We start from the raw sequence: 143,568 nt of genomic DNA on the forward strand, positions 1-143,568 counted from the left end.
GCGATCTCATTATGTACATCAGTTAGGATACCCCTTACTGATATCCTCGACACATGGCTCGGGATTGAACAGCAGTTCCTCAACAATCGCGAGTCCCGTGCCATGCTCCTCGACGCTGAGTTTCGCACTCTCAGCCAAGGTGCCCTCTCCATCGATGATTACTGCCGCAAGATGAAGAGCATGGCGGATGCCCTTGCCGACCTCGGCGAGCCCATCCAGGACCGAACTCTAGTGCTGAATGTTCTACGACGTCTCAATGAACGCTTCCAGTTCATGTCCCAGCTCGTCACCCGCCAGAGGCCGTTCCCCTCCTTCGCCGATGTTCGTGCCGACCTCTGATTGGCCGAGCTCAACATGGGGCCACCCTCTCCTTCGGCTCTCATCACTGCACCCTCCTTTAGGCCGCCTTCAACACCTGCATCGGCACCTCCACGCCACCATCAGGCCACTGCTGGCCAACAGGCTGCTGCTGGACATCATGCTGCTGCTGGACAGCAATCCAGTAGCAACCGTGGCCGACGCCGCCGCGGTGGGCGCGGCTCTGGTGGCTCCCAAAGCAGTACACAGGGCAGTACTGCACCAGCCACACTACGGTGGCCATCGCTGCTCAACCCCTGGACTGGCTCTATCCACATGTGGCCAGGAACTACCGCCGGCGGCGCCCGTGGCCCTCCACCACGCGCAGCCCAGCCTGCACCTTTGCAGCAGGCTCTGGTGGCTGGCGTGCCACCGGCATACTTCACTCCACCGCCGGCTTCCGGGTCCTACTACCCGCAGCCCCCTCAAGCACCCCCTGCTTGGGCGCCCTAGACACCCGAGGGTCTCGCCAACGCCTTCAGCACCGTCTCCCTCACCCCACCACCGAGTTCCTCGGATTGGGTGATCGACTCGGGTGACTCCTCCCACATCACCGCCAACCCTGGTATGGTCACCGCTACACCATCTTCTTCTTTCATTCCTCCATTGTCGTAGGTAACGGTGCCACCCTTCCTGTAATTGGCACTGGCTACTCCGTCCTTCGTGGACCCTTTCGCCTCGACAATGTCCTTGTCGCTCCTGATATTATCAGAAATCTGCTTTCAGTTCGAAAATTCACTACTGACAATTCTGTTTCTGTCGAGTTTGACCCTCTTGGTGTTTCTGTGAAGGATCTACGTACCCGGAACACCCTCCTCACATGTAACAGCACGGGGCCTCTCTACACCCTTCAGCTACCTTCATCCACCACCGGCTCATGCGCCATTGTCGCCACTCCTTCACCGACTACCTGGTACAGGTGCCTTGGTCACCCCAGCAAGGCCACTCTTCAGTCCCTTGCGCAGTCCTCCTCCATTGTCTGCAACAAGCCTGAAGATGACTCCCTCTGCCACGCCTGTCAGCTTGGGCGTCATATTCGTCTCCCTTTTTCCTACTTCGCTATCTAGAGCATCCAAGAATTTTGATTTAATCCATTGTGACCTATGGACATCTCCTGCCGGTTTCAAATATTATTTAGTCATTCTTGATGATTGCTCTCATTTCCTTTGGAATTTTCCCCTCCGCGCTAAGTCTGAAACATTTCCCACGATTTCTAATTTCTTCGCTCATGTGTCTACCCAATTTGGCTGCACCATTAAATCAGTCTAATGTGACAACGGCCGCGAGTTTGACAACTCTGCCTCTCGTACCTTCTTCCTTGCTCATGGCACCACCCTCCGCATGTCGTGCCCCTATACTTCCCAGCAAAATGGGAAAGTCGAGCGCATGATCCGCACCGTCAATAACGTCACACGCACCCTCCTCTTCCAAGCTTCCATGCCCCGCTCTTACTGGGCTGATGCTCTAGCCACTGCCACCTATCTCATCAATCGCCTTCCCACCAAAACTCTAAACATGAGCACCCCTTTTTCTGCCCTCCATGGCACCCTTCCCTCCTATAGTCCTATCATGATCTTCGTGCTTTCGGGTGCACATGCTAGCCCAACCTTTCTGCCACCAGCCCTCACAAACTTGCCACCCGCTCCACCCTCTGTGCATTCCTTGGTTACTCACCAGATCACAAGGGCTATCGGTGTCTCGACCTCAACACCAACCGTGTCATCATTTTCCGCCACATTGTCTTCGACGAAACAACGTTTCCTTTCTCCCTCCACTGGTCAACCCCTCCTCTATAGGACCTTGATTTTCTAACTGACGACGACACCATTCCAGTGTCTCCTCTTCCTGCCGGTACACCAGGCGTTGCTGCCCCCTACCAGCCGGTGCCTCTGGCACGCGTAGGCATGTCGGCGTCCACGGCACCGGTGCTGGCAGCACCCTCCACTCCGGCGCCACCGGCTGTGTGCAGGGGTCCCCGACGTCCTCTGTCCAGGAGCAGGCGTCCCCTGTATAGGCACCCCCTGCACCGGTCTTCCCGGCTCCACCCGTCGTCCACGTCTACAGCAGGCGCGCTCCCGTCCCAGTTATTGCGTCTCAGAAACCTCCTATAATTCATGTCTACAGCAGGCGCGCTCTTGCTCCTGCCCCGCCACTGGAGCGCCCAGCAGGAGCCCCTCCTCGACGCTCCAGCATGGTGCCCTCTCCACCTCGCTATGTCAAGAGCGACCCTCCGGTCCCTGCTGGTGCTGTTTCCTTTCCACCGGTCGCCAACTCCCACGGCATGGCGACCCATGGAAAAACAGGCTACCGGCAGCCTCGCCTCGCCTTGCATACTGAGGCCTTGTCTCCACTACCGCGGTCCTGTCGTGATGCTCTTGCTGATCCTCATTGGCGCCAGGCCATGGAAGATGAATATGCAGCTCTTCAGGACAACCACACTTGGGACCTCGTCCCCCGCCCTGCCAAGGCTAACGTTGTTACTGGAAAATGGTTTTTCAAGCACAAGTTCCATGCAGATGGCTCATTGGAGAGATACAAGGCTCGTTGGGTACTTCGAGGATTCACTCAACGCCCTGGTGTTGACTACGATGAAACCTTCAGCTCGGTTGTTAAGCCGGCCACTGTTCGCACAGTCATCACGGTGGCACACTCTAGGGATTGGCCGATTCATCAACTTGATGTGAAGAACGCTTTCCTCCATGGGACGCTCTCAGAAATAGTATACTACTCTCAGCCTACTGGGTTTGCTGATCCTACACTACCAGATCATGTCTGCAGACTCAACAAATCCCTCTACGGCTTGAAGCAAGCTCCGCGGGCCTGGTACAGTCACTTTGCCTCTTTTCTGATCTCACTGGGATTCACTGAGGCCAAGTCAGACACTTCTCTCTTAGCATTCAGCTGTGGCACCGAGACAGTCTACTTGCTGTTATATGTGGATGACATTGTGCTCACAGCCTCATCTCAGCAGCTCCTGCACCATGTCATTGTTGCACTGAAAAAGGAGTTTGCCATGAAGGATCTTGGACCTCTACACCACTTTCTTGGCATTGCAGTTCAGTGCCACAGGGATTCTATTCTTCTTTCACAACGTCAGTACACTCTGGACATACTTGCTCGCCATGGCATGAGTAACTGCAAGCCTTGCTCCACTCCAGTTGACACTTGTGCAAAGGTACCAGCTGATGCCGACCCATCTGTTGCTGATCCCACTGCTTATCGCAGCCTTGTGGGTGCCCTCCAGTACCTCACCTTCACTCGACCTGATATTGCTTATTCCGTCCAACAAGTATGCCTTCATATGCATGATCCGCGAGAGACTCACCTTGTCGCTGCCAAGCGGATCCTTCGCTATCTTCAGGGCACCCTCAACCATGGTTTGGTCATTCCCCGAACAGCCCCAACACAGCTCCGTGTGTACACCGATGCTGATTGGGCCGGTTGTCCAGACACCCGCCGCTCCACCTCCGGCTACGCCGTCTTCCTCGGGGGCAGCCTGGTCTCCTGGTCATCCAAGCGGCAGCCCACTGTCTCCCGATCCAGTGCCGAGGCTGAATACCGGGCTGTTGCTAACGGCGTCGCTGAAGCCACTTGGCTGCGGCAACTGCTCCAGGAACTTCACCATCCCCTGGACTCCGCATGCCTCATCTACTGCGACAATGTCAGCGCCTGCTACCTCTCCACCAACCCCGTTCAACATCAGCGCACCAAGCATGTGGAAATCGATCTCCACTTCGTCCGTGAACGTGTCGCCATGGGTGCAGTCCGTGTCCTTCATGCGCCCACCACGTCGCAGTTCGCCGATGTCTTCACCAAGGGGCTCCCTTCCTCTATCTTCATGGATTTTCGCTCCAGTCTAAACGTTCGCTCCACCGACGATCAGACTGCGGGGGTTGTTAGAATTAATTGTTTTCTACTTTAATTACCTAGTTACTTGTGTAATCTCCTAGCTTTAATCCCCTAGTTAGTTGTGCAGAGTTAATGCTCAGCTGGCCCCTTGGGACTTGGGTGGCCCCTTAGATGTGCAGGGTTAATACCCAGCTGGCCCCTTGGGACTCGGCTGGCCCTTTGGGCCACCCTCCTCTCTATTTATATGTAAACTCACATGTAATCTCGTCCTTAAGCCATACAGAGCCTGTTTGGCTATTGTCTATCATAAATAACTACATTGCTTTTGGGGAAGCAAAGTTACAGCAACCACGAAGGCTATTTAGTACCTTATCAGATTGATAAATTAGAACCATGACGGGTCTACACTTTTTTAAGGGTATGTTTGGTTGAGTGACTTTTGCAAAAGGTGTTGTGAGATGTTGCTTTTGTAAAAGCTGATGTAGGAAAGTTTAAAGTCCGTTTCGTTGAACAGTTGTGGCTTTTGGACGAGCTTCTCTCACTTACGAGCAGACCCCACATGTCATGGATAGCAAGCCTACATCTTCTTCCTCATGCCACTCACCGAGGCTAGCCGCGATGGCCAGGGCAGGCCGCGCTTGCTGGCTGAGGCTGCCACGCCTACCGGCTTCCTCTCTATCTCGTGCAGGAGCACGCCATTGCTACCCGCACGAGGTCTGCTCACCTAATTAGCGACCATTGCCGTCCATTCTCGTGGTTTGTCAGCACTCTGCCCATGTGCGCTGCTTTCCCTATTCCTTGCACTAGTCTGAGCTGAGCCAAAGGCATCAAGCTGGTGTCGTCTCTGCTTGCTACTCAATGCCGACCACCACACAAGAACCTCGGCGAGCTCCCTCTCCTATTCACCTGCGCCCTAGCCGGCCACACCCTTCGCTTCTACAACCCACACCAGACCTCCCTGAGCCTTTCTTCGGCTCCCTCTGCCGCCGCACAACGCCATCAAGTGTCAGTCGTCGGTCTGCATGCGCCTAGGTCGCTCAAGCGCCTCGGTCCACCACCATCGGAGGAGCTCGTTGCAGGGCTGTGACTAGAGGAGCTCCGGCGAGGAGTCTGCTCTAGCGCTACTCTTATTGTGGTGGCATGACATTTCCTCACGATGTGAATAGAACATAATGGGGAAAACGATTTGATTACATAACCAGTTATAGATGGGTAATTTTTTTACTGAAAAGTCAGTGAGAGCTTCTTTTGTACGATGTTCAGCTGCTTTCGGGCAAAAGCTTTTGGGCTTTTTGGTTGGTTTTTTACTTTCTTTTGGCTTTTGCAAAAGCATAGCATCAAGCTCAACTAATAACGAACTGTAAATACAAACAATATGTTTTTGTGCAGAAGCTAAATAATAATTTTACTTATTGAAATGAAAAGGAGAATTCTAATTGATGAACAATATGATATCCGAATTGGAGACGGATCTTGAACAGTACGAGTACTCATATTCGAACACTGGTACCTAATCCATCTTGAAGTGTGGTCTGACCAGGTGCGGCATCATGGCATTGCACATAGGACAAAGGACTAGTTCATCCGAAAAGAAAGGTTTACGAATTAAAATGCCTTGGTAGTTATGAATGAAATTGTGCCAAAACACAAAGCTCAGTGGCTAAAATGGTCACTTTGACAGTTCTATGATAAAATTGAGACCAATTGAGTACTGAAATGTTTATTTAATAGTTTAGGCCTTACATGATAATTGAGAGACCAAAATAACTATTGCGCCAAAGCTATGTAATGATGACGACGACGATGTTGGCATCTACTATACGCTTCTCAACGTAGGTCATTTTAGATTTGTCGTGAGACCGAATGTTTGTTCGATTACTATGTATATTAGAAAATAAAATGGTTTATTCATTTGTGAGAGTAGTAACGTAGACAAGAAATTTGAAGAGAAATTGTGAAAGAAATCATAAAACAAACCTATATCTGAAACAATAATTTATATTTGGTGATTTGGAATCAAATTTAAAAATAAGAGAAGCACGAGCAAACACACCCACAGCATGGCCACGATAGCAAAAAAATTTACACCTTTGGATGGACATCACGCGATGCCCAATGGGCTTCCTATGCTTGGCACGATGAAAAATATCTATCGATTTCTTTCTCCCAATGTAGTCTCACACCCCCATCACTCTCTCCTTGCTCTCTCTCTCTCTCTCCCCCTCTCCCGACACAGAGCAAGGATATCCACAAAGTGGAATGGGCAACCAGGGCAAGGACAGCCGGCGTAGCGGCAAGGCCGTGCGAGTGGGCCTTGGCCTAGGGTGTGAGCGCGGCACTGGGTGGCAGGCGAGGGCGAGCAAGCTCCTAGCTGGTTGCAGCTCGACCACCACTATTCCCTTGGTTGGCTGTAGGCCCCTCTACTCAGTCGCTACAATCGTTGCTAGCCTTGGACATGGCCCACACATGCTTAGCCCCAGTTGGCCGCCTGTTGTGGGTTTGTCACTGTGGCAAGCGTGTGGGTCTCCAGTGGCTCGATTACTCAAGAACACATGAAAAGGTACGATGATGTATCCTGGTTCGGGCTACTGAGGCCCTACGTCCATTAAAGAACAACTAAATTAAGGTTACAGCAAAGGAGGAGAGTTTGATAGAATCTATCGGTGCTATCCTATGGTAATCGTACGGCTAATCGGCTATGAGGTTTTTCCCATGCCCTCGCGCCGACATCCCTAGTCCTTTCCTACAATGGTGAGTTTAGCCGATTCATCATCAAAGGCAAATGCAAAATCCACGATCCGGCAATAGACATGCAACAGCGCTCGACGGCAGCGTCAGCGGCCTGTGCCTCCCTGATGGTCGTGGTGTCGGCGAGGTGGATCCGACTGTGACGCTAGACCAGGTCCCTGTTGCACCTGGAGACGTGCTGTGAAGGAGAAGGCCAGCAGATGGAAGACATGAGCATCAAGTGATGGCGTAGTTATCATTTATGTTTCTATGTAATTGAACTTCTGTCTTGTGGACCCATGAGGTCAGCATTTGTAATGCACATAAGTGCCTAAGCTTGTGCCAGATACGGCAACAACTCTCATATTGCCCTGACGCCATCCTCGTTCATATCCCCTTCTCGTGCTCACGTCGATAGCGACCTCGCCGGTGACCAAGGGTGTGACAAGTGATATCAGATTCATCTATCCTCAGCATGGGTGTTAAGCTTCATCGCTCTTCAACACTGCCACTTACCCAGACGTCGCGTAGCATCTTCGATGGCTTCCAAGTGACGGATCCAACCACCTGCTTCCTTTTCCACCTCTGATCCATGTTGATCCACTACTCTTCCACCCCTTAACCATCCTTGGGTTTCCATTTGGTCGGTTTGTGTTGATCGTGGTCATAATTTTGATGGATAGGCTCTTCTTGGGTCACGCTTGCAAGGTGTTCTACCAGAGAATCTAGAGGTCCCTCCTTTGGTTGATTAGGTCCGCAGACGATTTCAATGGCACCTTCCACTAGATCCATCAACACAAACCCACCATAAACATAGATCTGTCACCATCTTCGGCAAAACAATTCACCTAGGGGACTACATTGACAACTGGTTGGTGGCGATAACCAAGGGAACAACTCAATTTAGCTCCTTCGTACATCTCTAGCATAGTTGGTTCAGCAACAAGGGTTGTGAGATGCTTGTTCTCACATAAAATTCCATAGTTGTGTTCTCAATCCGGTGCGATGGCGTTGGCAAGAGAGTGTCCTTGAGCTTGGGTTGCGAGGCAGTGTTCTCGTGTAAAATTCCAAGGCTTAGGCTCACTCTCAGGTGGCAGCGTTGGTGACAAGCAACATTTGGGAAGGGGCAACCTTAACTAGTTGTTTGATTCACCTGTTGGGTTTAGATTTTGTCCATCAGTCATCATGGCTCCACCCAAACCTTCGAAGCAGACTCAAATTCTACTAGACACCATGTCCAAGAGTGCGCATGAGGAGAAGACCTTCAAACATGAGGTGATGGACCACCTCAAACTGATGTTTTCTAGAATTAGTGATGTTGGGGAGGTTCAACAGCAGATGAAGGCACAGATGGATATTCACGGGGCAGCGATCTATAATTATTCTGCTGAACAACACATGATCGCTCAGCAAGTGAAGGCTAATAGGGCAACGATGGCACAACTGACCATGCGCCAATTTGAGCATGAGTCCATCTATGATGATGCTGAGAATGATGATGCTCCATCACATTTGAGGAGAAAGACTCATTTCACAATGTATTTGCCAAGCACAAAGAGCTATCAAATTTGAGCCATCCAAGACTAAAAGACCTCCACCTAAGAAAGAAAGAAAGGTGGTAGAGGACAGATAAATTTCCAAGTGAGGCTATGGCCAAGATGCAGTTTCTCAAGTTTGATGGCACTGACAACAAGATATGGCAAGATAATTGCAACAGCTATTTCAAGCTTTACCAGTTGCCTGGGGGTATGTGGATTAATACAACACATTTGCATTTTGAAGGCAATGCAGCCAACTGGTACCAAGCTTACAAATAGAACCATACTTTCAAGAACTAGGACCATTTTTGCTCGATGGTGGAGGAAGAGTTTGGAGCGGATGACTTCAGAACAACAATGAATGAGCTGCTAGACCTCAAGCAACCCGGAACTATATAAGACTACACTACAAAATTCCAAGCTCTCTAGTTTACTATCACTATGCACAACAGTCACTTTGATGACTTGTTTTTCACACTACAGTATATCAGAGGATTGAAAGAGGAAATCAGAGGCACTGTGGAACCACAAATGCCTTCAACAGTGCAGAAAGCTTCCACTATTGCCAACATTCAGTAGGGAGTTCTAGCTCGAAGTAGGGCCAAATATGCTAGACACAATAACAATTCCAGGCCATATAACCCACCCGATCTTGAAGGCAAACCAACCCAACCCCAAACCACAATGTGGAGAGATAGACAATTGTGGGATTATCGAAAGGCAAATGGTCTATGTTTTAACTATGGCGATAAAATTGTTCCAGGTCATCTAGAGGTCTGCATTAAAAGGAAAAGGCCTCAAGCTAATGCTATCATCATCAATGATTTGGATAGAGAGTTGTCAGATGAAGTTCTGAATGAAATGGCAGCAGAAGACGCTCTACAAGAAGAATTTGGCCAGTTATCTCTCAATGCATTATCTAGTGCTGACAACAACAGATGCATCAAGTTGAAAGCAAGAGTTAAGGACAAAGTCATGCTCATTCTTATCGACAGTGGCAGTTCCCATAGTTTTATAAGCTCTCATTTTACCAACTTGACTCAACTGCCTACTGTGTCCACCAAAGCTAGAAAGGTAAAATTAGCCAATGGGGAATGGCTCATGATAGATCAGACAGTCTCTCAACTACCATGGTACTATCAGGGGCACACTATGTCAATTGATATGATAGTAATGGACATGCACCCTATGATGCCATTTTGGGTTTTGACTGGTTACAGGCACACAATCCTATGCAATGTGACTGGGGACATAAAACACTAGAGTACACTGCAGCAGGGCAACAGGTGAAGCTTTAGGGAATACATGACCCTCCTATGTAACTTGTAGGATCTCCTGGAAGGTAAAGGAGGCATAGAGGGGGGGTGAATAGGCCTCATTTGTGGAACATACTTTTTGCTATACAAATTTTAAAATAGCTTCCACACAACAAGAATAGCAAGCTCCTAGAATTATGTTAGAGCATCTCCAAAAGACTAGGTAAAATTATATTCTAAACTACAAGATTTAGCCATTGCGTAAAATAAAAAATTTATTCAAAGCATAGAGTTCTTTGTCTGATTTTATCAACCTCTTCGACTCAAGTCTTGGTTAATGGTGAGCCGGGTGCGTCTATTTTTCATCGGCGCGGCCTCCGTCAGGGTGACCCCCTCTCCCCCATGCTCTTTATACTGGTCATGAATGTTCTGAACTATTTGGTGGAATATGCAACTAGAGAGCAATTGCTCCAGCCTCTTGCGGTGCAACATGCTAGACATCGAATCTCCTTCTATGCAGATGATGTTGTGGTTTTCTTGCGACCATGTAGGTTGGACCTACAGGTTATCAGGACTATCCTAGATCTGTTTGGTCATGCTTCGGGTCTGCATACTAATTTAATCAAGAGCTCAATCTCTCCAATCCACTGCTCTACAGAGGATCTGCAGCTTACAGCAGAAATTCTGAATTGCTCAGTCAGGGATTTCCCCTGCACATATCTTGGGCTTCCCCTTTCTATACACAAACCCTCCAAAGAGGTGCTGCTGCCTCTAGTTGATAAAGTGGCTGATCTTCTCCCAGGATGGAAGGCACAGCTAATGAATAGGGCTGGTCGCTTGATTATGGTGCGGGTGGTCATGACAGCCACCCCCATTTATCTAATGATTGCCTTTGATCTCCCTAAATGGGTAATCAAGGCAGTGGATAAAAGGAGGAGAGGTTTTTTATGGAAAGGGCAGGAACAGGCAAATGGAGGCAACTTTTTAGTTTCATGGGAAAGGGTTCAGCGCCCGCTTGAGTACGGTGGATTGGGTATCCATAATTTAGAAAAGCTTGGCTGGGCCCTAAGGATCCGGTGGCTCTGGGCCCAAAAAACAGATCCCTCAAGACCTTGGGCTGGTTTTCATGTTCAAATTCCTCAGTGTGCAGAAGCAATGTTTCACCTAGCAGTTGACTGTATTGTAGGTAATGGAGAATCAATTTTATTCTGGAAGGACAGGTGGCTGAATGGAAGTACCATTAGCGATCTTGCCCCAAATTTGGTCAAAGCTATTCCCAAGAGATCTCTCAACAGAAGGACAGTTGCTGAGGCTCTAACTAATCAGAGGTGGGTGGCTGATATCAAGGGGGCACGCACTGTCCAAGTCTTTGAAGAATATTTCCATATTTGGGATCTAGTAGAGGGCTTGACCTTGCAGCAGGATGTACCTGATCAGTTTAGATGGAAATTAACTCAGTCAGGTGCTTACTCCAGCAAATCGGCTTATGCGGCTTTCTTTGTTGGGACCATCAAATTTGCACCATGGAAAAAGATTTGGAAGAGTTGGGCTCCACTACGGTGCAAGTTCTTTATTTGGTTAGCTATCAACAATCGATGTTGGACGGCAGACCGACTTGCTAAAAGAGGCTTGCCCCATTCCGAGGTTTGTCCTTTCTGTGATCAAGAGGAAGAAACCATAGAGCACATCCTTGTGGGGTGTGTATTCACCAGGCAGATATGGTTTTCAATTCTTCAAGCTCTTCACTTACCTGCTCTTGTGCCCTCAACTTCGGACACCAATTCTCTAGCTGGTGGAGGAAAAGTCTTCGGCTCGTTCCAAAGGAATTGCAAAAGGGGGTCAATTCTTTAGTTATCCTAGTAGCTTGGGAAACTTGGAAACACAGAAACTCTTGTATTTTCGAGCATGCTAGGCCTAGCATTCCGGACCTGCTCCGGGTGATAGCTGATGGCTGCAGTTTTTGGGGGCTGGCTGGAGCTTCTAAGCTCCAAGAGCTTCTTGCTCGGTCGCTGTCCCTAGCCGCTTAGGTGGTGTCTAGGTTGACCAGGGGTTTTAGTTGTTGCCTTGTCTCCTGTTAGAAGTGTGTGTGTGTGTGTGTGTGTGAGTGGAGTTTTTTTGTACTTGGACCAGTGCCTACCGGTTTTTCCGTCTTCTTAATGAAATGACACGCAGCTCTCCTGCGTTGTTCGAGAAAAAAAAGAGTTTCACAACAGCCTTTGTATAGGATAGCTAGTGAGGACGACATCCTTTGTATAGGATCTGCCTGCCAGGTGTATGTGATTTTATTTGATTGGTGACTTAAGAGGTTGCGGCAAATTACATACCACCGATGGCTCAGTAGTGTTCGCCAACAACATTGTAATGCTGAATAGCTCCTTTAGGTGATATACATGAGTCCCCATCCCCACAGACAAAGGTCCTGGTAGTATTGCTCATTTGAAATAGTATGAATTTTGGGCACTTTTTTACAACTTGCCAGTGAACATCTTAATTGTTATGGTTAGCTAGCTTGGCCCATTCGTATTTACCAAATTTTTTGCATGAATCTCAGCAATATGGTCGATGGCATTGCCTTGTGCGGGGTATAAGCAGGTGAGTGCAACACTATCCTAATGATTTGTATCATGCAAGTTTATTAATCATGCAGGTTTATTCTAATTTTGGCAGTTCATGGCCTCATGGGTATGACATAAGAGTAGTGTCCCATCCTGTGTTTTTGCGCTGTTTATTCACAAGGGGATCAAAATAATGCAGGTTCCTCATGCCAATTGTTTCCCCTCTTACAGGCTTATGAGTGTTTTTGCAAATGCCTGTCATTTGTACAAACTAAATTCAAGGCCAGAACATTTTGTTTGTGTAGTCCCCCTGTCCGTGTTGTTGCTGGACGTTCCCTTTGTTGCACTGCTGCTGCTGCTAGGGGAGAGAAGTAAGGAGGATAAGAGATGAAAAACCAGGGCAGAAGATAGAGGAGCGAGGAGGGGTCCCACTGGGTTCCTTCATTGTGGTGCTGCAGGTTAAGAATCCATGCCATAAGGCTATAAGCTCATTTTCCAACAAAGAAAGGCCTCTTCCCCCCCCCCCCCCCGATATAATCATCTGATCAGAAAGGAAATTACTTGTACAAAGGCTTATGCATGCACCCAATTATGAAGTTAGCTAAGCTGAGGAAATTGCTTGTTTCGTATCCCTAGCTTTATCACATTTTTCAGTTCTTGAGAGCCTGCTTTCTTTATGACTGCTGCTTGTCCTGAATTGTTTTTCTACTCTAAATTCACTGCCAATATTCTCAGCTGTTTAACTTATATGTTCTCTTACACTAGTAAATTATAGTGCCATAGTGGAACTACCAAAGGTTCATGTATTTGTTACTGCCCAGATTAGTCTATAACTTGTTCAAGTATGCCTATTATGCTGCCAGATAATTGGTTATTGGTCAAGCAGTGTGAGCCATTTTATTTTTTTCAGAGAACTGTCCTAAAGTTGCAATTTGTATTGAACCAACTACATGGTGCAGTTATCAGAGCACAACAGAGGTTAGTGATTACACTATTCAAATTCCTTCATGATTTGGTATATACAAGGTTGCTTGAGTTAACTGTAGCGGTGCATGTTCAATTCTATCTCCAAGTCTCCAAAGAGGTATAGGTATCTGAAATAGGAAAGAGTGATATGTCGATTGGAAAATAGGGTAGCATGCAAATCAAATATTGAGTTGCACATTATGAAACCGTTATTTTTTAAGCCTGAGTGATTTACAGTTGAGATATCTGATTCTTCTGCAAGCTAATAAATCTCTTGGACTTTGGGAGTTGGGAAACAAATTACACGAATGATTTACGAGAGAATAATATTCTACTTGAATTTACTGTCACAACATCATATACCCTGTCTATATTCCCAGTCTAGGCACTTAAAGCAACTACAAACTTTGTGGTTGTATTTCTCTATTTTTTTAGAGATGAACATTATGTTGATGTTTTACATCTTTTGTTAACAACCTGGTATCCATATAGTGGCATATGGATATTTATTTGTTTGATTAACAGCTGATCCAAGCCTTGCTATAGTTGGATTTTGTAGCTCTTGTATTATTTATTTTAGGGTCCTTTCTGAATTAGCAACTAGGCCTGTAAATTGCGAGCAGGGAAAGAATTTGTTTGTATGGAACCTGATCATGTCGAGAGGTGAAATGGATCGGTTCAAATGAAAGGTTATAAGACACCTCAGATGCCAGATATTTGAACAATTTTTGACCGAAACAGATATTTGAATAATTTGAACAATTATTGCATGGCATATCTAGATAATGTTCCGAAGTCATTTTTCCATATGCCTTAAACAATGAATCAGTGCATGGCATTGATTTGGATCATGGCAATGCACGGAATAGACCATGGTTCCTCAGCGTGACAGTATACCTATTGCACCAAACGAATGATTAGTGTCCTAAAAATACTGAAGTATTATCATTTGCCTTCTTATAAAAAGAAATGGCACATCATATTGTAGCTTAGTATAAGGAAACAGCACCTGGCAGATGTCACAGTTGTACCTTTAGATTTGTTCTTAATAACTTTTGCAGAGCAGCTTTTCTCCTATTCGTCAATCATTTGTGTTTTCAGTAGTTAGCATTGGGAATTAGAAGGCCTTTCTTCAGAGAGGCTGCAGTGCTTGTTGATACTATTACGTTATGATGTGTACTTCCAGCCATTAAGCTAAGCTTAAGTATGTGGTGCTTAAATGTATTAAATATAGTCACTGTCAAGGAGCATATTGATATTATTATCTATACCTTGCTCCCCCAAAAAAAAAATCAGAGTTACTTCAAATATTACAATTTAGGATCTTTGTATATTTGGGTCTTGAGTTGACAATCTTTTGATGGATAATTCATTTTACAGAAGAGGCAGAACGATATCCTAATGATTTGCAACATAGTCAAATTGTTCTTTAACTGTCACTATTTGATAATTAAGAGCAACAGTGTAACCCAGCTTTGTTCTTTATGTAGGTTCAAGCTGTTGATGCGAACCCTTCATGAGTTCGGATCTCGCATGGCAAATTCAAAATTCCCAACAAGCCAAAGCTGGCCTCCATTGTTACTACACCTGAGAATGAAGGGGGGAGGCATTTAACATGCGGTGTCGCGACATGCCAGTTGCAACGTGCCAGTTGTTTGTGAAAGAATTCTCTTGCCTTGGAGTGGATTGAAGTGCAGGAGGTCTCCAATGTAGTACTTCGGTTTGTTCAGGTGAGCATTTTTCTTGTGCGGATGATACCATTGAGAGGAGTTATAGCTGAGAAAGGGAGAAACCATGATCCAATTGTAGCTGTGTGAGGACAATGTTGCTTACTTAGAAAATTTGATCTATGATATGTATGTTGGCACTGCTATATATGTTTATGCACAGATCCTTGGCTACTCAGAATTGTTTGCCTGCATTCTGATATTTGAACATCAGATAGTTGGACAGTTAAGATGAGGTTTTCTTATATCAACAATTTGTTTGGAAGTTTTGGTATAGTAGTGGGACTCGCAAATTCAATTTGTTGGTTTTGACTTGTGAAGGTGACAATTTACAACATACTGATTTTGCAAACATCACACAAGAATAATCATTGTTGATAATAGTATAACACACATCCAAACTTTGTTATTGTGACATTATTTCAACACGCATGATCCGAGTCAACCAAAGAAACATGAAAGGAAAGACCAGGTTTTAATGATTCTTTCTCATGTACTTGCAATCTTCTAGTACTGATGTACACGTATCAAAATAGTACGTATATGTTTAAGTCAAATATACACGTATCAAAATAGTACGTATATGCTTTAAGTCAACAGCAACACACGAGGTATTTCCTTGCCTTCAACTAATCCTTTGCAAGGAGCTACAAGCTTACAAAATTTACTAGTAGGTGTGTGAAATATTCTTTAAATACTACGCCATCATCCTCCCAAAAAAGCAGCAATAACTGCTAGTATAACTTTAACTAATCAAAGAATCCATAGATTTGGCGGACTCTCCCAATATACACAGTCAAATTTACTTGCACGACCCAACGAATGCAAAATCCCTTGTCCAGGAGGTGATTTTCCCAGCTCCTATCGTCATTATCTCTTCTGGAAGTTGAACTTCATGATGGCAAAGCCAAATAGGGCCGCAAAGAGCACAGCGAATGCTACCACCACGGCTGCCACCCACCCCAACCAGCTGTGCTTGAAGCCGAAGTAGTCCTCAACGTACTGTGACACCACCACAGTCCTGTTGTTGTCGTCCATCTCTGTCATGATGTCACCGAACTGTGACACCACCAGCCCGTACAGCGTCCATGCCACGGGGCATATCCAACAGTACCACCTCCACCAGATCGGTGTTTTCTGAAGGTAGCGGGAGGCAAGAACAGGAATGAGCTTTGCTGCTTTGGAAATGGTAGACAAAAGTTGCAGGGGGCATGATGAGGTCTTACCGGTCGGGGGATGATGAACCCAGAGAAGAGGTTCCAGATGGCATAGAATGCCGAGGAGACGATCGAGGCGATGTGATAGTTAGGTGTTAGCCCAACAGCCATCATGCCATAGAATGTGAAGTAGAGCAGCGTGAAGTACCCAAAGAAGAGGTACCAAAAGAACTTGGCAGCCGTCCACTCAAACCCGATCATGGCGTACACTATGACACCATATAGAATATCCTGAACCAGTGCGTATGGGAGCTCAATGACAACCTGCGTGGAGACAAATTGATCAGACCAGTGCCCTGCTCTCTAGAACATGGGCCAACAGGCAACAAGCAGCAGAAAAAGCAGCGTGTGAAATTGATCTCCAGGAGGAACATTCACCTGGCCAAATGCATATGGGAAAGCTGAGTACATGCCAGCAGCTCTTTCACGGTAAAAGACTGTCCGCTCCACAGCCACCACTGGCTGAACTGAGGTACAATTCATGACCCCGATGAAAATCACTGCAGCGTACATTGATCCCAAGGCATTCATCAAATCTTGTGATGTAGACCTGGATTATGAAGCAAAACGTGAATAAAAAACTGAAGGTCAAGCCACTTGTTTGCCATAAGCAATGGTACAACTGGGAATGACTTACACTTTGCCACCTAGGTCCCAAAAGATGGTGCCAAGGAGGAGAGCAATGATGGTAGTGAAAAAGAACCTAACAGTATTGTAAGGAGGATTCCTCCAGTATGACAGGTTCTGTTTCCACAGGCAAGCCACACATTGTGTGATGGAAGACTGTGCGTACGTGCTAGCGAAATGCAGGTCACTTGAACCTGGCACCGGATGGCTTAATTCCTTTATCAACGCCTTGTTCCTCCTGTAAAATATAACAAGCAACACATCATCTACTGCAGAAATTCCATGGAGAAGGAGGGTTGGTTAATACTGAAAAGTGCAAAGTGCATTGGTATGTACCAACCGGTAGTACCCCGTTTATGGTTATTCTCAAAGATGAAGTAAGTGACTAGTAGGGATTGTAATTTACTTACTGGTAGAGTTCAGATTTCTTGTATATGTCACTGAAATCAACACCTAGAATCTGTTCCTGAGAAGTTGTGGTCACTTCCAGCATCCATGTTGCTGGATTGTAGCCATCTTTAATTTTGCTGACCCCTTGGATCCCCTGGATAATATGAAACCACATGATATTCTCAGTAATTTTGAAGAAAATTCGTGTATGGATAGTCAGATTTCTCTAATATCATTTACCTCAAAATACTTGATAAGATCTGAAGAATGATGTCCAAGTGGACCAGCATAGATCTCTTCTCCACCACGCTTCATAAGGAAAAGCTGCATGCATTGATCAAACATTTTAGACTTTGCAAGTTGCAACATAGTTCAAGGTTTGGAAAAACCAACCACATCAAAACAAGTATGACCAAACGCTGACCAGAAAGTAGAGGGTAGATGGAAGTAAATCCTATGTGAAATCTCACTCACCTCGTCAAATGCTTCAAATATGTCAATGCTAGGCTGATGTATTGTGCAGACCACAGTTCTACCAGTATCAACGGTGTTCCTCACCGTCCGCATCACAATTGCAGCTGCTCGGGCATCAAGCCCTGAGGTTGGCTCATCCATAAAGATGATCGATGGATTTGCAACAAGTTCCACAGCAATGGTAAGCCTTTTCCTCTGCTCAGTTGACAGACCATTCACTCCAGGAAGTCCAACCAAAGCATTTCTCAGTGGTTTGAGCTCCACAAGCTCCATCACCTCCTCAATGAAGATCTGCACATATAATGGTGAGCAACTATCTACCAAGTGTATCTTTCCACGGGTGGAAATTGCAACTATTTTGTGGAACTAACCTTTCTTGTGTTTGAATCGACATCCTTGGGAAGCCGGAGCCATGCTGAGAAAAGCAAGGACTCATAGACCGTCACCTGTGGCGAGTGGATATCATTCTGTTCACAGTATCCTGATACACGTGCAAAGGTCTCTTGTTTCTTTGGGTATCCTGAAATGCAGATGTCTCCTTCAATGTACCCGCCTGTCTTTCTCCCAGCTAACACATCCATCAAAGTAGTTTTTCCTGCACCACTGACGCCCATCAGTGCTGTCAGCACACCAGGCCTAAAAGACCCACTGACACCTTTGAGGAGCTCCAAACGATCTTCTTGTACACCTTGTGCTTTCATTTCCTGAATTTAATTTCATGACCAAGGTTACAGAATAGTGATGAAATTGTATTTGTTGTGTAAGAGATCAACTTTCTATATTTCACCTGTGGCATGTCAACAGAGTAGTTGATAAAGTGGCTGATCTTCTCCCAGGATGGAAGGCACAGCTAATGAATAGGGCTGGTCGCTTGATTATGGTGCGGGTGGTCATGACAGCCACCCCCATTTATCTAATGATTGCCTTTGATCTCCCTAAATGGGTAATCAAGGCAGTGGATAAAAGGAGGAGAGGTTTTTTATGGAAAGGGCAGGAACAGGCAAATGGAGGCAACTTTTTAGTTTCATGGGAAAGGGTTCAGCGCCCGCTTGAGTACGGTGGATTGGGTATCCATAATTTAGAAAAGCTTGGCTGGGCCCTAAGGATCCGGTGGCTCTGGGCCCAAAAAACAGATCCCTCAAGACCTTGGGCTGGTTTTCATGTTCAAATTCCTCAGTGTGCAGAAGCAATGTTTCACCTAGCAGTTGACTGTATTGTAGGTAATGGAGAATCAATTTTATTCTGGAAGGACAGGTGGCTGAATGGAAGTACCATTAGCGATCTTGCCCCAAATTTGGTCAAAGCTATTCCCAAGAGATCTCTCAACAGAAGGACAGTTGCTGAGGCTCTAACTAATCAGAGGTGGGTGGCTGATATCAAGGGGGCACGCACTGTCCAAGTCTTTGAAGAATATTTCCATATTTGGGATCTAGTAGAGGGCTTGACCTTGCAGCAGGATGTACCTGATCAGTTTAGATGGAAATTAACTCAGTCAGGTGCTTACTCCAGCAAATCGGCTTATGCGGCTTTCTTTGTTGGGACCATCAAATTTGCACCATGGAAAAAGATTTGGAAGAGTTGGGCTCCACTACGGTGCAAGTTCTTTATTTGGTTAGCTATCAACAATCGATGTTGGACGGCAGACCGACTTGCTAAAAGAGGCTTGCCCCATTCCGAGGTTTGTCCTTTCTGTGATCAAGAGGAAGAAACCATAGAGCACATCCTTGTGGGGTGTGTATTCACCAGGCAGATATGGTTTTCAATTCTTCAAGCTCTTCACTTACCTGCTCTTGTGCCCTCAACTTCGGACACCAATTCTCTAGCTGGTGGAGGAAAAGTCTTCGGCTCGTTCCAAAGGAATTGCAAAAGGGGGTCAATTCTTTAGTTATCCTAGTAGCTTGGGAAACTTGGAAACACAGAAACTCTTGTATTTTCGAGCATGCTAGGCCTAGCATTCCGGACCTGCTCCGGGTGATAGCTGATGGCTGCAGTTTTTGGGGGCTGGCTGGAGCTTCTAAGCTCCAAGAGCTTCTTGCTCGGTCGCTGTCCCTAGCCGCTTAGGTGGTGTCTAGGTTGACCAGGGGTTTTAGTTGTTGCCTTGTCTCCTGTTAGAAGTGTGTGTGTGTGTGTGTGTGAGTGGAGTTTTTTTGTACTTGGACCAGTGCCTACCGGTTTTTCCGTCTTCTTAATGAAATGACACGCAGCTCTCCTGCGTTGTTCGAGAAAAAAAAAAGAGTTTCACAACAGCCTTTGTATAGGATAGCTAGTGAGGACGACATCCTTTGTATAGGATCTGCCTGCCAGGTGTATGTGATTTTATTTGATTGGTGACTTAAGAGGTTGCGGCAAATTACATACCACCGATGGCTCAGTAGTGTTCGCCAACAACATTGTAATGCTGAATAGCTCCTTTAGGTGATATACATGAGTCCCCATCCCCACAGACAAAGGTCCTGGTAGTATTGCTCATTTGAAATAGTATGAATTTTGGGCACTTTTTTACAACTTGCCAGTGAACATCTTAATTGTTATGGTTAGCTAGCTTGGCCCATTCGTATTTACCAAATTTTTTGCATGAATCTCAGCAATATGGTCGATGGCATTGCCTTGTGCGGGGTATAAGCAGGTGAGTGCAACACTATCCTAATGATTTGTATCATGCAAGTTTATTAATCATGCAGGTTTATTCTAATTTTGGCAGTTCATGGCCTCATGGGTATGACATAAGAGTAGTGTCCCATCCTGTGTTTTTGCGCTGTTTATTCACAAGGGGATCAAAATAATGCAGGTTCCTCATGCCAATTGTTTCCCCTCTTACAGGCTTATGAGTGTTTTTGCAAATGCCTGTCATTTGTACAAACTAAATTCAAGGCCAGAACATTTTGTTTGTGTAGTCCCCCTGTCCGTGTTGTTGCTGGACGTTCCCTTTGTTGCACTGCTGCTGCTGCTAGGGGAGAGAAGTAAGGAGGATAAGAGATGAAAAACCAGGGCAGAAGATAGAGGAGCGAGGAGGGGTCCCACTGGGTTCCTTCATTGTGGTGCTGCAGGTTAAGAATCCATGCCATAAGGCTATAAGCTCATTTTCCAACAAAGAAAGGCCTCTTCCCCCCCCCCCCCCCCCGATATAATCATCTGATCAGAAAGGAAATTACTTGTACAAAGGCTTATGCATGCACCCAATTATGAAGTTAGCTAAGCTGAGGAAATTGCTTGTTTCGTATCCCTAGCTTTATCACATTTTTCAGTTCTTGAGAGCCTGCTTTCTTTATGACTGCTGCTTGTCCTGAATTGTTTTTCTACTCTAAATTCACTGCCAATATTCTCAGCTGTTTAACTTATATGTTCTCTTACACTAGTAAATTATAGTGCCATAGTGGAACTACCAAAGGTTCATGTATTTGTTACTGCCCAGATTAGTCTATAACTTGTTCAAGTATGCCTATTATGCTGCCAGATAATTGGTTATTGGTCAAGCAGTGTGAGCCATTTTATTTTTTTCAGAGAACTGTCCTAAAGTTGCAATTTGTATTGAACCAACTACATGGTGCAGTTATCAGAGCACAACAGAGGTTAGTGATTACACTATTCAAATTCCTTCATGATTTGGTATATACAAGGTTGCTTGAGTTAACTGTAGCGGTGCATGTTCAATTCTATCTCCAAGTCTCCAAAGAGGTATAGGTGTCTGAAATAGGAAAGAGTGATATGTCGATTGGAAAATAGGGTAGCATGCAAATCAAATATTGAGTTGCACATTATGAAACCGTTATTTTTTAAGCCTGAGTGATTTACAGTTGAGATATCTGATTCTTCTGCAAGCTAATAAATCTCTTGGACTTTGGGAGTTGGGAAACAAATTACACGAATGATTTACGAGAGAATAATATTCTACTTGAATTTACTGTCACAACATCATATACCCTGTCTATATTCCCAGTCTAGGCACTTAAAGCAACTACAAACTTTGTGGTTGTATTTCTCTATTTTTTTAGAGATGAACATTATGTTGATGTTTTACATCTTTTGTTAACAACCTGGTATCCATATAGTGGCATATGGATATTTATTTGTTTGATTAACAGCTGATCCAAGCCTTGCTATAGTTGGATTTTGTAGCTCTTGTATTATTTATTTTAGGGTCCTTTCTGAATTAGCAACTAGGCCTGTAAATTGCGAGCAGGGAAAGAATTTGTTTGTATGGAACCTGGTCATGTCGAGAGGTGAAATGGATCGGTTCAAATGAAAGGTTATAAGACACCTCAGATGCCAGATATTTGAACAATTTTTGACTGAAACAGATATTTGAATAATTTGAACAATTATTGCATGGCATATCTAGATAATTTTCCGAAGTCATTTTTCCATATGCCTTAAACAATGAATCAGTGCATGGCATTGATTTGGATCATGGCAATGCACGGAATAGACCATGGTTCCTCAGCGTGACAGTATACCTATTGCACCAAACGAATGATTAGTGTCCTAAAAATACTGAAGTATTATCATTTGCCTTCTTATAAAAAGAAATGGCACATCATATTGTAGCTTAGTATAAGGAAACAGCACCTGGCAGATGTCACAGTTGTACCTTTAGATTTGTTCTTAATAACTTTTGCAGAGCAGCTTTTCTCCTATTCGTCAATCATTTGTGTTTTCAGTAGTTAGCATTGGGAATTAGAAGGCCTTTCTTCAGAGAGGCTGCAGTGCTTGTTGATACTATTACGTTATGATGTGTACTTCCAGCCATTAAGCTAAGCTTAAGTATGTGGTGCTTAAATGTATTAAATATAGTCACTGTCAAGGAGCATATTGATATTATTATCTATACCTTGCTCCCCCAAAAAAAAAATCAGAGTTACTTCAAATATTACAATTTAGGATCTTTGTATATTTGGGTCTTGAGTTGACAATCTTTTGATGGATAATTCATTTTACAGAAGAGGCAGAACGATATCCTAATGATTTGCAACATAGTCAAATTGTTCTTTAACTGTCACTATTTGATAATTAAGAGCAACAGTGTAACCCAGCTTTGTTCTTTATGTAGGTTCAAGCTGTTGATGCGAACCCTTCATGAGTTCGGATCTCGCATGGCAAATTCAAAATTCCCAACAAGCCAAAGCTGGCCTCCATTGTTACTACACCTGAGAATGAAGGGGGGAGGCATTTAACATGCGGTGTCGCGAAATGCCAGTTGCAACGTGCCAGTTGTTTGTGAAAGAATTCTCTTGCCTTGGAGTGGATTGAAGTGCAGGAGGTCTCCAATGTAGTACTTCGGTTTGTTCAGGTGAGCATTTTTCTTGTGCGGATGATACCATTGAGAGGAGTTATAGCTGAGAAAGGGAGAAACCATGATCCAATTGTAGCTGTGTGAGGACAATGTTGCTTACTTAGAAAATTTGATCTATGATATGTATGTTGGCACTGCTATATATGTTTATGCACAGATCCTTGGCTACTCAGAATTGTTTGCCTGCATTCTGATATTTGAACATCAGATAGTTGGACAGTTAAGATGAGGTTTTCTTATATCAACAATTTGTTTGGAAGTTTTGGTATAGTAGTGGGACTCGCAAATTCAATTTGTTGGTTTTGACTTGTGAAGGTGACAATTTACAACATACTGATTTTGCAAACATCACACAAGAATAATCATTGTTGATAATAGTATAACACACATCCAAACTTTGTTATTGTGACATTATTTCAACACGCATGATCCGAGTCAACCAAAGAAACATGAAAGGAAAGACCAGGTTTTAATGATTCTTTCTCATGTACTTGCAATCTTCTAGTACTGATGTACACGTATCAAAATAGTACGTATATGTTTAAGTCAAATATACACGTATCAAAATAGTACGTATATGCTTTAAGTCAACAGCAACACACGAGGTATTTCCTTGCCTTCAACTAATCCTTTGCAAGGAGCTACAAGCTTACAAAATTTACTAGTAGGTGTGTGAAATATTCTTTAAATACTACGCCATCATCCTCCCAAAAAAGCAGCAATAACTGCTAGTATAACTTTAACTAATCAAAGAATCCATAGATTTGGCGGACTCTCCCAATATACACAGTCAAATTTACTTGCACGACCCAACGAATGCAAAATCCCTTGTCCAGGTGGTGATTTTCCCAGCTCCTATCGTCATTATCTCTTCTGGAAGTTGAACTTCATGATGGCAAAGCCAAATAGGGCCGCAAAGAGCACAGCGAATGCTACCACCACGGCTGCCACCCACCCCAACCAGCTGTGCTTGAAGCCGAAGTAGTCCTCAACGTACTGTGACACCACCACAGTCCTGTTGTTGTCGTCCATCTCTGTCATGATGTCACCGAACTGTGACACCACCAGCCCGTACAGCGTCCATGCCACGGGGCATATCCAACAGTACCACCTCCACCAGATCGGTGTTTTCTGAAGGTAGCGGGAGGCAAGAACAGGAATGAGCTTTGCTGCTTTGGAAATGGTAGACAAAAGTTGCAGGGGGCATGATGAGGTCTTACCGGTCGGGGGATGATGAACCCAGAGAAGAGGTTCCAGATGGCATAGAATGCCGAGGAGACGATCGAGGCGATGTGATAGTTAGGTGTTAGCCCAACAGCCATCATGCCATAGAATGTGAAGTAGAGCAGCGTGAAGTACCCAAAGAAGAGGTACCAAAAGAACTTGGCAGCCGTCCACTCAAACCCGATCATGGCGTACACTATGACACCATATAGAATATCCTGAACCAGTGCGTATGGGAGCTCAATGACAACCTGCGTGGAGACAAATTGATCAGACCAGTGCCCTGCTCTCTAGAACATGGGCCAACAGGCAACAAGCAGCAGAAAAAGCAGCGTATGAAATTGATCTCCAGGAGGAACATTCACCTGGCCAAATGCATATGGGAAAGCTGAGTACATGCCAGCAGCTCTTTCACGGTAAAAGACTGTCCGCTCCACAGCCACCACTGGCTGAACTGAGGTACAATTCATGACCCCGATGAAAATCACTGCAGCGTACATTGATCCCAAGGCATTCATCAAATCTTGTGATGTAGACCTGGATTATGAAGCAAAACGTGAATAAAAAACTGAAGGTCAAGCCACTTGTTTGCCATAAGCAATGGTACAACTGGGAATGACTTACACTTTGCCACCTAGGTCCCAAAAGATGGTGCCAAGGAGGAGAGCAATGATGGTAGTGAAAAAGAACCTAACAGTATTGTAAGGAGGATTCCTCCAGTATGACAGGTTCTGTTTCCACAGGCAAGCCACACATTGTGTGATGGAAGACTGTGCGTACGTGCTAGCGAAATGCAGGTCACTTGAACCTGGCACCGGATGGCTTAATTCCTTTATCAACGCCTTGTTCCTCCTGTAAAATATAACAAGCAACACATCATCTACTGCAGAAATTCCATGGAGAAGGAGGGTTGGTTAATACTGAAAAGTGCAAAGTGCATTGGTATGTACCAACCGGTAGTACCCCGTTTATGGTTATTCTCAAAGATGAAGTAAGTGACTAGTAGGGATTGTAATTTACTTACTGGTAGAGTTCAGATTTCTTGTATATGTCACTGAAATCAACACCTAGAATCTGTTCCTGAGAAGTTGTGGTCACTTCCAGCATCCATGTTGCTGGATTGTAGCCATCTTTAATTTTGCTGACCCCTTGGATCCCCTGGATAATATGAAACCACATGATATTCTCAGTAATTTTGAAGAAAATTCGTGTATGGATAGTCAGATTTCTCTAATATCATTTACCTCAAAATACTTGATAAGATCTGAAGAATGATGTCCAAGTGGACCAGCATAGATCTCTTCTCCACCACGCTTCATAAGGAAAAGCTGCATGCATTGATCAAACATTTTAGACTTTGCAAGTTGCAACATAGTTCAAGGTTTGGAAAAACCAACCACATCAAAACAAGTATGACCAAACGCTGACCAGAAAGTAGAGGGTAGATGGAAGTAAATCCTATGTGAAATCTCACTCACCTCGTCAAATGCTTCAAATATGTCAATGCTAGGCTGATGTATTGTGCAGACCACAGTTCTACCAGTATCAACGGTGTTCCTCACCGTCCGCATCACAATTGCAGCTGCTCGGGCATCAAGCCCTGAGGTTGGCTCATCCATAAAGATGATCGATGGATTTGCAACAAGTTCCACAGCAATGGTAAGCCTTTTCCTCTGCTCAGTTGACAGACCATTCACTCCAGGAAGTCCAACCAAAGCATTTCTCAGTGGTTTGAGCTCCACAAGCTCCATCACCTCCTCAATGAAGATCTGCACATATAATGGTGAGCAACTATCTACCAAGTGTATCTTTCCACGGGTGGAAATTGCAACTATTTTGTGGAACTAACCTTTCTTGTGTTTGAATCGACATCCTTGGGAAGCCGGAGCCATGCTGAGAAAAGCAAGGACTCATAGACCGTCACCTGTGGCGAGTGGATATCATTCTGTTCACAGTATCCTGATACACGTGCAAAGGTCTCTTGTTTCTTTGGGTATCCTGAAATGCAGATGTCTCCTTCAATGTACCCGCCTGTCTTTCTCCCAGCTAACACATCCATCAAAGTAGTTTTTCCTGCACCACTGACGCCCATCAGTGCTGTCAGCACACCAGGCCTAAAAGACCCACTGACACCTTTGAGGAGCTCCAAACGATCTTCTTGTACACCTTGTGCTTTCATTTCCTGAATTTAATTTCATGACCAAGGTTACAGAATAGTGATGAAATTGTATTTGTTGTGTAAGAGATCAACTTTCTATATTTCACCTGTGGCATGTCAACAGAGTATTTGATGTTGTCAAAGGTGAGCGAGAGCGGGTCAAATGGGAGGATCATTCCCTTTTTAGTCGAGGCAGAATCATCTTCCATGATTGCTGAATCAGTTTCAGTGTTGAGTCCTGTTGATTGATGACTGCTTGCTGATACCAAGTGATTGCCCCCTTTGATGTTGGCATGCTTCTCCTGCAGCTCCTCTTCGGATACAGATGGCCGGGAGTTGCCATATGCTGAAATTAACAAGATGGAATCATTCGCACTTCACAGGTTTGAATACTTTGAAATTAGAGGACAATGAGAAAATCAATTTGAGAGCTACTCACGCTTAAGGTATGTAAGGGCAAGAGTAAAGAGAGCGTTGAAGAGTAGGGTGAACCCAACCAAAGCACCAAAGCCAATCCAGTACCACTTTGGTTCTGTGAATACTCCACGGGACTTAAGGCTTTGCAAACCTAGGGTCTCGTTGGAGGCAGCGCTATTCAATATTTTGTCCCAGCTGTGACCCAACATCTCATTCACTGAAATGGCATTTTGTGCATACATCATTGGGGAGATCCAGTAGCCCCAGATCCACCATTTCTTAATTTTATCTGGAAGACGAAATACAGACAAGCATTGATGTAAGAAGCTATGTTGCAATGAAATAGAAAGAGAGAGAAAATTGACTCCTAACCTCTTACTAGAATGAATCCTCCCATCACCATGACAACCAGCAACATGAATGATGCGAAGACATTAGCAACAATCATGTTCCTCGATGCCCCACCAATAAACCGGAAGAGTGCTGCTGCCATCTGATTGACTGCTAACAGAAGCAGATACTGCTTGAAGAACCTGGGGGAGACTATTACTGTCAGAACATTCATAGTACATTACCAGCATAATAAGAATGGCTATGGATAAACATTTAAACAATCAGAAAATCTCACCTGCCAACATTTGGGTCGAACCCAATGACATAGTACGTCAAGAATACATAACCACCAACCTCGATAAATGAGATGGGTATCTTGAGGATCCATGAGGGTATAGTGTAGGACCATGCTGGAAAGAAAAGGAGATCCCTCTGCTTGAAGAATACAGGCAGCTTGAAGACAGTTAACGCCAGCTCAGAGAAGCCATTGAACATGATCATAAGCACACCAAAGAAGACTGCACCCAGGTAGATACCACCGTCAGTCACTGAGTCATGCTTCATCTTCGTACGGAAGAAGAGAGTCATTACAATGATTGACATCAGCACCAGCTGTAATTCCAGAGCACCAAAGAGTTAGTCATGTTTCAGTTATTATTTCCTTACAAGCAAATCGATCATACTGGTTGGACTTGTGAGTTACCTGGAAGGTTCTGAATATGTAGACAAAAGAGTTCCTCTTCATGAGAAGGATCTCCCGGTCTATGTTTGCTTTGAGCAGCTCCTTGCCACTCACGCCGTACCTCGTGGTGGTTAGTGCGGCTGGGTGGCCTTTGCTCTTGTCGAACGGAACAGCAAGCTCATTTGCTATAGCTCTCCCCGTGTGGAATGACTTAAATGCAGTCGCGAATTCCTTCACAGACACAAACCTGTAAGGCGCATCAAGCCTCGCCCAGTACTGTTTCTGATCTTTTTTCGAAGTCACCTGCCCAACATTTCAAAGAGATAAGATAACAAGAACTTTATGCATTTATGTATACTGCAATACGGTGGCACAGTACATACTTCTTGCAGGAAGTCAGCGACACCCTTCCTCTCAGGGCATCTGAAACCTACTGACTCAAAAAACTCAAGCACTTCTTCTCGGGGGCCCTGGTAGACAACCTGACCATCTGAGAGGAGTATGATGTCATCGAACAAGTTATAAGTCTCAGGTGCCGGCTGCAGTAGGGAGATAACAGCTGTGCCACCGAGGATGTGAATGGACTGCCTGAGTGAATTCACAATTTGGAATGTAGTAGAGCTATCAAGCCCAGTTGAGATCTCGTCCATGAAAAGTGCCCTCGATGGTCCAACCAGCATCTCACCTGCAGGAACACATCCAAATGATATAATAATTCAGAAAGAACTTCAGCAAAGCCAATGTTGTTAACCTAATATGGTTATGAAAGACAGTTTTACCAGTTGTAACACGCTTCCGTTGTCCACCAGATATGCCCCTGAGCATCTCATCCCCTACCATTGTGTCTGCACATATCTCTAGTCCTAATATCTGCAGCAAGTGGAGTGTACATAGTTAAGACAAATTTCAGTAAGTCGATCTAAAATTTCTCGACTTGAGGCTAAAAGTTGCAATGTTTTACCTTCAGAATATAGTCAGTGACCACATTGGCATCTTGCCCACCCATTGCAGACGCCTAATTAAGTTAAGCAGGAAAACCATACTCAGTTTTGATTATGATTGGCCAATTATTCAAGGAAACATAATCTATGATTAAAAAAATCTACTGGATTTAGTCAGGATTGCATGCCTTCATGAATGCATCAATATCAGCATCAGGTTTGATATTGGCCGCCTTCTCTCGCCTCGACAGCTCAGTCAACATGTCTAACAACATAAAGGAAAGAAGCAAGATCCAATAAGCATATCAATGAATAGTGTAAACTCTACATGGTAAGCTAGCAGAACAAATGCATATGCATGTATAGCGTGACTAAAATTGCTCAGAACTGTACCAAAACGGGAGCCGACACCCTGGCAGCGTGCAGAGAATGCAAGTGTCTCCCTCACAGTCATCTCTCCTATGTGCAGGTCATGCTGGCTGATGTACGCTGCCGTCCTCTCTGGAACAAACTCTGTCATCTCATGACCATTATAGGTCACTTTGCCTGAAAACTGCACACCATAACATTAGGCACATTTCATTAGAGTAGTTCGTACAAAGCATGCAGCAATTGCCTATGAAAGATGCCCTGTTTTTTGAATGCCCAGTTTTGTGCACCAGTTCGCAGCAAACTAAAATAGATGTCGACGAAATGCAATGAACGAGACAATGCATACTGGTTTTTGCGAGGTGTAATTAGTGCAAAGAAGTACAAGGATGCATTTTGTACTACCTTGAGGTCTTTGTCAAGCCTTCCGGCCAAGGCCAGCAACAAAGTGGTCTTGCCTGATCCAGGCGGACCTAACAGAAGTGTCAACCTGCATAACGTAAAGAACGTGAGGTTGACTGGTCGAAGAAGCCAGGAAATCGAATCCTAACTCTCTCTCTCTCTCTCTTAAGATTACTAATCGATTCATCAACACAAGCCAAACCAACAGAAACATATAATTAAGTTTTCAAAAAAAAACAACTCATCGACTCTGTAGATGGAAAACAGTTTGACTTTCTTGAGGACAAAAGGAAAACAAGAAAAGAGCGATTGTTTTACTTAACTACCTGCGAGGCTTGATGATTCCGCTGACGTCGTGGAGGATGGGCATGATCCGCTTACTACTGGGCAGTATGTGCAGCGCGTTCGCCGCTTCCTGCGTCGAACAAAGAGGCGCACCGACCAAAGTTCAAAATCGATCGTCTTTCGCTATCGGAAGTGTAACGGGTGGAATGGCGCGCGTACCTCGACTGTGTTGACGATGGAGTTGAGGACGGTGGGGAGGCCGCTGCTGCCGACGCGCACCTCAGCCTCCGCCTCAAGGTTCTGGAACCGGACCTCGATCGTGGGCATGTCGATCCCGACCCTGCAGCAATCAAACACGCGCGCGCGCGCGGCGGAAATCGTCAGACACCCGGCGACGGCGAGCGAGCCTTGATCCTTGAGCGGGCGACAAGGTACCTGTCGACGCGGTCCTTGAGCTTGAGCAGGAATCGCTCGTTGTCCTCGTCGGCGACGCGGACGAGGCGCTCCAGCAGCGCCCGCCTCTCGCGCGGGCCGAGGCTGAGGACGTCGACGTCCACGAGCCCCTTCCCGCCAGCCGCCTCGGCGCCGTCGGCCCCGAGGTCGAGCGGGACGATGGCGCGGCGGACGCGGTCGTAGGTGGGCAGCTTCTCCAGCGCGGCCCAGCGGAGCGCCTCCTCGTCGTCCTCCTCCCTGGACGAGCGCGAGAACACGTCGTCACCGCGCCGCCACATGGAGCCGCTGCCCCCACGCATACTCGCCACCTTCTGCAGCTCCCCCGTCACGTCCATCTCGCTATCCCTCCAACTCCTCCCCCCTGCTGCCGCCGCCTCCTCCTCCTGCTGCTGCTGCTCCCCCTACCAATCCGCACCCCGCACCACAACGCCGAGCTGCCACCGGGGTTACCAGTGAGATTCCGGTGTTTTGGGGGTGCGTGCGTCCGCTTGCCCCGCTTAACAATGGGAGAGCGCGCTCAGGGCTCAGGCGGAGCAGGGTGGGGTTTTTGTAGGGGTGACGCGTTGGGACGGGACGAGAGACGGCGGAAGGGAAGGGACGGGGTTGCCTCGCGGTCGTGGCTCGTGAGTCGTCACAGGCGCCGGTCGGTCAGAGCCGCGCCGCCCGGGGAGGCCGCCTCTTTTTTTTTTTTTTTTTTTTTTGACGACAGGGGAGGCTGCTTTGCTTGCTCCTCCAGTTACCATTGGTACCAAGACCTGACTGACACCTGGGGCCCCCTGGGCCTGGCGCGAGTCCCTGCGTTGCTGGACTGGGCTGGGCCGCTTGTCGCTTCTAGAAGGTCACCTGTTTTCGTGTGGGAATGTGGGAGTAACCGCTAATTAAGGGGGTTTAAATTTAATTAATTGTAATAATAATAAAGTGGCATGCCTTCTAGAAGGACCCGCGCACGTTAACGGTGACGACAGTAACGTGATCCTGCGCGGCAGCATCGACGCCAACTCGCCCAGAGTTCCGCGGCCAACCATTCTACCAGTTCCACTTTCGGGGCGGCGCTGAATTTTCGGTGGTGAAAATGGACTGATCGAGCGGAAGGAAGCTTTCTTCCACTGCCTAACCATCATCAAAGTTGAAATAATCACACAAAAAAAAAGCCAACAAAGTTGAAATCTAGTTATTCTAGTCCCTCAACTATCGTCATGACCATTTTAGTTTTCAAATTTTACTTTTGAGCCCAGCTTCATCACTATCAAAGTGACCATTTTAGTTCTTTGGTCTAGGTACGACCGTACGAGTCTATTCGCTTGTCTTATAAGCCATATTTTTTTTCAGACAAATAATATTATTTTTCTCTCATAATAAATCAGCGAACGGTATTTTTAGGCATGGCTTTTCGGACCAGCGAGTTTAGGAGAGAGAAACCAAACCGCTAATTTGAGCTCAGTTTCAATTTTCATTTATGAACTATCAAAGTGTATTTCAGTCAACTTTCCTTTTCAATCCAACTTCACCGCTTGTTTTACATGAAACACCACATTATCACGCTATTTAGCTCTAGTACCGCTTTTGATAGGAGATAAAAAATATAATATTAGAACAAAAGCATCTTTAGTGGACAATCCAAATACTCTTTCAAAATTTACTTTTGAGCCGAGTTACGCCTCATGACTATCAAAGTGATCACTATAGTCCTTAAACTTTGCAATTTGGGATCAATATCAATTTTCATGTATAAACTATCAAAGTGTATTTAAGTCCTCCAAGTTTTCTTTTTCAGTACGTCTTCGCCCCCTCATTCAATCTACATGGAACACCGCACTATCACGCCTATTCAGCTCTAGCACTGCTTGTGATAGGAGATAAAAATAATAATAATATGGACAAAAGTTTAGGAATCAGATTAAGCCTTACATGATAATTGAGAGACCAAAGTAACTATTCGGCCAAACCTATGCAATGATAGATGATGATGACGACCATGTTGGCATCTGTTATGCGCTTATCAACATAGGTCATTTTAGACTTCTCCATACAGAGATTGAATGTGTGTTCGTTTACTATGTATACTAGAAAATAAAATGGACTATTCATTTGTTGACAACATGGACAAGAATTTTGAACAAAAAAATGTGAAAAGATATATAGAAATCATAAAACAAACCTATATCTAAAAATTTATATTTGATGATTTGAGATTAAATGAGTATAAAGGTTATCAGCTCATAACTTCCTAACAACGAAGGAAGATCTACGCTCCATTTTACTCTCTCCTTCCAAAAAAAAGGTTGGGGACAAGTTATTTTTTTAACTTTAACCAAATTTATGAAAAATAGTATCAAAATTATTAACGAGTGTTAATTTAGATTTCTTTGGGTTAGAGTTCATCTGCCGGGGCCATGGTTCAACATTCAAGTGTAGCTTTGATGTGATTGGCTAATTTGACGGCTACATAGACCAAACCAGCAACGTTTTTTTTTCCGCACACGAATATACACATATTGGCAGCGAGATTTGCTGTGAAACTCCATTTGAGCTGATCGAATCTCCAATTGGAGCTACAATCAAAATCCTAGGCTTTACCACGGATAAGTTATCTTATGCACCCACACGGCCACACAAGACAAAGTTGAGGGGAAGAAAAGGCTCTCGAGTCGCAATCAAATCTGCACCCCAATATCGTCCGCACGCTGATGGTCTCTCAGGTTCCTTTGTTCTTTTCAAACGAATGGGGTGGTCCCGGCCTTTCATGAGAGCAGACAAGAGACGAGGGAGTCTCGCCGAAGGAGCGGATCGGCGTCGGAGGCAGCGAAAAGCAAAGGCGGGACCCGTCTCAACATGCCAAATTCTGTCCATGTGCCAAGACAAGCAACAGGACAGGAGTAGAAAACAGAGCAGATTCCTATCAAGAAATTCTGTCCATCCGCCTTGTTTAGTTCGCAAAAATTTTCAAGATTCCCCGTCACATCGAATCTTTAGTCGTATGCATGAAGCATTAAACAAAGATAAAAATAAAAACTAATTACACAGTTTATCTGAAATTTGTGAGATGAATCTTTTGAGCCTAGTTACTCTGTGATTGGACAATGTTTGTCAAATAAAAACAAAAGTGCTACAGTAGCCAAAAAGCCAAAATTTTGTGAACTAAACAAGGCCGATGCCGCTGGCAGCCGGTACTTCCCCCTTATAAAATACTCCACTAAATTCCTCCCTGCCCTGTCCAGTGGCCTGGTTGCCGCGTTTGGCTGGCAGTGGCACCCATCTCCGATGCGTGCTTGCTCTTTCTCGGGCATGCATGGGCAGGGGCCGACGGCTGGACTGGACTGGAGCGCCACCGTTAGGCAGGCATAAAGCGATCGAATCGCCGATTTCGTTCGTTGCTTGTCGAGACGCTATCCAAAGTCCCGCGCGGAGCTCCGTGAGACGAGTCCGCGTCGTCCACTGGTACACACGGCACGGCAGCCGCACCAGCACGTGCACGGTGCCGGTGGAGTTGCGTCCACGGATCCAACGCTGCTGCTGCTGCTGCTGCTGGTACCGGTGAATGGGGGAGATTCCGCCAGCACAGCCCGCGTCACTTTCCTCACCCTCGCGGCGGGGAGAAAACCGTACCCGGCCGTTGAATAAGCGAAGCATAAGCAACGCCAACCACCATGATCATTCTCTTCTTGCTCTCAGTTGCTATGGAATTGGATCCCGTGTCCGCTGCGCTGCTGCTTCATCAGGCAAAGCGCGACGCATGTACTCCTACGATACGACGACGCGCCGGCAGCGGCACGGGCAGTAATTGCGGCGGCGGAACTCTGGACGGCGGGTCAATGCCGGTAGAGGGTAGGCAGTAGGCTGTGGCCACCCCCAGTCCCCCCCACCTGGGCTTCTAGAGGGGTTGACGCTCCGAGGTCCAACGTGACGAGCCACATGCAAAACGCTGCGCGCTTTTTTCTACTATTTTCTGTATTGTAATTAGGCCCTGTTTAGTTTTCCACCCAAAATTTTTTCATCGAATCTTTAGACACATGCATGAAACATTAAATGTAGATAAAAAAATAAACTAATTACACAGTTTAGTTGAGAATCGCGAGACGAATCTTTTAAGCCTAGTTACTCCATGATTAGCCTTAAGTGCTACAGTAACCCACATATGCTAATGATAGATTAATTATGCTTAATAAATTTGTCTTGAAGTTTCCTGACGAGCTATGTAATTTGTTTTTTTATTAGTTTCTAAAAAACCCTTCCGACATCCTTCCGACATATTCGATGTGACACCCAAAAAATTTTGATTGCCAATCTAAACAGGCCCTTACAGTATTTCTACTGTATTTCTAGAAGGAGGGGCCGCGGGTCCCGTTCACGCTCGGGCATGTGTGGTGACTGCTGACTGGTCTGCTGCATGCCCACGACATGGTCTTCCCTGCACGCTCGTGGTCATTCGCCTCAACTTCGACTCTGGTTGGTCCTGGCGTTACAGTTGACCAGAGACTAGTACTACGTACTCTACTCCTACTATCCAGGCTCTGATAGCCCTGTATAAATATTTGTATTTCTCTCTGTTAACTTCGTGAGGTTAAATTCTAGTCACATTACAATTAGTTGTAGCAACCAACGGACCAACTACTAGTTTTAGTTATTTTTTTATAATGGAAGGTTTTTTAAAATTCAAGACTGTTAGGGCACTCACAATGCAAGACTCTATCATAAATTCCAAGACAATTAATTACATATTATTTATGATATTTTGCTGATGTGGCAGCATATTTATTGAAGAAAAAGATAGAAAAAATAAGACTCCAAGTCTTATTTAGACTCTAAGTCCACATTATTCGAGGTAATAAATAATTTTAGACTCTATGATAAAATCTGCATTGTGAGTGCCCTTATAGTTCGTACAGCCCTCTTAAATTAAAAGCACTCCTGAACTCTGCATATTCAAATGTACATAGCCTATGAAGTTCAAAACAAAAGCACATAGACTCTAGCGGTCATCATTTGTAGACCTTTGTTTAGTTTCAAAAAAATTGCAAATTTTTTCATTCCCCGTTACATCGAATCTTGCGGCACATGCATGGAGCATTAAATATAGATAAAAAATAACTAATTGCACAGTTTATCTGTAATTTATGAGACGAATCTTTTGAACCTAGTCAGTCCATAATTAAACAATATTTGTCAAATACAAACGAAAGTGCTACAATATCTATTTTACAAAAAAAATTTGGAACTAAACAAGGCCTAGATTGTCATCCATGTGTCTGGAAAAAAATACACCTTGGCCACCTATGTCAATTGCTGACATGCTGCTACAACCAAATCCTAAGAAGCTAGCTCTTGTGGTATAGCCTAGGTTCAGAGCCAGTAGATAGTTATGAAAATAACCTATAAAGGAGAAGAAACATGTTCTGTTTCAAATATCATATCATATTGCCACATATAGCTATAATGACCAACAAGTAGCAACCACTCCACTGTAGGATTCTTTACTAATACCACATACTCCCTCCATCCATAAATACATACACATCTCGTTATTTTGAGAAGTCAAATTTATTTAAGTTTGACCAAATATATATAAAAAATTACTAATATTTATCATATGTAATATGTATCATTAGATTGAGCATAAAATATACTTTCATAATATACTTATTCACATATATAAATATTAATATTATTTGATATATTTCTAGTCAAACTTAGAAAAGTTTGACTTCTCAGAAAACAAAATGTGTATTTATTTGTGGACGGAGAAAGTAGCTAACTATCAAATACATTCGACGTACTACAAGGTTGAGCAAAGCTAGCACTAAATAATGTGATTTTCTCTAGAGTTGTCTATTTGGAAGAAGGTTCCAATGAAACTAATTTTGCGCTTGCGTCAAACATATATCAGCAACGTGAGCAAGCGATGTCATTCCAAGCTGCTAATTATGTTCTAAACAGTCCTAAATTATAGAGCATCTCTCCACCGGGAAAGAAATGAAATTATCGTTTTTCGAGGATTCAAATAATTTTAAATTTGATTAGATATATAAAAGAATTAATATTTTTTATGATATATAATAAATATTACTAGATTAATTATAAAATATAAATTTTATAATAAATCTATTTGAAGATATAAATAATGATATCGTAGGATTCTTTGACTCTTCTAATGAAGATTTTTTTAATGGAGCAAGTATAATAGAAACGATAAAGTCCAGACTACTACAAGAAATCTGGGGACGTGGACAAAGATGGATTGACGATTGACGTGCACTTGGTCAATTGCCGGTGTGCTACGTAGTACGTCGCGACGTTATTCTCGGCATGCATCTTTTCTTGGTACACAGATCGTTGGAGTCGTTATTTTGTGAAAGCCGGACACTTTGAGGTCGTGTATGTGCTGTCACATTTCACATCATTGAATTATTCGTGATGTTTGATTTTTTTCTTACTTGGAAAACATTTTCTTTTTCTTTTTTTTTTCTTTTTGACAATTTGCTGGAAGACGTTTTTGACTGCATGTCATGACTCATGAGCAGAGACCAGAGATCGTCGAGGCCAGCGTTTCCCCTCCCCCGTTCCTCCGGCCCCACCGTGTTTTCCTTTCGAAAACGTGTATCCCCTAGTCCTAAATTATAATCTGCATATGGTTGAATTTCGCGATTGACCTTTGGGCCTTTCAAATTATTGTTTATGGAGGAAGTCTAGGTGCGGTGCTGTGTAAGTCGACATGTAGTACTTGCTTGGGAGGGTGTTGAGCCTTTGCTCAAGGCGAGTTTGAGTTGTCAGTTATCACACAAAAAAAAAATTAGTTTGAGTTGTCAGGACCCTGGACCAGGCAACTCCTTAGGCCGTCAGTTTCCAACACCTTGCCATCAATGTTTTTTTTGCTCTCGTCCGCACGCATCATCATGACGTTAGCCATTGCCATTCTATGATTCTACCATACTATCATTTCCACTTGTTATCAACTTTTTGCAAAGAAAAAAGACAAACAATATATGTTGCTCTATTGTGTGAGCTTCTCACCCAAACACATAGGGGAATCAATGGACAATACAGAAAGGTATCAAAAGACAATCAATATGTTTTCATGGTTTGATCATAAGGCCTTGTTTACTTCCACCCAAAATCCAAAAACTTTTCAAGATTCTCCATCACATCGAATCTTTAGACGCATGCATGAAGTATTAAATATAAACAAAATTAAAAACTAATTGCACAGTTTGGTCGAAATTTACGAGACGAATCTTTTGAGCTTAGTTAGTTTATAATTGGACAATAATTACCACAAACAAACGAAAGTGCTACAGTTGTCTCGAAAAAATTCGGCCAGGAACTAAACAAGGCCTAATATGAAAGCCATGAGATTTATGCCACAATTGTTTGACATGTTTTGTTTGGTTGTTCCCCTTTATCCATGTCAATGAAGAGTATTTAATGTCAAATTAGTTTTTGTCCTCTAGAATGTATTATATTTGAGTTAAATATTGAATGCTAGAATACAATATATTATAGGACAGAGTGAATATCTATTAATACATTAGCTCTGGACTCTTGTGTTAATCTAAATGTTAGATCATCTTAAAATCTAACCGTGTACATAGGCTCTTTCTTTTTTTTCTCCCGATTAATCTTGTACTAGGCGTGGATTCTGACTTAATCTAAGATGTTAGATCATCATAAAAGTCAATGGCATATATAGGTTCTTTTATTTTAAATATCATAATAGTCATGGATGCTGTTAGATCATCATAAAGTCTAACATTGTATACTATTTTCATTTCCTGATTAATCTCCTAATTTCACTAGGCTTGGTGTCTTTGATTTAGTCTAAGTTGTTTAAGTCAGCACAAAATCCAATGATGTAGGTTTTATCCTTTTTCTGATTAATCTCATAATTGTATCATCTCTTGACCCTTTTTTGCGACAAGAGAAGGCTTTATTGATTACTCAAACACAGAATTACATTCTTAAGCAACCAATTGCACCACGCACTGGAAACCTGCATACTACGCCACACCGCTAAGGTCTTGTTTATTTCCATCCTAAAACCTAATTTTTTTCAAGATTTCTCATCACATCGACTCTTTAGACGCATGCATGAAGTATTGAATATAGACGAAAATAAAAACTAATTGCACAGTTTGATTGGAATTTAAGATACGAATTTTTTGAGCCTAGTTAATCCATGGTTGGACAATAATTATCACAAACAAACGAAAATACTACAGTGTCGCAAAATTTTTTCGTTCAGAAACCAAACAGACGTAAATGTGAGGCACATTTTGCCAGTTGCCTCCTGCCCTGTCCTCTCCTGGATCGGATACAAAAGATGAGACCGCACTCGTGTGCTGGCATTGTCAGTGCACGTACAACGGTTCCATTCCTCGGCTAGACGGAGACACTCTCGTCTCGACATGACAGAAGTTCTACTTACAAAAGTGAAAAGTTTTCGGTATTGTAGTACTTTTGTTTGTTTGTGACAAATATTATCTAATCATAGACTAACTAGGATCAAAAGATTTGTCTCGTAATTTACAGCTAAACTGTGTAATTAGTTTTAGTTTTCGTCTATATTTAATGTTTCATGCATGTGCCACGAGATTCGATGTGACGAGAAATCTTAAAAACTTTTTGGTTTTCAGGTTGAACTAAATAAGGCCGTACCTCCTCTGTGCTGAGTATGGTGTTCTGTTTCAGGTAGCACCACATAACTTGCACGTGTCATTAGCCTCAAGTTTTCTGTTAACAATAGTTGGCAGGCCACCATTGAACGTCTTCGGCGAAAATCTTCACTTTTTTGTGGCACCTGCATTTTCCACACCTTATTCCACATTGACCGATCCCCGAGGGGGTTGCTGCCGCTACTTTGACCATTTTCCGAATGGTCCTTCAGCTGGCGAGGTCGCTAATCGGTAGGCTCTCCTTACCCAAAAAAAAAACCCCAATTTTTTCTCCTTACTCAAAGAACACTCGTGATCGACCGGCAACTCATTGAAGAGGCGTGCGAGGTTAGGGGTCAGTTGATCGAGTAGGATTATTTTTCTCAGATTAGGCCTTGTTTAGTTTCAAAAAAATTTAGAAAATCGATATTGTAGCACTTTCGTTTGTATTTGAGAAATATTATCTAATCATGGACTAACTAGGTTTAAAAGATTCGTCTCGTCAATTACAACCAAACTATGCAATTAATTTTTATTTTCGCCTATATTTAATACTCCATGCATACGTCTAAAGATTCGATATGACAGTGAATCTAAAAAAAATTACAAATTTTTTTGGGAACTAAACAAGGCCATAATAATTTGGCGTAGTTTGCTATTAGGTCTAAGGAGTCTCATGTGTTTTTTTTCTTGTTTTCCAAAGTGGATTGTCACTCTTTCTTGTAAAGACATTACTTAAGTTTTAATAAAGTTTCTACGCAAAAAAGAAGAATTTCTCAATTTTCCGCACATCCCAATCCCCTCCATCCTCTTCTATCAACTGACTAGCCCTCGTCACTCAGGTGGCAACCCAAATCAAGCGGTGAGACTTACACCGGAAAGACCGTATCAATCAGATTACCGACCTTTTGCTTTAATCTAAACCATTGTAACGTAACAAAAATAGAAGCGGTGTAGATTTTTTTTTCTTTTCTCGATTAATTTTGGAATTTTTAGACTCTCACAATGAACATAGTAGGTTTTTAAATTTGCCAAATACTAATGTAACAAGTATTATAGATAGATTTTCTGCCTAGCCACCACACCTGACCACATTCACCAGGCTGACTACGTGACTGCGTACGTGACTCCTGCGTGTGGATCAGGCAGGATGACTAGTCTAATATGAGCATCCCTCATGTGATGGCTGATTCTCTCTCTCTCCTTTTGTTAGCTGTGCTTAATCATGATCTTGTGATATGAGCCGTAGTTGATATGCAGATTAAAAGGAGACGAATATTTTTTTTTTGAGGAAAAAAGTGTCTACAAGCGTGGCATTTCGTATTAGAGCATTGACTTGGCATAAGTTTAATAAAATTCTACTCCTAGATCAAGATACAAAGTATTTAATTATGAGAACCCGAGGAACATCTTTCATTGTGCCCTCGCTACTAGAAACTAAAAATTTCGTATCGGTTCGACACCAGCTGACAGGAAGTTAGCCCACCGATAGAGAATTTTTGTGTCGGCATAGCACCGAGAAAAAATTGGCCCACCCAACAAAGAAACTGTTCTACCGATAGGGAATTTTTATTTTCTATCGGTGTTTTCCTATTAGTAACCTAATAGAAAAACTATTTTTTATACTTTTCTGTATTTCCTTGTCGGCTTCGCCCCGGAAATTCTGGTTTCCAGTGGCCTTCCCCGCAAGGCCGCAAGCAAGGAAGACGAAGCTTCGTTCGGTAGTCAAATGATCATATATAGTACAGTAAAAGGTCTGCAAGCACGTGTGCTGACTGCTGCCTCGATCTCTTTGGCTGGTTTTCTCATTTGTTGCTATCATCAGTGACGGCATCAACGACCGTTATTTAAATTGTTATGACCAATCGTGTTGGCAGTTAAGGAATCGTCACCTTTTTCTGCATCATTATTATGTCGTGTCGCAGATAGATAGAAGACCAAACTATATTATTGTGTACAACTAGTATTGAAAATTCTCTTCTGGAAGATGTCGATGCTTTTGGCTTGCAGGCTAGGTTGCTAGATAGATACGGAATTGAGATGTGTACTCCATGTATAGTATATAAAATAAAATTTAAAAGGAAGAAGTTTGTGCGGCGGATTGCGTACGTTGAAATTAAGCACGGACGAATTAAGCTCGTACGTACGTATATACGAACCAAAAACACGTCTTTGATAGATTTGGCTACGCGTGTTTGAAGTTCCATCTAGAGAGATAAAACTAAAGACTGTACTCCTACGGGGATTTTTTTTCCCCTGTAGCACAGGCTGGCCCAAAAAACAGAGACTCGGCCTTGTTTAGTTCCCAAAAAATGTTGAATTTTTTTTAGATTTCCTATCATATCAAATCTTGCGGCACATGTATGGAATATTAAATATAAATAAAAAAGATAACTAATTACACAGTTTGTATGTAATTTACGAGACAAATTTTTTAAACCTAGTTAGCTTATCGTTAGATAATATTTGTCAAATACAAACGAAGTGCTACTGTTTACATTTTGTAAAAAATTTTACAAGTAAACAAGACGAGCAGTAGACAGAGGGAGGGAAAATGGTTGGCATTTGTGGACGACGGGGCGGCGCGGGCGCGCGGCAGTCCGTTAGGGCGACCGTACTGCTCTACCATCCATACACGTGCAATAGCCGCCGGATCCGTTATGTCACCATGTGACATGACAGCGACCCAAGCGTCACGGTCCTGTTTTCCTCGCTATGGCCGTACTACTTCACCATTTAGGCCTACGTTAGGTGAAGAAGTGAAAAGTTTTCGATTCTGTAATATTTTTACTTTATTTAGTAATTATTATCTAATTATAGATTAACTAGGTTTAAAAGATTTGTCTCACAAATTATAGGTAAACTATATAATTAGTTAGTTTCTATCTATATTTAATATTTCATATATACGTCGCAAGATTTAATATAACGGAAAATCTTAAAAGGTTTTTAGGTTTTAGGGTGAACTAAACAAGACCACAATAGATGGGAAAGAGAGAGGTGCAAGCACCCACACTTATCTCGATTATTGCGACGGGACACTTGTACTTGGGGATAGCAATGGCAATGTGAACATGCACTTGTCATACTGAAAAGAGGATTGCCATGAAAATCTAGAGAACATTATATCTAAACTTGCATTAGGTTGGATTCTGATTTAATCCAAGATGTTAGATCATCATAAAAGTCAATGACATTGGTTCTTTAATTTTAAATATCATAGTAATTGTATTAGTCATGGACACTGATAGATCATCATAAAATCTAAAAATGCATGCTATTTTCTATTTCTTGATTAATAATCTCCTAAATTTGACTAGGCGTGAGATCTTTGATTTAATCTATAAGTTGTTAGGTCATCATAAAGTTCAACAATGTGGATTTTGTTGTTTTTCTATTAATCTCATAATTGTATTATATATTGACCTTTTGGTTTAATCTAAACCATTGTACATAATAAAATCAGGCCATGCAGTTTTTTCTTTTCTCAATTAATTTTGGAATTTGTGGGTTCACTCAATGAACATAGTAACTAACGGATATTTGTGCCATGACTGATTTTCTGCCTAGCCACCACACGTGACCACATTCACTAGGCTGACTGCTGCGTGAGTGCCTGACTCCTGCGTGTGGCTCGGGCATCACTCTCTACGACTAGTCTATGAGCATGCATCCCTCATGGGTCATGACTCATTCTCTCTCTCCTTTTGTTATTAGCTGCATCATGATCTTGTGACATGAGCTGTACGTAGTTGACGTGCAGATTCAAAACAGATATAATTCTGTTTTAGCAAAAAAAAAAGTGTCTACAAGCGTGGCATTTTTCATTCGTATTATTAGATCATTGACTTGGCATATATAAGTTAAATAAAAAAATCCTCCTCCTAAATCAGATACAACGTACTTATGAGTATCCGAGGAATATATCTTTCACTCTGCCCATCCCTGCATTGCAAATAAGCAAACCCCGTGATAAGAGAAGACGAAGCCTCCTTGGGTGGTCAAACAAACAAAAATCATACTACTAGTGAAAAGGGTTTGCAACCATTCTCTTCAAAAAAAAATCAGTACTTCTCGTTTGTTCTTACAAATCTGGCTGGTTTTGCCATTTATTTGGTGCTGTCATCAGTGACGCCATCAACCGTTATTTTTAACTTAAGTATTATCACGTTTTGAATCATTATACTATGCCGCAGATAGAAGACGGTTTGTCAACGCCTGTCACTTTTTCTCGAAGAAGTCGATGCTTGGCTTGCAGGCCAAGGTTGCTAGAGACACGGCGGATCGAGTTGAGACAAAAAATTCAAAAAGGAAGTGAAGTTTATATATGCGCCAGACTGCGTTGAAATTAACATGGACGAAGCTCGTATATACTGTAAACTAAAAACATACTTATCTTTGAATGGATGCTGGTTTGAATTTTTATCAACGTAGCGAGAGAGAAGATGAATGAAACTAATAAAGACCGTACGTGGACTTCATCTGTAGCACAGGCGGGATAATTTTGTGGACGACGGGGCGGCGCGGCAGTCCGTTAGGGCGGCCGTACTACCATCCATACACGTGCAAGATTGGCACCGGCCATTGTGCCACCATGTGACATGTATCTCCATCGCGACAGGACACTACTTGTACTTGGTAGCAGTTATTGCGAGTAAACGTAAAAAGACACAAAGAAATAGAATGAACTAGCAAACTAATAAACAATGGTCTTGTTTGGGCCTTGTTTAGTTTCTAAAAATTGTCAAGATTTTTTGTCACATTAAATTTTTGGATGCATGCATAAAGTATTAAATATAAACGAAAACAAGAACTAATTACACAGTTTGTTTGTAATTTGTGAGACGAATCTTTTGAACCTAGCTAGTTAATCATAATTAGACAATAATTATCAAATATAAATGAAAGGTCTCGTAAAAGATTTTGTGTAGTAGTGTTAAGTATAGATACATACATGCACATTTGAACAGCAGCATAGGCACTTTAAGGCCTTGTTTAGTTCCAAAATATTTTGCAAAATCGCTACTGTAGCTCTTTCGTTTGTATTTGACAAATATTGTCCAATCATGGACTAACCAGTCTCAAAAGATTCATCTCGTCAATTTCGACCAAACTGTGCAATTAGTTTTTATTTTTGTCTATATTTAATACTTCATGCATGTGTCTAAAGATTCGATGTGACGGGGAATCTAAAAAATTTTGCAAAATTTTTTGGGACTAAACAAGGCCTAAACATACTACTTGCATGCATGATTCATAAGCTGTGTGTTTTTTCCTTTATTTGATAATCATCGACTGTGCTGAAAATTTTGTAATAACTGGCTATTAACGTTATAAATTATTCCTTTTTAGCAAAAGAATACGGTTGTTCTATAATGCCTTAAACTCAAAAGTTTGATGTCGTTGTTGCATGGTTACATATTTTGATGGAACAGGAGGGGTTTTAGGCCCCTACTGGAATTTTATTAGAAAGGCAAAAGCCATCAGGTACAATCATGCAACGAAGAAAGAAAGAAAGAAAATTATTAAAATTAAACTTATACAAATGATTGTAGCTATAAGTCTATATGAGGTTGATATTTTACTTTTGCTCTAAGAATAATCAAAGCAAATTCCTTCTTGAAGACTTGCTTGCATCTACCGACTGAACGAATGGGGCAAACTTCTGAAAATTGAATCATTACGCATTGACCAGATGGACCAGCAACAAAAATCCTCTTATGTTTTATCCTTTTTACACTTGCACACTCTTCTGTATGTATGCGGCAGCACCGGTGGTTTATTGGTTTTCATCTCCCCATGCAACCATTTTATTTCAATTTGGCCCCTTTTTTTAGAAAATCCACTTTTACATCCCTAGCGGACGTAATCCTGACTTTAGACCCTGAGGGTTGGCGCCTAACCTACAGCGCAAGGTAACACGCCTTGGCACCATAGACCTTCAAGCCATGGGATAGCGTATTTCCTTGTGTGGTAGTGACATGGCAGGGACTCGACACCACAGATCTCGATGTAGAGCTCAGTGCCATACTTTTGATTCAAATGGTCACGGCTAGTCTCCTGCCCGAGGCTGGATGCATTTGTTCGTCCTCTCTCTCTCTTTCTCCCTCTCTCCAACACGTCCCTTCGTCTCCAGTCAACATATTCGAGCTTGAAAACATGGATTTAATCTGTAGATCTTCAAGAGCAAGGTATCCTCCCTCCCCTCCTTTGTCTTCACTCATTGATTTGCTCTATGTCATGTGTATTTTGGAACCCTAGGTATGTCGCTAGTAAGGCTACGAAGCAATTTTGACTTAGGTGTATATTTAACGTTGTAATGGTCGATCAGTTACGTTTACAAACTCGTGTTTAGGTATTGTCCTCGATTTATAAGTGTACACTTAGTTGCATGTGTTTCATGATTTGTTTATGATGTTAGTAATTTTGTTTAGGTTTAGGTTTAGGTTAGGTTTTGGAAGACAACTTTAGTGAAGAAATGTTCTTAGTACCCTCCATTTTTATAGATGAACGAGATGTGGCGTACGAAGAAGTGCGAAAGCGGGGTCGTCCGAAATCTTTGTACCCAAACACGTTTTGCAAGGATACACCTGTGCGTCCTGAATTACTGGTGCCTAACTGTGATTGTGGTAAGCTGGCGCACGTGCTTGAATCGAGGCATGATAAATTGTTTGTTATGATCCCTATGAATTACCTATTTTGATGTTGTCATTCTGTTTTGTAGAGTGAGGAGAGCTGCTAGTTTTTTCGGTGGATTGATGGTTCGGATAAGTTTGACCCAAGGTTTCTCCTTTTCCACAAGACATGGGGGCTTCCTGCAAGAAAGTACGTGGTCTTCAAGCGTTACCCGATTTTAAGAACAAAACTAGATATGCACCATATGTGAGTTTTAGAAACCAAATCTCACATATAGCTACAAATAAGGGGTAATATCAAAAGACAATGTATAAGTATATAACGTACTTAGTATAAAAGAGATAACCTTTAATAGCAAACAGCGGATAGACAACTCTAAACTTCGGGTATTAACTTCTCTCCACAGGATCCAACTGACTGGTTGATCACAAGCCCAAAACTTCTCCTGAGGTGTGGGGGAAATTGCAAGAGTGAGCACATATCGTACTCAAGAAGTATAACCAGGGGTTTATGAGGCTCAATTAGCTGACACTGGTTTGACTGCATTTAGCTTTTAATAGTGGATAGCATGTTTAATCATTGGATAGCGAATATCAAGGTAGCATAAATAATCCCATAACCACATGATCAATGTATACAAGAATTAAGAATAACACATATAAACAACATAATAAACCATCATTTATTATCATTATTCACGTTCATCAGTGTCCATCTATTCCGTCAGTTTTCCGGGCCGCCCGTATTCGTGGGCACGGCTAGTATACCAGATTTAACACTCTGCAGAGGTTGTACATCTTTACCCGTGAGTCGTGATTTACCCTTTCGCCCGAGGTCATGAGTCTCTTAACTCCCTTCCAAGGGAGGTCGGCAGAGATCACTATGAAGCCTTTCAAAGGTTTCGTCTAACAAGTTAGGGCCATTAGATTCACTCGGCAGGCAGATATAGAGCCCCCCTTCCATGGCACATAACTCGCAGCCTATACACATGGACAGAGGCCACACTATACCCAACGTGTCTAGCCATTCTTACGCCATTTAAGGTAACCGCTAACAAGCTAGAAAAAGATCCTCGTACTGAGCTAAAACCAGAGCCATATAGCCCTCATGGTTGTACGAATTGTCCCAGCTTTTGCCAAGGGATAAGTCCTTATGGAGGGTCAAGATCAATCTGTCAAAAGCCAGAGTTCTTTCCACCCTTTATGTTCAAGTTGCTAGAAAGCTTATTTTATTGTTTATTGTATATTCAAATATTCATGTTACAAGATCATGGATTATATTCAAGCACTAGCAAGAACTACCCAAATGCATATCCAAATAGGTATCAAGGAATTCAGGATAACAATCATCTATGATTTTGCTAAGGTCATCAAGGTGGACACATGCATATGATAAATGTTATATTAATTGTGTATAGGTAACAAGGATAATCCCCAATTATACTTGCCTTGATCAAAGCTCTCCTGAGCCTACTGGTCTTCAAAGGCTTGATCTTGATCACCAACGTACGGCTCACTGTCTATTCCCAATCATCAATCAACAACACGCAATCCAATGTAGACAATCATACACAGAGCAAACAAGCTAAAATTAGAACAGTACAACAAACAGTGGTAAATAAAAGATAAAAGTTTATAAAAATGTTCTATGCAGCGCTACGATCACACAAACGTAAAGTTCACGAAAATCGGAATTAAAACGTAGAAGTTATGAATTTTCCAAAATTTCCTATAGAGAAATAATTAATTAAATGCTTCTGCGAAAATAAAAAGTTTCAAAACAGTGAATAAACACTTCTAACATGTAGAGCTCGTAAATACGAATCTAACGGAATTTGAATGGATGAAAACGGAGTTGAAACAAAGATTTTATGAGCTAAACAAATCCAGTGGCAGTTTAGTAAATACTGAAAACGTATTTTGAAACCAAACCGAGCTATTTACGCTTTAAAATGGACAAAGCGTATTTTCCGAAGGCGTAAAGGACTGCGGAGTAAATACCGAAAAGTTTCAGGGACTCTTTATGAAGTTTCACAACGAAGGGGTATGTTTTGTTTTCGGCCCTTGATCTCCAATCCAACGGCTCAGATTTCTTCCATGGGAACACGGCGGCGGCCGGCCGGCAGGGGAGACTCCGGCACGGTGGTGGCCATGGGCGCCGCCCTGGACTCACCGGAGTTCATGGATTTTGCGACTCCGAGCTCTAGGAAAGGAACGGAAAGCACCGGGCGGAGGAGAATCTCACCACGAATTCACCTAGCCACTTTGTTTGCGCCGAGGAAGAGTAAGAAGTGCTCGCCGCGGTGGAGAACTCGTGCGGCTTTCGGCGAGATCCGAACTTCAGCGTTCGTGGCGGCTAGGGCTCGATTTTGCGGCGGAAACGGAAAGCAAGCGCGCGGGGTACGATGCTAAGGACTTTATAGGGGTTAGGGAAAGCAAATCCTGCCTAAATCGGGATTGGGGTCGATTGGGGGAGAAGTCCTTCCCGGACACGCACGAGGAAGGAGAAAGGAGAGGAGGGAGTCGCTGACCGGTGGGCCTAATACGTCAGCGGGAGAGAGACAGCAGGTCCGGGCGATCAGTGACACGGGGGCGAGCTGCGCGCGACTGGGCCGGAGAAGTGGGCCAGGGATCCGAGGGGAGGGAAACGCTGCTGCTGCTGGCCATTGGGCTGGGGAGGGGAGTGGGCCGAGGGCCAGGATAGGGAGAGGAGAAGTTTTGTTTTTTTTCTATTTCTATTTCTTTTATTCCAAGTCCATTTTCAAATCTATTTTTAAAATCACTTTGAAATACTTTTGAATTTTAGTCAAACCACTCAAGTCAACAAAAATTAATGCAAAAGCATGAATGCACAACAAGTTGCTAGGTCCCATGATAAATTTTAATTCAATAAAAAATATTATTTTCCTATGTTTCATGAGCACAAAAATACAAAATTAAATCATTTTTCACCTATTTCAAAAGTTGCAAATTTTTGGGTGTTACATTAGGTTCCACCTCCCCCGAACCCTCCACCAATGAAAGATGAGAAGAACAAAGCCACGTCAAAGCGACTTGACAATCCGCCTATGTGAATGTGGAGATCCAGCTGTGGTTGAGGATTCATTTGTTTCTGCACAGTTTCGTTGTGGCAACAAAAAATGAAGTACATAAACTGCAGTATGGATAAGGGCACCTGCAGTATGGATCAATGCAAAGCGTGTCCTCTGAATTGGCACAATCGTTGTTGTCATCCTCCTCGTCGTCGTGCTCGTGCTTAGATCACATGGACGGAGGAGGAAAAGGCAGATGCTCAAGCTTGACAGGGAAGGAGGGAGAGGAACCCGCTCGGCTGGCATTTTAGGTGACAACTTGGGGCCTCTGCTCTCCTCCGTCATCGTCAACCGCCACTGCTCTGCTTCATTGCCATCTTGGACTTCTTTTTTTCTGAAAGGCAATCTTGGACTTTGGTGCAGCAACAAAAAATAGGTGTCTCTTCGTTGCAAGCTAAGCTACCCGTCAAACGGTTGCTGCAAATGCAGTTGCACTTACACGAGCAATGCTCAACACGCTGCAGAGCTAACCGTACTGTAAGCTCCATGGAGGCATGAGGTACCAATCTGACATTCTCAAGACATCTGCTACAGAGGTACTTGGTCAAAATTCTGCTCCCATTGATTCGTCAGAATGACAGTATATGGTTTACATTCTCTGAGAAGCGCCCCGTGCCTCTTGACAGGTATCAGCTACAGCTGATCAGGGAGCAGGAAGCTCAACTCTTTACAAGGCAAGGCTTTTGTTTGTTGTCTATACAACTTCTAGTGTTTCTATACGCTTGAAATTCAAAATAAACTCTATATACCATTTACATGATAGCTACTTAGTCTAATCGATGGTCTATGCTACACGCACAGCAGGCATGCTGTCCACCCACTGCCAAAAAATCGAATGCAAAAATTACCAATAGCCTGGGCCTCCTGTCCTCATCTCTTCTGGAAGTTGAACTTCATGATGGCAAAACTGAACAGGAACGCGAAAAACACGGTCAGCCCAACGTGCACCACTGCGACAACCCACAGGAAGTCATGACGGAAGCCGAAGTAATCCTCGATAAACTGCGCCACGGACTGGCCTGTCACCGAGTCATCGAGCGGATGCGTGATGTCACCAAACTGGGAGGCAACCAATCCGTAGAGTGTCCATGCGACTGGGCAGGCCCAGCTGTACCACCTCCACCAGATAGGCAGTTTCTGAAGAAAAAAAAATGAGTGCATCATGAGTAATAAGAAAATGGTGAAGGGTTGTCGTCTCTATGTAATAATAAGGAATGAAAAAGGGAAAATGCAAAACCAAGAGGAGAGTTACTTACAGGTCGGGGGATTAGATATCCTGAGAAGAGGTTCCAAATGTTGTAGAATGCCGATGAGATGATGGCTGCTATGCTTTCGTTCGGAGTCAAGCCAACCGCCATCATCCCATAGAACGTGAAGTAAAGCAGTGTGAAGTACATGAAGAACATGTACCAGAGGAACTTGGCAACAGTCCACTCAAATCCAATCATTGAATAGACTAGCACTCCATATAGCAAAGTCTGGACAAAGATATAGGGAAATTCAATCGCGACCTGCAAAAGAACAAAGCAAAATCGTTAAGCTCTTGGGCCAAAAGAATTCAGATTTCATCCTTCACATCCACAAGGTTGGAACTACAATGGTGAAGAGAGTAACGCAAATTACCTGTCCAAATGCATACGGGAAAGCTGAATACATGCCCGCTGCTCGTTCTCGGTAGAAGACTGTTCGCTCCACCACCACCACTGGTTGAACCGAACCAGAGTTCTGCACTCCAATGTATATAACTGCGGCGTACATGGATCCCATGGCATTGAACAGATCCTGTTGTTTTTTACTGCACCGAAGACACGAGTAAGGCATTAGAAAATATACTTCACGGTAGCTATTATTGCCTCACAGATCTGCAGATAGAATAAAAGTTAAATGATATACGTTTTTCGTCCAAGGTCCCAGAACATGGTTCCAAACATGAGTGCAATGACGATGGTGAACAGTAACCTAACTGCTGTGTAGGATGGGTTCCTCCAATATGACTTTTTCTGCTTCCAGAAGCAAGCTAGGCACTGAGTAAAAAACGATCTGGAGTACTGTGTAGGGAAATTCAGATCAATAGAGCCAGAAGGTGGTGTGCTCAGCTCCTCTATGAGTGCCTTGTTCCTTCTGAAATAATGAAAATGAAAATCAGTTAGATTAATCGTCAAAGACACCTGTCCTCGGCTTCGGTTCTGCATTGCATGCCAGGAGGCTTACTGGTATAATTCTGATTGCCTGTAGATTTCACTAAAATCAACCCCAAGGATCTCTTCCTGAGAACTAGAGGTCACTTCCAGCATCCATGTGGCTGGGTTATATCCATCCTTTATCTTGCTAATACCTTCGATTCCCTGGACAAATAATAGGATTTTTCATTTGGTTTAGCAGGCAATTGGGGTTAAAACATGCTGTGATAACCGTTCATTTACTTCTCTTCTCACCTCAAAGTACTCAATCAATTTTGATGAATTCTGGCCCACTGGACCAACATATATCTCTTCTCCACCTCTCTTCATTAAGAAAAGCTGTAATTCAGACATAAACAAACTGTCAATATATGATCTTGTCTAACAATATTGCCCGTACACACAAACAAGAAGAAGAATCAGTCACCTCATCAAACGCTTCAAATATGTCAATGCTTGGCTGGTGAATGGTGCAAACGACAGTTCTTCCAGTATTGACAGTATTCCTTACAGTCCTCATCACAATTGCAGCTGCACGAGCATCAAGGCCGGAGGTTGGCTCATCCATGAAAACAATTGAAGGGTTGGCAACAAGCTCCACAGCAATAGTTAGCCTCTTGCGTTGCTCAGTTGACAGACCACTCACTCCAGGAAGCCCAACAAGTGCACCCCTCAGTGATGTGAGCTCTACGAGATCCATGACCTCCTCAATGAACATCTGTTATCATGAAGTTTAGCAGATAAGATCTACAGTCAGTTGAGAAAAAATCCAAGACCTGATTATTTGCTTGTATTTGTTACTAACCTTTCTTGTTTCTAAGTTGACATCTGAAGGAAGGCGTAGCCATGCAGAAAATAGGAGTGATTCATACACTGTTACATGTGGAGAATGAATATCATTTTGCTCACAGTATCCTGATATGCGTGCAAATGTCTCTTGCTTCTTTGGATATCCTGATATGGTAATATCTCCCTCAATATAGCCCCCAGTCTTTCTGCCAGCTAAGACATCCATAAGGGTGGTCTTTCCAGCACCACTAACACCCATCAATGCAGTTAGGACTCCTGGCCTAAAAGAACCGCTAACACCCTTCAAAAGAAGCAAACGGTCTTCTGTCACTCCTTGCGCTTTCATTGCCTGCGTGTAAAAAAATATGATCAGGTAAGAAATCTTGGCTATATCATATATTTTTGTATCTCAACTTCATGGAAAAGAAAATTACCTCGGGCATGTCCACTGAGTATCTTATGTCATTAAAGGTAAGTGACAATGGTGGAAATGGGAGTGTCATTCCCTTCCTGTTCTGACTAGAATCCACGCTGCTATGCACAGAGTTTTGGCCAACGCTGTGGGACAGCTCCAGGTCCTGCCTCCTAGATTTCTTTTCCTTATGACCCTCTATGACTTCACCAGTTAAGCTGGCATGTTTTTCTTTCAATTCCTCTTCAGACATTGATCCATGGGAATCAGTGAATGCTGTCAGAAAAAGCAAGTGGCTACAGTTACAATCTTTTAACTCAAATCACTGAATCTCTAATTTTGGCTGTTACTCCGTATACACATAAAAAATATGTCTTATAAATATACTTACGACTCAAAACCGCAAGAGCTACAGTGTAGAGCAGGTTGAAGAGGAGAGTATATCCAACCAAGGCACCGAGCCCAATCCAATACCACTTAGCTTCAGTAAAGACACCGCGACTTCGAAGAACAACAATTCCCACGGTTGTTCCATTTTGAATCTGTACCAAGAAAACGCATGTTAGTTTTTCTATTTACCATGTTGTAATTCTTCTGCTGCTCAAGATATGGTGTACTTACTTTGTTCCAACTGTGCCCCAAAAATTCATTTGTTGAAATGGCATTTTGTGCATAGGATAGAGGAGAGATCCAGTAACCCCAAATCCACCATTTCTTCACATCAGCTGGAAAAGAGAGATAAATCAAGCTAAACATATAGACGAGAAAATCATTCATTATTTTGAAAGAAACATGAACATCGATCATGTCACCACAGAAAGTTGAGTTACTTACGTCGTGCAAGTATAAAGCCACCCAGTGTTTGAAAAGCCAACAGCGCTAAGGGGCCAAAGGTATGAGACACAACCATGTCTCTTCCAATTCCAGCAATGAAGCGGAAAAGAGCAGATGACATCTGATTGAGTGCAAGGAGCAGCAGATACTGCTTAAAGAACCTGATGACAAACAATCGCTCAGACTTCGTTTAACAAATTTATTTATCATTCAATGTTCAATTTGATTATTTCTAATTAGAAAACAATTAAGTGTGATGAAAGGAGCATATTTCATGGATTCCGAGACATAAGACATGTGTTCTAACGCATCTTACCTGATCACACTGGGATCAAATCCAATGACATAGTATGTGGTGAAAACATAAACCCCAACTTCCAAAAATGTGATAGGGATCTGAAGAATCCATGATGGTATGGTGTAGGCCCATGCAGGAAAGAAGAGAAGATCCCTCTGCTTGAAGAAAACCGGAAGCTTCATGACAGTCATGGCAAGCTCTGCGAAACCATTGAACATGATTGTGTCGAGGGCAAAGAAGAGTGCTCCCATGTAGATGCCTCCATAAGATTCTTCTCGTTTCATATTGGTACGGAAAAATGTGGTCATCACAATAAACGACATAACAGTAAGCTGCAACAATAATGGAAAAGTTCAGATTGATGTCATCTAATCTATACCTTAATAATCAGAATAAACGCATTAAAAAATGAGCTTACATTAACAGCCTTGAAAATGTACATAAATGCATTCCTCTTCATGAGTAGAAGCTCCCTGTCAATAGTGGCTTTGAGCAACTCCTTCCTGCTGACACCAAACTTTGAAGTAGCTAGAGCAGCAGGGTGGCTCCAGGTCCTATCAAATGGCTCTGAAAGTTCATTTTGTATGGACCGGCCCACGTGGAATGTACTGAATGCATCTGCAAATTTCTTCACAGGCACAAAACAGTATGGCCTGTCCTGCCGATACCAGTACTGCCCCTGGTCTTTCCTTGATGTCACCTTTTAAATAAGTGAAACATATCAGTGCAGTTCGCCTTTAAAAATCAAAATCACTAGATGACAGGATTTATAGATGATGCTCATACTTCCTGCAAGAAGTCAGCAACACCCTTTCTGGCAGGGCATCTGAAGCCCATGAACTCAAAGAACTCGAGCACATTTTCACGGGGGCCCTGGTATACAACATGCCCATCAGATAGGAGTATAATGTCATCGAACAAGTTGTATGTTTCAGGCGCTGGCTGGAGCAAGGAAATGACTGCAGTTCCACCAAGGATGTGGATAGTCTGCCTAAGCGAATTCACAATCTGGTATGTGGTTGAGCTGTCCAGTCCAGTGGATATCTCATCCATGAACAAAGCTCTTGCTGGACCAACAAGCATTTCACCTAAGCAGTGAGGACATAAGGAGGTTAGAACGTGTTTTTCTAGCGTTTTACAGTAAAATACAACAATTTAAGGGGGAAAAAAGGATGCCCTGGGTTTGTATTTTGATCATTGCTTGTACCTGTTGTGACACGCTTTCGTTGACCACCAGAAATACCCCTCATCATCTCATTTCCTACCACCGTATCAGCACAGACCTCCAAGCCTAATATCTGCAGGTATATGTAGGCAAGCAGCAGGCATGAGATCTCAATTCCGTGATAACAAAAGTCATTTTGGTTGTGTTACAGCTAGCAGACTGTACCTTCAGTATGTAGTCTGTAACAATACTGGATTCTTGCCCACCCATAGCTGAGGCCTACAGAAGTTTATAGTTAAATAGCTGTTACCAAGTTGCAAATAAACAGGTAGGAGGTGATATATATGGCTGTCTACATTAAGTGCTGAAATGTTCCTGTTTTATACTTGCACGAATAGTTTTATCAAGGACAGAATGCTCTTAAAATCTGTAACAGCCTCACCTTCATATAGACATCAATATCATGATCTGGCTTGATGTTTGCTGCCTTCTCTCTTCTCGCCAACTCAGTCAGCATTTCTAGAACAAGGCAAATAACAAAGCTTAGTACTAATCCAAGTGATGGCATAACCCATCCAATGGTCTGAAATAAAAGAAACCACACGCATACCATATCTAGTGCCAACACCTTGGCACCGCGCCGAGAAGGCCAAGGTCTCCCTCACAGTCATCTCCCCAATGTGGAGATCGTGCTGGCTGATGTAGGCCGCTGTCCTCTCGGGGACAAACTCGTTCATCCCGTGCCCATTGTAGGTAACCTTCCCTGAAACCCTGAGGTCCTTGTCGAGCTTCCCTGCCAGCGCCAGGAGCAAGGTGGTCTTGCCTGATCCGGGAGGTCCGAGCAGCAGAGTCATCCTCCGGGGCTTGACGACCCCGCTGACGTCATGGAGGACGGTCATCGGCCGCTTCCTGCTGGGCAAGATGTGGAGCGCGTTCCCGATGGACTGTGAGGGAGAGACAGCAGAGATACTTCCATTTTAGTACGGAACGATGCATAAATTAGATGTCGCAGTGAACAATCACGCAGTTGCAGCTCTAGGCAATAAGCAAGGTGCGAGAAGTCGATCACGCACGGAAGGTGCTCGAGTAAACGCCGCAGTGGCGCTTTCCGGCGTCGCGGCGAGCGCCCGCCATGATGGTTGTTGCTCCTCGCGGTACGGATGGAAACGCGACGGCCGAGACAGACAATAAGAGCGGGGTAGGCGCCGCCGCTAGGAGGGGATGCGGCGGCGGCGGCGGCGGCTATGGGTGCTCGGTGGCGGGAGAGATCGGGTGGAACAGAATCAACTTTGCCCCGATTTTTTTTTATGCGTGTAGCACTTTTATTTATATTTAAAAATTATTATTTAATTATGGACTACACCTTGACATAAAAGATTCGTCTAATAAATTATAGGTAAACTATATAATTAATTTTTAATTTATATTTAATACTCTATACATGTCGTAAGTTTTGATGTGATGGCTTAATAGGTTTTTGATTTTGAGATGAACTAAACAAGACCTCAGCAGAGAGACTTTAGCTGTCTCCAATAGGAGACCTATTGGGAAACCCAAAACTAAAATAGATTTTCAACACAATATCTATAACCTCCAACAAACTACCTATACGGAAGACCCATTTTAGATATTAGGAGAGGAACAACCCAAATTTAGGTATCCTCTCCTCGAGACCCATTTGCAGAAAATGTTATCTTTTAGGTCTTGTTGAAGAAGACTAAAAATAAGTATTGAATCTTGTGACTGTAGCGCTATCCAAAAAACAAATAAGTCTTGTATTTTGGGTGAGGATTGTTGGAGATAGTGTTAGCGGAGGGCAGATCTCAGCGGAGGTCAGAAAGGGTTTAATGGACCAGTAGGTCCAGTTGGACTGGTTTGTAACAGAATAATGGCTCCGCTGAATATGGTCTTTTTGTTCAAATTTGAAGCTGCCTTCAATCTAGAGAAATTAAGGTCCTGTTTGGTACAGCTCACAACAGCTTCATGAGCTGTTGTGAGCTGTTTTTTTTGCCAAACATTTATTTCCAAAACAGCTTTATGGGTGAAGCTGTTTTTCCTCTCCTCTAACAAAGACATAAGTTGGATGAAGCTGGAAAAAAGTAGCTTATTGCAGCTTCTCCCTCATTTCTCTCTCTCAACTATGCATGAAGCAGTTGCTGAAGCTATTTTGCCAAACACTTTTTCCAAAACAGTCCAGCTTCATCTAGAAAGTCACTCATGAAGCTATTTTCTAAAAAAACAGCTTCACTAGTGAAGTTGAGCTGTGCCAAACAAGCCCTAAAAAACTGTAAAAAAAAGGTTGTTGGTTAACTTGATGCAGCTGTTGATGGGTGGCTAGCTTGACAGCCCCATATATCAGCAGGTGCAAAGTGTGCACCTGTTCTCCAAATTTTTAGGGCCTCCAAATTTGGTACATTTATATTTATCACCAAGTAAAAATTAAATGGCCCATCAGCTCATAGCACTTGGCAGCCCATCAGCCCTTCTCTCACATAGGACTGCAAGTCGGCAGCGACGCGTTTGCCGCAATTCAGATCATCGTCGCGCCGTTGCAGCTGCTAGACCTAGACGCGGCAGAATCAGCACGGCATCGCGGGCTTGCAGCGATCACGCAAACATCACCAAGAAGCAGTTGTCATCCGCCGGCGCCGAGAGCCTACACCAACACGACGCCATCGACAGCTCGATAGACGGTACGCACACAAATTTATCCCCATTCCCAATTGTGTACGGTTGTACACTTCTACCTTGAAAATCATATTAGTCTAAAATCTGCATTATTTAGGGAATTTCATAGGAGATTTTAGATTTGCATCATGTCTTCAAGAAATAGGAAGTTTGAATATGGTCATGAAAAACATAAGAAGAATCAGAGATTAGAAGCTGTAGCTCAAACTTAAAGGGGTGCTCTTGATAGATATATTCTGAAAGATTCTCAGTTTACTTCTCAAAATCAGACACGTGATGCTAATGTTGGCGAGGGTAATGTTGAAGATGGTAGAAACACAGGTGGGGCTCATACTGCAGAAATTAACAACGAAGATATCGGACATGTTGATGAAGCACTTGCTAGAACTGAAAGTAACAGTGACAACAATAGTTCTTTCCAGCCTGACATATATGATCCAAGATATTGGGATTCACTTGATTCTAAAATGATTGATATATTGCTATAGAAGGGTCCTAAAAGAGATTTGTCAATTCTTAAAGGTCCTAAAGATAGATTTTTTAGAAGATTTTCTATAACATTTTACACGAGAGTTCTTGCAAATGGTGAAACTTGTGACAGAGAATGGCTTGTATATTGCAAACCTCTAGATAGAGTATTTTTCTTTTGTTGCAAATTATTGAGAAAGGGGCATGCAAAAGGACAATTAGCATGATGGGTTCAGTGATTGGAATCATTTTGGCACTAAAGTTAAAGAGCATGAAACTAGTGTAGAGCATGTTAATTTTGAATATGGCTTCTTGGTATGAGTTGCGCCTCAGGTTGTAGAATGATCAAACAATTGACAACGTTGCTCAAAGAGAATTCCAAAAGGAAAGGGAACATTGGAGAAAAGTTTTGTACAGAATTATCTTGGTTGTAAAATTTCTTGCATCACATAATTTAGCATTCTGTGGCAGTAATAGCAAGTTATACCAAGATAGCAATGGAAATTTCTTAGGAAATTTCTTGCATCACATAATCTAGCATTCTTGTGTCAATCTAGAAGCTAAACTTAAAAGTGGAGAACATTTAGATATTGATGGAAGAGAATTATATGTTGAGTTAAAGTTCATTCAAGATCATATTGACAAATCTATGGACCCTCTTGATATTCTGAAATATTTGAAACGGTATGGTTCTTTCCAAAACATCATTATTGTATACAGAGTTTTGTTAACCATTCCTGTTACCGTTGCATATGCGGAAAGGAGCTTTTCTAAACTCAAGTTATAGAAGTCCTACTTGCGATGTGCAATGACACAAGAAAGACTCAATGGGTTGGCAACAATAGCACTTGAAAATGATATATTGGAGATGATAAAGTATGAAAATATAATTGAAGACTTCATTTCAAAGAATACTAGGAGAATGATGCTTTTTAGTATAACATAAGGTCAATTTGTTGCTTAAGTATTTTTGTAGGTACGGCCCTGCTTGCGAGAAGCCGAAATGTTTGAATGGCTCAACCCGTGGTTGGTGGCTTTATTAACACTCAAAGTTGCTACTATAGCTTGCATGCTTTCTACTCCCTCCGTCTCAAATTATAAGTCATTCCAAGACTTTTGTAGAATCAAAGTATTTCAAGTTTGATCAAATTTATATGGTAGGATAATGACATTTATAATATCAACCAAGTATCATTAAGTTCTTCATTACTTATATTTTCATAGAATATCTATTTGATGCCACAAAATTTTATAATTTTTTTATGATTTTGGTTAAACTTAAGATACTTTGGCTCTGCAAGATTGTTAAAATGAATTACAATTTATTAGGATGAAAGGAGTAGGTAGCTAAATGCGGGCTCACTTCATGCGACTAGCATTAACACATAAATATTCACTATCCTTTTGTGTCGCCTTCGTTCCCACGAGGCAAATCGACGTGACATAGTATATCCGTACTTGCTCCGTCGTTGACCAGACTCAGCCGGAAAGGATCACTGGTCACTCTCACCTACCAGTTACTACCGTACGTACCCAAGCTACCGACCGAGTAAGAACGCGTGCAACTTGTCTTGCATCAAGAAAAGGGGAAATAAAAAGAAAAAAAGAAACGGCTATCTACCCGGCCAAGTGCCTTTCCCGCTACGGCGTCGTCGCTGTCGACCACAAGCCAAGTAGACATAGAGAAACCAAGGGCTGTACGTAAGGATGAAAACGATCGGAAACGGTCGAAAAACTCCTAAATTGTTTTCTACTTTTACATTTGAAATACGAAAACGAAAACGAAAACGGTAAAGTCGGACACGAAAACGAACACGAACTTACGAAATATCGAGAATTTCGAAAACGAACCAATTCGATCGGATTTATGTCGAACACGGTCGATATACGAAAACTGAATACGAAATACTGATATATAAAAGTGCATGACTAAAAGTATATATAGGATCAAGTTCAAATGCATATAATAATTAAAAAGTGCATGCTCCTTAGTCTTAGGCATTTAATACAATAGCCCACACATAAATACAAGTCTAGAATAAGCAATTAATAGCTAACATGAACACAACTAGCCACTAGTAGAAAGAACGCAGATGCATGGTGAGTAGTCTGTAATTAGACTGTGTGACCCTACAGTTGACTAAATTCGGTTTAAACCAAATTTTGAATTCGAAATATTTCATATTAAAAGTAGAAAAGTAGAAAACGGTCGAAAAATATCGAAACCGTTTTCTACTTTTATATTTGAAATACGAAACATCTAAAATACGAAAGCGAAAACGATAAAGTCGGACAAAAAAATATGAATTCGATCGGATCAAATATAGAAAGCGGTTCGGTTCGGTTCGGGATATTTACGTTACGTTTTCATACTTAGCTGTACGTATGCAGCCGGGGCTGGCTGGCTAGCTACCTGGCCCTACGTACCGTGACACATGCATGCACGCGCGCATATATAGCCATACGTACGTCGTCGACGCAGCCATTATGCAAATGAACTTGGCATTTACCAAAATGCATAAAACTCCAAAAAAAAAACCTCTCCAATCATTATACATTTGGACTTTGTATTTTACATAGCTATGCATTTGGAGAGGGAAACTTGGCATATATGCCAAAGGAGTCCGGCTATGCAAATAGAGATCACGGGATTCTCGATTCCACCTCGCGGGTTTTTTTCTTCCTTCGCGCAGTTTCCCTTCGCGCCGCCACCGCTTCGCGCGATAGGAGAAGCCTCGCGCGTCCTCCTTCGACAGCTTCGCGCGCGCGTTTGGACAAAGCAGCGCACAATAGGACGACGCAGCGCGCGATAGGACGAATCTACGACGCCTTCCTCATCAACGCCGGCCAGGTACGCCTTCTTCATCAATGCGATATCTGTACGACGACGAACTGATGGCCAACAGACGACGAACTGGTACGGTGAACGGGAACTAACGGAACGGGAGATCGGTACTATGATCGGTACTGCGAACGGGAACGACGAACTGCGCAGCTCACGATCGGTACTGCGCGGCTGTTTAGCGTGGGAATTGATGAACGGGAGACGACGGCTATAGTTGGCCAAACGGGCGGCCCGACCCTGGCACTATACGACACTATGCGGCACTATGTCTATCGTGCCGTGCCGTCTCGGGCCATCGTGCCAAACTCTCGGCCCAGGCACGGCACTATGGCTCCTTAACCGTGCCGTGCCGTGCCGATAGGCACTGTGGCCCATCGTGCCTGTGCCGGCCCGTGGCTTCAGGAGAAGTCGAGAAGCTCATTGTGCCCTGCCTCAAGGAGAAGATGAGCGCTACCGCTGTCGTATAGTGAGGCGGGAGAAAGAGTGACCGCAACAAGGATGTGTTTGCACCGCCGACTAGGAAGTTAGGGTTTAAAAGGGTTGTGTGATGCTTATATACATGACTTAGAATACATTCAATGGTCATGATCTATCCTCAAAACATCAGATGATGAAAATAATCGTGCCAGCGTCGTGCCAGCCTATTAATCGTGCCGTGCCCGTGCCAGCACTGCGGGCCGAAGTTGCGGCCCAGGCACGGCACTACCACCGGGCCGTGCCGTGTCTGGACCGTGCTTTTTTAGTGTCGTGCTCGGGCCGGCCCATCGTGTTAGTGCTAGATGGAAATCTATAACGACGGCGGGCTGTTTGGCGCGGGATCGATTGGCCGCGCGGGAAGGAGTGCCGCGAAACAAAATTTCCGGGAAAAAAAAGATGATGGACTTGACATTTTGCATAACGTTTGGAGATCACCCGATTTTAGCCTTGCCATTTTCATTTGGAGGTTTGCAATTTGCCTAAAATGCATAACTTCAAATACATAATGGTTGGAGATGCTCTAAAAGAAGTCTAAATTTGTTTAGAAATTATATAAATGAAAAATGAAATAATAATCCGATCCAGTGAATGGATCGATCATGCATGAACGTTAATAATTTCTCATCATATATATACATGAGTGCATGACCGTAGTATATATATGCATGTAGATATCTATGTGTACACGTGTACGTACATACCTCGATGGTGTTGGTGACGGAGTTGATGAGCGTGGGGAGGCCACGGTCGCCGACGTGCACCTGCGCCTGGACGTGCAGGTTCTCGTAGCGCACCTCGATGGTGGGGTAGTCGATGCCGACGCGGTCCATGCGCGCCCTGAGCTTGAGCAGGAAGCGCTCGTGGTCGTCGTCGGCGGCGGCGCGGACGAGGCGCTCGATGAGGGCGCGGGACTCGCGGGCGCCCAGCCGCGCCACGTCCACCACCTCCACCGCCACCTTCTTCTCGCCGCCGCCGCTGCCGCCGTCGGCATCGCCGTGCCCGTGCAGCGCCAGGATGCCGCGCCGCACGCGGTCGAACGTGGGGAGCCGCTCCAGCGCCGCCCACCGCAGCGCCTCCTCGTCGTCCTCCTCCTCGTCCTGGAACCGCGACGACTGCCGCGAGAACACGTCGTCCCCGCGACGCCATAGCGAGCTGTCACGACGAAGGCTCGTCACCCGGTGGATCTCCCGGTCCATTATCTTTTCTTGATGGATCCGGCCTGCCTTTGGTAGGTGGCTAGGCTTTCGGGCCTAGTAGCTCTCTCTCTAGCTCCCCTCTGCATGTATTGAGCTTGGCGGAGGAGAAGAAGCTGCTATATATACGGAGGCCGTGGCAGTGCGAAGTTGGTGAGGACCAACCAGTACACACATGCATCTTAACTTAGGCCATTGCTGACGAAAATTTTCTAGGCGTCACATTGGATGTGTCGGAAGGATGTCGGGAGAGAATTTTAGAAACTAATAAAAAACAAATTACATAGCTCGACAGGAAACTGCAAGACAAATCTACTAAGCATAATTAATCTATCATTAGCACATGTGGGTTACTGTAGCACTTAAGGCTAATCATAGAGTAACTAGGCTTAAAAGATTCGTCTCGTGATTTTCAACCAAACTGTGTAATTAGTTTATTTTTTAGGTACATTTAATATTCCATGTATGTGTCCAAAGATTTGATGGGATGGATGAAAAAATTTTGGGTGGGAAACTAAACAGGGCCTTATTAGGCCAGTTTCAGTGGGGTTTTATCAGGATGTCATGCACATTTATTAGAGCGTCATGTCAGCAAAACTGTACTTTTTACATGAAACGAAGAGGAGAGAGAAGGAAGTAGTTTCACCATGGTGAAACCCCGCGGGCGTTGTTTCCCACGCGGTAAAACGGGATAAAATCTCCATTGAGAACTAAATCGTTTCACCATTTTGCATGTGATCTAATCATTTCACAGTAATTAAATGCTTTGCCTAGTCTAGAAAACGTCAAGGTGAAACTCATACATTGTAGAGGTTGTTTTAATATTCATTTCATTGATGCTCTGTCAACGAATTTGTTTTGGAAAAAGTGTATTAAAATATACCACTGACACTGGCCTTATCAACCTTGACTTTGACTCTCTCGATCGAAGTCTCGCAGATACACACATACTGATGCCGCCTTTGATTACATTTGATTATTGTTCGTAGGAGCCCTAGTTAAGCTGCTATTATTCACGAGCGTATTTATATATACACCTCGCTCGCCTGGCCATCACGAGACAACGTACCTTTCCTGGCATCACGTACCGGCGATTTTGTCTTGTCTATGATCCAGGCATGCAACCATCACGCGCGCATGGAGGCGGTCAACGCCACCCGCACGGGCCTCACCGTCAGCGACAGAGGAACACCTTCCTTCGTTCGGGGCTCTCTCTCTCTCTCTCTCTGTTCACTGCAGTCTGCAGCGGTAGCGGTCGGTGTTGGGTACCTCTGATGTGTGTGTCCGCCCGCCTTTTTTGTTTTTTTCCTTTTTCCGAAAGTCACAGTTACGTCCTGGTAGTTTGATTTTAGAATCTGAACACAGAGCTTAACGCAATCGTTCAAAGCCTTAATGTTTTGCCAGAGCTAGAGTTGTTTTGCTTTACACTACATTACACAATCGCGCCACCGCCCAGCCACCTCAGGCAGGCAATTAGGCTTATCGACGAAATTTGAAAATAAAATTTTTCATTATATCAAAGAAGAAGACTATAATTTGCTAGTTAAATATTTTTAGGTGAAATAGCCATCTTCGTCCCTAAACTATTGCCTGAGGCTCACTTTGGTCCCTCAACTTTCAAAATGTCTAGTTTAGTCCTTAAACAATCCATTTGCGGGTCGATCTCGTCCACCCCCATTAATTAATCGCATGTGTCCAGGAGTAGATGTGAACTGTCATTGTTGCCCATCGCTCCATACATGAGTGCTTTTTACTTGAGAAATACAAGAAGACATACCAACAAATGCAAGTCTTGACAAACTAATAACGCATGCAGTGATTAGTTTGTCAAAACTAGTAATTTTTATGTCAGAAACATGATCACCGTACATGTTAAATTTATTCTGGACATGTGACATGATAGACTTCAATAATTTGTTTTTGTATTCAGTCCACTTGGCCTCAAACATTGGAAATGGGACTGAGATGGCCAGCTGCTAAAGGATGGAGAGAGGGACAACAATGACATTTTACATCTACTCTTAGACATGGCGATTTTAATTTATGGGGATGGATAAGGTCGACCCGCAAATAAATTGTTTAAGGACTAAACTGGACGTTTTGAAAGTTAAGAGACTAAAGTGAGTCTCGGATAATAGTATAGAGACGAAAATGGCTATTTCGCCATATTTTTACATAGTGAACTTACGACTTTCTGTTGCAGTGACGATTCAAGTTGGACAGTTGTTTGTCTGTATGATACGGGCCGAGTAATCATCGCCTCTTTTTGTTGTCGTTTCTCTACTGGGGATTGGATATACTCCCAAGAAACTGACGTGTGAAATGAAAACATGCAAATACGTTGCATTCCCAAAATAACACAATTACCTTATTTGTGTAGAGTGTGCTTAGGCCTTGTTTAGTTTCCAAAAACTACCCAAAACTTTTCAAGATTCTCGTCACATCAAATCTTGCGGCACATGCATGAAACATTAAATATAGATAAAAACAAAAACTAATTGCACAGTTCAACTGTAAATCGCGAGATGAATTTTTTTAAACTTAGTTACTTTATGATTGGATAATGTTTGCCAAATAAAAACGAAAATGCTACAGGACCCAAAAACAAAAATATTTGGGAACTGAACGAGGCCTTAGATCCAAAATCTTTTTAGATTTTGATATTGTAGTACCTTCGTTTGCATTTGACAAACATTATCTAATCATGAACTAACTAGGCTTAAAAGATTCATTTCGTGATTTTACGAATAAACTGTGCAATTAATTATTTTTTTTATCTATATTTAATACTTTATGCATGTGTCATAAGATTTATGACAAAAAAAATCTTATAAACTTTTGGAAACAGCCCCTTGGTTACGAGCCACCATCAAGTTCAAGTGCTACTACACCTTTCCGTACGTGGAAACCTGCATGGTGTTTTGGAAGCTTCAGCAGGGGCCGCTAGGTGTCGATTTTGTGATGGAGCGATATGGTGAACATAAATGTTCCCCTTCTCACGAGTCACGAGTAGAGTCCACAATAATCAAGTGCTTCTACTCCGAGCCGGCAGAATCAAAATCCATTTCTGATTTCTGCCCCCCAAAATCCTAATCCACATTGTCACCAAATACAATCATGCTTCGCCGTTTCAACAGAGCATCGCATGAGACTGCAATTCTCTCTTGCTCACATCCCAAAAGCCGTCAACGCCCCAGAACCGATCGAGATGCCAGTCGACGCCTTCTCACTCAACTCACCTAACTTGAAAAGTTTCCCCAAAGGTCAGGAACTCAGGAAGATGGAAGCAAGGAACAAGGAAGGAACACACGAAACCTTCAACGCCCGAATCGCAAAGGCGGCGAGCTGAATGACGCCGGCGGCAGGCTGCAGCTGCAGGTCGCACAACTTGATTCTGCCACGTGTGCAGCATGTGGAAATTACTGTGTGATTTTATCCCAATGGTTAATTATCGTATTATTATATTCTCCTGACTGATCATACATCACGGCAGTAGTAGGTGCAACAAACTGGGCTTTGTTCAAAGTGCAAAAACTTTTCAAGATTCCACGTCACATCAAATCTTATGGTACATATATATATATATCATTAAATATAGATAAAAATAATTGATTGCACAATTTATTTGTAATTTACGAGAAGAATTTTTTAAGTCTAATTAGTTTATAATTAGATAATAATTATCAAATAAAACGAAGATGCTACAATACTCAAACAAATTTACTCATCAAGGAACTAGGCCCTGAATGAACTCCGAAACATTGGCGAGCCTGTTCTCTTTTCTTTTTAGCCATATTTTTCTGTCATCTAGCAATGTTTTTCTCTCACAATAAATCAGCTAACAGTAATTTCAGTTATGACTTTTCAGACCAGTGATCTGGTCCAGTCAACAAAATAATTGACTAGCGTACACAGTACAGCTATATACTCCCTCCATACCAATAACACAAGTCGTTTTGGACAATGGCACGGTCTCCAAAGTCTAATTTTAACTTCTTGTTTTTATAAAAATATTTATTAAAAAGTGGTATAGATATATTTTTATGAAAGTATTATTCAAGATAAATCTATTCATATAGTTTTTATATTTTTAAACTCAATAACTTAAAAGTTATTCATGATTTATATTTCCAATATTTGACTCAAACCTTGTCCAAAATAACTTGTTTTATAGGTGTGGAGAGAGTACGTACCTACTATAGTGTAAAAGGCGCTGACCAACGACCATGGTTATTTGACAGGTGTAAGTATATAGCTGAACTCCCTCTATTCTACTCCGTAAATTATAAGTTGTTTTGATTTTTTTTATTTTGCTATGTATTTAGATATATTATTATACATAGATGTATAGAAAAATAAACGTATCAAAAAAAAACCAAAACAGCTTATATAATTTGGAACAGATGGAGTGTAAATAGGATGGGAGGAAATGAACAGCACTGAACAAAAAGTATTGAAGCAAATAATGATGATATATATCTGTTTCGATTTGATTTACTTTCTATCAGTATAAAAATACAAATCTAGCTTGTGTATATATAGTATCAATCAAGACGTAAGCACTGCTACACAACCATCATCTAAAAGAATCGAAACTGTTAACACTCAAAAATGTCCCATCCCAACATGGATTATGAGTATAATCCCAATAAGTTTTAATCACCATGGACGCGACAAATAATGAAAGGCACACGCGAAGAAGAAGGCGATCGAGCTGCACGCCGTCCCGTCGCTCCATGGCTTCTGCTCGCTCTTTTGCTGTGATGATCCAAGGACGCCGCACACCTTCCTGCTGCCGTCAAGAACCTCCGAATATGGTGTCGCAGGCATGTCAGAACCTCTAGGTTTAGACGATCGATTAGCTGTTGAGGTGTTAATGACACCATGTACAGGTTACATGCATGCCTTGTCATGAATGTAGAGATGCCTTTCTTCTACCTCAAAAAAAAAAAGGAAAAAAAAAAGAGAGAGAAGAGAGCCATGTTTTTTTTTTCTCGGATGCAGATTCAGAAGACCTCCGGGTGGAACGGCCCGGTGATGGAGCCCCCCTGCGGTTGCGGCTGCGCGTTCCGGAGGTACATGGACAGCGCGTAGTTATCCGTCTCCAGGCTCCTGACGCGCTCCTGGCACCCGGCGAGCTGCCGCTGGAGCTCCCGGTTCGCCGCCGCCTTCTCATTTATCAGCCAGTACTGCGCCCGGACCACCTTCTTCAGGTGGCCCTTCTGCATCAGCGCCACGTCTCGCTCCGCGCGGCAGGCGGTGGCCACGGAGGCGTCGAAGTCCTCCAGGAGCCTGGCGGCGCGGGCCCTGGCGTCGCCCCAGTTCTCGGCGCTCGCCATCGCTTCCATGAGTCTCTCGATCCACTGGTCCGTGCGGTCGTCGTCGCTGCCGTCTGACGGATCAACATGCTGCTCTTCTTCTTCTTCTTCTTCGGCGGCGGTGGCGGGGTGGACGTCATCATGATGCGCACCATGTTCGGCGGCATCTAACCGCAGGTTGACCAGGCGCTCGATCGCCACGTCCAGATCTCTCTCGCACTGCTCCAGGGCCCGCGCCTTCTCTGCCGCGGAGTTGGCCGCCATAGCAGCAACCGCCGATTTGCTCGTGGCACAGGGGCAGGCAGAGAGCTGTAGCAATGGCGAGATGCAAGATAAGGAAAAGGACCAGAGGGCTCCTAGCTTTTATTGCCGGAGAAGAGCTCCTCCGTTCTCGTTTCCATGTTGGGATTCGCATCGCCTTCGGTTTCCTCTCCCGTGTTGGAGTGGAGTCGAACTCGAATCGTTCGCAGTTTCGGTGGTTTCGACTACGAGTCGACGAAGCCCCTGTGGCTGACTGCTGGGCCCATGCATCCGCGCTCGGATTCAGCCACGGAGGGAATGCGCGGGCCATGGCGAATCGTCTTGCCTCCATCCATCCAACCGCAGCCGGATATGCACAGGATCTGAATTCTGAACCCGCCGTAGGTTTACGTAAAATGAGCAGTTATCGTAACGTTTATAGGTATTTTTTTTCAAATATAATATGTTTTGACTGTTCGTCAATAGGCCTCCTAGTCGACGCATCTTTTTATATTGATTATTATAACAAAATAGCTATTACTATCTCTTCCCCCTCTAACAACTTCTCTATATATTATTCGGTATTTTGGAGAGACAAATATACTCTCTGTCTTTAGCGCAAGAAATTATAAATACATGATAAAAATATTTGGAGATAAGGTTTTTTTTTACTAAAATATTTGTTTTTGTCAAAATGGAAGGATATAACGAGTTTTGGCCAATGTAGTTTGGTTTATGTTTTACCATCTAGACTAGACTAGATTGTTGGTACCAAATTCTTGATTAAATTACCTAGTGATAAACTATTGTGTTTTTCTCATTGGTCCCCGACATATAAAACTATGTATCTAGATACCTAACCTGTTTAGGTACCCCAATTCAAGTCTAAGGTGATCAGGCGGCTCACACCATATTCTATTAGCTAACATAGCGCTTTGACACAAAATTGATACATGGGTCACGTTTCATATAATACAGTACATAGGTGGTCTCTAAACTATCACATGATACTCATTCTGATCCCAAAGCTACGAGCTACACATCTAGATCCATATTAATCTACTAAAGTACTTAAACTCTGGTCCAAAAAGACCCACCTTTCTTCTCTACTAATGAATGAATGTGGTCGTTGTGCTCCGCCTCATGTGACAACCATGTTGCCGCTACGAGGCTCTCAACGTCAATGTCTAGGTACATCAAAGCTACAATACAAAGCCTCAATGGGGATTCTGACCAACTACTTCTTGTCACTTGGTGGAGGTGCATGCACACCCAACAACAATGCTCTGCTATGTCCAATCGTAGGTGGCATCAATACGTTCTTGCCAAGACAAGATGAAAATCAGATAGAAGGAATAAGCAAAGGTTCATAAGCTTGTTACACAAGTCAGACCATCATGATGAGTAGAGCATGAATTAGCTATTTTTTGAATTGAGATTGGGATACTTAAAATAGAATAGAGACCCATATATACAATTTCATAGCTTAAGACTTAGATAAGGCTCATACAATTATTTAAGAACCACTTGTACAATTATAAGCTATGGACTCATATACCAGTTCCGTGTAAGAGTGTCACATTAGCTAATGGATTCAACCTGTTTTTCTGTCAGTCAATAGTATTTTTCTCTTATAATAAATAAGCCAACAGTAATTTTAGCCACGAATAGACCTGCCACGACGGTTCTGGATCAGGATTGAATACTTATACATAGTTTATTATATAGGGATTATATATGTGCAATTTTCATAGATGGAGAAAAATGTATGAAAATAACTTACATACAGTAAAACAGATCTCGCCATATGGGCCATCCATCTTCTGACCCGCACGTGATCCTGATCGCCCCATCGGCCCCTTTACCCCAACCGTCCATTCAGGATTGGACGGACCACGAGGCAGCCACGTCCATCCGCTGCCCCGCCCCACCACGTCTGGCGCCGTGCAAACCACGCACGCACGGACGCACCTGTCGACGGGCTCGCATCGCACCGCACCCTCTCGTCCTCTCTGCGCCGACGCGGCTCTTCTTCCCCAATCCTCCTTCCCCGATCCAGTCCCGCAGCGACGCCGAGGCAGAGCGAGAAGAGACAGACACAGATCGCGCGCGGAGATGTCGTCGGACTCCTCGTCGTGGGCGCGCGCCCTGGTTCAGATCTCGCCCTACACCTTCTCCGCCATCGGCATCGCCGTCTCCATCGGCGTCTCCGTCCTCGGTGCCGCATGGTGAGTCAGCGCGCGCCTCCACACCCTGTCTCGCTAGATCTGCCGCCTCGCCAGGTCTCGCTTGCGCCTGCCTGCTTGTCTCTCACTGTCCTTGCTGTTTGCTTCTGCTCTGTATCTCCAGGGGTATCTTCATTACGGGGAGCAGCCTCATCGGGGCCGCCATCAAGGCCCCCAGGATCACATCTAAGAACCTCATCAGGTACGGAATCTGGAGCCTTCGGTTCTTATTACTTGTGCAAACCGCTGTTGGTAGAATTGGCTAGGTTAGGGTAACGTGCTGTAGTTCTGCCTGATTTAATTCACCATCTAGAGGAGATGGCCTCCCTATTGATAGCTAAAATTCCCGTCCATTGATTGAATTCACCGTCTAGCCGATTTGTCAAGTGATAATGTGATAGATTGACTTATATATAGCTTTCTTATTAGGAAGTTTTGGATGTCGTCTCGATGTAAGGTGTGCTGATATATGTACTATGTAGAATCTAGAAGCTTATAGACGGCAACAACCTGCAAACAACCACCTAGATAAAGTTCACGCTCTCATTGCAACTGTTTAGCCTGCTGCTTTTCCATAGCTTTGGGTTGTTACAAACCCTTTGGCCTCCCCTGACCTCTTAATGCACCTATATTTCAATTTACCTTGGATTATCTGTGAGCACTATCATGTTACTGCTTAAAGAAATTCTTTGGTCGTTTTTGTGTGCCTATGCCTATCATTACAATCTGGCCTTGTTCTCAACTTGAAGTTTTGATCCCCTCAGCTCTCATATTCCACACTTGGTTAGGGCTTTTCTTTTGGAGAACTAAATCTTTCACTCCCTTCAATAATCTTTTCAGATCATCTAATTGACCTTTGTTGCCATGGAGCTGATCATCTTGACTAATTGTGGCTAATCGTAGTGCATAACTGATCACTATGCAACTAATCATGATTAGTTGGACAACTTGATAACCTTGATTCCCATTGCAAATATAGGCCGTTTTAGTGTTCTACTCGGTCGATCTTTTCCTAACTTGATTGATCCTCAATAAATTAAAACCTACATAGATTAACAAGACATGGTTGATGTTACTAGATTCATCACGGAAAATGCTTCATAATTCATAATATATACAACTTTCACTGTTTAAAAATAGTATTTTTTTAATAAAAAATGCAAGTCAGCTTCACATTGGAGACAATGTCACTCTTTTAGGCCTTGTTTACTTCCAAAAAATTTTGCAAAATAGGAATAGTAGCACTTTCGTTTGTATTTGACAAATATTATTTAATTATGGACTAACTAGGCTCAAAAGATTCGTCTCGCCAATTCCGACCAAACTGTGCAATTAGTTTTTATTTTCATCTATATTTAATACTCCATGCATACGTCTAAAGATTCGATGTGATGGAGAATCTGAAAAATTTTGCAAAATTTTTGGGAACTAAACAAGGCCTTAATGACCTACATTTGGAATCAGAGGAGGCGGACTGGTGTATGGTAGGAAACATTTTTATTTAGTTTGTTTTGAGGTAAAATGTACAAGTGGTGCCATGTTTTTTTCTCTCTTGTAATGCTGGAAACCTGGATATTTGTTGATCCTTAATGCTCCTGTTAGTGTTGGTGGTTCAAAACTTTGATTCGATAGGTACTGTTGTTTGACAAGTACTCCACATATAAACATTCCAAGCATAGTTCTTACGGCGTAAAGGCGAGGCACGGTGATGGGGGGGCGCCTGGACGCCTAGGCGCCCGCCTTGCCCGCCTAGGCGCCCATTCCCCAAGGCGATGGGGGGGGTGCCTGGACGCCTAGGCGTCGCCTAGGCGACGCCTTGAGAACTATGATTCCAAGCCACACACTACCATACTTAAGTTCAGCTGGGGCAATTTTTAGCTTTGCTTTTCTTCTGTTTGTGGTTAATGCAGTAAAGTTCTTCTGTTATCCTTTTGTTGTTGTTGTCTTGGTGGATATGATCAATAGAGCTCTAGCTGTGCAACTAGATTGTAATCTATTCTTATTGCACTGACGATGATGAGGTGCTAGGACAGATAGATAATTGGAAACATTTGATAACACTTTCCTGTGATCATCATATGTGAAGTGTAATAATATTTCATTAGAAATTCATAAGAATATGTAGGACAACTACTGCTAGAGCAGGAAGCATACCCATTCATTTGGTGTTTACAAACTCAAATTGAGTTTTGATTGCCTTATTTTTAGATACAGTGGCAGAGCGTTGCAGTATTCCTCTCGTAATTTTAGATCTTCGTTGCTCCAGTTTTAAAGTATGCCATGTTTCCTGTATTATTATCCAATAGCAATGGTAGAAGTAGAACCTTAATTTAGGGACTTTGGAACTGCAGTGTTGTTTACATCTGTCTTTCCATCGTTCTGAGAATTAGAGAAATGCTTTTCTTTTTTACCGTAGAATCATTCATTCAGGCATTTGGTACCATATTGAGTTGCATGCACCAACCAGTTCAACCCAAAAGCTTAAGGTGATGAGGAGAGGTGGGCAATTCACTTATATTCCAACACTCCCTCTCACGTGGAGGCTCCCTCAGGCCTCAGACGTGGAATAGGAGCGGGCAGCAATTATTTTATGTAATTGCGCTAACCAGGATTCGAACTCAAGACCTCTGGCTCTGATACCATGTTAGAATATTCCTCAGATTGGGCCAACCCTAGACAGGGTAGCCAAATAGTTCTATACAAGGGCCTCATGGGCCTAGATTACTTATACTCCAACACCCCTGAATGGCTTAACCAAATAAGCTCACTTGTGTCATGCCTATGAATATACTCTATAAACAGCATAGAACAACAGAACATGAAATCATGGTTAATGGGATTCAGAGTTGTTTAGTTGCCTGAAGCAGCTTGTTAGAGTACGTCAAGGGCCTATTGGGCTTGGGCTGGCTGTATAGCCATTTAGTGTTAGGGTTAATTAGAGATAAGGGTCGCTTGCTTAGGGGTCAAGTAAGCCTTGCTTGGGAGTTAAGTAAATCTCTCTATATAAGGAGAGGAGATGGGTCAAGTAAGCCTTGCTTGCGGGTATTGTAGCACAGCACCAGCCGCCGCTCCCTCAACTTGCTCCCCTCAACCCTAGCAGCCACATAACACAGCTTATCTTGCATTTGATTGAATGGATACATGCTAAAGTTATATCTGACTGCCAGATTCACATCTACATATATATTTGTATACCCTCAGTTTACCTCACTTAAACAAACACCATATGATGTTCTCATCCTTGCATCTGCCTTGTTTTGGTGTCTTTCTAGGTGAGCATAGAACATGACACTTAGACATAAAGAATGCAACAAGCTCTAACTTCATGTTAGAAATTTATATTTCCATCGAGTCATAAACTACTGTTCTTTATAGTTTCTTCATATGTAATCATAATCTCAATGTACTTTTGCTTTTTCAGTGTCATCTTCTGTGAGGCTGTTGCAATTTATGGTGTAATCGTGGCAATCATCCTCCAGACAAAGCTTGAAAGTGTGCCAACATCTCAAATGTATGCTCCGGAGTCTCTTCGAGCTGGCTATGCAATCTTTGCATCTGGCCTTATCGTCGGCTTTGCTAATCTTGTTTGCGGGTAGCTACCAGCCTCTCCATCTTGTTTCCTCTGTGTATTTATTCTGCAGTTCCAGATGATTAAATTTTCTATTTATAGGGTATGCGTGGGGATAATTGGAAGCAGCTGCGCACTGTCTGATGCTCAGAACTCATCACTCTTTGTAAAGATCTTGGTGATTGAGATCTTTGGCAGTGCTCTGGGACTGTTCGGAGTAATTGTGGGTATCATTATGTCAGCTCAAGCGACATGGCCAGCAAAAGCTTGATTTTTCAACATTAGTAGCTCTGTAAATTACTCGGATGGAATGTATCGGAATGTGCATGTGGTCCAACTGCCTTTTCCTGTTCTTTTTCTTTTGCATCTTTTTGGCAGAACACGAAATCTGGCGCGCGTAGCGTTACCGATTGTAGAGTTGCTATTCCTACTGCCGGAGTACTCCATGTGTGTTGGATATCTTGTAGGTGCTGTTGCCGTTGCAAGACACACTTGGCAATTGGCATATTGAATAAATGCTTTGAACTGAATAAGAGGGAAGTTATTATTATTTTGTCACCCTTCATTAGTGCCAAAAGTGTCGGTTCAACATTTTTTGTTAGGATGACACAAATGGGTACTTTTGTGGTTATGGCCCAAACTGCGCAGGGGTAAAGTAAACGATTCGAAGTTTGACGAGGATCGAGGAGTAAAATGATTTGAAGTTTTTGATTAAAGTTATATACTACCTCGTGGTAAGGTACCGCGCCGGGGAGAAACTCTACAAATTAATATCATTAGGTTTATCTTAGAGTATATTTTTCATAAGATACTCATTTTATGTTATAGATATTAATGTTCTTTTCTATAAAGTTGGTCAAACTTTAAAAAATTTGACTGAGGAGTTGAAGCTTTCTGGGACAGAGGGAGTATGTATCTACACATAGTGTATATATCTAGGTGCATAATAAAAAGCTATGTATCTCAAGTCTTATAACTTTTTGCCTTGTAATTTTGAGTGGAGGGAAAACATGAGTATCATTAATAATTATGACATAAATACATTAAATTAGTTATGCCATACTTCTTTAATTTCCAAATTATAAGAGGTTTTCTAAATTCATAACTTTTGCTACGCAACTAGATATATGTTATGTCTAGATACATAGTAAAAGATATGAATCTAGAAATGCCAAAGTATCTTATAATTGGAATGGAGGAAGTATATTTTTATAGTAAACTTAGTCAAATACATAAATATTGATATTATTCACTATAAAATAGTTAAAGTTAAGGTAGTTTGATTTATACAAATTTTATAGTTGTTTTTTTTATAGGTGGCATGTTCTAAACAATATTTTTAAATTGCAGGTCGCTAAAATTTTGTTCTTAGTTAATACCTTTGACCATATTTAGCAAAATATAACAAACACATGTAACATCAAGTTACTTTTATTAGTCTCTATTTAAATATTTGTTCTTAGTCAATACTTTTTAAACTTTGACCGTACTTGTTAAAAGATTAGCAATATCTATAACTTCAAGTTAGTTTTATTAGGTTTGCTACGAAACACTTGATAGTGCATCTATTAATAACGTGTTTGACAGAGATTCAGATTCTTTTAAAACACTTTAGTTTTAGATTATCTATGAAACCTTTCTCTTCTAAATTAGAATCATTTTATCAAATTGTTTGGCTAGGTCACTAGATTTCTGAAATTAGAACTAGAATAAAGATAAATAGGATTTTGAGCGTTTCTTTGAACTAGCAAAAGACAAGATACGCTGATACGGTACAAGTTGGATTCCGGATAAGAAACCATGGTGTCCAAATAGAACCAGAGTACCAGACAGACAAGTACACCTATACGAGAAAACATGTGTATTGATCGAAGTGATAAAAAAAGATAGGAAGAAAGGATTTCTTATTTTAATTTTTTATACTAGCAAAACATACCTATGCATTGCAACAGGGCAATTTTAATTTTTTATATATAGGCATAATATATTTTTTCTATATACTTTGGCACTTTTTATTTTATAGAGGAAATCTGATAATGAAAGGTTTATGTTGGAAAATAAAGATCGCCGGCAAAACTATGTTTTTGCATATGTTATGTTCTATATAAAAAGTAAGTTTATAATTATGGCTGTACAATTTATTATTTCTTAGGCCCTGTTTAGTTTCCCACCCAAAATTTTTTCATCTATCCCATCGAATCTTTAGACACATGCATGAAACATTAAATATACATAAAAAAATAAACTAATTACACAATTTGGTTGAAAATTGCGAGACAAATCTTTTAAGCCTAGTTACTCCATGATTAACCTTAAGTGCTACAGTAACCCACATGTGCTAATGATGGATTAATTATGCTTAATAGATTTGTCTTGCAGTTTCCTGACGAGCTATGTAATTTTTTTTATTAATTTCTAAAAACCCCTCCCGACATCCTTCCGACACATTCGATGTGACACCCAAAAAATTGTTATCAGCGATCTAAACAGGGCCTTAGATTAGAAAAAAGCATGACGAAGTTCTGTGCAGAATATGACCAATGTCTTGAGGGTTTCAAAGGGCACACAATGAGCACACTGTTTCCGCTAGAGGAGTACTGAGTACTCCCTCCGTCCCAAAAAGAGTGTCGTTTTATGTTTTTGTGCCACAAGTTTTACTCGATTTGTAAAAAATATATGTAATATTTATATCTCTAAATAAATTTGTTAAAAACTAGACTTAAAGATTTTTCCAATAATACTAATTATGTACTATAAATATTAATATTTTTTACTATATATTTAGTTAAAGTTATTTCTCGGGAAGCGAAAACGACACTTATTTTGGGACGGAGGGAGTAGGTGGGAACTAATTTATTAATTTTGTAAATTTTGGAATAATCTACTATTTATTTTATTAACTTTTTAAACGGATCATTGTAGGTGTATTCTTGATAAATTCAGCAAATACGTCTTCCGTATTTTAAGCGGCATTCAGTATACGATACGATCGGGCCAGGGCAAGTGGAAGTGGGCAACTGCCCTCGCCGCATGGCATGATGGCAAATCCGCCACCCTCGTCTGTTCGGTTCGTCTCCGACTCCGAAAAAAAAGGAGGGAAACACAAGAGACGCCTCCGCCAGTCCGTCGTCACATCCTCCCTCCATCTGCCCGGAGCAGCCCATCCCCTCTGGTGAAGCTATCTGTGACTGTGAGTTCCCATCTTTCCCTCCCCATTGGGTTCCCTACTTCCGCGTTCCGCTCGCGCCGACACCTGTTCATGGAAAAGGAGGCAAGAAACCCCCACGGCCAAACGGACGCTTTACTTCGAATTGTCTCAGTCATTCTTCTTTCTTTAAAGCAATGCAAAGCCTTCAAATTAGCAAGCTAGATTTGAACCAAATGATTATTTGTTGATTTTGTCCAGAGTATAGGATTAGGGTTTAAAAGAGAGTTTTCTACGGCATTGAAATGATCAAGTTAAATTAGGGTTTTAAAAACGAGATCTCTGCGGCATTGAAATGATAAAATGGAGCTGTAAATCAGATGAAACATTAAGCTTGGGATGAATTATGTTGTTTGAATCACCTACAATCAGCAAATAAGTGATGTATGTTTTCAAAAGAGGACATTACCAGAGCCAATAATGAATTGAAAAAAAATGTCCTACTATTTAGGCCATCAAGGGCTATGATGTTGGATGCTTTGTTTCTCCTATACCAACCATCTTGTATTGATTGATTTTGGCAAGCAACATTATTAGTGGGTTTTTTTATTGCTAAACAATATTACTTGTGGTTTCCTTCATTTTGGTAAAGACTGTATCATTACTTCATTCATTCTTGCTGCAAATCTTTGTCTCTCTATGTTATTAATGTTAAAAAAATTGTCAGGTGGCATTACTATTTATACAATATCACTTAAAAAAATATCCTTATGCTTATGATATGATTTCTGCCTATTTTGCTACTGCTACACCCCTAATTTTGTAATGTTTGCTGACCTTTCGTTGGAGTGTAGGTTACCCCCTTCTCTTGCTTCATGTGAATTGTATATCTTTTTCTTTGGGGCACAATTTCTCCTATCTGGTGGGTGTCTAGTTTTTTTAGTTTCCCTTAGTAGTCACTGGGTTATCTTCAGTCAACCATTTCGTATTATGGTCAGCAGCTATAGCCTCCCACTCTAAAAGGTCCCCCTGTGTCTCAAACCCTACCTAGCTCCCGAATCCACTTCCTTGCCGATTTTGCGTTGTTGGTTTTGTTTAGCCGCACATCGTCGATCCTTATGTAATGCTGGTTCTGCCTTTCTCTTGTTGAGAATTTTGGTACTGTGGTTCACACTAGTGTTAAGTTAGTGTCTATGTTGTGCTTAATAATGATTCTATGGGCATGGGAGCTGTTTCTATTTGCCTATTATCTATTCATAAGCAGTGATGGAAGTACTCAGATGGTGCATGTACAAGGGACATGTCTGCCTCTTGGTATCTTTAATTTGATCTGTACATTTATTTCTCGAATGAGCAATTGATTCATGAAATTCAGAGAATTGGGATTACTTGTGCGGATGGATCCTCATCCTAAGGAATTTTACAAAATAATATTGAGTGCAAACGCCATGGATGACGAAAGCAAATGGCTATGGTAAAGCTTTATGCAGTTCGTTTTTTAAGTACTTCTGGTGTATGAGGTTCTACACGAAAAGCGCTACTAGCATGAATCTCTTATTTCTGTAGACACTTATATTATATTCTCTTGCTGTATTGACAAATGGTCAAAGGCATATGCTATTGATTTATGAGTTTTGTGTTATTGTTCCTTCTCTAATCTCTAGTACTCCATCCATCCAAATTATAAGATGTTCTGGCTTCTAGAAAAGCCAAAACGTCTTATGATTTGGAATGGAGGGAGTACTATTCTTTTATGGCAATGAGCATTCAGCATTCATGGAACCTTTAAAGTTTCTTTCATACTAGTAGTGCTTATGTAAGTCAGAGAGAATGTATCATAGTGATTTGTCATTTGTCCAAAAGTAAATAAAACTCAGATCAGGAGTTCTCTTTCAGCATGACTGGAATGATTAATGATCCTTCCAAGCTACTTTTTATATTTCAATTCTGTAGCGATTTAATTATCATGGACAGGGGTACCTACACCTACGCTATATGTTCATGAAGTAATCAACATTGGTTTGTACTGATCTGTTGACTGTTGCTAGATGAAGATGCATATTTAGGAACTTTGTTGAGCATGGAAATGAGGTAGGTTAGTGCAACATGTTGCAAAAAACGACATATTGCTTGAGGGGTTCTCTCTACATTGGCTTTTGCAACACTTCATGCAAGTGAAATACACAAGCTTCTAAATTGTGGATGTCAGTTAATAGCAGATCAGCATATTGAATATTGGGTGATATGATCCCATCTTGGCAACTGAAGTGTCTTCATATTTTTTTTAACTATTTATGCAACATGTTCTTTTTGATACCAAATCTTAAGCATCAAAAGTATATACATTTTAACTTTTATTAAGTTTTGAATTTACTAGTTAAAAACTACGCACAAACTCACAAATTCTTTTCACTTACAATCAGTTGTACAACTGAAGCAAGTGGCCTTTTAAGTTTTAGATTTAGAATCATAGCGAAATATGTTGGTGACATTGTGAATCTTTACAGTAAGATCTACTATTGTAGCATAGTAAATGATAAAACTAAGGTGCCTCCCTACAAAAACTATGTATTATTTTTCTGATTATATTTAATTGTACTGAAGCATGCCCAAATAGGAGCATAATGGTTGTGTGAGACTGATATATCGATTAAGTTTTCGGCCATATTTTGCAATATACTGGGCCATTTACTGCTGTTCCAAGCTGATTTATTCGATATGCCATATTGGCATCTTCTAGTGACTGATATTGACATGTCACATGTCCTACATGCTGGACAATACAACTGATATTTATTACTCCCTCCTTTCCAACTTATAAGATGTTTTGGCTTTTTTAGATACATTGTTTGTACTATGTATCTAGACATAATGTATATCTAAGTACATAGCAAAATCTGTGTATCTAGAAAAGCCAAAACGTCTTATAATTTGGAATGGAGGGAGTAGCTTGATGCTACCAACTATTGGTGGAAACAGGGAGCCTTCTATTTTTATGTTGCCCCGCTACTCTTAAAGATCTATGGAAAAAGGGACCACTTGCAATGAAGAGCTTACGTTTTACCCCTTGTATCGTGGACATAGATAGTACAACCTCCATTTCAGAAAGGTTCCAGTTCTAGTTTTGTTCAAAGTCAGATCATTCTATCTTTGACCATCAATTTCTAGAAATTCGTATAATTTAATATCATAAAATCATTTATTTAGATTTACCATGAGAAATACTTTCATATAATATCTAATTTGCATGCTAAACTATATGAATTTGCAAGAGTTGATGGTCAAAGATAGAAATGTTTGACTCAAGACAAAACTAGAACTACAACCTTTCTTTTTGAAAGAGGGACTATATCTTGCCGCTAGGACTAGTAAGACAACTGTTAAAACTTCCTAGGTCAACAATGAAAGGGAAATAGTCAAATTAAAATATTGTAAAAATTGAGAACATGTTTTTTCTTGAAGTTCCACATTAATATTTTTCCCGAGTAGTTTAGGAATTTGGTTTGCTCAAGTTTTTGTGTAGTTAGATGACAGAATCATCGGTGAAAAGACTGATTGTTCTTGTTTTCTACTGTTCGGTGCGGGGGTGGTTTTGTGTGTGTGTGTGTGTGTGTGTTTTTCACAGACTTTGTGTCCTTTGTGTATTCTCTTATCTCTTAATGAAGTGATATGCTACCCTCTTGCTTGTCCGAGAAAAATAATCATCGGCTACACAAACTAGTTTATGCTTTGCTTAAGGTGCTGGTTTTGCTTCATCTATCTTGTAGTTTAATGTCCCGAGTTTCTAATTGTAGGCTTATGATAAGCTATGAGTGCGCCACCACCTGCCAGCGCCAGAATGGATGGGAATTGTGAGAAAATCCAATTCTCATGGGGGAAGTGTATAGCTAAAGGTGTTAAAACAGGTTCACGAATCTATGGGTCCTTCACATTTGACAATGTGAAGTATTCGTTGTATGACTGTGTCTACCTGTTTAAGCATGGTGATCCTGAACCATACATTGGGAAGATTATTAAGATTTGGGAGCAAAATAAGGCTAAGAAAGTAAAAATTCTTTGGTTTTTCCTCCCTGAGGAGATTCAGAAATATTTAAGAGGTCCTGTGATGGAAAAGGAGGTTTTTCTTGCTTCTGGTGATGGTAGTGGGCTTGCGGATATCAATCCGCTGGTATGTTTCTCATAATGTCATTCCTATGTTCTGCCTTGTTTTTTTTGTCGTCGTCCTTAACTTCTTATTCTGACATCATGCCCATAGGCTTGTGCATTTTGAGTCCATAAATATTTTATCAATATTAATCAGAGGTGCTTGCTTATTGTTAGTTTGGAGTTAATGAATCAAAATGCTTGCTTCTAGTTGGTTTGTATTTGATGGATCAGAATTATCTGTTTCTTTTTAAGTTTCTCTCACTTATTGCAGCAGTGAGAGCTATAATTCAATTAAGTGCATGATCTTGATCTGCTTTAGTGCTATGGTGGTATTGTTGTTAATTCTCTGTTTCATTATCACTAATAATTGCTTGCATTCTTTCTTCCTCGTTTAGTTGCACTGAACATTCTTGGAGTTACTTGGAATTCTGAAATGTCTTTGACAATGTGTAACATGCCAAATCTGTCTCGATTAGTACTCCCTCTGTTCTGAAATATGAGCGTATTTCATATGGGAAAAGTCAAAACTTTACAAACTTTGATCAACAATTAGTCAAATTATATACAAGTTTAGGACATAAAACCCGTGTCAATAGATTTATATCCAATGAGCTTCTGAGATGATATTGATTCTTTAGCAAATAAAAATATACTGTAAGAGAAATTAAGGGTCAAATTCTGCTTTGTTTGACTTTCCTCTGGTCAAAATACATTTATCATTTTGGGGCGGAGGGAGTAAATTTTGGTCTACTTGCCAGCCAATTGTCAAAACTAAATATGAATTATCCTGTGTCTTTTAATTGGTTATTCATTCAAATTTACATAGTACATAACTACATATAGTAAGAATGGCGTGAATATGAAATTTTCCTTTTGTGACAGATTCACAAATTAGAAATGTAATTCAGTAGTAAAAAGATAGATTCACAAATTACAAATGTAATTCAGTGGTAAAAAATTTGAATCTCAGCGTGCAACAAATCTGCCAACAATTTGAATCGTTTCTAGTCGGAGGTCAACAGTTAACTTTCATTGAGCTAGTTGAGCATGCTAATTAAGTAGTGCATGTCATTGAGTGTCAATTATCAACTACAAATGTGCATGGTTGAACACTTCCAGCTCTCATGTTTCGGAGTTGTAAATGTTAAATCTGTCATTTTTCCAATTTTGGATTTATCTACTACTAAAAGGTTTCAGTGGTCATGTGTTTCTTAATTAGGAAGCTATTGCTGGAAAATGCACTGTTATATGCATTTCAAAAGACGAGAGGAATCGCCAGCCTTCGCCTCAGGAACAAACAATGGCTGATTATATCTTCTATAGGTGCTTTGATGTTAAAAACTGCACACTTTCTGATGAGTTGCCTGATAAAATCACAGGGCTGGAAGGTCAGCAAAGGATCTAGACTTGATTTATGCCCTAAAAATTTGTCTGGTAATGTTTTCAACTAAAGTGTCTAATTATAGTCCTTGTGGTGCAGTTAATGTTCTGCTGAATCCAAAAGACGAGCAAGGCATGTCCAGTGCCAGTGCAGCAAATGTTCTGCTGAATCCAAATGTGGATGAGGTTTTAGCTGCCACATTCACTGCTCCCTGTTCAGTCACTAAAGAGGATGATGAAAGTCTGGCTACTGCAATTCCCCTTCCTCAGGCATCAGTTAAGGAGGTGGATGAAAATCTGCCTGCTGCTATTCTCCTTTCACAGTCTGTGGTCAAGAAAGAGGATAAGAAATCAATAGCTGCCATTCCCCTTTCTCATTCAGCAGTCAAGGATGAAAACCAAGTTGTTTTGGCTCCCCATCCACAGTTATCAGTTACGGTCAACATTCTGAAACAAAAAGAGTCACAGAAAGCTCATGCTGGCGAGAGGCCACGAAAAAAGTTGAAATTATCCCAAGAAGCTACAGGGCAGGACATAGTCCCATCTATTACTGACAAAAGACCTGCGCAAGCTGTAAATTATTTAAACTGACTATTCCTTCACACAGTTCCTGCTATTGTTTTCTTAGCTGTTTCTTGAGTACATACAAACATGCTCCCTTTTTTTATTTAACGTTACAATCTTACAAGAATGTGAAGAGATATTACTGCATCTTTCTAAATTGTTCCATACCAAGTTTTGTACATGATTACATTTTTCCAGACCCAATATGTCTCTATTCATTGGTCACTGAAGTTAATGAGAGGTGGAATGAGGAGAAAAATGTACCAATGCAATTGTGAGCATAAGTTTGGTAGGGTATATGGTCATATATGAGAGGTGGATTGAGGAGACCAATGTCCACATCTGTGATCGCAAGTTTAGTAGGACATATGGTCATATTGTGCTCCTTACATTGATTGGCCAACGGTCATAATCTTTATGAACTTTTAACTGTCAAATCGATTAGAGTTTTGTCCCATGTCTACTGCACACCAGCAATATTCCTCCTGTCTACGGATCATTTGTCTGATTTTTTTACTGCTTTTGTTATACTTTCATTTTTTACCAATTACTATTGTTTAGTGTTTCTTACTGATTTTTCACCATATTTCCTTTTTTTAATACTAATACATTTTTCTGTTATTTAACAGGACAGAAGCACTTGGTTTAAATTTGTGAGTGATCTTTCTGCGCTACATATGCTACCCGAAGAATGCCATATCTATGCTTGAGTATCCATTATTAATCAGAATTACCATAAACTGATTACTATGTCTAGGACCTTAAATTTTATGTGATGATCTTTTTAACAAATATTTCAGCGATGGGATGACAAATTTCTACAGAGGGCTGATAAGCAGGGGACACTTGTATATATTCAAAATCTTGATACTCAGTTTGGAGGTGCTGACTTAGAGGTAGCATCCTGTCTATTTGGTTGTCATAAGCCCAATCTTCTTCTCTATTATATTCCTGGCCTAATATTTTTTCAATTATGTGAATATCTTCTGCTGTCTGTTTAGTTGCAATTCTATTTCTGCACACTCGTCTCCTACAGTTTTTCTTTCCAATAATACATTCTTTTCAATCTCAGTACTGCAGTGTTTGTTTTAGGCTTTGTTAGTACTACTATACTATTTTGTTTGTTTTATTTTATTTACTCCTACATCCCCTTCAACAGTTTTTTCATGACAATAATGTTTGCAGGAGCTGGTTCGTGAAGCACTACAGCTAAGTTGCATTGCCAAGCCCATTAACCACCCCACCTGTGATGATCCAAACAACGGTGAGTTGTTCACTAGTTCAAGTGAAACACTGGGCAGTGGTGGTGTGGTTCGCGTATGTTGGGGGGGGGGTCACGAAGCTGGGGTGGCACATGGCATAGGGATTTAAATGACCTATTGTTGACATAGAAAAAGGGGAAAGGGTGATGGACCGTTGGATCCACATCAAGGTTACTAAATTGGCTAGTCATCGCGATACCTACCAGGACGTCGACCACTCGACCTGGTTGGTCTAGTCATCTATATAGTCGTCCTGTATATACCAGGACATAAATGTAGGGTACATATATTGAGCGTCAAGACTATATTTCTGGTTAGATGGATCCAGAACTCCATATTCTTGTGCTGCTATAGCCTTTTCTATAAGGGATGCAGCATCTGGAGAAGCTGAGTATGCTGAACCAGCGGCAGCTGATGAGCTCATCTTCGTGCTCCCTTCCTGCGCACCTGCAACCTTTCCTTGACCCCTGCTGCCCTACAGCAGGAGGGAGGAGGAAGCAGCAGGGAAGATGCACGGACGAGCAGGCGAGCAGCTGGGAACTGGAAGGGAGGGAGGACGGAGGAGTGGATGAGATGTAGCTGTTGCACGCGCACAGCAACTTTGCAGCCAGCGGCTGAAGGTTTCACAGGGTGAGGAGGTGAGGGAAAGAGTGGGAGAGAGATAGGAGAGGAACCCTAATAGGCTTGGCCCAAACAGAGTTAGCCAGTTCTGAAGCAGCTCATCTGCCTATTTGATGTCTAGTCAGTTAGGGTACCTATTCAGACGATTAATCGTGACTAGTTGACAATTAATTGGACGACCACGTTTTTTATCGCTCTGATCGAGTCGGAGTGCCTAATCGAGTGCTGGGTATGGGGCGATGAATCGTGATGAATCATGATTAATTGGATGATCTGCATCATCCTACCACCCAAAGTTGGACTGATATTTGGCCTCATATGTCGATAGATGTATATACTTTTCCTTAATTAAATATATGTTCCATAAATGGTCAGCTTTGTCCATTTAGTGGTGGACTGGTATTTTTCTTCTTGGTTCTTGCAATTTAACTACAAGTGGTTTTTTTATCTGTAGGAAAAGCATATGCTATATTCAGGACTAAAAATGATGCTGATGTGGCTATTTCAAAAATCAATTCAGGCTTGGTTGTTGGTGGAAGGTATGTGTTTATACCTGGATGTAATTTACTCTCTGTGTTCAGTGCCAATGTGTCATTATTTTGAATTTTGCTTGAGTGGGGTTTTATATGCTGTGTCAACTGTTGAAATCTCGTGGCAGATCAACTGCCAAAAATTATGAGTTAGATCAAAGATCTTCTGTGGGGATGCTCTGACTCACTGGCTAGTTAATAAAGTTTGTCGAGCATGATTTTCTTGGTTAGCTACTGTTAATTCTTGTCTATTTTATAACTTGCAGACCACTCTACTGCAGCAAAGGTTTACTCAAGGTTCCAAAATCTTCAGGAACTCTTGTTGGGCACTTGACCTTACGCAATATTAAAATTGGTAAAAGACAGCGAGAAGAGCAGGTGGGTGTTTTATACTCCCTCCATCCCAAATTGTGAGTCATTCCAAGAATTTTGAAGAGTCAAAAATATCAAGTTTGACCAAATTTCAACTAAGTATTATTAGGTTCTTCATTAATTATATTTTCATAATATATCTATTTGATGCCACAAAACTTTGTAATTTTTTCTATAATTTTGGTCAAACTTGAGATGCTTTGACTCTCCAAGATTCTCGGAATGACTTACAATTTGGGATGGAGGGAGTAATAAACTCCGCGATTTTTTCCTTTTTCCTTTGCTTGGTATTTGATGCAACTGTCTGTTCTGCAGAGGAAGTCTGTATTGACGTCACATTGCTCTCAGCCCAACACGATAGAGTATGAGATGGCCTTGGAGTGGATGATTCTAAAAGAAGAACACAGGAGAAAAATCAGGAAACTTCACGAGGTAGGCGTAATTCTGTTGAAGATCTGTATGAATGCGTTATCTTGTGTCTCACATGCAGAACCTAATTTTGCATCTTCAATCGGTTTGTAGATGCATAGAGATCACAGGAAAGGGTTTGCAAGTATGGGCAGCAAGAGTGCAAGGATAGAGAAGTAGCAGGCTGGTTCTTGTGCCATATCAGATGGAGGCCTTCGTAATTACCACTTGATGATGGACAAGTTTCATATGTGGAAGACGGTTGTGCACAGGTTTTTTTTTCTTTTGTTTGCAGCTGAACTCATTTCGTGTACTAAGTGCACCATACGTTGACTGCTGATGTTAATTCTCCTTAGGAATGGAAAGGAGCAAAAATCGCAGGACAGCCTTAGAAATTAGAATAGCCTAGGCAGGATCCGTTGCAGCAAGTTTGATGACGTGCGTACCAATGGGTTCCTTTTTTTTAATGACGTGCGTACGAGCAACACCAAGAGGTCTGTTTGATTATAGGGTTTGTTTGGTTGGTGACCAAAAGCTGCCATGCTAAGGCCTTGTTTAGTTTGCAAAAATTTTCAAGATTCTCTGTCACATCGAATCTTTGGTTGCATGTATGGAGCATTAAATATAGATAAAAATAAAAACTAATTGCATAGTTTATCTGTAATTTGTGAGATGAATCTTTTGAGCCTAGTTACTTCATGATTGGACAATGTTTGTCAAATAAAAATGAAAATGCTACAGTAGCCAAAAACCAAAATTTTTACGAACTAAACCTAAAGGTTCGTCTGCAACTGTTTGGTTCACTGCCGCAATTATAGCATGATATACGCCCTGTTTGGTTTTAAATGTTAAAGTTTATTGCTCGTCACATTGAATTTATGGGCACGTACATAGAATACTAAATATAAACTACTTATGAAACTAAAAGTATAGCTAGAGAGTAATTTGCGAGATAAATTTTTTGAGCCTAATTACTCTATGGTTGGACATTAATTGTTAAATAAGATAAAAATATTGTGGTACTCATTAAACTTTAACAACACCAATCAAACACCCCCATACTTTTTTAACATCTCACCTCACATGTCATAGACTTATTTTTGTGCCAAATCTTGTCACAAGTGTAGCTTTGATTTTGGTCGCTACATTTTCTTTGATAGTAGCTTGCCTGGCAAATTAAGTTCCTAAATCAATGATTTGTGCACCGGCTGACCACACTCCTTCCTCTGAGCCAGCCCTCGCGCGTGCTCGTCGAAGCCAGGCTCGCACGGGCGCCAATCAGATTAAGGTATTGGAGTACTGTGGCGCAGTGATCTCAGACGAAATGACCAAGCTAAAAGTCTTCACAAACTACTACTACATGCTGCTTGGGACAGAAATCCAGCTTGCTTGGCACTTTGACATGTAGACGGTACACTCTGGACAGCAAACAGTGGACCCAGGCCTGCTCACTGCCCCCTTCACTCTGGCTGAAGCAAAAACGGCTATTGCTGGCATGAACAAGAACAGTGCTATGGGGCCTGATAGTGATAGCCCACACTATTCTCCTTGCGAAGAAGCATGGCGTCATCACCCTCGACGCCCAGAGACCAATATCCCCTCAAAATCTGTCGGTCAAACTACTAACCAAGATGATGACAGCGCGACTACTGAAAGAGATTACAAAATTGTTGCGTTTGATCTGACCTGCCTTTTCTAGCTAGCAAGAAACAAGGCATAGACAACTTATTTTAGAACACCGAATAGAATAACTGTTTCTTCCAAAAAAATAATAATCTAAAATTAGACTCATAACACAAATAGCTACTCTCTTGGGGTTACTCAAGCCTATCGTTTTAGGTGGCATACTAAGATGACCCTCTAGGCTTCTTGTGTTTTTCCAACTCTGGTTTTGAAGGCTTAGGCATTTCAACATTGGTTTGGGTGAAACTTGTTAAACACTAGCTCATAAAATGGTTATGTAAGGAAACTATAGCGGGAAGAAGTTCGTTTTTTCACTAGAAGGGTGAAATCATCTAAACTGGAACATGATTTTTCTAGCATTTTAGGTAAAAGCTGTTTGCAAGTGACCTTATTGCTTTTACCAAATGCGGTCTAATACTATAGCTATCATCCAAATATGGCCCATCTTTTAAGTCTGGTTTATTGGAACTACTCTATTAGGGGCCTTGGGGGTGGCACATTTAGTTTTCATGAGAATTGAAAATGAGAAAAACAAGTGTATGAGCTAGTACATTGAAAATGAGAAAACAAGTGTATGAGCTAGTACATTTAGTTTTTACGCGAGGTCCTAGGTCAGGCTGGCGAGGCCCTATGGCCGGCGTGAGCTCCTTCCCCATGCACGACGTGCAAGCTCCATCCCAGCCCGTCCCTAGCACTGGTGGATGGAAGCGTAGCCCCGTCCCTAGCACTTGCGGGCGGGCGTGCGGCCTCGTACCTGGCTTCAGCGGGTGAAGGTGTGGCCCCGACCCCGGAGCGGGCGGGTGCAGGCACAACCCCATCCTCTTAGGTCGACGAGCCCTCTCGTGCACTCCCCTGACTACGCCCACAACATGTGAGCCTCCTCCCTTTCACTATGGTTGCCATCGAGTCCCCTCCTTTGTCTACGGTCGTGGCCGGCGAGCCCCTCCATTGACTACTTCGCGCGCCTAGCACCAACTAGTCAGCAAAGAAGAAGATGGAGTCTTGCAGTCCATAACGTGTAGGGTCCACTTGTGAGTGAGAGAAGCTTTTTCGAAAGCCACAACTATTTAACCAAACAAGATTTCAGCTTTTCAAGCGTTTTCATAGCAACTTTTGTAAAAAGTCATATACCCTAGTATTAATTTCTTCAATGATTGGGTCGCTAGGATTTATGAAATACTGACATCATTTTCTAGGTAATATTTTGTGACTGAAAATACTGTTCATTGATAGAAAAAATACAAAGCGAACAGAGCCTAAAAGCATGTGTAATAAGAAAAAAGAGAATTGTTGCAAGTGCACGCAACGCAACTAGTACATCTTTGTCTCTTTGCAGCCTACCGCTCCACCGTGCCTAGAGAATGGGTCCCACACGACAGCGAGAGGAACCGGGAACAGCCAAACGGCACAAGAGCCGGGAGCAGGGTTTTTGGCTGGGAGACCCCAACCGCACCAGGACCAGAGTGGAAGGTCAGCCTAACGCCACCGCCGCCGTGCTCGCGCCGCACGCAACTCTCAACTCTCTGACGCCTCCGCCGCCGCCGCCTCCTCCTCCTCCTCCGTCGACTCCGCCGAGAAAGACGCAAACCAAGGAGGGAGGAGGGAGCGCGAAGATGGGCGCGGGGGACGGCGAGGTCGCTGCGAGCAAAGAGAAGGGCAGCGGCGCCGGAGGGGGCGGCGTCGAGCGGACGTCGCTGGACGGGGTGCGGGATAAGAACGTGATGCAGCTCAAGAAGCTTAATACGGCGCTCTTCCCTGTCCGCTACAACGAAAAATACTACCAGGACGCCATCGCCTCCAAGGATTTCTCCAAACTAGGTGCGCCATCCACTCCTCTATCCGACCCCCGTCTCCCTCCTCTGTTCTCTGCTCTATGCCACGATTGCACCCCTTGAGTCATTGGATCTACGATTGGCGTCCAAAAGGACGAGCTGTTGCGGCGAGATTGAGAAGACGCCGTTAGGATTCAGACGAATGTGATGTGTAAAAAGGGATGATTTGTTTGGTTAGGCCCGATCTTGTACGGTCATGGTAGCTGTGGTGCTTAGGCTGGGTAATGCCCCCAGGTTGTACGGACGCATTTTTTGGGGGGTAGATACTGATTATATTGATTCATCTATTGGTTCAGCTGATTATGTGTGAAATTGGTTGCTGCCCCTCTTGATGAGTGATGCCAACAGCTGAACTGTTATTTCCCTGCATTTGTCTGCAGCTTACTACAGCGATATTTGTGTTGGCGCGATAGCTTGTCGCCTGGAGAAGAAGGAAGGAGGAGCAATCCGAGTTTACATTATGACCTTGGGTGTACTGGCACCATATCGGGGTCTTGGTATTGGTGAGTTTTTCCCCTTCGGATTCACTTTTGCAGTTATTTGAGGAGATCGACCAACCTGTTTGCTATGATGTTTGTAATGCCTTGGAAGACAGATATGTGTGCATCATCATTGATTTCAATAGATATTTGGTGATTACATCTTGAGTCCGCACATCTATTCCTGATAATTGATATCGTCAAACTAATATCAATTGTATTGTTATTGTAGATGTACTGATTCTCATTTTATTTACAAATCACAACCTAACTTCAACTGTATAAACAATGCTCTAACACTATCTTCTTTCAACTCAACCTAAAAAGGTAGTATGTACTTACCAACTTCACTGACAGTGCTGATGTGTTGTAGGTCATCGTATAAGCTGTTTAGGTGGCACTATTAGCAAGCCTATGTGAAAAATTGAACTGCTATTTATTTGCTAGAGCTGATGCAATTTATGTTACTAGCATTGTCTTCTCAGCTTGCTTGCATTTAGCTACTAGGCTTTCATCTCCTAGTAGAGTTGGTGCGTATTGTTGCTGCTTTTCCCAAGTGTCAATGCTTAAGCAATAATCTGCAAGTGTCACTACAGAGAACTAGAGAAGTTAAAATTAGTGTGCTTATTCTTTAGGGAAAGTACACTGGTATTGTCTCGTAGGTGGTCTCATGTAGTGCCATGTAATTTTAAGACTACTTAATAGACAACATGTACAACAGTTGTCTTTTAAGTTATCTCGTAGTAACTCACAGATTCCTTAATTTATGCATGGAATAAAGTAAAGTTGTGAGTGGCATGACAACAACAAGTCATTAGATGGTATTATAGTTGTCTCATAGTCCTGAATTTTAGCTCATGAGGTGGTTGTTTTGCGAAACAACAACCTCCTATCTCCTCTCTTTCTTTCCTCCACATCAGCAAAAATCATACGCGACACTACATGAGACGAGACCGCTGATGTGTAGCAATTCACTTGCCCTTAGGGAGCTTGTTTTTTAGCACAACTGAAGCCTCATGCTAGATAATCAGGGTTATTACTTGTAGATTTTCCATATCAAGGTAAAGGTAACATACATTTTAACTTCACAGGGAAGGTTAAATAATCATTATGTAATAACTATATAGCATGATAATAACTTTTGTAGATTTTGCCAGTAATCGTGTACTTTCTTTTTAAGCTCTGAGTCTCTTTCAGTCTTTCCCTAACCATAGTCACTTTTACTCACTTGATTGTTCTAGAGTCCACTAAATACTAAGCTACATGCCTACACCACCATTGACCCTGCCATTTATTTTCTTGCTGTCGAGTTTCAATGTTTCATAGATTGCAGATAGACTTTTAGGAGCTATGATCAAATATAACACTACATATGGACCTAGTGTGGCAACTTTCTGCTGTTTACACTTGAGTTCATTGTAGAAGTGAAAAGTTCAACATGATGGTTTCTTGGAAATCCTTAATGTGCACAAGAAAACATTCAGAGATCTTGAATCTGGTATTCCTTTGCAACTTCTGTTGGCCACCTGTACTGTTACTGTTACTTGCTCCTGAAGATGGATGCAGTTGAAAAAGAATACGAGTATTGTGTTTTTTTGGGTTGACTTCCCATGGCTGAGCTACAACAAAAAAGAAAACACCACTCTGAACTGTTCTGCTCTATGCTGAATTGCTGATAAAATTGTACTACATAATAAGATCTATGCCATCTTATATTTATATTTGGCCGATTTTTTGTTGACAGGGACAAAGCTGCTGAATCATGTGTTCGATCTCTCAGCAAAGCAAAGCATCTCTGAGATATACTTGCATGTTCAGACCAACAACGACGATGCAATCGCTTTCTACAAGAAGTTTGGGTTCGAAATAACACAGACAATACATAACTACTATATGAACATAACACCACCGGATTGCTACGTTCTTACGAAATTTATTGGCCAGGCTGCTACAAAGAAGTGAGCAGTTGCCCACCCACCTTTGGAGAGACCACTGCCACCTGAGTTATGGTGGAGATAGTTGGGATCTGGTCACAGTTTGTGCTGTGCTGTCATTTTTGTGATCTCGAACGTGGTAGACATCTGAGTAGCTTTTGCTACAGCACTGAGGCATCATTTACATTAAGACTCATCTTGCTTCAGGGCATGGATTCGTGCCTGAACAATTTCTTGATTTGCTGCTTTTGTGGGAGAGCTATATGATCTTATAGGTCTCTGTATGCCCATTCAGGCTTGTATTTTGATGAATCACGATGTCAGGATGTTCTGCACGCTAATTTTGGTTGGGCTGTGACGATTAAGTTGTTTATGCTCGCCCATCATTCTTTTGCATAGACATTTTAGGATAATGCCGATCTTGAAATACTGCAAGCAGATTAGCCAAAGGTAAAGGAACGTGTGCGCCTCGAGACTTTCTTGAAAGGGTCGGGATGTTGTCTCGAGGGGTAGATAGGCGTTTCTAAAAAAATCTTCCACAATTCAAAGCAGCGGATTTGTCCGTAACTTATGCACGTATGTGTAAGTTATGCAGAAATCTGTGTAGGCTACACGGTTCAATAGAAAGCTCAAGATCAAACGAACTTGGAGATATTCGTGGAGTTGATTAGCGAGTCAACAAAGCACCTGTACTCATAAATAGGCACAACCAAGTAGATCGAGAGTGAAGCACAAATCAAATAAAAGACTCAAGAGTGAAGCACAAACCAAAGTGAAGGCATGATAATTTGTTTTCTTAAGTTCGGTTCCTTTCCAAGGAAGGACCTACTGCATCTTTGATCCATAAATACGATCGCATATGACATGACATATACAAAATGAGCAATCCGATCGCATATGACATTACATATACAAAAAGAGCAATCCATTCATTGCATATACGGATCCGCTACCGAACCAAGTTGCAGCGAACTCTAACTACAATATCACAACACACATCGCCATATGTGCTAGAGATGAGTTTAGTTTGTACCTTGAGTTTAGAGGAAGCACTGTTGCTAACAACAGCGTCCTACGAGCTGGCCGGTCGTCGATGTAGTCGTTCGCTCAGAAAGAACGCAGCTGCCGGAGCAAATGCTTAGGGAAAGAGCAAACGCTAAGTAGTCACTCTGAAGTGCTCTCCAAAAACTTAATCGCCTTCCTACCTATACAACAGTGCAGGTACGCTGGTGGACAAAGTTCCGAAGGCCTCCTCGCCTAAGCTCCTCGTGCGCGCAAGGAGCTCAGGCTAGGGATGGCAAAGAGCAGCTCAAGCTAAAAAAGAAAGGCCGAAAACGAGGAAGGATGTGTCTCTCATGAAAGAGAAGAGGAGGCATACATGCCCCTCATGCGCATGGATGGCAGAGAGCAGCTCAAGCTCAAAAAGAAAGGAGAGTGAGGAATGATGTGTCTCCCATGAAGGAGAGGGGAAGACGTACATGGTCATGTGTGACTCGTCCTAAATGAGTTGGGCACAACATTTGTTTACAAATGCACGTGGTTTATGACTCAACCCAACTCTCACTTTCACCTTGTCTATAGGAGCACCAACAAGCTTCCTATTTAAGTTGAGCACCTTCTTAGTGACTGTACCATGTTGCACTAATCTCACTCTCACTTAGCAGTTATTGTGGCCCTTTGAAATTTCTTTAATTAATTGCTAGACTAATCATAGGCCAAGTCCAATTAATGCAACACCTACGTCTCAGTTGAGGAAGCTCCAAGCGACCCAAGTATGAAGCTTAAGCGACATCTCTTCCAACCATCTTCTTTGCTTCACTATAGGACTTCTTCCCTTGTGAAGGCGAAGTTAAAGCCTTCACACTTTCTCACAGCTTACCACAAGCGTGGGAGCTCATCAAACTCCATGTTGTTTATGAGACTTTTCCTCCTTGCCCTCAAACTCCTTGAGCTTTCTATTGATGAAACCTACAAGTGCTTAAGCATTTGGTTGCATTCTTTTACTTTCGATCACTAAATCTCTCAATCCAACTCATCAGAATTCCCACAAAACTCAAAAGCCTCATAAATAAAGGTCGGGGGAGCTAGAGAGGCATTTGGATCAACGATATGGGCATTGGTGAGAAGCAACGCCCCCTCCAAATAAGGGGGAGGGAGTATATATACTCCATTCACAAAAACTACCAGTTATGTTAGTCAAAGAGCATGACCTATATACTTGAACAGAAACTAGCTAGCTGTTGAAACTAAAAAAAACTAGGTATTGGAACTGAATATACTTAACTTATGCCCAGGTCCATAACCTACGCAACTAAACATAACGACCTAGGCCAGTTTGCAAAATAGTAGCTAAAAGCATCTAGACCCCTAATTCAGTTCTAGGGATTAATGATGATACAATAATCGTCACTAATGTTTTTTTTGCAGCGGCATTATTTAGTGATGCCATAATTATGCATACTAATTGTGCTCTTATATTTTCATGCTCCTAATTGTAGTTTTCAATCGGTTTTAAAAGGATACGCGTGACAGACTAAGGATGAGCTAGTTCTAAGTGTTATTTGGCATGGAGAGACACAATAGTTTAGGTTCTTATTTCCTCCTTTAGTATAAGTGAAAGCCTAAGTTTAGTAATTGATTGACAACACTTGTGCCCTAGCAGAATCTACCATACCAGTTTCTGCAGTGTAACTGCAGGACAGTCGGTAAAATTGACTAGACCGATTTTGGCAGACTACTGCAAATTAATTTTTAATTGCTTACTTAGTTGTTGATCCTATTCACCCCCCCATAGGCACCAGCTTAGTCTTTCAAAACATATTTCAAACCTTTGACTTTGATTTTTTTTCAAACATATTTAGGAAAACCTTGTTAACTCTATTTTGAAAACCACTTTAAACTATATTTTGAGAAGTCATTGACAATAGATCACCTGAAATCTTTTTATGCTCTAAATTTAAATGGCCATTTTAAAACCACTTTCAATCAAATCTTGAATTTTGAAAGGTAGAACAAACAATTTTTGGAACATTATTAATCTAAAATTAAAACATATTTTGAACTTATATTTGGAATATGTTTCTAAAGTATTTTGAGAATTAAGACACTAGGCCCTCCAAGACGAAAAGTTTTTGGGTGTCACATCAAATATGTCGACACATATTTGAAATACTAAATATAGACTAATAAAAAATAAATTACATAGCTTGCTTGAAAACTGTGAGACAAATTTATTAAGCCTAATTAATCCACCATTAGCACATGTGGGTTACTATAGTAGTTATGGCTAATCATGGTCTAATTAGGTTTAAAAGATTCGTCTCGCGAGTTACATCCAAACTGTGTAATTAGTTTTTATTTTTGTCTACATTTAATGCTCTATGTATGTGTCTAAAGATTCGATGTGATGGATGAAAATTTTTTGGGTGGAGAACTAAACAAGGCCTTTGTTTCTCTGTGAGAAGAACTGCAGCCGGTCCAATTAAATGATCAGCCTGACTAGATCATATAGCGCTTCACACAAGATGGGAAATTCAGTGTAAGATCAGCTTTACATGTTCAATCTTTAGATCCATCCGTTATTTGGGAAAAAAAATATGGAAGGCCAAGGGTGAACCGAAGTGCAGATTTTTCCGTTAGCTGCTGCTACAAAGAAATATCTTAACTTCAGATACAATCATCAGGCGACAAGGCCAGGCAAATCCCACCTATCAGCTATGCAGAATAGAAACTGAATAGCCAAGCCACATGGTGGCAGATTGCTCTTTCTCAAAGATGGTCCGGTCAATATTAGCTCAAAAGTTCAACCTGCCAATGACCATCAAAACACAACAGGTACAAGAATCAAACAGTTGTGGTATACCATGATTGGGCAGGGAGATGATAGAAGACGCACTCAGCTAGTCATCTATGCAGTATGGAACATATGGAAAGAGCATTATAGAAGAGTCTTCAACAATAAATCGCAAACGTTGGCACAGGTAGCAAGCATTTTTTTTTTGAAAATTTAGCAGGAGCTCTGCCTCTCAGTTAAGGAAAGATAGAGGTTTATGTACAGAGTAGCAAGCATAATCCAACAGGACATCTTGCTATATGATATGGCGCAGGGAAAAATGTTCATGTAATTTTCTGAAAATTACAAAGAAACAAACCTGGCATGCAGCCAACATGCACGTACTGCAGGATGCTGTTATTTTCTTTCCTGTTTCTTCCGGTTAAATACTAGGATGTTATACTGTCCATGTAAACTGTTGTAACTCTTAAACTTCCTCTTAATGCAAAGACAGGGCACCTGCCACTTTCATGCTAAAAGAAGTATTTTGAGAATTTAGACCCTTTTGTAAACATAGTTTAGAATATTTTCAAGACTTTTCAAACTAAAGCTTGCACTTTTAGAGCTAGTGTTTGAAACAAAACTATGAAGTTTTATTCTTGAAAATAGAATATAACCTATTCATAGCTTGATCAAATTTTAGAAATTCATTTACACACCATAAAGGTAGTGCAAAGGCACGAATGTAAGCAAACAAAATTACATTAACTTTTTTTTAAAAATAAAATATAAAACCACATTTTCATTCTCTGAATTGACAACAAACTAAATAATCTCAGAGAATTTTAGAAAGAATATTAAAATCGTCTTGGTGGCATTGCTACTAGCTTGGTGGGTGAGATTATCCGGATCACATTATTATTTTTTGATCTTATGTGAATCTGAAGAAAAACCAAGCCATGCTATTATCTTCCACTATTTATGCATTGGAGAATCACGACAACGTTGAGGTCAAAATTAGATGGATTGGCTCAAACTCCACAAGGTGATAGCTCCTCATTGTTTCTACAAGGGCCTATTTATGACATCATCATCTTCAAATTTGTGGAGTTAGAACTAAATCCATTGAGAGCATTTGGATGTAACAATTTATTTTAGGCTACAACTCTAAATCTACAAGAGCCGTGAAGCTTGAGCTCCCCAAAACAGTCATTAAGTTATTTCTATGGTGTCAAGAGAAGGGAGGGTGTAGAAGAAATATGACATACCCTTATGATTTGTAGGGGTGAGAAGGGAGATCTACGAATGAGATTTATAACAGTAATCAAATAACATCAACATAGTTTGCGGAAGCCCATCAACTCTTCAAAATTGTTAGTTTGTGTTGTGATAGCAATCGTGACTTGATGAGATGTCTTAATGGTGAATGGAGCCAATCAACCTAGTGGGATTGCGAAGAACTCAACTATATATGTATATACTAGGTAATGTGCCCGTGCGTTGCTACGGATGATAAGATAACAATACTATGAAATAAACACCGACATTAAAGTGATATTTAATCCAAAAAACAAAGTTTGTGAAATTAACATAGTGACAGAGAGCGTGACATCGCATACTCACCAACACTACCATATAGACCCTCCCCTAGCTTTAGCAGGCGCTGTGGTGACGGGGGTCACCTCGGGTGCCACCCGACATCTCACCCCCCGCCCATTCGGCGCTGGATCGCAACCGCCGCCCTATCTGTCGCGGTGACAGCCCTCCCCCGGTTTCAGCAGCACCCCACCCACCGTCCATCTCGATCTCTTCTTTCCCAAATCTTGTTTTTTTGGAAGGAGAAAATAAGATGAGGGATGGAAATCAAACATGTGCGGTGCATGTGTGGGGATGGAGATGCAGCCATGAACGGGACAATAATATATGTATGAGCGTGTGTTGTATTGTCATCACATATATTACAAAGAACATGATAGCAATTCAAACATAAATGTTTCTTATTGCAACAAGTTATATATGCACATATTTGAGCATCTTAGGCATTGTAGCAGTGATAGTTTAGTCTTCTTATGCATAGACAAGGGGCTATTGAGGTATGCAATGACATTAACCCTAGCCTAGTGCTTCTAGGCACCTGAGCTCACTAATATAAGCTTGTTTGTTAGATGCAACTATCGAGGTATTTTTCCTATTCCTGAGCTCACTAATACTATAAGCTTGTTTTTATTCAGTATGTTGTAGAGCCCATTGAACAATCTATAACTGCATTAGATTCATGCTTATTGTATGCCCTAGAGTGGAAGGAGTATGTTGTCACTTCCCACTTTGAAATGTTCAGATGTATATGGATCTAGTGAATGATCAACTAACTAAATTATGTCATATCAAGTAATCACGACCAGTGCTGGTTGCTATTACATGTTAGGTATTATTGAATATACCAGTGTATATCTCGAGATACATGCTTTGAGGTAGTGTTGTACAAGTCATGTACGCTCAATAAAACTTTCTCAATATCTTGCAGTGCCTATCTATCACGCTTAGGTAAATTTTTTAATCTATGAAAACCAAGGCATAAAAAGTAACATCTCATATACTTCTTAGCTGATGGCATATGTAGTGTTTGCAAACCATAAAATCAATAAAACTGAAGTATTGCAATTATTGGTCCCTGCAAAAGTTGTATTTGGATAGGGAAAGCATTCTCAGATGCATTGTAATTAAAAAATACTAACTTCTCTGCATGTCCCTCTCCAAGAGTCCAAGGAAAAGCATTTACAGAAGCCTTGCAAATTCATAAAGCTACATCGTCCCAACCTGCACCAGATATAAATCCCATTTCAGTTAACTGGAAAGGAAACATAATTTTTAGCCTCCAGAAAGAACACACAGCGTATTGGAATAGAACGGTGTTAGTCTCTCATTACATTTGTTCAACTGAATAGACAAGAACAACATCCCATCTTGCAAACATATGAAGTGAATCAGCAAGCAAGAAGTTATAATAAAGAATACTGGAAACCATATTCCTCGCATGGGAAGCAAAATTAGAAATAAGAAATTGTTTTCAGCACATGGTGAAACCCGCGCATGCTGTCTATAGCTCAGAGCAATGGGAAAACTAACACAATAGGCTTACAAAATACATACATATCTCTACAGCAGGATCTCTTATTGTGCAAAACCTGTATTATGAACTAAATTGATTTGGGGAAAATCAGAGAGCTCACACAAGATGGTTTCTAGGAAGAGCAGATATTCAGATTATCAGAAGAGTAGAAAAGCACTGAAGCACCCAAAAAGAAACAAGCCTTGTCCTTTGCCTACAATGTGAGAGCATCCACATATTCGCTGCCAGTAGAGCAGATAATCAGTACACATCAACGGCAGTTTACATCCAAAAGTTTATCTCCACTCCCAATTTCCAAAAACAAAAACCTCACTCAATAGCCTTAAAAGAAAATTATACCACAAACCTGATATTTCATTCACGTTATGCACTATCAAGTCAAAATTACCAGCAATTTTGCTATTACTAAACTAAGCGAAAGGTGCATAGCAACATTACCAGCTTGTCTTGTGCTGGATTCGCAAGTTAGTTCCTCCCTAAACTCTCCATCACTACAGAGCAAATCAACAAAACCAAGACTAATAGTAGGGCCGGATCCAATAAAAGGACACGGTGAACATATGCACACTTGATAACTTTTGTAGCAAAATCAAATTTGGTAGGCTTGATATTAGATCAGATCTGAGTACGCCAAATAGCTTAAGTTAGGGTTTGGGTCCTCGGCTTCGCACAGAAGGGAGAGCTAAGGATGGACGTACCTATTGGTGCTCGTCGCCGGCGAAGGGTCTAGCGAAGACATGGCCAAGGGCCCGACGAAAACCTGGGCACTTGCCATAAGGCTGCCGCGATGGTCTGCGGTTGCCAAGAGAGAGAGAGAGAGAGAGAGAGAGAGAGAGAGAGAGAGAGAGAGAGAGTGCGTGCAGGCCCTGCGCCCTGGTGGCCAGCGCCTCGCCTAGTAGGGCAGCCTCGCATCCTTGGCTGGAGCCATAGCCTGGTGGGCTGGTGCCTCACCGTGGGGGAGAGATCGAGGAGGAGGAGTCGCATGCGTGGGAGAGGTGGCGTCGGGGGAGTGGGGGAGTCAAGTGCGGGGTGGGAGGCGTGGGGGGTGAGGGGGATGCGGATTTTTTTTCACATAGATGGCAGACAGACGGCCGAAGGAAATTGTCACACCAAAAAATTGTCCACTCTTTAGTCTTTTACACACACAAGTGCTATTCTACACCCTAGGTGTAGAATACTATTCTACACCGAACTGTTATACTGAGCAGAATAGTATCGTTCAATATCTACGTTTCACTATTGTTCAGTATTTCATGGTCTTGAGTGTAGTACTAGATGATACTGAACACGGCATGGTTCAGAACCACTCAGTATTTTTGCTCTGCTCAGTTCTAGCTTGCGGTGTAGAATAATATTCTACACCTAGGGTATAGAATAGCGCTGCCGTATATATATTGTATTAATAAAAAAAGAGTCATAATACACCTAAACACACTCACACACCCCACCACACCTACCCTGTTTTCTAAGGCTTAAGAACTTGTTTCCGAGTATACAACGACCGAACTGAGCTAACAAACTAATAGCTCCAGTTCGGTGTAGAATAATATATTTTACACCTAGGGTGTAGAATAGAGTTGTCGTATATATATATTGTATTAATAAAAAAAGATTCATAATAGACCTAAACACACTCACACACCCCACCACACCTACCCTGTTTTCTAAGGCTTAAGCACCTGTTTCTGAGTATACAACGACCAAGCTGAGCTAACAAACTAACAACTCCGATCAGTGAGTAAGGAAAGACCCTTTGCTCCTGCCATACACCATCAGCGGGCTTCATCTCTAGCTATACTCAAATCTATGTCAGTGTTTGGTGCAGCCCCATTGAAGATACAGTCATTCCAGTGTTTCTAGATGCTCTAGGCACCAAGGATGATGATAGAGTTTAATCCTTTTCTTCCAGTGTTTCCTCCTTTCCCCACCAGTCCTCCCAAGCAGAATCATTGGGCTGAGGCATGAGTGAAGAGAGTCCGACGCACTACAGGAGAGAAAACCATAATTGCCTAGCAAAAACACACCCAATCGGAGGTGCTGAATGCTTTCTTGTTCCTGGTCACAAAACAAACATTTGGCTGGCTGGGGAAATCCTCACCGAGCAAGCCTGTCAGCTGTCCAACACCAGTTATGGAAAACTAGCCACATGAAAAAATGGGATTTGGGAGGAGCCCATGTGTCGGCGTCTAGACTCGTGGTCTAGACACAAACGAGTATAAGTATGCGTGACCACCTAAACCCGGATGGTGATGCAAAGGAAACACAGAGAGTTTATACTGGTTCGGGATAAGGATGCCCTACGTCCAGTGAGATCGGGGTCTGTATTGCCTTGCACCCGAAGGTGCTTGTAGTAGGGGCGTACAAGCAGGTTACAAGAGAGGGCTAAGTCTCAAGTCTCGACTTGTGCGTGGTGGACAGAGCGCTGGTTACTACTCTGTGAGTAAACTCGCTTAGAGTTGTGGTGTTTGTGTGTTGCGATTGTGTGCGGATGGATCTGTCTTGGTTGTGAGCCCTGGCTCCCCTTTTATAGTCTCAAGGGGGCACAGGTTTTTACATGTACGATTGGAGATTTCCTCTACTGAGTGGTGAAGCCACAGTTCTGACCCTGTAGAAGCTTGCCCATCCCGTCCTTGAGGCATGGTTGACAGCATGGTGGCTCCTGTGAAGGTTTACCGAGTCCTGTTGGAGTCGTGAGGGTCGGGTCGGTGATACTGCTCCTTGTCCTGTAATAGTAGGAAAAGATAGCTAATAGCGACACTGGTTAATCTTTCCCATTCCTCTTTTACTATGGGGCGGTACGACACAGTGAAAGAGGTAAGGTTGCATAGTGAAAGAGGTAAGGCCACAGTGCCCAGGGTGGTTGGAATAGTCGCCACCATGCCCTGCTGCGATATGGAGTCACTGCGCCTGTCATGTCGTGGGTACGGGCGCCGTGCGTTGGAAGCCTTACTCTGTGCTGGGGGATCGGGCGAAGCGGCGTTGGCGCCCGAGCCCCAGAGGGGTCGGGCGAGGCGGAACTCGCATCCGAGGCCAAAGGGGTCGGGCGAGCCGTAGTTTGGGCTCGAGGCCGAGGAGTAAGACGAGACGGGGCCCGCGCCCTGGTGATTGCGGATGGTTTGCTTTGTCTTTTGCGATTTTTATTACCCTGATTTTGGGTATCCCTTTTTATGGTACCCAACAGTAGCCCCCAAGCCTTTGAGGGGGTGAAGGCACCCTTTCAAAGGTTCTCTTTCAAGGGACTTATTTTGGTTTGTCTTGGAGCTTTTTTACTTTCTCTGGAGGGTGCGCGCGAGCGCACCCACCGGGTGTAGCCCCCGAGCCTTTTGGAGGAATGGTGTTATTCCTTCAAAGGCTTTTACCCCTGAGTGTTGTAGTCGGGAGTATGTAAGGGATAGGTTGCGTGTTCTTTACACGTAGTGCATGTTCCCATTATGCGAGGAAGCCCCCGAGCCCTTTCCCCACAAGGGTCGATCAGGTTCTTTCTCGTCTTGTAGTTACGTCCCTCATTCTTCCTTTCGCTCGGAGGAGGGGTGGGTTGCGCCGTACTACCCTCTATGGGCGAGTATCGACGTTCCCCGGGAGCTGCAAGCGGGTAAATCCAAGTGGATGTCCGAGTCCCATTCGATAGGGGCCGGCTAGTGGCCTTATGGGCACATCTCAAAATACCCGAGGGAAGTCACGGTGGATGTCGGAACTGTTCGCTAGGTTCTGAGGGCTCGGTGCCTCCCTCGATGGGATCCCACTCGCGTGACACCCGCATGGGTCTCGGATACGACTGGCAAAGATGCGCCGACCCCCTGAGGGGCTCGGACCATGGCCTCTATTGTGCTCATCTTCGGTCATCCCTCGCTCGGTCATCCTGAGGCGACTGTTCGAACGTGCTTTGCAGGTCAGTCTCGCAACCTCTGGAATGTAGGTGGCCGTGGCCTGGGGATTTTTTACCTCAAAAGGTTTTCAGATTTAGTTATAGTATTGGGGTCGGGCGAGACGGAATCTGCGCCCGACGGGAACCGCCTTGCAATTTTTGCTCGGGGTCAGTATGGGGTCGGGCGAGACGGAATCTGCGCTCGACGGAGACCGCCCCGCGACTTTGGTCAGCAGGGGGTCGAGCGCTGCTTGCCTTGGAAGGAATCGCCCTGACATATCTTTTCAGGGCGCTCCTTTTGAGGCGCCGTGTGTGGGGAGTCGAAACGGCCGTGCTGTTGTGCCGTGACCGGACGCGACGTTTCACCTGCGAAATTAATGCGCGCGTGTGGCGGGCGTGAGAATCGGAGGGAGTGGGCGCTTCGAATTTTTCACCTGGTGAGGGAGCGGGCGACAGTTGCTCTTTTCCCCTCGATCTTCCGTGCAGGCGGTGTGGCCGTGGTGCGCTCCTTCTATAAAAGCAGCCGCGGGGGATTGGTTTCCTTCCTCCCGCTCTCGCGCAAAAAAGCTCTTGCTACCGTCTTCTCCTCTCCGCCCCGCAAACGCCCCACTCCGCTCGCAGCCATGGCCGGCGACGATGCGTGGCCCCCTAGCAACATGACAAGGTCCGCGCTAGACGCGCGCGTGAAGGCCGGGCTCCTCCGCCCTATCACGGGTGTCGGCTCGCCGGAGTGGATTGCTCCCTCGGTGAACGACAGGGAGCCAAACCTGCCTCCGGGCTATGTGGTTTGCTTTCTGTCATTCCTGGACCGGGGGTTCGGGACTCCGGCCAGCCGGCTTATCCGCGCGATTCTTCATTACTACGAGGTGGAGTTGCACAACCTTAACCCCAACTCGGTGATGCAGGCGGCCGTATTCGCCACGGTGTGCGAGGGGTTCCTGGGGGTTCCTCCCCACTGGAACCTCTGGCTTCACCTCTTCAAGGCGGATATGTCCGCCCGCTACGAGGGAGGGGAGAAATTTCCCCTGCGGGTCGGTGGTTGCACGCTGCAGCTCCGCTAGCAGCGATCTCACCAGTATATCTGGAGCACCATGCCTCGTCGAACCGGGGGTGGCAGAGCGGATGGTTCTACATCCGGAACGACGGTGGGCTGCTCCCGGAGTATACCGGGAAGATGGTGACAGAGTGCCCCCAAAAATGGGCGTGGGGTGCCCCCGCAGAAGAGGAGAAGAGGCTCGCCTCCCTTCTCGCGGGGCTCGAGAAGCTGCGCGACGCCAGAGTCATCGCGGCCACGGTGGCGACGGTGTTCCACAAGAGGAGCTTGCTCCCGCTGGCGCAGCGGTGGGTGTTCATGTTTGAGATGACCCAGAGCGTCCCCTGGGTCGGGACGAGGATGCTGGAGGAGCCGGTGTCGGCATCGGACATAGCCGCCCGGGTCTCTAAGACCACGCACCCGGACATGAAGAACTCCCGGGTGGTGCCAATGCGCCCTAAAAAGGGTTACATTTCTCTGGTAAGATGGTGTTTTTGTTTCCAATTTAGTGCTTGTTCCTTTTCCTTCCCGCCCTATCCCTGATCGTTGCTCGTTTGCAGGGAATGGGGATTGTCAAGGATTCCCTGCCCCCTGTCCCAGAGGACAAGGAGCTCCAGGCCAAGAATCGGGCCCGGAATGAGGAACAAAAGAAGGCCAAGGAGGCACAGAAGGCGAAGGCTGCGAGGAAAGCGCAACACCGCGAGATCTCCGCCAAGAACCATCGTGAGGCCGAGAAGGCGGGGCTCCCTCCACCCGACTCTCCCGAGACTTCGGTCTCGGAGATAGAGGGTGGGGGAGACAATACGCACTGGCTCAACGAGCTGGAGGCGGAGGAGGACGACGTGATCCCCCTGTTGGTGGGGGGATCGAGATCCCAGAGGGGTCGAAGGCCCGAGAGGGGTCGGCGGCCCTCGAGGGGTCCCAAGCACCGGGGGGTGGACAGACCGTCCCCCACATCATCGTAGACGACGAGGACAGCGCCCTACGAGAGGGCTCTGTCCCCTCGGTTCCCTAGGAGGGGGAAGAGGCGCCGGGGGGTGGATCCGAAGCACCCCCACGGCCGGTGGTGCCGGAGGGTCCGATTGAGCCCCGCCCAGTATCCGGGGCGGAGGCAGGCGGCTCGGCTGAGGTGCCACGGGCCGAGGGCACCGTCGAAGCTCCCGCGCCAACCGCGGGGGAGACGGGGGTCCATCCGACGGCCCCTGGCATTTCGGGAGGCCCCCGGGGAGCTCCAAGCTCCCTGAAGAAGGCTGCCCCTCGAGCAAGGTGTGTTATTAGCATTTTGGTCTTTCTTTTGATTTTTTGATTTTCTCTTTCTTCTGACTCACGTTATCTCTTCTTCAGCCGGAAGCACAAGGCGGCCCCGGTGGAGCTGGCTCCCCTAAAGGCCGTGAAGAGGGGGGCGAGGTCGACCCCTGGGTCGGCTAGGCCCAAGTCGCCGCTCCCCCTGAGTCGCGAAGAGGGGGAGCTCTCCCACGACGAAGGGGGGCAGGGGACCGGGCGGAAGACGCCGGATCCGCCGGCAGGCGGGGGCGCCGAGGCCCAAAGAGCCAGAAGAAACGGTCCTGGCCCTTGGGGCTATTCCCCCTTCTGGGGATGCTAGCCAGGGGCCCATGACCGTCATGTAGAGGAGAGCCGAGCTGAGGGGACACTTAGCGTGGTGGCCCCTGTGAGGCCCCACGGGAAGGAGCTGGCCCGACCCGAGGCTCCTGCAAGGGAGGGGGGAGGGAGAATGGCTTGGGGCTAGGACCCCGTGATCTGGTCCAACCCTGATGACCCAGAGGGGAGGGCCAGGTTTGTGCTGGATGACCCGTCAGAGGCTTATCTCTGGCGGGGTCTTGAGGAATGCGGGTGCGCGAGCGTCGAGGCACTCAACCGAGCGTCCGAGCTCGTGAGCCGCAATATGTTCAAGTTCGCCTAGGTACGATCTCTGTCCCTTTGTCGGTAAGGTGTTTGCGTGTTTGGGCTAATTTTTTTTTGCTTGATGCTTGAATTTGCAGGCGCTCCAAGCCGCTTCCCTAGAGAAGTCGACATTCCTCCGTGGGGAGCGGGACACCTGGGCGGCCTCTGACGACGAGAAGGCCGCGCGAGAGGCAGCCGAGGGGGAGCTCGTGAAAGAATGTGAGATTTCTGTCGAGCTTCGACAGAAGTGCTCGGCCCTCGTGACTGAGGCTCGGGAGGCCCGGGAAAAGGTTGCTCCCCTGGAGAAGAGGGTCAGCGACCTCACCTAGGAGTCCTAAGAGCAGAGGGCGACCGCTGAGGGGTATAAGGGCGAGGTTGCTTGGTTAGAAGCTCTACTCGCCGAGAAGGACCTTGCCCTGAACCAAGCCCAGGCCGACCTCTCCGCAGCTCAGAGCGAAGTGGCTCGTTGGCACCGGAGCTCGGCGGAGAATGAGAAGCGAGCCGAGGGTAAGAATTGTGTTTTCTACCTTAGCTCTTCTTATGTTTGGATTGACTTTCCTGACCTTTATGTTCTTTCCGTTATGTTTTTTGACAGAGTTGGAGAAGAAGATGGCCGAGGCAGCCTCTGCCGCCGACGCCTTGTAGAAGTCCCTTGACGCCGAGGTCGCGGACCGCTCGGCTCTAGAAGCCGTGGTCACCTCGGCATGCGAGGGGCTCGGGTGTCGGCGGCCGAGTCAGGGTCATCGCTGTGGAGTTGGAGAAGCTCTCTACTCCCAGGCCGGGGAGAGGATGAGGGAGGCGCTCCACGCCGGGGTGAAGAAAGCCCTGGCGGTGGTGAGCTCTCACTATGTCGGCATTGACTTGCCGGCGGTTAGTGAGGGCTACGTCCTTCCTGATGACGAGGCGGAGGCCCAAGAGGAGCTGCAGAGGCTTGAAGACGCCGCGGACGTCCCGGGAGATGCCCTGGCCGCCTTCTTCGACGCCTAGGTGGAGCTTCCCCCCCTCGGCGCGCAGGGGCCTGGGCAAGCAGGACAATGAAGCCCTTAAGTTAGTTTTTTCTTTTTTTTGTAAACATCAAAGGCCAGTGGGCCTTGTGTTCCGTGTATAAAACATTAATGCTAAGTATGAATGTTTATATGATTGTTCCTTTTAAGATTTCCTTTATATTTCTTGTTGTCACTTTTTTCCCTATGCCGACCCGACCTCGGCAACACGGGGTCGGGTGAGCTACTTATGGTCTGCGCTTGTTAGAGCATCCGAGCCCAAGTCCTTCCCTTTTCCTTAGTAATTTTTTAGAAGTCCGGATCCGTCCCCCGATCCTCGGGGGTGAGTAGAGGTCGTCCTTGCCCGTGGGCGCGGATCTTTCCTCGGGCTCACACCTCGCTAAGATTTAGGGGATGGATTCTGCAGCCTCTTAAATTCCTTTAGGAAATGAAAGAAAGACCTTGGGTCGGGGTGCTTTGACTTGCGCAAAAAAAGGAAAAAAGATTCGGAGTTGCCACAGGGGGTTCCCCCCGTGTAGCCCCCGAGGGAGGCTCGGACTCTGCAAGGCAGATCCGAGGCTTACTCTCTAAAAGGAAACAACCATATAATTTTGAACTTTCATTTATTCTTTCGAGGTAATGAACAAATGGATATCTTTACAAAATTCTAAGGGTAGAAGCGACGTAGCTGTTGTATGTTCTACGCGTTCTTGAAGACCTCCCCTGCTTCATTGGCGAGCTTGTAAGTGCCGGGTCGGAGGACTTCGGCGATGACGAAGGGTCCTTCCCAGGGGGGCGTGAGCTTGTGACGACCCTTGTTACTTTGCCTGAGCCTCAGCACCAAGTCGCCGACTTGAAAGGCTCGGCCTCGGACTCGTCGTGCGTGGTATCGGCGGAGGGCCTGCTGGTACTTGGCAGAGTGTAGGAGGGCTACGTCTCTGGCTTCATCCAGCTGGTCCAGCGCGTCTTCTTGGAACGTCTTGCAGCTGTTTTCGTCGTAAGCTTGTACCCTTGGAGACTCGTACTGCAGATCTGTGGGGAGGATGGCTTCCGACCCATAGACCATGAAGAACGGGGTGAAGCCCGTGGCTTGGCTTCGGGAAGTCCTTAGACTCCAGATCATGGCCGGCAGCTCTTTGAGCCACCTTTTTCCGAACTTGTCCAACCGGTTGAAGATTCTGGGCTTCAGTCCCTGGTGGATCATGCCATTGGCACGTTCCACCTGACCATTGGTCTTTGGGTGAGCGACTGCCGCCCAGTCTACATGTATGTGGTGCCTGTCGCAGAATTCCACAAACTTCCGCCCGGTGAACTGTGTGCCGTTGTCAGTGATTATGGAGTTGGGTACTCCAAATTGGTGGATGATATCCGTGAAGAACAACACTGCTTGTTCGGCCTTGATCCTGGTGATGGGTCGGACCTCAATCCACTTGGAGAACTTGTCGATTGCGACAAGCAAGTGGGTGAAGCCCCCGGGCGCCTTTTGTAGAGGCCCGACGAAGTCGAGGCCCCAGACAGCAAAGGGCCAGGTGATGGGGATCGTCTGCAGAGCCTGGGTGGGGAGATGAATCTGCCGAGCGTAAAACTGGCATCCCTCACAAGTCCGCACGATCTCCGTGGCATCGGCCACGGTGGTGGGCCAGTAGAAGCCTTATCGGAAGGCGTTTCCTACCAGCGTCCGAGGCACGGCGTGGTGGCCACAAGCCCCCGAGTATATGTCTTCCAGGAGCTTGATGCCCTCCTGACGGGGGATGCAGCGCATAAGGATGCCCGAGGAGCTATGCTTGTACATCTCTCCGTCAAGGAGGAGAAAAGTCTTGGCGCGACGAGCCACACGTCGTGCCTCAGCCTGGTCTGAGGGCAGAGTGCCGTCGATGAGGCGTTGCAGCAAGGGGTAGCGCTAATCTGGCGAGTCGTCTGGTGCAGGGGGTTCAGACTCGATGTCCATGGCCTCCTGCTCCTGAGGCGTGGAGATCTTGGGGTCGGGGCCTGAGTTGCCTGGGGGTTGATCCGAGCCCCCATCGTCTTTGTAGTCGACGGAAGGCTTATAAAGGTCGCTGACAAAGACATCCGAGGGGATCGTGGCCCGCTCGGATGCCATTTTGGCGAGAGCATCAGCGGCCTCATTGTATTTCCTTAACACGTGGTTAAGTTCGAGGCCGTCGAATTTTTCCTCCAAGCACCGGACTGCTTTGCAGTACGCGTCCATCTTGGGGTCGTGGCAGATGGACTCTTTCATGACTTGGTCGATGATGAGTCTGGAGTCACCTCGGATGTCAAGCCGCTTGATCCCAAGCTCGATCGCGATGTGGAGACCATTGACAAGGGCCTCGTACTTTGCCGCGTTGTTTGAGGCGAGGAAGTGGAGTCGGATTGCATATCGCATCCTTACCCCGAGGGGCGAGATGAAGACGAGGCCAGCGCTGGATCTATGGTGGAGGGAGTTGGGTCCCTATCCACTCTGCTACAAAATCCGCTAGAACTTGGGATTTTATAGCTTTCCGAGGCTCATAGGTGATCCCGCCACCCATAAGCTCTATAGCCCACTTAGCAATTCTTCCATTAGCCTCTCGGTTCTGGATCACTTCCCCCAGAGGGAAAGATGACACAACTGAGATCGGATGAGACTCAAAGTAATGGCAGAGTTTGCGTCGGGCTAAGACTACCGCGTAGAGTAGTTTTTGGATTTGGGGGTATCAGGTCTTTGTGTCGGACAGTACTTCGCTGATGAAGTACACCGGTCTCTGGACCAGTAGGGCGTGCCCTTCTTCCTTCTTTTCGACCACGATAGCTGCGCTGGCCACCTGATCGGTGGCTGCGACGTAGTGGAGCAATGGTTCTCCCTCGGCGGGAGGTACCAAGATGGGAGGGTTAGTGAGCAGAGCCTTGAGCTTGTCAAGGGCTTCCTGGGCCTCGGAGGTCCAGGAAAAGTGCTCGGATTTTCTAAGTAACCTATACAGAGGTAGTCCTTTCTCTCCGAGACAGGAGATGAAATGACTGAGGGAAGCTAGGCATCCCATGACTCTCTGTACGCCCTTTAGGTTACGGATTGGGCCCATGTTTGCGATGGCCGAGACCTTTTCAGGATTGGCCTCGATCCCTCGCTCAGACACAATGAATCCGAGGAGCATGCCTCGGGGGACCCCGAAAACGCATTTTTTGGGGTTGAGTCTGATCCCTTTAGCCCTGAGGCATCAGAATGTCTCATCCAGGTCGGCCACCAGGCCGCTTGCCTTCCTGGATTTGACAACAATGTCGTCTACGTAAGCCTCTACCGTTTTGCCTATGAGGTCCCTGAAGACCTGGAGCATACATCGCTGGTATGTAGCCCCCGTGTTCTTAAGGCCGAAAGGCATGGTTACGTAGCAAAACATTCCGAAAGGGGTGATGAAAGAAGTCATGAGTTGGTCGGATTCTTTCATCTTGATTTGGTGGTAGCCGGAATAAGCATCAAGAAAAGATAAAATTTCATATCCCACGGTGGAGTCAACTATTTGATCGATACGAGGTAATGGAAAGGGGTTCTTAGGACATGCTTTATTTAAACTAGTATAGTCTACACACATCCTCCACTTCCCATTTTTCTTTTTAACTAGTACAGGGTTAGCTAACCACTCGGGATGGAATACCTCCTTGATGAATCCGGCCGCCAGCAACTTGTGGATCTCCTCCCCGATGGCCGGCGCTTCTCCTCGTCGAATCGGCGCAGGCGTTGCTTCACGGGCTTGGAGCCGGCTTGGATGTCCAAGGAGTGCTCGGCGACTTCCCTCGGTATGCCAGGCATGTCCGAGGGACTCCACGCAAATATGTCAGCATTTGCGCGGAGAAAGTCGACGAGCACTGCTTCCTATTTGGGGTCGAGGCTCGAGCTGATCCTCAACGCCCTGCCCTCAGAGGTCCCGGGGTCGAGAAAGATGAGCTTGGTCTCCTCCACCGGCTCAAAGCTTCCGGCGTGACGCTTGGGGTCGGGGATGTCCTGGTCGCCATCGCCGAGGCTGGTGAGGATAGACAGAGACTCAGCTAGAGCCTCGGCCTGCTCGATGCACTTGACGTCGCGCTGGTAGGCGTGCTGGCTGGTCGTGCTGACGGTGATGATGCCGTTTGGTCCCGGCATCTTGAGCTTGAGGTAGGTGTAGTTGGGGACGGCCATGAACTTGGCGTAGCATGGTCGCCCCAGGATCACGTGGTGGGTTCCTGGGAACCCGACCATGTCGAAAGTGAGGACCTCCCGTCTGAAGTTGTCAGGGGTCTCGAAGCAGACGGGCAAATCGATCTGCCTGAGGGGATGGGCGCGATGTCCCGGCACCACTCCGTGGAATGGCGATGCGTCATTCCTCAGCCGAGACTTGCTGATCCCCATGAGGGCCAGAGTCTCGGCGTAAAGAATGTTGAGGCCGCTGCCTCCGTCCATCAACACCTTGGAGAGACGAGTCTCGGCGATGATGGGGTCGACGATCAACGGATAACTCCCGAGGTTGGGGATCCGATCCGGGTGATCCTGCCGATCGAACGTGATTGCGCTCTCGGACCATTTGAGGTACGAGGGCACGGCTGTGCTGATTGCGCAAACTTCTCGGAGTTCGCGCTTCCTCTGACTCGCGGTGAGGCGAGCCGCACGTCCCCCAAAGATCAAGAGGCAGTTCTTGACCTTGGGGAATCCTTCTCCCTGGGGGTCATCGTCCTTGGGGGGCTCTTCAGTGCCCTCCTTGACTATGATGTCGGTGTAATACCGACGCAGGACAGTGCACTCCTCAAGGGTGTGCTTGGTTGGGCCCCTATGATAGGGGCATGGCTTCTTCAACATTTCGTCGAAGAGACAGGGCCAGCAGGAGCCCGCTTGGGGTTCTTGGGATCTGCCGCGGCGACCAGGTTGTTGTCCGACTGACCCTGCTTCCCCTTGCGACCCTTCTTCTTCTTCTTCTTGGGGTCGCGTGAGCCCGAGGCCTCGGTGGCCTCGGCCTTTTGTTTCCCCTTGGCCGTGCCGTCGGAGAAAATGGCACCAACCGCCTCTTCGCCTGAGGCAAAGTTGGTGGCGATGTCGAGCAACTGGCTGGTGCTCGTGGGGGTCTTGCGACCAAGCTCGTGTACCAGTTCCTTGCAGGTGGTACCGGCGATGAAGGCTCCGATGACGTCGGAGTTTGTGATGTTGGGGAGCTCGGTGCACTGCTTGGAGAATCGCCTGATGAAGTCCCGGAGGGACTCATCGGGCTTCTGTCGGCAGCTCCTGAGGTCCTAGGAGTTTCCAGGGCATACGTATGTGCCGTGGAAGTTCCCGACGAAGATCCTGACCAGGTCGGCCCTGTCGTGGATCATGCGCTCAGGGAGGTGCTCAAGCCATGCTCTGGCCGTATCGGCCAGGTGAAGTGGCAGGTTGCGGATGATGAGCAAGTCATCTTCCGCCCCGCCCAGCTGACATGCTAGGTGGTAGTCCGCTAGCCAGAGCTCAGGGTTGGTTTCTCCTGAGTACTTGGTGAGGTTAGAGGGCTGTCGGAATCGTGCCGGGAATTTGGCCCTGCGGATGGCCTCGCTGAAGACGCGGGGGCCCAGAGGCTCCGGCGACGTGCTACGGTCGTGGTTGGGGTTGTACCTCCCGCCTCGGCGCGGTCGATAGCGCCGAGACTCGGCCTCGTCCCTGTCACGCCGTCTGGCCTCAAGGGTGGCCCGAGCGTCCGCGTTGGCCCCGACGCGTTCGTGGACAGATGGGGCCCTGTCGCCCCCTTGCGGGTTAGGGGGCGGCGGACCCTGCACTGTTGGTGCTCTGTTAGGAGGGGGTCGGTCCCCTTGGCGTCTCGTGCCGTGGGACAGTGATGTAGAACTTTCTGCGTTCTGCACCACAGCTTGCTCCAGGAGGCCACGTAGCCCCTGGCGCACCCTTCTCCCCTCAGGGGTCGATGGCTCGGGCATCGCCCTGAGGAGGAGCGCGGCAGCCATCACGTTCTGGCTGGCTGTGCTGAAGACTGGGGGGTTGTCACCCCCTTCGTCCTCGATAATGCGGCGGTTGACATCCCGGACGCGGCGTCTAGCCTCGCCCCCGTCCCCGCGGCCGAACTGGTCTTGGACTAGGGTCTCGCGGAGTTGGCGGAGGCGTACGCGTTCTTCCTTGATCCTGGCCTCCAGCTCATTGAGCTGTTCGAGGTTAGGGCGCTGTCCTCCTGCGGGGGCTGATGCTGCCTCGCGTGCTCCTGGATGGGTCCCGGGAGTTGTGTTGGGAGGTGGAGTGGCGTTCCCCTGCCTAGAGGGCCCTGTACCCCCTTGAGCGTTGGGGGGCGCTCCTCCGACCTCGAGGTTGAAACACTCTCATGACGGATCGTAGCCACCGTCGTCGGAGTTGGAGTAGCCGAGGCAGTAGTTGCTGGCCACCAAAAAGCGCATGAAAGTTTCCGGGTCGCCACAACCAGAAAAGTCAGCGCCGACCCACTCATCGTCTCCTGAGGTAGGATCCTCAGGGTACGACGAAACAGGTGGTGTAGCGATAAGGTCCAGGGTTGACCTCAGGTGGTGCCCTGGAAGATCCGCGTATGCACTTAGTGAAGTGCTCACGGAAGAGGCGTAAGTAGCGGCTGTGTTCCTTAGTCTGAAAGGGAGCTCGGGAGGTGCCGCGGTCTTTCCTCCATCCGTAGGTGGAGGATGACGAGAAGTCGAGGCCCCCTGGTCCCTCTTCTGAGGAGGGGGCGGGAGCCGTGCTTTGCCCTTCGTCCGGGGCGGAACAGGAGGTCGCGAAGATCCCCTGTTGGTCAATGGAGCGGAGCTTGATGCTCCGCGGGCGCTTCCTCTAGCACCTGTCGGGCCAGAGGAGTGGGCGATCTAGTGAGGAATATGCGGGGGGAGGGCTGGACGGACCCTTGCCTCAGTGGTAGGGTCAGAGATCCTAGACCTCTGACGCCCCCGTCGCCCCCCCCGCATGGTGCCCCGAGCACCTCCCACGCACTGGCTGAGGTGGAATTGGCTCAGGGTGAGGCTCGACGTCACCACGTGGTGGGAGGAGGACCATGTCATAGCCGGAGCCGAGCGACATGAACTCCAAACTCCCAAACATCATGATGGTGCCGAGGCGGAGTGGGTGGAATCCGTCTGCCATCCAGGCTTTCCCCAGTAGGGAAAGATGAATGCCACGCAATAGGCCCCTACCTGGCGCGCCAACTGTCGGCGTCTAGACTCGTGGTCTAGACACAAACGAGTATAAGTATGCATGACCACCTAAACCCGGATGGTGATGCAAGAGAAACACAGAGAGTTTATACTGGTTCGGGCTAAGGATGCCCTACGTCCAGTGAGATCAGGGGTCTGTATTGCCTTGCACCCAAAGGTGCTTGTAGTAGGGGCGTACAAGCAGGTTGCGAGAGAGGGCTAAGTCCCAAGTCTCGACTTGTGCGTGGTGGACAGAGCGCTGGTTACTACTCTGTGAGTAAACTCGCTTAGAGTTGTGGTGTTTGTGTGTTGCGATTGTGTGTGGATGGATCTGTCTTGGTTGTGAGCCCTGGCTCCCCTTTTATAGTCTCAAGGGGGCACAGGTTTTTACATGTGCGATTGGAGATTTCCTCTACTGAATGGTGAAGCCATAGTCCCGACCCTGTAGAAGCTTGCCCATCCCGTCCTTGAGGCATGGTTGACAACATGGTGGCTCCTGTGAAGATTTACCGAGTCCTGTTGGAGTCGTGAGGGTCGGGTCGGTGATACTGCTCCTTGTCCTGTAATAGTAGGAAAAGACAGCTAATAGTGAGACTGGTTAATCTCTCCCATTCCTCTTTTACTGTGAGGCGGTACGACACAGTGTAAGAGGTAAGGTTGCATAGTGAAAGAGGTAAGGCCACAGTGCCCAGGGTGGTTGGAATAGTCGCCACCATGCCCGGCTGCAATATGGAGTCGCTGCGCCTGTCATGTCGTGGATACGGGCGCTGTGCGTTGGAAGCCTTGCTCTGTGCTGGGGGATCGGGCGAAGCGGCGTTGGCGCCCGAGCCCCAGAGGGGTCGGGCGAGGCGGAACTTGCATCCGAGGCCCAGAGGGGTCGGGCGAGGTGGAACTTGCGCCCGAGGCCAAAGGGGTCGGGCGAGCCGTAGTTTGGGCCCGAGGCCGAGGAGTAAGACGAGACGGGGCCCGCGCCCTGGTGATTGCTGATGGTTTGCTTTGTCTTTTGCAATTTTTATTACCCTGATTTTGGGTATCCCTTTTTATGGTACCCAACACCATGACTTCCATATTCTCTCATATGGTCTGAAATAAATGGCACCCTAAAAGAGCGCATTATGTGCAGACTTAGCTGTGTATTCTCCTGAAACCGAAAACCTCCAAATGTCCTTGTCCTGTATCCCTCAATGTAGCTCCACATAAAATACTATATCTGATAATTCCTAAATTCCATCAAAACTTCTGTAGATATTTCTGCTCGGATATCTTCAATCCATTTCTCATTAGTCACAGCCTCCATCACTGTACGCATGCCTCTTCTTCTTTTAGGGACCATATGAAAAATCTTTGGTGCTAGTTCCTAGAGATTTTTTTCTAGGAAGCCATCTATCCTTCCAGAAACATAGTGTAGCTCTATCTCCTACTTTAGTAAATACTGCCATAGAGAGGAGACTAAACACCTCCGTGTTATCTTAGAAGTGGCAAAGAGTCCTGAGGTTTATTTGGTTCAGATTTTTTTAGCTAGTGCCACCTAGCTCTAAGCGCTTAGCCTAGAGATTTCAGGTCCATAATTCCTAGTCCCCCAAGCTCTTTAGAGCGACACACCTTAGACCAAGCAATGAGACAAGGTCCTCCATTTGCTTCCTTTTTGCCTCTCCATACAAAAGCTCTTCTTATTTTAACTATATAATTATAACAGTACTATCAATTTCAATATAAATGTAGTAAAACTAGAACCGTTTATGTGAAATGTTATGATCGTGCGCACTTGTGGTAGAACATTGCTTGTTTCTCATGTTAACACATTTAGGAACTTTTTTGTTTGACCTTCAACTTTTGGGCTTTTGGCTCAAAAGCCAACTTTCTGGCCTTTTGGTTTCTAGTTGTTGGCTTTTTATCATTGATTTTTATAATAAAATTTTAGTTTCTCAGTAAAAACCGACTTTCCAACTTTTGAAAAGCCAGCTCAGCTGTTGAACTGATTGTGTCAACTTTCTGGCAGGCAGAAGCCAACAAAAAGTTAAAACAAGCATTTCCTTATACAGTAAGCAATCGACTCACAATATTTTTTTAAGAATAACTCTTAGCTACTCCCTCAGTTATGTAATATAGTGTATTCTAGTATTAAAAAGTTATCATTAAATACAATACATTCTAGAGGATAAAACTAATTGTATATTAAATATTTTCTATTTATTAACCAATCACCATTAACCATGTTGATGATAGTATCTGATTAGGAAATAAATTGATACATACGTCTTTTATATTCTCTTTTAAATTGTTTTAAAATTTCTAGAATGTATTATATTATAGGACAGAGAGAATATAATCAAAGTGGTATTTTAAGTATGTTGTTATTCATTCGACTAGCAGTTTGACACATCACATCAAGTCCAATGATTGAGACATAGTTTTGTAGCAAGAAATAAATTTGAAAAACTGGACTTGAAGAAATTATTAAGTAATGATCAATATATACTACATATTGCAATATTTTATATTGGTTGATAGAATAAGCATAGCTGGACACTAAAAATGGCTGCTAATCAAGACTTGCTTAAATGGTAATGTGGTAGTTAAAGGACGCCAATAAATACATTGTCTGTTTCCAAAAGTAATAAATATTCGACTAATCATTAGCAAATAGATATGCATAGTCCAGCTCAATTAAATTTTTTTTATGTTATGAAAAATTTTATTTACAAGCTTTCTAGTGGTCATTGACAATTGGGGCCATCTTGGATGCACAAAGAAAATTGACCCACTGCTCAGTGACTTGTGGTAAAAAGTTACACAAAATATGTTTTTCACGCCTTCAAATCTCAGGAGATTTCTTTTCTTTGTACCTAAATTCCTTCTATATAAGGAGTAGGGGTGCATGCCTTCATTTTCACCAAAACACACCTCCCACTTAGAAGAAAACATTCCTATATTGCTCACATATTGGTTGTATTAGTTTTGGCATTGTCGTTCCATGATGTTGAGGAGGGATAGGAGGTCAGGAGTGAGATTCATTGAGGATGGTAGGGACCGAAGTCTCACATTCTTCAAGAGGCGCTCTGGGCTTTTCAAGGCGGCATCTGATTTGTCCACCCTCACTGGCGCTAGGGTTGCAGTGGTGTTGGAGTCCGAACATGGGAAGTTCTCCTCTTTCGGCACCCCAGAGGCTGGCCCCATAGTTGATGCTTTCCTTTTAGGGAGTGCACCAACAGATCTTGATATCACTGAAGCAGATAAGGCTTCAATTACCAACTTGCAGAATGAGGTGTTCCAGCTAGAGAAAGAGAAGACCATGGAGGATAAGAGGAAGAAGGAGAACATAGCACGAACCAACAATAAGATCCAGGAGGCCTCAAAGCAAGCCAAGTATGTTTATGGTAACATAGAGGATCTTGATGCCACTGAGCTCTTTGACATGTACTGTGAGCTCTCACGAGTAAAGAAAGAGATTGATGATTGCTTACCTACCTTGCTCCGTGGGGACAAAGTAGAAGCTGGTGGTCATCTTAGAGATCCGTCACTGCTGCAGCCCACTTGGTGGCGTTCCATGCCTCCTCCACAAGTTGCGACACCACCAAAGTATCCATGGGCTTCCTTTCAAGCTTGCTTCCATCAACATCCATGGTTGTCCACATCTACATCAGTGCCAACAAGGTCAGGCTCCTCGCTTCCAAACTCAATGATCCTTCCATCACCGCTGGTACCACAAAACCCATTGCAACATCACTACCCTCTGGCACCACATAGTCCTCCCACTTCCAGTGTGCAATTCCAAGCACCCAAGACACTGCCAACACCTATGGAAGCTCATAACCCTTACACCAATCACATCCATGGGATAGACATCAATGATAATAGCTCACACCCATTCTCATTTTCACCTATACTATCTTCATCGATGACACCCCAACGATCATCATTGCAAATGACTCCACCATTAGATGATTCATTTTCTCTATCGTTGTCACCGCAAATTTCATCCCCGATGCATCTAGGGTCATCATTCCAACAACAACTTCCTTTCAATGTACAGAATTACAACTCTGTGCTGCCACCTCAAAACTATACAAATGTTGGCTCAACTTTGATCCATTCTCATCAATTGTTCTATAGTAACTTATCATCACCTGAACTAAATGTTGAGTTGGGAAGCATCGAGAAGAGTGGAGCCACCCAAGTTGGCGACGGTGGACACAATGAGAGATTTGGTTTGTCCAACCCTCCACAAAGTGATGGTGGCTTGGATTGGATGATGCCCAATTCCTTTTATGTAGGAGAAAGCTCTGGTGGTGGCGATGCAGGAGGCAATCTTGGTGGCCTCAACTCCCCTTGGTACTAGTTCATGCAAGAGTTGTAGTTGGTTTGTCGTGTTGTTTTTCAGTAATGTCAATTAGAAAGTTAGTTATAGCTTGTCATTAGGCAAGTAAATGAGGTTTAGGTCATCGTCCAGTCAAACTTCTTTCATTGAGCACAGGTGCATGTATGAGTGTATTGAGGGCCCAACTCTTGAAGTTTGTTTCATGAGTTTGATCCTTATTACATCTGTACAATGCTTTTGAAATCTTCATTTTATTGATTAAATGAATCATTGGGTTGAAATTAGTATGGATTTTATACAGGCATTACCAAGAACACCAAATAGAAATGATAGTATATGGGTACTAGTAGATCGACTAACCAAGTTTGCGCATTTTATTCCCATCAAGAAGACTTTTGCCTTGGAGAAATTAGCTAAGATATATATCAAAGAAATTGTATCTTTGCATGGAGTTCCCTTATCGATTGTGTCAGACCCACACTTTATTGTCAAAATTTGGGAAGGCCTGCACAAGGCATTAGGGAGTAAGCTATATTTTAGTATGGCCTACCATCCATAGACTGATGGACAGAATGAAATGGTAAACTAGATTGTGGAAGATATCTTTGATCATGTCTTCTTGAATTTAAAGGAGCATGGGATGAATATATGCCCTTAGCAGAGTTTGCTTACAATAATAGCTATCTGGCAAGGATACAAATGGCTCTCTATGAAGCATTATATGGTAGAAAATGTATATTGCCTCTATGCTAGGATGAGGCCAAAGAAAGAAAATTTATAGGGCCTAATTTGATCCAACAGACCAAAGAAATAATATAGATAATACGAGAACAACTTCTAATTGCTCAAAGCCAACAAAAGAGTTATGCCAATAATAGAAGAAGGGATATCCAATTTGAAATAGGAGATTTAGTGTATATTAAGGTTTCTTCAATGAAAAATCAAGCAATTTGGACAAGGAAAGAAACCAGTATAAGATATATTGGACCATATTTTTCATCACTGAGCAAATAGAAGTAGCATACTAGGTACACTTATTAGATTCTTTGTTTGGTGACCATAATGTGTCCCATGTATCATTGCTTCATAAATGTGGAGTCCCATGGAATAGTTGGACATAATAGGAACTGAGCTACAAGATGATTTGACATATGAAGAATATCCTCTACACATATTGGATGTCAAGGCGGCTATATCAACTTGCTCAAAGCACCTCTCCCACAACCACCTAAAGATTTCCCTATAGTTCAATATGCGGACGATACACTGATGCTCCTTCAAGCTGATGCCAGGCAAATATTCTTCCTTAAAGCACTCTTGCATAGTTTTGTAGAGTCAACGGGTCTGTAGGTCAACTATAGAAAGTCATAAATGTACCATATCAATGTATCACAAGATAAGAGATGGCCTAGCTTGCGAACACCTTTGGTTGCGATATAGGCACAATGCCTTTTACCTATCTTTGCTTACCTAGGGCACAACCAAGCCGTGCTTGAGGATCTCACCCCATTGGTGGATAGAGTAGAAAGGAGGCTCTCTACGTGCTCTATTTGGCTTTCCTACTCAGGTAGACTGGAAATGATTAGCTTGGCTATAACTCCTATTACAACATATGCTATGTGCACTATCAAACTGCCAAAGAGTGTTATAGACAATATTGATAGAGCAAGAAAGCATTGTCTGTGGCATGGTAATGACTTCAAGAAGAATGATAGGAACTTAGTTGTGTGACTGATAGTGATGAAGTCCAAGGAAAAATGAGGGTTGGGGATCTTAAGCCCATGTCTATAGAATGACAATCTCCTCATGAAGTGTCCAAGTAATTTAATAATAGAGCATATATCCCATGGGTTTGCCTTGTTTGGAACAAATACTACAACAACCAAGTACCCCATGTAGAAAGAGAATTAGGTTCATTCTAGTGGAAAGATGTACTACATCTTAATACCATTTTCAAGGGAATTACTAAATGTGAGTTAGTGATGGCTATTTTGTATGTTTCTAGGATGATATGTGGACAGATTCAGTGCTAGCTCATAAATACCCAAGACTAGCCTCCTTTGCAAGAAATGATGGAATCTCGGTGTTAAAAGTCATGCAAGCATAATTTAACATCGAGATGAACTAGTTTGTATGTTTCATCTTCTACCTCTTGATGCACTATTCTTGCTACCTCTTTCTTAGCCGTCATTTGATGAACTAGAAAGTCTTCAGGCATAGCTGCAAGATGCCATATGATGAGAATAGTAGTGATAGCTGGCCACCAATATGGAGCAGTAAGTATACATCATGATGTTTTTACTCCCACTTTTTTAGAAGTATGTAAGTCCACTGATCTTCAAGATAGTTTGGAAATCAAGGTGCACCCCAAGAATCAAATTCTTTGCCTAGCTTGTCATGGTGGATTGTTTGAACACCAAATCCATGCTACACAGAAGACATCTAAACATACAAGACAGTGCTACATGTGTCATGTGCAATACTAGGGCTGAGGAAACTATAGAAAACCTCTTGTTTGATTGTTCTTTCACATAGGAATGTTGGGTGACCATCCACTTCGATTGGGATGTTTCTTTGCAACTGCTAAATAGGTTTACCTAGGCAAGGTAGGTGAGCAACCTACCATTCTTCAAGGCCGCTTCTTGATAGTAGCATGGAGCTATGGAAAATACACAATAACAAGGTCTTCTAAAGATGTGACCCAAGCCCTACTATTTGGATAGCAAATTTTAAGAATCAATGTCTCCTCCAATATGTATGTTTCAAAGATGACCTTAGGTCATCCTTTTGTGTATGGCTTGATGCATTTATTAATCTATGTATGTAAGTGTGCTCTCTCTTTATTAATTAATGAAAAATTTCTCACCATGGGGATCTCCCTCATAGTCTTTTGTGTCACAAAAGGAAAGAGAAACTCAACAATGGAAAATTTGATTCTTAAAAATGTAATGGAGTAATCATATTGAAGTTGAAGCGACATGGGAAAAAGAAGATGATAAATGAAAATTACCCATATATGTTTGAATAAGTGAATGTATGGAAATTTTGGGGTCAATTTTTTTAAGGATAGATGGTTGTAAAATCCCAAATAAATAAATAAATAAATATGAATGAGCGAGCAAGTAGACTACACCCTCATGCTCATGTAAGTGAAAAGGAAATAAGAAAGAGGAGAGGAGATAACCTCATATGGATACTACCACATAGGAACACATGATAAAGAAGATAACTCTTAGCTGATCTGATCCTCCTCCCATTTACTACGAGTGTCATGTAGAACACTCCAATGCTAGTATAGAGTGACTTGCTCCCACCCCTCTAGATCTACACTACACATACATAGATCATAAGTGCCCTAGTTCTTCGCGCTTGCAAAAAGGGAAAGCTAGATGGCTAAGGTAGGAGTTGGAACATCTATGAAAGGAGTCACTAGAGAAATTAACTAGTAAAGGCAAGATTGTGCTTTTTAACTAACTTTCTTAATTAAGCCAGAAGCTGGTCTATATTTTATGCTCTATATTACATGTAAGCTAATACACATGCCATGAAAGTGTGAAAGATATTTCACCATGACTGATATGGCACATAAAATATGATACTGTTGCCATCTAGGTTGGTAATAGTTATACTTAGCCTGAGATAGCCAATCCAAAAATAGTGATGCACTGGCATGCTATGATTAGTGTAAATAGGATAAGATCCACACAAGTAGGTTGTCCGGTGAAATTTTTTCAGATGAAGGGTAACACCATATAATAATTATTGGTGGGAGATGGTGACAATAAACCTTTGCACTAATTATTATTACCACTGACTCATGACTCTTGTCATATTTATTTCTCTCACATGTAATTCCCTTTATTATTCTTGGTGAGTATGTGTAAACATACTCACTAGCTCTTCGTTTTGACATGTGCAGAAAGGGGGAAGAGTAGTGGGCTGACCCTGTTGGGCAGACTCTTATTTGCAGAATTGAAAGGAAGATGTCTGCTAGCTCTCACTTCCTTTCTTATGGTGGCAGACTGCAATTGGTTAACTCTGTCATTTCCTCTCTGCCTACCTACTACCTCTGTTCCCTCAAGCTTCCCGTCACAGTGGTGGAGGTGATTGACAAATATAAGAAAAATTGCCTTTGGAGAGGTAATAATTTTAAAAATAAAGGATATAACCTTGCTGCATGGGATCTTGTTAGGACTCAAAAATCTAAAGGGGGTCCTGGAGTTATCAACATCAGCCTCCAAAATGATGCCCTGCTGCTTAAGCATTTGGATAAATTCTACAGGAAGGCAGACATTCAATGGGTCAAAATCATCTGGGAGAAATACTACTCAGATAGTGTTCCTCATCTTTCAAGGGAAAGAGGCTCTTTCTGGTGGAAAGACATCTTGAGGCTCAATGTACAATTCAGAGGCATTGCTCTTTGTCTGCCAAATAAAGGTGACACTATTAGTTTCTGGGATGACCTCATTGATGGGAGAATTCTATCCTCTTGCTATGCTCACCTATTTCAGTATGCTAAAGATCCTAATGTCTCCCTTTGGAATGTGAGATCAATGGACAATTTGCTGGAACTCTTCAGGATCCCTATGTCTAAGCCTGCTTATAATGAGTTCCTTGAGCTCCAAGCTTACATTTCTCAGTTGGAACCATATCAACAAGATATCAATGACCAGTGGACCTATATTTGGGGCAATCAGAAATATTCCTCCAATCGGTACTATCAGCATCATTTTGCCCAATTGCAACCTCAACAGGCTATTCTATGGCTCTGGAAATCTAAGTGTGTCCCTAAGATAAAGTTTTTTGCTTGGCTCCTCCTAAATGACAGGATAAACACTCGCAATATTCTGAGAAGACGTGGTAAATATCTTGAGGAAGCATACAGTTGTGTTTTATGCCAGTATGATATTGAAGAAACTGTAGATCATCTTTTCTTTGACTGCCCTTCAGCGCTTTCTCAGTGGTCTGCCCTTGGTATTTCTTGGGATGAAGAGCTCAACATTTTTGATAAGATCTACAAAGCCAAGGACAGCTTCCAGCGCCCCTTCTTCATGGAAGTTTTCTTGATTGGGACTTGGTGCATTTGGAATGAACGCAACAACCTCATCTTCAACAATGAAATCCCAATGCTTAGCTCCTGGAAGTCCAGATATAAGGGAGGTCAAAGACCACCTGATCAGAATCAAGCCTTCTTTACATCAGTCCATCATCGGCTGGCTCAGTAATATACAATACTCAATAGTTTGTTGGTGTTTTAGTTCTTCGGCTCTGGACTGTCTCCCCCCCTCTCTCTATCCTCTGCTTGCTTTTGCCTTTTCGAGCCTCTAACCTCTAGTTAGTCCTCTTTTTGTTTGTAAGTCTCTTGTAACTCTCGGTCCCACCTTTTAAATTAAATGTTGCCGGGCAGCTGCTGCTCCACGGTTTTCCCTCAAAAAACAAGGACATGCATGCATGAGTATTGATATATACCTACATGTATACTAGATTTTCATATATATGTTTCAATAATAGTTCTGTGCATATATACATGTAGGTTCTATCTTATGTGCTCCCTTGAAGTACCATACACGAGGCCCCAAAGGAAGTGGTGAAACCCCTCATGGAGAGCATTGTCGGTATAGGATCCCAAGGGTTCCTCACCAACTGGTTACAAGAAAGTGGGCCTTGGCCTAGCCCATGATTCTAGAAGGAAGCAAAGTGAAGTACATTATCACTTACTTCAAGTAGAAAAAGGCCGAACTAGCCAGATTCTTATAGAAAGTACCTTCTTTGTTAGAAATAGAACACTATCTATGAATTCATCTAGGATAACAAACCACGCCTCAGCTATCTCTACTGATATAAAAAGAGGCTGAGGGCACCCCTGTAAGAGAGAACAACACAACACAATCAGTACAATGCATAGGCTAACGCTGACTGGACGTAAAGGATATTACTCAAGATCAAACTTGAGGGCTTGAACTAGGATAAATCGATAGTCTCTTGCTTTAACCATTGAGTTTTAGCATACACTAAAGCATGAACAATTTTCCTAGGTACCCCCATAGCAGGCTATCAGGGGGAAAACATCGACAGCTGGCGCGCCAAGTAGGGGCTTTTAGCGGTTTTGCAACCAAGAGCTCAATGTACCTTGATAGCATGATCTTCCCAATAGGACTAGAGTTCATCTTTGGATCATGGATTTGGAAGGTGGATGGAAACGACAAGCTCCAAAGCTATCCATTTGAAGATACAAGAGACGATGAAGAACTCAATGATTGGGCAAGCACAATGGATCAACTCGCTAAGAATTTTTTCTCACATCATGGTCTTAGGTTCTTTTCCACCAGACTCAGTTTGATGGTTTTTGAAGGCTCTCCAATATGTGGGGTACTACTATCAAGAGTTCAAGGACTCATGATGACAACAACAATGCAAGGCTATATTGTCCACTGGTCGGGTTCCATTACTAAAGATAACAACCCTTGGCTAGTCGACGCCACTACAACCCTGTCGTTCCAAGTAGGAGATCCACTTTATGATTCAAAAGAAGTAATAGAGATTCTCAACAATCTAAGAAAAAATTGAGCTAAAGCCCTACGCACCCAAGAAGTACTCAAGATCTGACAACTTCATTCTCTGCTGATCTTCCCTGTGGCACTTGATGTCAGATCATCAAATGAATTGGAGTCAAATATTTCCTCTAAGGTCTAAGGCCACAAGACCGAGAATGAAGACTAAAAATGGAATAAGGAAAGGAAGAACAAATAGAGGGAAGCCATCCAAACAGCAAGGTAGCAGGCACAAGATAGAAGGGCCCATTCTGGGCTACCTTCCAGAATAGGTCACATAAGCGGGAGGATTAGAGCCACCGGAGGTCTGCCTTTGAAATGTTAGTGTTGACGGTTCTTAAGTATCAATTTTAATTATCAAATAAACAAGAGAAAGGACCAATATGCAACCAACACCTAGAATTAGGGTTTGATCTGACAGAATTCCACGAGTTTTGTTGTTTATCTGTTTCTGCAGGGTGTTATCAGGAAATAAGAAAGAAAGGCCCACATGTCGGGATTATATAGAGATATCAACGCACTGCGCGATTTTCTACCATCTAGAAGACTCCAGAAGCCACGGGAAGAAAGCAGAGGCTGAAAGGGGCCAGGCCCAGGGCGCCCGCCCTGAGGACCTGGGCGCCCGCCCCCTCCTGTACTCCGTTCGGGACTCTCTTCGCACACAATGTTCCACCGACCTAATGGATCAAGAATAACGTAGTACCACATCGCCTACCAACCCAAAAATGCATAGAGGAGGAGGACTATATAAGGAGACCCCCCTGGCCGCTGGAGAAGACAAGAAGTTATCATAGAGATTGAGGGGTGCCCTCGAAGGAAAACCTCTTCTCTAAACAATATTTCTTTTTAGGCTTAGCAACCAATGTAAAGTAGAAATAGATCTTCTAGTTTCTACTAGATTGAGAGAGATAGAGTGGAGGTGTAGATTGGAGGAAGCCCGGCCTGTCGGTGTCTACTCCAAGCTTGTACCTGCGGGATCAAGTTCTCCTAACCCGAAGCTTGCTCCTAGGATTCTTCAGTATTTCGACTTCTAAATTCTAGTAAGTTCTTGTTTTATTGTTCTTTTGGTTTATGAGTTTACTTTAATCTCTTCGCGTAGAGTTTAGAGTAATCATTGCTGGCATAAACGTGGTGTTTAGGCTGGGGTACTCATAGATATTCCCTAACTAGCTAGACCGTGGTAGTAGCGAGGAACATGACATTTTCGAGTTACCTTTGCAGACCATATCTCGTTAGCAGGAAGGATAGGGTTTATAGGTGCGGGTTGAACATCCTTTGTGGTGTCTAGATTCCGTTAGCCTCCCCAATAGAACAGTAGATCATCCTTACCAAGGTTAGAAGAAGACTACGGTTGCAGTCTTCTCTATTTATCACTCACATCGAGAAACATTCTTTGTTGCCTAAAGGGTTAGTAGTAATAGACCGGTTAGTCAGATGCACTCTTTCTCCTAGTGGTAAAAAAATAAATACGATACTCTGGATAATTTCCCGGGTGAAGTGCTCACCGATATCCGTGCGCTTGCGGATCAATTCCTTATTGCGTTCCCAAATATCAACAGTTAGGTCCAACGAAAAGTAGCAACATAAGAAGTCGAGCAGAGCATAGCTGAAGTAACCAAGTTGAACCACCCAGGGAAACAAGGAACAGACTGCAAATACCAACGCTTCACCAAGACTACTCATGCTATCACCAAATCCACAGTTGGCAAGGGAGAGGATTAGAATCTAGGTACTGGGGTACGATAGGTCCTGACAGGTTCCCTGGTTTCTTAGATTAACTACTTCTAGTTCGACTACCCCACAAGTTCAAGCCATCAAATCACTCAAAATATGATGGTAAGATAGAACACACACAATGGCTTAGAATCTATTCCCAATCAATTGAACTAGCCAGTGGCGATGACGATATCAAAGCACTCTTTTTCCCCATGGCACTCAAAGTAATTCCACTCCAATGGTTTGACAAACTGAAGTCTAGATCGATTAGAAGTTGGGGAGATTTGTAGAGAGCTTTCTATGAAAACTTCACATGCATCATCACACATCCTATCACATAGGTGGAACTAAAAGGGCTCAAAAAAAGGGCAGCAAGAACCTTAGAGATTTCTACCAACAAGTCCATGACATAATAGAGTGAGAAGTTATTGAGGCCTTCTCCTATGGAATCATAGCCAAGTGGCAATTCTAGGATTTCTACAGAGAAAACCCAAAAACAAATGGAGATTTCAAATGCATGGTAGAGAAGATGATTACTGCCGAGGAAAAGACTCAAGAAAGGTTCTTAGATAGAAATAACAGAGACAACTCGGATAGAAAAAACTAGCATGGCAACAAACAATTGGGAAAGAAGAGAGGACTTGCCAATACCATAGCAACCGTGGATAAGGCCAACAATAGTTGTGATCTTTGTTGACATCCCCAACTCTAGGAGCAGGCATAAGGATGAACTAGCCCCCAGGTTCATCATGGCGGAAGAACCGGCTACTCCTGGATTCCTCAATTGGTCACAATACCTAATTCAGTTCTCAACAAAAGATCAATGGACAAGAGTTAGTAATGCAGGGCTCTATCCACTCATCCTAGATCCTACTATCATTGGCATGACAGTAACCAAAGTTCTCATTGATGGAGGAGTCAGGCTTAACATCATATTCTCTAACACACTATGGAAGATGGGGGTAGATTTCCTAAAGATGATGACTCCGACATGCATCCCTTTCTACAGAATAGGACTCGGTGAAGTAGCTACGCCTAGACCAGATCACCCTACCCATTACATTTGGGAGCCCCAAAAACTACTGTACCGAGTTCATCAAGTTCGAAGTGGCAGACTTTGAATCATCCTACCATGCCATCCTCAGACAACTTGCTATAGCCAAATTCTTGGCAATACCACACTACTCATATCATTTACTCAAGATGTCTGGACCTTATGGTTTTCTTTCTCTTTGAGGAGATCTAAGGCATGTGTATGAATGTGATGTACAAGTCTTCTAGATTCAAGACTGAAGCTAACCTTTGATAACCTAAAAAAGTGGAAGTGGAAACTAAACCCAAACAAGTGTGTTTTTGGCGTGCCTTTGGGCAACTACTCGGTTTCTTAGTAAGCAACCGAGGAATAGAAGCCGACACCAAGAAAGTTGGAGCAATAATGGAGATGGGACCCCCATTATTTGTCAGAGATGTTCAAAAGCTAACAGGTTGTATGGTAGCCCTCAACCGCTGCCATCTGCATTCCAAGGTATAGATGGACACTGATGAACATGAATAAATAGTTGCTGTTTTCTGGAGCAGTCTGCAATGATTCTAGTATAATTCAAATTCTGTTAGTGCAATGTTCATCAAATTTTTCTGGGAACCAGTAGACTTTCATATCTTTCCAATGCCGCAAGAATGACATTATTATCTGTTATGAGATGTGAGTTATGGCTGTTCAAAGTTGAGGTTTCTGTGCAGTCTGGAATTCTGGAACAGTTTCAGTTGTGCCCAATTTTTGATTAACTTAAAGATGGAATCTGTTAATATGATCTCAATTAAAGTTGTAGATAATTTCTTTGTCTTTCCAATGGTGTATAGAATGTATCCTTTTGAATTCTGGAACTCGAGATATGACTGATTTTCTGATCTGCTGATGTTGGATGTTACCCAGAAAAATTTCAGATTCCGTATCTCTTGTAATTGTCATGTTGGACGTTACTAAGACATGTTTCTATACCTTGGAATGCAGATGGCAGTAAGAGGAAGAGGCAGAGGCAGAGGCCATGACATGGGTGCCAATGTTCCAATTACTGTGGAAGAGCTCATGCAAACTCAGAACGAGATGATGCATGCTTCCATGCAGCACCTTCAGCATCAACCACCACCACCACATGTTCATGTGAGAGATAAGCGTGGGGAATTTATGAAGGGAAGACCTCTAGTATTTACACATTCAGCTGACCCTATGGAGGCAGATGATTGGCTACGTGCTGTGGAGAGACAACTGAATATAGCACAGTGCAATGACCTGGAGAAGGTGTTGTATGCTTCTGGACAACTTCAGGGAGTAGCTCAGACCTGGTGGGAGTCATATCACGCTACTCGTCCCAACAATGCTCCTCCTGTCACTTGGCTAGAATTTTGTAGAGACTTCCGAGCACGACACATCAATGAGGGAATGATGGAGCTCAAGCATGAAGAATTCAGATCTCTCAGGATGGGCTCTATGACTGTGGCAGAGTATCATGACACGTTTGAGCAGTTGGCCCGCAATGCCCCTAATGATGTCAGAGAAGATGCTGATAAGCAGCGTCTATTCATGAAATGTCTTTACTATGAGCTCAGGTTGCAGTTGGCTAGAAATACCTATCCTACCTTCCAGGCTCTTGTGAATCGTGCTATTGTGCTTGATAATATGCGTAAAGGTCAGGATAAGAAGAGGAGGATGCTAGCACAGGGTTCTGGCAGTAATAATCGCCAGAATTTCAATTCTCAGCAAGGCTTTCAACAGAGGTTCTAGGGACTAGTTAGTCAGCGAAACCGCAACTAGCAGCCTCAGCGTTTCCAGAACCAACCACAGAATGGGAATCAGCGTCCTCAATCCAGCAGCGTAATCCTAATCAACAACAGAATGGTCAGCAGACACCCCGCTTAGGAAATTCAAATGCCACCCCATGAAGAAAAGTGCTCCTAATACCCCTACAAGGTGTTTCTACTATGGGAAGGAAGGACATATGTCATATGATTGCCCAGAAAAGTTCAACAAGCAGAACAGCAATCAGAAGGCTAGTTCTTATGTGGCAATGGTGAACAATGTGGCTGCAGAGACAGTTCAGGAGGAACCCGAGATTATGATGGGTATGTTCAGCATCAACTCTATCCCTGCTACAGTTTTATTTGATTCTAGAGCTTCGCATACATTTATTTCACATGCATTTGTTAGAGTTCATAGCATTCCACTAGTTGCCATGAAAACCCCTATGCTAGTAAATTCACCGGGTGGGACTATACCAGTTTCTTATTGTTGCCCCTCAGCAAGTCTTTCTTTAAGGGGGGTAGATTTCCCTGTCAGTCCTATGATTATGAGAACTTCAGGCATAGATGTGATTTTGGGTTTGGATTGGATGAAGAAATATACTACAGAAATTAAGTGCAAAGAGAAAATGGTAGTTCTAATAACACCAAAGGGAGAGCGGATTAGTGTTGATGTAGCAGTACAAGCACCACCCACAACTACAGTAAACTAGCTGGATGATGATGTTGATGCTCAGGACCGTGTAGTGAATGAATTCCTAGATGTTTTTCTAGATGAATTGTCAGGTATTCCACCTAACCGAGACATTGAATTTATTATTGAATTACTACCTGATACTGCACCCATAGCTAAAAGACCATATAGAATGGGGGTTAATGAGTTAGAAGAACTTAAGAAACAAATTAAGGAATTGCAAGATAAAGGGTTCATTCGTCCTAGTTCTTCACCATGGGGTGCTCCAGTTATCTTTGTTGATAAGAAAGATGGTAGTCATAGGATGTGTGTTGATTATCGGTCACTTAATGAGGTCACCATCAAGAATAAATACCCCTTGCCTAGGATTGATGACTTATTTGATCAGTTAAGAGGTGCTTGTGTGTTCTCTAAGATTGATCTGCAATCTGGTTACCATCAGTTGAAGATCCGTAATTTGGACATACCAAAGACAACTTTCACAACAAGGTATGGGTTGTATGAGTATACAGTTGTCTTTTGGTTTGACCAATGCACCAGCTTACTTTATGTACATGATGAACAAAGTATTTATGGAGTATCTTGATAAGTTTGTGGTGGTATTTATTAATGATATACTGGTATTCTCTAAAACAAAGGAAGAACATGCTGAACATCTGAGATTGGTCTTACAAAAACTTAGAGAACATAAGCTATATGCTAAGCGTAGTAAATGTGAGTTTTGGTTGGAAGAAGTTTCTTTTCTTGGTCATGTTATCTCTAATGGTGGTATTGCAGTGGATCCTAGTAAGGTGAAAGATGTACTGAATTGGAAGCCACCTACAGATGTAAGTGAAATCCGTAGTTTCCTTGGTTTGGCTGGTTACTATCGTAGATTCATTGAAGGATTCTCCAAACTTGCAAAGCCTATGACTGCTCTGTTAGAGAAGAATGCTAAGTTTGTATGGTCTGATCAGTGTGAAGCTAGTTTTGAGGAATTTAAGAAGAGATTGACTACTGCACCTGTGTTGGTATTGCCAGATCTGAGCAAGAGCTTCTCCATTTATTGTGATGCCTCTCGTCTGGGATTGGGTTGTGTTCTTATGCAAGAAGGTAGAGTGGTGGCTTATGCATCTAGACAGTTGAGAAAACATGAAGTAAATTATCCTACTCATGATTCGGAGTTAGCAGCTGTGGTTCATGCACTCAAGATTTGGAGGCACTATTTGATTGGGCATAAGAGTGACATATATACTGATCATAAGAGTTTGAAATATATCTTCACCTAGACAGATCTGAATTTAAGGCAACGTAGATGGTTGGAACTGATAAAAGATTATGATTTAGAAGTGCATTATCATTGTAATACCTGATTTTAAGGACAAAACCAGATATGCACCATATGTGAGGTTTAGAAGGCAAATCTCACATATAGTGCATATCTGGTTTTGTCCTTAAAATCGGATATTACAAAGTGGTATCAAAGCAATACTGGCTGTAGGACGCAAGCCTAGTCAGAAATTGGTCGTCTTAAGGCTTTGGAAATTGTTATAACATCCCTTGCTCTATAAATCTTAGTATTTTTTCTCTATACAATATCTCTATCCTTGCTATTCGTCTCTACCTTGTTACTTATTTTAAAAGTCCTTGTTCTCACCTTCACACCTTGAGTTGGTATGCTTTTAGAACCTTTTCTTATCACCTTCTTGCGTCTTTGAAAAGAGAGTTTTAGGATCTTTACCCTTAATATGAAGAGAACGATAGTATCGCAAGTTGACTTGTTTGACGTGTGAACCTTTAATGCTTAGTTGGTTTGTCAATATGCTTATGCTTGATTTGGATCTTTGTAATGAGTGCAATGATCTTGTGAGTTTCTTCACAATTTCGTCTAGTTTATAGGCCTAAGGTATAAGGATTAATGAAATAAGTAGTTGGGTTTGGTTATATCATGTTTCCATCCCTTGTTGATTTCTGGAGCAGTCTGCAATAGTTCTGGTGTATCTCAATATCTGATCATGAAAAGTTTATCAAAATTTTCTGGGAACAACTAGACTTCAAGATCTTTCTCTGACCGCAAGAATCACCCTCATAGCTGTTATGGTTTGGAAGTTACAAAAATCATAAGATGATACAGTTGTGCTGTCAAGAGATCTGGACCAGTTTCGATTACTTACTGTTTGAGACAAATATAACTATATAATTTGGAAAAGTGTTCTATAGAAAAGTTTTAGACAATTTTCTAATCTTTCCAACAGTATAATATGGAACTTATTCGGATAAGTATAACCTGAGATAGGACATTTACACTTGGATGTTTCTGTTCTGTTTAAGAGTCTGGACAGTTTTGGTATTTCCTATTTTCAGACATCCTAATTTCAGAATCTGGGAAAAAGTTGTATACGAAAGTTGTAGAGGATTTCCTTAGCTTTTGAAAAATGTAAGGATCATCTCCAGATGAGTTAAGTAGCTCAAGATATAACTTCTGAAAGTTACTGCACCTTTGCTCAGACATTGTTAGGATGGATATTAAGTTTGGCTGTTTTACTTAATTAAGTTTAAAGACAGAACCTAAGGAAGTATTCTACAGGAAAGTTGTAGGGAATTTGATAAGCTTTCTAACGGTATAAGCTATAACTCTATTGGATTAACAGAACAGGGGTTGTGTCTATTCTACTACGCTGGTGTTTTTCATATCACGAGAAAATTTCAGAATACCTGTTGTTCTCTTGCACATAAGTTATTTGGGATGTCAGAAGTTCTCAATGTTAGTTAACTTATCTTGGAAACATGCAAGCTACCTTTCTTGTGTCCCCTAGTTGACTTTTCTTAAGGGGGGTACTGTGGGGGTATAAACCCCTATACCCTCATGGGCCTATATGGGCCGCACCATCAGAGGTGGCTCGGCCCACAAGATGAAGACGTGCGACGCATGACTGGTCGGCGTGCACCGCAAGGCTATAAGATTTTGTACCAAATAGGATACTTTGCTTGTAACTCTGTCCCTTCAGGATATATAAGGAGAGACAGGGGTTCCCTAGAGGACAAGTTATACACACGATTCTCTCAACATAAATCAATACAATCAGACGCAGGACGTAGGTATTACGCCAACTCGGCGGCCGAACCTGGATAAAAGCTTGTCCATGTCTTGCGTCACCATCGAGTTCGTAGTTTGCGCACCGTCTACCGATAAACTACTACCGTGGGTATACCCCAAGGTAGACTGCCGACCAGCTTTCGTCGACAGTGGCGCGCCAGGTAGGGGGTGTGCGTACAGCTCTCCCGACGAACAAGATGGCCATCATCTCCGACTTCGCGGCCATGGCGGGCGACTTCACGTTCACCGTCAGCTTCAACAACTTCACCGCCATGACCACGGAGGAGGTGTAGATCCGATCTGCGCCAACCACTTCTTCATCGACGTCGGCGGCGGCTTCAACCACGCTGGCTACGACTCCGACTACTCCAGCAACGTCTCCGACCACGCCGACAACGCGTCATCCGCTTCCCTGCTACAAAGGGAGGCAGATCGACAACACCGACCTGCTCGGGTCATCGACCAAGTTGTTTGGCCTACTTGCTCTGACCACCAGTCGCAATAATAATCGCCGCGAAGAACGGCGCTACGACAACCGCGACCACCATCACGACAACAAGTCAAGCAACTCTCCCGACCAGACTTTCGTCCAAAGATAAGTACAATTCTAATATTTTATTTATTTTTGGCATAATATCTTTAATATTATTATTCTTCAAAACAACTTTTTTAGCCGACTAGTTTTTTCTCCTACACGAGCTTTCCAGAGCCGGTACTGTCTCCGACTCCTCTCTACACGTGCACGAGATCCGCCCTCTACGTTCCGGGTGGTCGGCAGTAGCTCTCTAACGTGGCTCACAATCCTACGCGTGCCTAGGTTCCGCACCTCATGCTGATTGTTGGCTAGACCAGAGCTGGTACAAGCTCTAGGATGAATTAACTACTCGTGCTAATTTTATAACAAAAAATCTAAAACTTATGTTAGTACTGATTTTTTATCTCAAGGTTATTTATACATCATGTACTACCAATTCTTTATATTTATTTTTCAGGAGTTTGGCCCAGTCGACAAGCTACGCTTGGAGACCCGTCGACTATTCCCTATGCTGTGCCCGGGGACTGCTCCGACCACCGAGCACGTTTACGTTCTCAACCACGCTCGGGGACTTGTCGACTACTCTCTATGCTGTGCTCGAAGACTATGCCGACCACCGAGCACGTTTACGTTCCCAACCACGCTCGGGGACTTGTCCACCGGTCCCTACGCCGTGCTCGGGGACTGTGCCGACCACCGAGCACTATACGCTCGGGGACTGTTCGACCAGCTCACCAATTTGAGAGTTTTGGGACTGTACCGACCACCGAGCACTATACGCTCGGGGACTGGTCGACCAGCCCACCAATTTGAGAATTTTGGGACTGTACCAACCACCGAGCACTATACGCTCGGGGACTGGTCGACCAGCCCACCAATTTGAGAATTCGGGGACTGTACCGACCACCGAGCGTTATATGCTCGGGGACTGGTCGATTAGTCTATTCAATTGCAGACGGACTGGTAAATTCAATTTTTTAGACCTTGCTACAAGGCTCATACTTCGCCTTCCAGCAAGCTCGGGGACTACATCGGTACGATGCATTTGGCGATGCATCTCAGTTTCAGAATTTCTTTGAGGACTTTTCTTTTGACCCTGGCACCACGTGCCTACGTCACCTACTACCAGGCTCGGGGACTAAGTGGGCACACTTCACCTTGCGGTGAATATGCTTGCTTTTTTGAGGTCTATACTTTTCAGAAAAGTAAAGTGGGCACACTTCACCAGGAAAGAAATCTTTTTTAATTTGGAGCACCATGCATTCTTCGAACAACCTGTTTCTTTGATGTCAATGTTGATCAACTGTCTTTTGAGTTGGTCAAAATACCGTTGCAACTGTTTGGACGACTTTCCTGCTTATTGAAGACGTCAAGTCTCACTGATCGAAGAAGCTCAAGACGGCGTGTTACATCATAATACATGGTGCTCGGGGACTAGCTGTGGGGGTATAAACCCCTATACCCTCATGGGCCTATATGGGCCGCACCATCAGAAGTGGCTCGGCCCACAAGATGAAGACGTGCGACGCACGACTGGTCGGCGTGCACCGCAAGGCTACAAGATTTTGTACCAAATAGGATACTTTGCTTGTAACTCTGTCCCTTCAGGATATATAAGGAGAGGCAGGGGTTCCCTAGAGGACAAGTTATACACACGATTCTCTCAACATAAATCAATACAATCAGACGCAGGACGTAGGTATTACACCAACTCGGCGGCCGAACCTGGATAAAAGCTTGTCCGTGTCTTGCGTCACCATCGAGTTCGTAGTTTGTGCACCGTCTACCGATAAACTACTACCGTGGGTATACCCCAAGGTAGACTGCCGACTAGCTTTCGTCGACAGGTACCCTAATTGAAGAAGCTACAAGGAGAAGAAGTGGTTAAAGACTGGAACATCTATAAGTACATCAAGTGCTTGGTATGTTTGGTTTATTTCAAGATATCATCTCATTTAGAGAATATTAATGGAGATATATGTCATGGCTGATACTCATGGATTGAGAGTTATGTTATGAGGATCAGATGACACCAAAGTCTACAAAGCTATATGTACAATATGAGAGTGAAACAACTTGATTGTGATAAAGGTATCAATAGATGGAACTTAGTGATGAAACCAACCTTGGATTAAGAGACTGGATACAATCGATTTGAAAGACTATGATGTGTAGCATCCAAAAAGGATAGAAGAACTAGTCCCTAGTGTCCCCCAATCAATCTCGTCTTAAGGGGGGTAGTACCTTGATATCATGGGATGATGCATTTTAAATTTATCTTGAAGTAAGAGTTGTCTCTTGAGATACCCCATGATTATGATCATCTATCCTTGCTCATGTTATTGACGTCGGTCACTTAATGACAAGAAGTATAGTATCCCATGAATCATGAGCCTTATATGATGCCTCTCACTGATATGTGGGAAGAGACTAATGTTTCTACCGTTGAAGGAATGTTACGAGTACGATGAAGTCGAGTACTATCCAAATAATAATGTTAAAGAGCAAGTTGGGAGTGAACCGAGTCAGAATCCACAACGACGAAGGCAAAAAAACTGTAAGAAGCCTGTTCTTGGATGTAAAGCGCAATGAAACTATGTTAATGGAAGACTGAGCAATGTGGGTGTGAATAACATTTAGGGAGCTACCAAAGTATGTGAGTAAGATGACTAGGAGTTTCTTTGAATGACAAGATATGGTTTGAGGTTTATGGAGGCTTTATAAATTAGGGACATAAGAGTTTCCTTCGTGATGCATTCCATTAAAACTAGGTTATGTTCTTGTGTAGAAAGGAAAAGTGGACTAGTGATTGGAGTACCTGAGTGTGTAAAGTGGAATCCTTACCAAGACGATGCAACCACACAAGGAAGAGAAGATTTAAAGACAGAGTATAGACATCTCTTTGATCACTGTCTTCCGAATCTCGAGAAGAGATTCATCTTAAGGGGGTAGAATTGTAACACCCTAAATTTTGCTTCTTTGAAAATAAAGCTAAAATAATTTATTTTGTATTTCTATGCTCATGAAAATATAGTAAAATGAAATTTTTCTTTAAATTAAAATTTATCATAGGGTTTAGCAACGTTGTTGTGCATACATGCTAGTACATATGTTTTACGTGATATTTGTTTGTTGCACCTTTGTGTATTGATACTAAGCAAAGTTTTTAAAATTGCGTTTAGTAGAACGATCTTCCTTGGTTCAAGTTTTTATTAGAAGCTTCCTAAAATCCTTTCTTTGTCACTCAAAGCACTTCTTTTAGTTCCTCGTCCATCGAGCAATCTCTACAAACTTTTCGGGAATTTTTCTAGCTTCTGTTCTCACTTTTCTGTGAGCATGATCTAATTTTTAGATGCTCCAAATAATCTTATCATGAGCTCCAAAAACTTTATTCGGGCTCCCCATGTTCTATAATATCTCCGAGAATTTTTCCCGAATTTTTGGAGCTTCCAGAGTATTTTTCGCGCTTTAAATAGTAATTCTAGACTTTTCTAGAATTATTTTATCTAAAAAATAATTAATTTCGAAAATAATAAATCCTTCATTTTACTCTAACCCAACGTCATCATGATTCAAAGGGCTAAATGTTTTTTTACTAATGGGATTTAATAATTAATTAGGCCTATTAGTAAAGATGAAGGTTGCAAATCAATTAGTACCAAATCGTTAGTTGACGTAGAGGTGGGGAGTTTCTCTCCCTCTCTCTCTATACATATATATATATATATAGACTACCCTATGGAAGTCTCTAATTTGAGAATTCCTAACATAGTAAAATAAAATTATATTTTTCTTCTCTACAACGTGATCGCCATCGTCTCGCCTATACACGACATCTACGAGCGGTCAGCTACTCCGGCGTTGCTGTAGCTCAAGAAAGCGTCGCTACCGGTGAACCTGCTCCCTGTCCACCAATGTGAGCCCAAATCACTTTGCCTTTCAGTTTGAAAAACGTAAACAGCTTGGTTTACATTAAAAATATATTTTCTATAATTATAAGTTTGTCACTGATTTTGTTTAGCTCATAAAATATTCGTTTTAACTCCGTTTTGACCCATTCAAATTGCGTTAGATTCGTTTTCACGTAAACTACATGTTAGTAACTCTATTTTTACCGTTTGAAACTTTTTAGTTTCGTGATAATATTTAATTAATTATTCTTCTATAAGGAAACTTAGAAAATTCATAACTTCTAAGTTTTAATTCTGATTTTCGTGATCCTTACGTCTGTGAGATTGTAGTGATGCGTAGAATCATTTTATAAACTTTTCATACTGTTTTTACATATTTGGTGTACTATTCTAATTATAGCCTTGTTTGCTTCGTGTATGTTGTCTCCGATTGTTTGTATGTTGATGATCGAAATTAGACGGTGAGCAATTCGTGGTGAACAAGAGTGCTTCACTGATCAAGATCAGTTCTTGGATAACTAGCAAGATTAGCAAGAGCAATTGGATCAAGGCAAGTATAGCATTTGGATTTTATTTCTGTGACCATGATCTTGTGACTTGATTAATGTTAAGTAACAAATGATAAAAATGACTTTTTAGCAACTTGATGATTTGTCTGTACGTGATCACCCAGGATAACAGTGCAACCATAAGGGTTATAATGGCTCTGGCTTTAGCTCAGTATGAAGACCTTTTCTAGCTTGTTAGAGGTTACTCGAAAGGGCGCTAGAGGGGCCTAACCGTTTTGGGTATAGTGCGAGCCTGTGTCCCTATGTGTATAAGCTGCGCGTCATTGTGCCATTCGAAAGGGGGGGTATCTATATCTGCTCGCCGAGGAAACCTTGCGGCCCTAACTTGTTAGACTAACTTTTGAAAGGCTTTATAGTGATCCCTGCCGACCTTCCTTGGTAGTGGGTTAAGAGGTTGATCACCTTGGGCGAAAGGGTAAATCATGACTCATGGGTAAAGATGTACAAACTCCACAGAGTGTTTAAAACTGGTATACTAGCCGAGCTCACGGTCAGGAGCGCCCTTGAGGACATCTACATTAAGGGTGATGAATCTTGTGTGTTAAATATGCTCATTGTTTATTGTTTAATGCTTTACATTATTTATGTCACATTGATCATGAGATTGTGGGAGCTATACAATCTAGTTGCTATACTTGTGGAGTTCGACATGGACTCACTCTTGCTATTTCCCCAAACCTCAGGAGGAGTTTAGGCTTGTGATCAACCAGTCAGTTGGATCCTGTAGAGTGAAGTTAATACCCAAAGTTTGGAGTTGTCAATCTGCTATTTGCTATCAAAGGTTATCTCTTTTATACTATGTACGTTATATAATTTATGCATTGTGTTTTGATATTACCCCTTATTTATAGCTATATGTGAGATTTGACTTCTAAGACTCACATATGGTGTATATCTGGTTTTGTCCTTAAAATCAGGTATTACAATTAAAGATAACAAGCATCTATGATGTTGCTAAAGTTGTCAAGGTCGACACATGCATATGATATATTGTATTAAATGTGATTAGGCAACAAGGATATTCCCAAGTTATATTTGTCTTGATCAAAGCTCTCCTGAAACTGTTGCTGGTCGTCAAAGACTTGATCTTGCTCACCAACATACGGCTCACCGACTAAACTCGATCATCAATCAACAACACGCATTCCAACAGAAACAATCATACACAAAGCAAACAAGCTATAATTAGAAAAATACACCAACTGTGGGGGTATAAACCCCTATACCCTCATGGGCCTATATGGGCCGCACCATCAGAGGTGGCTCGGCCCACAGGATGAAGATGTGCGGCGCACGACTGATCGGCGTGCACCACAAGGCTACAAGATATTGTACCAAATAGGATACTTTGCTTGTAACTCTGTCCCTTCAGGATATATAAGGAGGGGCAGGGGTCCCCTAGAGGACAGATCATACATATTATTCTCTCAACACAAATCAATAAAACCAGACGCAGGACGTAGGTATTACGCCAACTCGGCGGCCGAACCTGGATAAAAAGCTTGTCCGTGTCTTGCGTCACCATCGAGTTCGTAGTTTGCGCACCGTCTACCGACAAACTACTACCGTGGGTATACCCCAAGGTAGACTGCCGACCAGCTTTCGTCGACCGTGGCGCGCCAGGTAGGGGGTGTGCGTACAGCTCTCCCGACGAACAAGATGGTCATCATCCCCAACTACGTGGCTGTGGCGGACGACTTCACGTTCGTCGTCGGCTTCGACAGCTTCACCGCCACGACCATGGAGGAGGCGTAGATCCCATCTGCGCCAATCATTTCTTCATGGACGTCGGCCGCGGCTCCAACCACACTGACTACGACTCCCGCTACTCCAGCCTCCAGCAACGTCTCCGACCATGCCGACAACGCGTCATCCGCTTCCCTGCTACAAAGGGAGGCAAATTAATGACACCGACGTGCTCGCGCTATCGACCAAGTTGTTTGGCCTACTTGCTCGGACCACCAGTCGCAATAATAATCGCCGCGAAGAATGGCACTACGACAACCGCGACCACCGTCATGACAACAAGTCAAAAAGCTCGAGAGCCAGACAATTTTATCACCACCGACCAGACTTTCGTCCAAAGATAAGTATAATTCTAATATTTTATTTATTTTTGGCATAATATTTTTTATTATCCTTCAAAACAACTTTTTGGTTAGCCGACTAGTCTTTTCTCCTACACGAGTTTTCCAGAGCCGGTACTGTCTCCGACTCCTCCCTACACGTGCATGAGATCCGCTCTCTGCGTTCCGGGTGGTCGGCAGTAGCTCTCTGGCGAGGCTGGCAATCCCACGCGTGTCTAGGTTCCGCACCTCATGCTGATTGTTGGCTAAACCAGAGCTGGTACAAGCTCTAGGACGAATTAACTACTCGTGCTAATTTTATAACAAAAAATCTAAAACTTGTCTCAGTACTGATTTTTTATCTAAAGTTTATTTATACATCATGTACTACCTATTCTCTATATTTATTTTTCAGGAGTTTGGCCCAGTCGACAAGCTACGCTCGGGGACTCGTCGACTATTCCCTACGCTGTGCTCGGGGACTGCTCCGACCACCGAGCACGTTTACGTTCCCAACCACGCTCAGGGACTTGTCGACTACTCTCTACGCTGTGCTTGAAGACTGTGCCGACCACCGAGTACGTTTACGTTCCCAACCACGCTCGGGAACTTATCCACCAGTCCCTACGCCGTGCTCGGGGACTGTACCGACCACCGAGCACGTCTACTTTCTCAACCGTGCTCGGGGACTCGTCAATCACTCCCTTCACTGCGCTCGGGGCTTGCTTCGATCACTCTCCAACCACAGCTTGGGGACTGTTCTTCTCAGTTACATATGAATTGGACTCATATACAACTGAGGGGTAATTTTATTTTTTAGACCTTGCTACAAGGCTCATACTTCGCCTTCCAGCAAGCTCGGGGACTACATCGGTACGATGCATCTGGCGATGCATCTCAGATTTAGAATTTCTATGAAGACTTTTTTGACCCTGGCACCACGTGCCTACGTCACCTACTACCAGGCTCGGAGACTAAGTGGGCATACTTCACCTTGCGGTGAATATGCTTGCTTTTTTGAGGTCTATACTTTTCAGAAAAGTAAAGTAGGCACACTTCACTAGGAAAGAAATCTTTTTTAATTTAGAGCACCATGCATTCTTCGAACAACCTGCTTCTTCGATGTCAATGTTGATCAACTGTCTTTTGAGTTGGTCAAAATACCGTTGCAACTGTTTGGGCGACTTTCCTGCTTATTGAAGACATCAAGCCTCACTGATCGAAGAAGCTCAAGACGGCGTGTTACATCACAATACATGGTGCTCGGGGACTAGCTGTGGGGGTATAAACCCCTATACCCTCATGGGCCTATATGGGCCGCACCATCAGAGGTGGCTCGGCCCACAGGATAAAGACATGCGGCGCACGACTGATCGGCGTGTACCGCAAGGCTACAAGATATTGTACCAAATAGGATACTTTGCTTGTAACTCTGTCCCTTCAGGATATATTAGGAGGGGCAGGGGTCCCCTAGAGGACAGATCATACACATTATTCTCTCAACACAAATCAATACAACCAGACGCAGGACGTAGGTATTACGCCAACTCGGCGGCCGAACCTGGATAAAAAGCTTGTCCGTGTCTTGCGTCACCATCGAGTTCGTAGTTTGCGCACCGTCTACCGACAAACTACTACCGTGGGTATACCCCAAGGTAGACTGCCGACCAGCTTTCGTCGACACCAACAGTGGTAAAACAAATTTAAAAGTTTATAAAAATGTTGTACGCAGCACTACAATCACACGAACGTAAAGATCACGAAATTCGGAGTTAAAACGGAGAAGTTATGAATTTCCTAAGATTTCCTATATTAAAAAATTATTAATTAAATAGTACCATGAAATTAAAAAGTGTCAAACCAGTGAAAAGTACCACTAACATGTAGAGCTCGCAAAAATGGATCTAATGGAATTTGAATGGACCAAAACGGAGTTAAAATGAGTATTTTATAAGCAAAACAATTTCATTGGCAATTCTGTAAATAGCATAAAGCGTAAACTGACTGAAGCCGGACCGAAATATGCTTTTTGAATACCGAAAACGTAAAGTGCTTAAGCCGCCAAGGACCGCGGGTTCTATTCTCAAATAAACCAGGGATTCTTTAGCAAAATCAACCCCGAAGGGGTATCTTCTTTTCGTGGCCGTTGATTCTCCATCTGACATCCCAAACTTCATCAAGGCAGGAGCAGGCGGCGGGCCGGCCGCTGGAGTTGGCTTCCGGCGCGGTGGCGCAATGGACGCCTCCACGGAGCTCGTCGGCAACATGTGATCTTGCGAAACCGAGCGCTAGAAAACGAAATAAAAGCACCAAGCGAAGGAGGAGCTTACCCCGAGCTCACCTACGCGCTTAGTTCGGCCTGAGAAAGAACAGGGAGAGCTCGCCACGGTGGAGAAGGAGCTCGGTCACGGCGAGATCCAGAAACGCTTGGGCTAAGGCGGCTAGGGCACGATTTTGCGGCGTAGGTGGGAAAAACGAGACACGGGTGTTGTTAGGAGCTTTATAGGGGCGCTTTAGCGGAGAAATCCCGAGGTTTTCGGGATTGGAAAGATTTGGTTCGATGTCAGTGGTCTCGGCCGAGTCTAGTTCGCACACGGCGAGAGGAAGAAGAGGCACTGCGCGGTGGGACCAGGGCGTCGACAGAGAGGGCTGGGCCCGGTGGGACCAGGGCGTCGGCAGAGAGGGCTGGGCCCGGTTGCCAGACAGAGTGAGATGGAGGGGAGGTGCGGGCTTCGGCTGCTGGGCTGTGGCTGGGAAGCTGGGCTGAGCGCAGGGACTTTTCTTTTTTTCTCTCTCTTTTCCAAAGCCTTTTCCAAATAATGTTTTGGATCAAAACAAATTAAAACCAACAGCCAACAGCATAAAAAATTTAATTATGCTCCAGCATGAACGCATAAACAAGTTTCTAAACTTATGATAAAATTTTAATTTCAACAAAATTTATTTATTTACTAAATTAAATGCTCACAAAAATACTTAAATAAAACAAATTAAATCCTATTAATGGAAAATCAAATTTTGGGTGTTACAATAACTCATGCAGTAAAAGTTAAAGCAGAACCCCTTCCTAAATTAGATCCAATAAAAGAGGTTAAGACATCTCAATTCGATAATTTTATTCAACCAAATTTAGAAGATGATAACCAGTTCTTCATCGATGAAGAGGAAGAGGACCCTATTGATCTTGAACCTCTTGATGAATTACTAGAGCCACTTAAACCTCCTATTGAGCTTAAACCACTACCTTCTGGACTTAAATATGTTTTTTCTAAATAATGATAAAAAATATCCTGTGATTATAAGTGATAAACTCTCAGATGAAGAGACTTATAAACTAATAACTGTTTTAGAAAAACACCGAGCTGCTTTTGGTTATTCACTCCAAGACCTAAAAGGGATTAGCCCTATCCTTTGTACTCATCGCATACCAACCAATCTAGAAATTACACCTTCAAGAGAGCCTCAGCATAGACTCCAGAATACGATGAGAGAGGTAGTAAAGAAAGAGGTCTTAAAGCTTTTGCATGTAGAGATTATATATCTTATACCGCATAGTGAGTGGGTAAGTCATGTGCAAGTTGTACCTAAAAAGGGAGAAATGACATTTGCCCAAAATGATAAAAATGAATTAATATCCCAGAGAACTATCACTGGATGGCGAATGTGCATAGATTATAGAAAACTCAACAAGGCAACAAAGAAAGTTCATTTTCCTCTACCTTTCATTGATGAGATGCTAGAGCGTTTAGCCAATCATTCTTTCTTTTATTTCCTTGATGATTATTCAGGATATCACCAAATCCCTATCCATCCTGATGATCAAAGCAAAACCACATTTACATGTCCCTATGGAACTTA

General features: G+C 43.5%; 8 protein-coding genes and 3 long non-coding RNA genes across 12 annotated transcripts; 6 read left to right on the forward strand and 5 right to left on the reverse strand.

The window, feature by feature from the left end:
- On the forward strand, positions 11,987-15,156 carry LOC110434110. Its single transcript, XR_002451591.1, has 3 exons — positions 11,987-12,740; positions 13,193-13,260; positions 14,739-15,156. It is a non-coding gene; the product is annotated as an uncharacterized LOC110434110 (long non-coding RNA).
- Positions 15,455-19,400, reverse strand: LOC8084807 (ABC transporter G family member 36). Its single transcript, XM_021457823.1, has 9 exons — positions 18,471-19,400; positions 18,055-18,387; positions 17,684-17,974; positions 17,450-17,533; positions 17,230-17,363; positions 16,830-17,057; positions 16,571-16,742; positions 16,202-16,456; positions 15,455-16,112 (listed from the first exon to the last, which is right to left on the reverse strand). Exons 1-9 carry the CDS (start codon positions 18,477-18,479, stop codon positions 15,846-15,848), a joined length of 1,773 nt encoding a protein of 590 aa, XP_021313498.1. The 5' UTR covers positions 18,480-19,400; the 3' UTR covers positions 15,455-15,845.
- Positions 19,977-23,148, forward strand: LOC110434111. Its single transcript, XR_002451593.1, has 3 exons — positions 19,977-20,730; positions 21,185-21,252; positions 22,731-23,148. It is a non-coding gene; the product is annotated as an uncharacterized LOC110434111 (long non-coding RNA).
- On the reverse strand, positions 23,447-30,898 carry LOC8054364 (ABC transporter G family member 36). The gene is made up of 22 exons (XM_002458094.2): positions 30,220-30,898; positions 30,004-30,124; positions 29,826-29,914; positions 29,503-29,587; positions 29,122-29,281; positions 28,917-28,993; positions 28,749-28,802; positions 28,567-28,657; positions 28,171-28,472; positions 27,809-28,090; positions 27,401-27,717; positions 27,145-27,305; positions 26,795-27,061; positions 26,463-26,701; positions 26,047-26,379; positions 25,676-25,966; positions 25,442-25,525; positions 25,222-25,355; positions 24,822-25,049; positions 24,563-24,734; positions 24,194-24,448; positions 23,447-24,104 (listed from the first exon to the last, which is right to left on the reverse strand). Exons 1-22 carry the CDS (start codon positions 30,570-30,572, stop codon positions 23,838-23,840), a joined length of 4,362 nt encoding a protein of 1,453 aa, XP_002458139.2. The 5' UTR covers positions 30,573-30,898; the 3' UTR covers positions 23,447-23,837.
- On the reverse strand, positions 48,562-55,569 carry LOC8054365 (ABC transporter G family member 37). Its single transcript, XM_021456868.1, has 20 exons — positions 55,361-55,569; positions 54,898-55,231; positions 54,730-54,806; positions 54,513-54,566; positions 54,330-54,420; positions 53,909-54,210; positions 53,541-53,822; positions 53,141-53,454; positions 52,825-52,985; positions 52,612-52,715; positions 52,382-52,532; positions 52,013-52,266; positions 51,595-51,927; positions 51,217-51,507; positions 51,045-51,128; positions 50,821-50,954; positions 50,503-50,730; positions 50,233-50,404; positions 49,866-50,120; positions 48,562-49,746 (listed from the first exon to the last, which is right to left on the reverse strand). Exons 2-20 carry the CDS (start codon positions 55,184-55,186, stop codon positions 49,480-49,482), a joined length of 3,843 nt encoding a protein of 1,280 aa, XP_021312543.1. The 5' UTR covers positions 55,187-55,231; positions 55,361-55,569; the 3' UTR covers positions 48,562-49,479.
- On the reverse strand, positions 66,965-67,540 carry LOC8054366. The gene has a single exon (XM_002458096.1). It carries the CDS (start codon positions 67,538-67,540, stop codon positions 66,965-66,967), a length of 576 nt encoding a protein of 191 aa, XP_002458141.1.
- On the forward strand, positions 69,469-73,867 carry LOC8054367 (V-type proton ATPase subunit c''2). The gene is made up of 4 exons (XM_002455889.2): positions 69,469-69,744; positions 69,866-69,943; positions 73,163-73,333; positions 73,412-73,867. Exons 1-4 carry the CDS (start codon positions 69,632-69,634, stop codon positions 73,578-73,580), a joined length of 531 nt encoding a protein of 176 aa, XP_002455934.1. The 5' UTR covers positions 69,469-69,631; the 3' UTR covers positions 73,581-73,867.
- On the forward strand, positions 76,322-86,332 carry LOC110433342 (protein ANTI-SILENCING 1-like). 2 transcript variants are annotated; one of them, XR_002450736.1, is made up of 12 exons: positions 76,322-76,499; positions 80,249-80,622; positions 81,820-81,988; positions 82,081-82,553; positions 83,174-83,197; positions 83,345-83,440; positions 83,730-83,808; positions 84,882-84,966; positions 85,224-85,335; positions 85,645-85,761; positions 85,852-86,009; positions 86,094-86,325. XR_002450736.1 is itself a non-coding variant. In XM_021455229.1 (11 exons), the coding sequence occupies exons 2-11, from the start codon at positions 80,263-80,265 to the stop codon at positions 85,915-85,917; spliced, it is 1,581 nt and encodes a 526-aa protein (XP_021310904.1). In that variant the 5' UTR covers positions 76,323-76,499; positions 80,249-80,262; the 3' UTR covers positions 85,918-86,332. The 2 variants fall into 2 exon arrangements, 1 of the variants encoding a protein (XP_021310904.1); XM_021455229.1 differs by having other exon boundaries at positions 76,323-76,499; positions 85,852-86,332.
- Positions 88,816-92,036, forward strand: LOC8084808 (N-alpha-acetyltransferase 50). The gene is made up of 3 exons (XM_002455890.2): positions 88,816-89,238; positions 89,633-89,755; positions 91,476-92,036. The coding sequence occupies exons 1-3, from the start codon at positions 89,034-89,036 to the stop codon at positions 91,691-91,693; spliced, it is 546 nt and encodes a 181-aa protein (XP_002455935.1). The 5' UTR covers positions 88,816-89,033; the 3' UTR covers positions 91,694-92,036.
- LOC110433545 lies at positions 98,013-99,600 on the reverse strand. The gene is made up of 2 exons (XR_002451012.1): positions 99,266-99,600; positions 98,013-98,254 (listed from the first exon to the last, which is right to left on the reverse strand). It is a non-coding gene; the product is annotated as an uncharacterized LOC110433545 (long non-coding RNA).
- LOC8084809 (transcription factor RLM1) lies at positions 116,453-117,817 on the forward strand. Its single transcript, XM_002455891.2, has one exon. The coding sequence runs from the start codon at positions 116,453-116,455 to the stop codon at positions 117,815-117,817; it is 1,365 nt and encodes a 454-aa protein (XP_002455936.2).

Source organism: Sorghum bicolor, chromosome 3 (genome assembly GCF_000003195.3).
Source record: "Sorghum bicolor cultivar BTx623 chromosome 3, Sorghum_bicolor_NCBIv3, whole genome shotgun sequence".
Lineage (NCBI taxonomy): Eukaryota > Viridiplantae > Streptophyta > Magnoliopsida > Poales > Poaceae > Sorghum > Sorghum bicolor.

Excerpts from the sequence above, each read along its gene's own strand:
- LOC8084807 (XM_021457823.1), bottom strand. Across the intron at positions 16,457-16,570 it reads TCCCATATGCATTTGGCCAG|GTTGTCATTGAGCTCCCATA; the intron begins GTGAATGTTCCT and ends GTCTCCACGCAG. Across the intron at positions 16,113-16,201 it reads GGTTCATCATCCCCCGACCG|AAAACACCGATCTGGTGGAG; the intron begins GTAAGACCTCAT and ends CGCTACCTTCAG.
- LOC8054364 (XM_002458094.2), bottom strand. The coding sequence starts at position 30,572 with ATGGACGTGACGGGGGAGCTGCAGAAGGTGGCGAGTATGCGTGGGGGC. Across the intron at positions 30,125-30,219 it reads CTCAAGGACCGCGTCGACAG|GGTCGGGATCGACATGCCCA; the intron begins GTACCTTGTCGC and ends TGATTGCTGCAG. Across the intron at positions 27,062-27,144 it reads AGGATTCATTCTAGTAAGAG|ATAAAATTAAGAAATGGTGG; the intron begins GTTAGGAGTCAA and ends TTCGTCTTCCAG.
- LOC8054365 (XM_021456868.1), bottom strand. The coding sequence starts at position 55,186 with ATGACCGTCCTCCATGACGTCAGCGGGGTCGTCAAGCCCCGGAGGATG. Across the intron at positions 52,716-52,824 it reads TGGCTTTATACTTGCACGAC|CTGATGTGAAGAAATGGTGG; the intron begins GTAAGTAACTCA and ends TCTCTTTTCCAG. Across the intron at positions 51,129-51,216 it reads TATTTGAAGCGTTTGATGAG|CTTTTCTTAATGAAGAGAGG; the intron begins GTGACTGATTCT and ends TCTGAATTACAG.
- LOC8054366 (XM_002458096.1), bottom strand. The coding sequence starts at position 67,540 with ATGGCGGCCAACTCCGCGGCAGAGAAGGCGCGGGCCCTGGAGCAGTGC.
- LOC8054367 (XM_002455889.2), top strand. The coding sequence starts at position 69,632 with ATGTCGTCGGACTCCTCGTCGTGGGCGCGCGCCCTGGTTCAGATCTCG. Across the intron at positions 69,745-69,865 it reads TCCGTCCTCGGTGCCGCATG|GGGTATCTTCATTACGGGGA; the intron begins GTGAGTCAGCGC and ends CTGTATCTCCAG. Across the intron at positions 73,334-73,411 it reads TTTGCTAATCTTGTTTGCGG|GGTATGCGTGGGGATAATTG; the intron begins GTAGCTACCAGC and ends TTCTATTTATAG.
- LOC110433342 (XM_021455229.1), top strand. The coding sequence starts at position 80,263 with ATGAGTGCGCCACCACCTGCCAGCGCCAGAATGGATGGGAATTGTGAG. Across the intron at positions 83,441-83,729 it reads TTGGAGGTGCTGACTTAGAG|GAGCTGGTTCGTGAAGCACT; the intron begins GTAGCATCCTGT and ends TAATGTTTGCAG. Across the intron at positions 85,336-85,644 it reads AAAGACAGCGAGAAGAGCAG|AGGAAGTCTGTATTGACGTC; the intron begins GTGGGTGTTTTA and ends TCTGTTCTGCAG.
- LOC8084808 (XM_002455890.2), top strand. The coding sequence starts at position 89,034 with ATGGGCGCGGGGGACGGCGAGGTCGCTGCGAGCAAAGAGAAGGGCAGC. Across the intron at positions 89,239-89,632 it reads CAAGGATTTCTCCAAACTAG|CTTACTACAGCGATATTTGT; the intron begins GTGCGCCATCCA and ends ATTTGTCTGCAG. Across the intron at positions 89,756-91,475 it reads ATATCGGGGTCTTGGTATTG|GGACAAAGCTGCTGAATCAT; the intron begins GTGAGTTTTTCC and ends TTTTGTTGACAG.
- LOC8084809 (XM_002455891.2), top strand. The coding sequence starts at position 116,453 with ATGATGTTGAGGAGGGATAGGAGGTCAGGAGTGAGATTCATTGAGGAT.